At 52.8% G+C, this 142,484-nt stretch overlaps 1 protein-coding gene across 1 annotated transcript; it reads left to right on the top strand.

Moving 5' to 3' along the window:
- The first annotated feature begins 70,023 nt into the window (after window positions 1-70,023).
- Window positions 70,024-127,837, top strand: TMEM132E (transmembrane protein 132E). Its single transcript, XM_060395086.1, has 9 exons — window positions 70,024-70,090; window positions 114,127-115,135; window positions 117,150-117,296; window positions 117,551-117,743; window positions 118,425-118,568; window positions 121,459-121,664; window positions 123,518-123,803; window positions 124,551-124,742; window positions 125,699-127,837. Exons 1-9 carry the CDS (start codon window positions 70,024-70,026, stop codon window positions 126,752-126,754), a joined length of 3,300 nt encoding a protein of 1,099 aa, XP_060251069.1. The 3' UTR covers window positions 126,755-127,837.
- The last annotated feature ends 14,647 nt before the right edge of the window (window positions 127,838-142,484 follow it).

Raw genomic sequence — 142,484 nt, 5'->3', positions numbered from 1 at the left:
ATCCCTGACATGCTCATAACCCGAGGGAAGAATGACAAGGGGCATGGCCCACCCTACTCCTACAGCCTGGAAAGGACATCAAGGAGAGCCAGGAAAGAGGGAATCAAGGGAACCTGAGCTTCAGTGTGTAAGCAGTATGGGGGGATAGTAGGGGTCAGAAACTATTTCGGAGAACTGGCAGCAGAGATTAACAAGTTCTCTCCCTGTTGCACTTAAATGTTCCCCTGGTACCTTGGTCCATCAGTCCTGTTTCTGCCCCCTGGGGCCTCCTAGAGCAAGTCCAGATTCTTTCTAATAGGTGAAGACTCTGCTGAGACTTCTGAGTCTTTTCTTCCTCAAGTCTGTTTCCTTCAACTCTGTCCCAGAGAGCTCAGGGTTCATCCACCTCCAGTTTGTCGAAGTCCATCTCAAAGTGCTGTACCTAGGACTAGACATGGGGTTCCCACACAGAAAGGATTTTTCACCTCCTTGACTCTGAGCACCATGCCTCTATTAATGCAGCCCAAGATTTTACTGATTTTCAGCTAAAGCTTAGACTGAGTCCCAGACACTAACTCAGTCACAGTGAGGGAAGAAAATTACCCCCCTGGGAGTCATATATTTGAGAAACCACAAACAGGAGGAGAAACTTCAAAGCTCTGAGTTTGACAAGTATTCTTTTTATTTTTGCATTTATTTTTCCTTATTTTTTTAACTGGAGTACAATTGCTTTACAATGGTGTACTAGTTTCTGCTATAGAACAAAGCAAATCAGCTCTGTGCATAAATATCCCCTCCCTCTTGAGCCTCCTTGCCATCCCACCCTCGTCCCACCCTCTAGGTCGCTGCCGAGCCCCGAGCTGAGTTCCCTGTGCTGTACAGCAGCTTCCCAGGAGCTGTCTGTTTCCCACACGGTGGTATGCATATAACATGCTACTCCCTCCCCTTCCCTTACTGCAAAATTTCTACTTCATCTTTCTACTTTCTGACACCTAGAGCTCTTCACCCCCACCCTTCCCCCCTCTTCCTTTCCTTTTCAGCTTCTTTTTCACCTCTTCTCATGCCAACATCAAATACCTACATGACCTTGGGCAAGTCACTTTGCCTTTCTGAAGCTCTCATTCCCCATCTGAAAATGGCAGTAATAATCGCTGGGTGGCTTACTTCCCAGAGCCTGCGTGATGACTCCATTGAGATCATTAATGGATGAGAAAGTACTTTGTGAACTATTCAACACTGCGCAAATGAAAGGCATTATTTATTTATTTCTCCATTTGTTTATTAATCTTGCACATGACCCTGTGCTGAGCATTCCACAAAGGGAGAGAACTAAGCAGAGCTGAAGACTGCCCAGACAGAGCTTGAACCCTGCAATGTCAGAGCTAGAGAGGGATCTCTTGGGGAGCAGAGAGCACACCCCCTTTATTTTACAGATGGGGAAACTGAGGCTTCTCTAGTATGAATACCTTCTATGTGGCAAATTGTTTTTAAGCACTTGGGGGCATTCACTTATTCAGTCCCCCAAAATCCTATGAAGTAGGTACTATCACGACTCCATTGTAAAAGATGGGTAAGCGGAGGCACAAGCAGTAAGCACAACTTGTCCCGGGTCATGTAGCTAAGGGGAGCAAAATGAGAATTCCAGTCTGGACAGGCTTGCTCCAAAACATGTGCCCTTCGGCACCACGCAGGGTCAGCCGGTGTGTTGGGAGCAGAGGCTGTAGGCCAAGCTGTTTGCATTCCAGGCTGTCCCCATGGAACTGGGACTGGCCACGGAACATAGATGGGGCCGGAGGGCAGCTTAGGCTAGCCTCATCCCATGATACCCACCATTACCTTGAATTCCTAGGTATCTAGGATTTACGGCTCTGAGTCAGGAAGGGGAGGCTTGCCAAGAGGATAAGGGGCTTCTAGAAACGGAGAGGCAAGAGAGCAGAAAACAGTCTCCCCAGAAGGTAGGGGCAGAGGAGGGGCACCCATAAGGATGCTGGCAGGTGGGTGGCAAGGACAGGTATGGAGATAGGTAGTGTTTATTCAATATCATCCCCACTTTACAGATGAGAAGATAGTGGCCAGTAAAAGTCAAGTGTCTTGCCCAGTGTCATTGGCTCAGAGCCAAGGCCACAACCCAAGGCTCTTGACTTAGTCCATACTTTCTTGTGGCTCAGCTGGTAAAGAATCTGCCTGCAGTGCTGGAGACCTGGGTTCAATCCCTGGGTTGGGAAGATCCCCTGGAGAAGGGAAAGGCTTACCCACTCCAGTATTCTGGCCTCGAGAATTCCATGGACTCTATAGTCCATGGAGTTGCAAAGAGTTGGACACAGCTGAGCGACTTTCACTTTCCTTCCACTTTAAAACCCTGAAAGCTATTTCTGGTCTATTTTAGGGAACTTTCCAGAATATGAGATGCTGAGGCCAGGATATGTGACTGGTGACACATTGGGCGTTCATATTCTAGAAAGTTCCCCAAAGCAGATTAGAAATAGTGTTCAAGGTTTTAAACAGGGAGGGTCTGTGGACTCAAGGGGCTTCCCTGGTGGCTCAGACCGTAAAGCGTCTGCCTGCAACGCAGGAGACCTGGGTTCTATCCCTGGGTCGGGAAGATCCCCTGGAAAAGGCAATGGCAACCCACTCCAGTACTCTTGCCTGGAAAATCCCATGGACAGAGGAGCCTGGTGGACTACAGTCCATGGGGTTGCAAAGAGTCGGACATGACTGAGCGACTTCACTTCACTACAGACTCAAAGCCAACAGTTTTGGGTTGTGGCATTGGTTCTGAGCCTGTGATACTGGGCAAGTCACTTGACTTTTATTGGCCACCATCTTCCTATCTGTAAAATGGGGATGATAAGTCTTACCTATTTCATTCATCAGTTTCTGGTTCTGTAAGTTTGGCGATGTAGGAAGTGCCATCAGCACTGACTAGCACAGCGAGGGGAGCCGGGATGGGACAGCTAGGGAAAAGGGGAGGCGTGGGGAGTGGTCGTGTGTCTGAGCTGACCCCTGGGACAAGCACCTTAGACTTGGAAACCCACTATTGCTTCTACTGCACTGACAGCCCTGCTCCCTGCCCTGAGCTCACTGTCGAAAATGCTACAGTGGGCTGCGCTAGATACAGAACTCCAGGACACAAGGAGGTCCTTGTCCATTCGGAGCCCGGGTTGTGGGCAGAGCAGTGACACACAGGAGCAGGAGGTGGCTCAAGCTGGCCCAGGAACAGCAGCCCTCAAGACCCAGCTGAAGGAAGTGCAGGTGTTTCTGCTGGGGAGGAGATGACTCGGGGCACGTGAATCCTCCTCTCCATCCAGGGCTCCTCCCACTGCTGCCACCCCCCCCTCCCCGTGGTCCAAGCCCCCAGCGGCCTGCCCATCTGACCCTCAGCTCCACACTGGGCTGGATGATTCAGCCAGTTCTGAGGTCAGATGTGTAGCCAGAGTCCTCAAGGAAGGGTCAAGAGCACATCTCAGCCACAAGGACCCCCAGTGCCTTTAGACAGACCTGGGAGCATCTTGCAATGCAGGGTCTGTTGGGAAGATGGATAGATGGAGGGATCATGCTCTACTCCTAGGTGTTTAGTAGCTCTCCATCACCTGCTGGAAAGAGCCAAAGCCGCTTTCCAAATGACTCTAATATTCTTCCTAAACTCACCCTCACCATCTTACAGCTCCACCTTCCGGTCACTTCTTCTCAATGCCCCTTCTCTCCATCTTCTCCTGTTGAAACCCTACCCATCCTCCAACATCCTTTGGTATTAGAAGGACCAGAGTCTGAATCCCAGCCCTATATCTTAATAACAGCATCACCCGGACTAGCCATGGACCCTTCACAGGCTTCAGGGTCTGCATCTGTGAAGTGGGGATGAGTGAAGGTTAAAAGTATGGTTTCAAATAGCACTTCTCAGGACACCCCTGGCAGTCCAGTGGTTAAGAATCCACCTTCCAATCCACCTTCCACGCAGATTCGATCCCTAGTCGGGGAACTAAGATCCCTCATGCCACGAGGAAATCAGCAACTAAAACACCCAGAGCAGCCAAAAATAAATAATAAAAACTAAACCAAAACCAAGTAGCCCTGCTCAAACTCTGATGTGTGTGCACTCAGCAGGGGATCAGGTTACCCATTTGCATATCTAGCAAGTTCTTTATGATGCTGGCACCACTGGCATACTTGGAGTGACTTGGATTTGAACGCCTCACCTAAAGCCTAGCAAATAGCATTGGCTCCCTGGCGATGGGGTATGGAGGAGCACAGTCTGATGGATGGAGGGCCCAGGAAACTTCTGGGGGTTTCGAGGTGTCACCTCAGTTCCACCGATCCTGGCAGTTTTTAAACACCAGTTCAGTTAAGTCAGTCAGCCGCGTCCGACTCTTTTCAACCCCATGGACTGCAGCACACCAGGCTTCCCTACCCATCACCAACTCCTGGAGCTAACTCAAAATCATGTCCATTGAGTTGGTAATGCCATCCAATCATCTCATCCTCTGTCATCCTTTTCTCCCCCTGCCTTCAGTCTTTCCCAACATAAGGGTCTTTTCCAATGATTCAGTTCTTTGCATCAGGGGGCCAAAGTATTGGAGCTTCAGCTTCGTCATCAGTCCTTCCAATGAATATTCAGGACTGATTTCCTTTAGGATTGACTTGTTGGATTCCCTTGCAGTTCAAGGGACTCTCAAGAGTCTTTTCCAACACCACAAGTCAAAAGCATCAATTCTTTGGCACTCAGCTTTCTTTATGGTTCAACTCTCACATCCATACATGACTAGTGGAAAAACCATAGCTTTGACTAGATGGACCTTTGTCAGCAAAGTAATGTCTCTGCTTTTTAATATGCTGTCTAGATTGGTCATACCTTTTCTTCCAAGGAGCAAGCATCTTTTAATTTCATGGCTGCAGTCACCATCTGCAGTGATTTTGCAGGCCAAGAAAATAAAATTTGTCACTGTTTTCATTGTTTCTGCATCTATTTGCCATCAAGTGATGGGACTGGATGCCATGATCTTAGTTTTCTGAATGTTGAGTTTTAGGGCAACTTTTTCACTCTCCTCTTTTACTTTCATCAAGAGGCTCTTTAGTTCCTCTTTGTTTTCTGCCATAGAGTGGTGTCCTCTGCATATCTGAGGTTATTGATATTTCTCCCAGCAATCTTGATTCCAGTTTGTGCTTCATCCAGCCCGGCATTTTGCATGATGTACTCTGCATATATGAAGAAGGAAATGTCAACCCACTCCAGCATTCTTGCCTGGAGAATTCCATGGACAGAGGAGCCTGGCAGGCTGCAGTCCATGGGGTCACAGAAAGTTGGACACGACTGAGTGACTAACACACACACACACACACACACACACACACACACACACACACACAATGCATATAAGTTAAATAAGCAGGGTGATAATATACAGCCTTGACACACCCCTTTCCCAATCTGTACCCAATTTCAAACATGCTGGTACTTTATTAAGAGAGCAGTTCCATATGCTCAGCCTTTTTATGCAAATCAAGTTACAAGAACCTCAGCAGTGGCCTTCAAGGGACCTCCTCCCCAATAAATATTAGCTTCAGGGATAAAGGAGACAAGATGATGGGTCCTGAAAGGGCAGACTGAGAGCAGGGTGGGGGAGCACCCCCACTTTGCTTTGGTGTTAAGGAAGAGGAGTTGGGGGCAGCTCTGAGAACACTGTCCCCAAACTTGCCTGTCTGTGCATCCCATAGGCAGCCCTGTGGTCCGTGTAAGAGGGATCCTGGAATCTAGCCATGCCATGGGACATGGGTGCTGGCATCTCACCTCTCGGGGCCCCAGTTTCCTCGAAGTGACAACTTGAGGAGCACTCAATGGTTTCTATATCCTTCTCTGTGTTGTAATCAAGTGCTGCCGGTGGAGACAGGGGGCAGAGGAACTAAAACTCAACGAGAAAAACTCCCACGGTAAACTAGATAGAGACAGGATACACAGCACCATAAAAATCAGAGTAATTTACTATGAAATTGCATTCTGGTGTGTTTTGTGTTATTCTCCATCAGAGCCACAGAACCAGCCTAAGTCAACAACACAGGCAGGAGCTGGGGAGCAGAGGAGATTGTGTCCCTCCCTCAGCACCAACTCGGGGTGAGTCAACCCCACCTGTCTCCAGGGAAACAGGCAGGACCAGGTGGGCCACTTGGCGTCCAGAGAACCAGGGCACTGCCTCCCTCTGGCAGGGGAGGCTGGACTCGGCTGAGCCCAGGAGGGAGCCTGAAAGCTGGGGGCCTCATCCAGGCCAGGCTAGAGTGGGTCCAGCCTCTTAGGAGGATCTAAACAGAGTCGGCTGCCCATCTCATGCCCTGCAAACACAGGCACCCCTGGAGTGAGGCTGGTCTCAGGGGCCACGAGCAAACTGGAAAAAAAAAACAGAGACTGGGGTTCTAGTCCTGCCCTATCTCACCAGCTGGGCAATGGGGTCAAGTTGGTTGAATTGCTTGGGCTTCCCTGGTGGCTCAGATGGTAAAGTATCTGCCTGCAATGCAGGAGACCTGGGTTCAATCCCTGGGTTGGGAAGATCCCATGGAGAAGGAAATGGCTACCACACTCCAGTGTTCTTGCCTGCAGAATCCCATGGACAGAGGAGCCTGGTGGGCTACAGTCTGTGGGGTCGCAAAGAGTTGAACACGACTGAGCAACTAACACTTTCACTTTCTGAACCTTAGTGTTCTCATTTCATCTGTAAAATGGGGATACTTCCACTCAGCTCATAGGGTAGTGGGGGAATTAAACGAGATCATCTATGTCAAAGGTCTGCTCACCAAGGAGCCCAGGTCACTAACTCAGGCCCGTCACTCGGGGAGGGAGCTGTTTGCCCTCCCACACTCTGCCTCCACGCCCTGCCCTCCACCTGCTCCATTCCTCCCCCTCTGCTCTGCTTGATCACAAAGCCCAACAACAAGGACAGCAATGATTACAGTAAGCAGGGCCGGGCTTTCCTTAGGCACGTGTCTCACTTGAGCCTCACAGCAGTGTTCAGCCGGGTATATTCAGTGAAGAAGCAGAGATGTTGAGACACCTGCCCCAGATCACATAGCAGCGAGGCTGGATCTGGGCTCACCTATGGACCGAGGCCTGCCTGATCCAAAGTCTGGGCTCTTAACTGCTTCCCTCCACTCCCTCTCCTGTTGTAGAAAGAATATGGCCCCGAGTTCCAGATCCTAGCTTCAGCCCTGTCCCTAGCAAACCCATGACTTGGGAAGTCACTCTCCTCCCAAGTCGCAGTTTTTGGATCCTTAACAAGGTGGGGAGAGATCTTTATGGGCCGTCTGGCTCTGATGTTCTTTGACTCTAATGAGTTGGGGAGTAAAGGGGAGGTTTGGTTCTCCACCCCAAAGGTGATGACTCTGTCAGACAGCCAGGCCAGGGGACACCCGCCCGGCAGCCTCATTACCTCTTCCGAGGACAGGCTGGCGCCTCGCCGCTCTGGTCCTGAGCTGCTTGGCCACGGCCCTGTGACAGAAACCAGTCCCCGCGTAACTGCGGCGGACGGGGCTCTCTGATCTGGCTTTGGATGTAAATCTCTCGCACGCGCTCTCTTTCCCACTCGTTTCTGCTCCCCAGAGTTTCTGTGATCAAAGTGCCTTTACCGTAAGTCTCCCAGGGCTAGCACTGCCTGGGAGGAGGAGAGAGACAGTCTGACAGTCTCCAGCTGTGGAGAGAGATCCCAGAGAGAGTTCCCAGACTCTGCCTGCCACTCAGGCTGACTGGGGAAGGCTGGAGAGACTGGGGGCCCGCAAGAAGGAGCTGCCAGTAGGTGGGAACAACAACAGGTGAGGACTAGGGGTTCGGGGTCCCTTTAAAATGAAGACCATGCCCCGCCAGCTGATCTCCGATGGTGAACCAGAAAGCGATTGGTGTGGTCCCCAAGAATCATCTCAGCCTGGCCCAGTGATGCAGAAAGAGGAAGGACCTTGGCTCTATCCTGCCCCCACTATTACCAACCTCCCTGACCCCCATTTTTCATTAATCCAACTGGGACAGTAGAACGTAGCTACTTCCTTGACTGGCTGTGATGACGACAAAGCACACGCAAAGGGTTTAAGGTGTGGGCGGAGCAAGGGTGCAGCCAGTAGCCATCCTCATCCTTACTGTCCCCTTGTCGAGGCCTAAGCTCCTAATGTCTAAAAGGGGGTAAAAATGTCCACCTATTAGGTGGAAAAAAAATGTTAAATAGCAAGGGTAATGCACATGGTGCTTCGTAAGTGCAGCCCCCCTCCCCGCCCCTCCCAGTCTTGGTTTCTTTCCTTTTTTTTTTTTTTCTTTTTTATTTACTTTTGGCCACTCTGGGTCTTCATTGCTGTGCAGGGGCTTTCTCTATTTGCAGTGAGCTGGTGCTAGCCTTCGCTGTGGGCTCAGTAGTCGTGGCTCATGGGCTTTGTTGCCCCTCGGGCATGTGGAATCTTCCTGGGCCAGGGATCAAATCAGTGTCCCCTGCACTGGCAGGTGGATTCCCAACCGCTGGACCAGCACAGAAGTCCCTGAGTCTCAGCTACTGCATCTGAGAAACAGCTGATGACTCTGACGCCCCGGACAGCCAGGGGCAGAGGTGGCAGGTAGTATACGTGGCAAATGCCTGGCACTTAGGAAGCACCCTCAATACACATGAGCCTCCTATCCCACCCTCTCCCACGCCCCTCCCTCCTGGACTTCTACGTCTGGGCCATCATAGGATTTACTGTTGGTGGTGTCCAGCCACTCAGGGCCACCGCGGAGCGCAGCAGGCATGAGGGAACTGGGTAGCGCCATCCTTCTCAGCCACCAAGCGTTACGACTGCACAGGGACCGAGCTGGTCAGGGCCTTTCTTTCCTGGCTAAGTGGCTGCTGGCCCATCCGCTGCAGAGTGGAGGAATTCCAGCCAGGAGAAAGAGCCGTAGATCTCCTGCTGCACATGGTGGCTGCGGCAGGAGCCGCTCAGTGTCATGCGTGGGGACCACTCCCAGCAGATAAGCAGGCCCATATATCTTCGTCAGAGACTCCCGCTCAAGGGCAGCGCCATAAATCCTGGGGTGGGAGCCAGCAAACAAGCAGGCCTGCCCCTCCTTGGTGAGCATCCCTCCTCCCGGGGCCCAGCCGCTCTGCACGTGGTGGGCCCGGGGACCAGGAGGTACTACATCTGACCCATCAGGAGCCCCAGGAGAGGGGCCGCTCTCTCTCTCCCGCTGACTCAGACAACTGCCTTTCTCTCACCTACCCCTGACGCCGGGAGTTTAATTCTCCCCCTGCACCAGGATCTCTCTCGCTTCTTGGAATGGTTCTATGGCTGCCTGCCTGCCTTCTCTAGCTCGTCAACCCTTCCCAGCCCAGGAGAGGAGGGAGGCGGGGTGGGGGAAGGCGGCGGTGGGAAGAAGGAGAATCCCAAGGGAGAGGGGAGCAGGGCTGGAAGCCCAGAGTTACAGACTCCTTCTGCCTAGATGTTCCTGTCTGTACAATGGGTCTCCACTGTTTACATTTTTACGTATTTATTTATTCTGCTGTGTTGGGTCTCTGTTCCCATATGCAGTTCTTCTCTAGTTGTGGTATGCAGTCTTCTCATTGTCACAGCTTCTCTTGTTAGGGAGCACAGGCTCTGGGAGCAAGGGCTCAGTAGTTGTGGTGCAGAGGCTTAGTTGCTCCAAGGCATGTGGGATCCTCCGGTACCAGGGATGGAACCCAAGTCCCCTGCATTGAAAGGCAGATTCTTAACCATTGGACCACAAGAGAAGCCCCTCTCCATTCATTTTTTCCAACAGGTATTTACGTGTAAGGCCTTGTTCTGAATGCTCTGCCTAGCCATCATGAAGACAAGACTGTGTGCTGAGCAAACTTGCCTTCTGATGAATGTTCCTGGTGAACGTTGCTTACCAGAAACGTTGAGGTAAACACGTGGAAAAGCTAGATTATTTCAGATAACAATGGCTCTGAAGCAAATGGAAAGGGTGGGACTGGGATGAGAACACCACTTCAGGGAAAGGTTTCAGGGAAGTCTTGGGGCTGAGGTCTCAGGGACAGTCTTGGGGCTGAAGTCTTAGTGATAGGAGGAGAAGCCCAGTCAGGACATAAAGGAAAAGCATGGCAGGCAGAGGGAACAGCAATGCGAGGTCCTGAGACAGGAAGGAGCTTAGCATGGCAGGCAAAAAGGGAGCCAGTCTGCTGTGTCTGGAATGTGGGGGTGGTGTGGTATGAAATGCAGAGAAGGAAGCAGAGGACGGACCACACAGGGCTTTGCAGGCTATAGACGGCCGGGTTAGGAGTGCGCATTTTACCTGTAATAGGAGCCATGGGGAGATTCTGAGTTGGGGAGGGCCATCATCTGATTACCTCGGATACAGATCTGCAGAGAATCAGCTGACGGGGACAGGAGTGGAAGAGCTCGGTGTGGCAGGAGGCCCCATATTAGGTATGAAGACTTGATCCAAATGAGTTTAGCGAGGAGGCAGGGAGAATGTAGTTTTGAAAAGGCAGACTCAGCGAAGATGAGCCAAGAACCACCGCTACTCCCGCCCTGCCAGGGAGTAGCTAGACCAACTTTTTCATGGTCTGTTTACAATTAAACAAAATTTGTTGAGCACCTTCTTTGTACCAGGCAGTGGGGAACTAAATAAGAATAAGCTGTTATTTAGGGACAAATTATTTCAGGACAAGAAGCCTCTGGGCAGCCCTACCCAGAGAAATCAGGGAGGGCTTCCCAGGAGAGGCAGCTGTCTGCCAGCATTTCTGGGGGCGGGTGGGGGGCGGGGGCGGGTGAGGGGGGAGGTCAGGGCAGGGCAGGGTAAGAACGCACAGGAGGGAAACCCCAGACAGTTAGACCCGAGGCCTGGACTGGAGTCCACTCTGCCAGGCACTTTCAAACACCAGCCCACGTGGGGAGGCCCGTGTGGAGAACTGCGGTTTCTCTGGTGACAACCAGCTTCACCCAACAGGCAGATTCCAGTCAGCAGCCCTGGAGTTTCCAGCTGAGGCCCCAGACGTCTCGGAGCGGAGAAAAGTCATCCCCGCTGGGTCGTGACCCAACTGCTGATCCGCAGAATCCATGACGTAATAAATGGGTGTTTTACTCCACTACACTTTGGCATAATTCGTTACACAGGCAAGAGTAACTGGAACAGCTCCCCACTGTCTGCCCTTGTTACGGGGCCCAAGTTCTTGACAGCACATGCTGAGACCTCCAGGACTGGCCCCACCTACTTCCAGGCTCAGGTCTCCCCTTCTATTCCTTTGCCTCTGAAACACCTTGAGTTCTGGAACAGGGCACCCTGCGCTCCGCTCCCCAACCCCCTCCCCATCTCTCACAGTCTCTCCCTATAGTCCAGTGCCCGCCTTCCTCCTCAAGTACACGGGCTAACTCCACCTCCAAGTCCCACCTGGGCCCCACTTCCTGCTGAAGTCCTTGATGCTGGAAATCCCTGGGATACCCTCCACCCCTGGCCCGGCGATATCACTCACTGCTCGGTCAGTACCTGCCCACATTCCCTCCCTCAACTCTGGGAGGTGACAGCTTTGTCTCTTTCAGTGGTTTATCCCGAGCATAACGCCTGGTTCATATTCATTAAAGAAATGCACCGCTGAGTGTGAGAATGAGTTCATCCTCCCTGGGCCTGACCAAGTACACACCAGGCATTTCCTGAGCCCCTCCTGTGTGCCCGGCTGGGTGCAGAGAACGCCCATCGGCTTCTAAGACACGCTAAGTCTGGAGAGGGCTGCCAAGAAAGGAAGAAGCCGGTAGGACAGTCAGCAGGACAGCTGCCACCCAGGGAGTCTTCTTGGAGGAAGTGGTACTGTAGCTGGGTCCTGACGATGGAGAGGTAAAGGGGGCAGTTAAGGAGACAAAAGGAACTGCCTAAGTAAAGTCTAAGGCAGTCCTGCCCAACAGGCTGGTGCAGGGACCACACACTGAGGAGCACCAATTTCAGAGGCAAGACAGGGACCGGGAAATGGCTCAGCACCAGGGCATCTCGATAAGGAAAAGCTGACTTCACAGGGGAGAAGCCCGCCTGTATGCCAGCATACAGTCCCTGAGAAAGTGCAGAGGGCAGCTGTGGGAGCAGAGAATGGAGAGAGGCACGGGGGCGGGAGCTAGAGTCTAAGAGACAGAGTAACCGGACAGAGGGCCCTTCCCAGAGGCCACAGCGCCCCAGACAAGGCAGAGCTCCCCTCGGTCTACGAAGGCCCGTGGTGTCCGGGCTTGTAGTGGGCCGGGTGAGCTCTGTGGCTCGCTGGTGCAGTGGCTCCCGTCCCTTTGAGATGTTGGTGGAGCTGTGGACCCTCCCTCTGAGATGTCCCTGTGCATCCGCCCTGACACACTGACCTGTCCCAAGATCCCAGAATCATACCCCAGCTAAATACTAAGCAGCCCCTTAGGCAATGGGCTCTTCACTTAGCTCTTGCCACGAGTGTCACGGGGGCCGCTGGCATCTTGGATGGGACACCCCGAATCCAGGGCCACTAAATCAGGTGGGGTGGAGGGAGAGGCACCCGAAGAAAGGTCTGCGGGTACGTGGGGCAGCAGGGGAAGGGCAGCTTTTTCAGAGTTTGCCTGAAGGCAGGGTGGAAGCCTGGTGGGAGGAGTTAAGGATTCCTGGGGATTCAAGCTGCTGAGGGGCGGGGGGGGGGGGGGGGGGGGGGGGCCAGTAAGGCTGATGCAGGCCAAGGGAGGGCAGGGGACATGGGGGTCCCGAGGAGAGCGCTCGGTGCCTATCAGAGGAGGAGAACTCAGGTGCCTCTTGCCTCAGTTTCCCTGACTGTGAAATGGGAAGATGCTCCTCCCATCCTTGCTTTCTCCCCTGCGGGACCCAGTGAGGAGGACTGAGATAAAGCCCACCATGTGCCCCAGGCCCTCGGAGAGGAGCACTGGATTGATGCTCATATACATACAGAATCAGCTGAACTGCAAGGGAAGCGGGTCTTGGTGAGGCATCCAGCCTTCCAGGGAGAGAGATAACGGGCGAGAGCGATAACGCTGGCAAAGGAGGCTAGAGAGCGTCTGGAGGGCTTTCCGAGATAGGAGGGGAGAAAAGGTTGCTAATATGGGTAGGGGCAGGGGAAGCGGAGCTGCTCCTGATGCCTCAGTAGGGCCTTTGAGCTCAAATCAGGCCTTCCTCAGGGAGAGGCGTATAGGGATGTGAAAAGCAGAGGGAAGAAGCTGAGACAAGGCGATAACTGACAAGTTGGGCATCTCTAACTGGTTCCCGCCCTCTGAAGACTTCGGAAGCAGGGGCAGGTAAGAGGCCACATTTGGGTATCAGACAGACCCAGCCTCACTCCACTCTTGCTTACTTCATGACCCTGCTCAGCCCCTCGTCCCATCTGAAGCTCAGAGAAAAGAAGGCCCCTCCACCATGGGGGTGTTTGGGACATGCTGCTGCTGCTGCTGCTAAGTTGCTTCAGTTGAGTCCAACTCTGTGCGACCCCATAGACAGCAGGCCACCAGGCTCCGCCGTCCCTGGGATTCTCCAAGCAAGAGTACTGGAGTGGGGTGCCATTGCCTTCTCCGTGGGACATGCTGGCACCCATCTATTCCCAGCCAGTGTGGCTCTGTGCCTCTTACAGATGAGAGCAGAGATCAGAGGCCACGTGCAACCCCACAAGGGTACGGAGGAGGAAACCAAGGCATCAAGAAATCAGAAAGACCATCTGACTCCAGAGCCCATGTTACTGCTCCCAGCTGCTAGTTATTCCGGGGTCCAGAGTGGATCATGGGTCAGAAGAGCAAAACTGGATGGTCGAAACATGAGGAGGGGGGTCCCTCCTCACAGGCAGATCAGGGATCTTGGAGTACGCAGCCATTGTAGGGGTGCAGAGGGCATCGTAGATACAAATGGAGGAAGAAAAAAACAAACAAAAAAAAAACAAATGGAGGGATGCTAAGAGTACATAAGAGGCTCTCACCCGTTCATAACAGGAGTAATCTATGAGTAATCTATGCCTGGGTGCCAGGCATTTGACTGATGAGAGGTAGCTCACTGAACCCACACAACTCTATGAAAAGGACTCATTATCCCTTGTGCAAGGCACTCAGGTTAAGTAAGTTGCCTCTGGTCACCCAGCTAGGAACTGGCAAGTCAGAGTTTAAACAACAGTGTGTCTGCCTCCCCGCACCTGCTTTCCCTTGGCCTGCACTGCCTGTAGACAGCGTGGTCTACAGCGCTTACGCAGGATCCTGCCCAGATCTAGAGTGGATGAGGTTTAGGTCCAGGGCAGGGGGAGACCACAGGAAGAGTATTGCCCTGAGGAAATGATCTCCAGAACCAGAGGAAGAGAGCAGGAGTCAGCACCCCTCTGGTCTCAAGGAACAAACCCTTATTGCACCTTAGGAAGGTCTCTCCCAGCAAGGGGCTGGCCTCCGGCCCTGGAGGACTGTCTGCCTGGCCTGCCAGTTAACCATCAAGCATCGCTGGGTCTCTGGCTTCGCCCTGCCCAGGAGCGCCTGGCAGCATTGGCTTTGCTTCACATATTAATTTTTCAATCTGATAAAAGCTGTTTGTCTCTCTGCTTCTCTGCCCTGCTGGAGGGAGGCACATCCTGAATCCTGACCCTTGGGGGAACAAATGCTGTTTAAAAACTCATCAGCCTTCAAATGAGGCTCAGGGCCCAGGGCAGGAGCTTGTCACCTGGCTCTGAGCCCCAGGCTGTGTGTCAGCAGCCCCAGCCTTCACGAGCAGAGGGTCGAGATGAGTATCAGGTAGCTGACATCACTTAGTTGTCTCCTGACGTCCCCCATCGCCCCATGGCTCAGCGGTCCCGGAGATCTGCCCATTCTCACCCTGGTCCACTGCCGCTTCTAGGGATGCTGGCATCTCTGAGGTGCAAACCTGCCACCTGCCTCCATCACCGTGGGGCTTCAGTCACACACACATTTGTCCCTACTGTGCGCTAGGATCTACTGAGAGCCAGCACCCATGCTAGACGTTGCATACGAGCATAAAAGATGTAGTTTCTGTTTTTGATGGGCTCACAGTGTAGTGGGCACACTGTGGGAGTCAGCAGACTTGTGACTGAACCATTTCAAAAAGATGTGAAGCTTAGGACACAGTCAGCCCAGTGGTCTAGGGAGGTGTCGGAAGGTGTGCCCGAGCAGGGAGCTATGAGTTCAGTCTCAAAGGATGGATAAAAATGAGACACTTGAATTCCACCCTCCCTACTTTCCACTTGTTGAAATTCTGCTTAACCAGCAAAGCCCAGCTTCAGAACCCCTCTCCGATCCCTTTAACCCAAACCAGTCCCAGTTTGACCTGCATGTTCTCCACTTCTCCACGACACATGCTTCTCTCTTTAGAGCTCAGGAAAGGATGCTTGCAAGGCCCTTGCCTATGGCCATACTCACTGCATCACACGGCTCAGGGCCGCCATTCCCAGAAAGGCAGGCGGAAATAGCAGCCCCAGGAGTTCTGCAGTGCACAGCCTGCCCAACAGGACATGGGAGCCCTGCGGCTGTGAGTGATTTTTCTTCTCAGCGTCAGCTCCGCCATCAGCCCCACAGCAGAATATCAGATTAGCCCTCATTTTTGCCACTCTGTTGCCCACCCACCTCTCTGTTCGTTCCACACTACCCAACAGGCTCTTCTGCTTCCTTCCTTCTTACCTTACCTCACCTTCCAGTGGTTTGTGCTGGTTACGGCTAACCATGTTTAAACTGATGATTGCAACAGTTCTGCCCAATCCATGTTTTCAGGATTCTCCTCCAAGCGTGATTTCAAGAAATCTATTGATTCTTGAAATCAGGGAGTGTCAGCACGTGTGTGTGGACTCTAAGTGGAGCAGAGGAGCAACACCATTGATTATCCACTGCGTGCCAGCCACCGTGCTAGCTGCTTCACGTAATCAGACACAGGTTATTTTAAGGGAAGAAAGAACACTATTTCTGCTTCAGTGTTGGAGACTGAATGAGAGCAAGCAAGGCTGAAGGCATTCATGAATGCACATGTTGATTACATATATGTATTAACATCCGGGCCTACGGAAACACATCACAGTCTATCTTCTCCCTCCAGCAAACTCCCTCTTGGAGTGTCCTTCGGTCTATCCCAGTGATGGATGCATGAGTGGACTGAACAAGACAAATGTGGGTTTGAGCCAGTCAATTAACCTCTCTTGACCTCAGTGTGGATGCTGTAACGGGAAGCCCGCGAAGGCTGCCCGTCCCACATGTTTCACAGGGTGCCTGTCACACCGTAAGCAACACGTCTTAGCAACTTGTATCATCATTTAGATCCTAGCTTCTCTCCTGGTTGGACTTTCCACATCAGCTCAGTGTACACATGAGCAGGGCAGTGTGTGAGACGGCAGGAGCTGCAGCAACCCTGATGTCACACCCATCCTCTTGGATCCCGGCAACCTGGCCGGCAGGAGTCAGCCCGGTGCCCACTACCCTGGAAGGTCCTAGCTGGGCCTCTGGTTCTGCCAAGTCCACTTTTCGCAGAGCCGCTCCAGCACCAAGGGAGGAGAAATAAGCCAGAAAAGCTTACACAGCTCCCACTAGGTGCCAAGAGGGTGAACGGACGAATGTTTTCTAAACAGTTCAAGGCGATCAGGTGAAATTCCCTAAATAAATACAATTCCCTAATGGATTCACAGCTGCAAGGGAGATGTCATTCAACTGACTATTTAACAAAGCTGTTTAAAGAGGGAGACTGAGAGGATCATGTTTTATGTATTAGCTGTGAAAAATTCTCTTTAAAATTTGTCTCAGTCATCTGAATACAGGAGTTCCGATAAAGCGCCAAGTTTTATGATGTATGTTTTACAAGCATTTGCCCACACTCACATCCTTCTCTGCTTTTCCCCTCCCCCAGCCCCAGCCCTGGCCAAGCCCTCCAGAGATACATTTAATCCTCTCCCATCCCCAAAATGTTCTAAAGCAAATATGCAGTATCATTTTTCATGTGTGCGTTAATAATTCAAGCTTCACACCAAGTTTTCAAACTGAATTGGCTTCCTAGGCCGATGTGGAAATGTCTGGGTCAAATATACTTTAAAGAAAAATTCCTTTAATTAGTTTCTTTTGAACACAACACAAAGGCCTAGCTTGATAGCAGGGCAATTTATTGCCAACTTGACACAGCTTCCATGTTTATCAGTTAAATGATTCTGTTGCGTTAGAAATAGGACATCTCGGCTTCGAAGGACCTTGCAGTCTTGTATATTTGCTATTCTTCTCTTGCCTGCTTCCTAGGAGGCTCTGGGCTTTGTTCTCTCTGGTTTGAAGGCAGAGAGCAGCCTAGCCAGGAGACCAGAGTAGTTTGGCCAAAGTTGAAGTAGAGTCAGAACTCACATTTCCTGCGTCAGCTGGGTCTGTTTTGTTGTCACTCTGGCCTGAGTTTTCTCATCTCCTGAATGGGAATAAGGATGACACATCCTTGGTAGGATCAATGTGGAGACATAACGAGATCACGAATGTCAAGTGTAGTGTTCTGCATGAAGTCAAGGCTCAATAAACTAGTGAAGATGATGACAATCTTCCCTATTAGTCTCCTCCCAAGGTGTCCTCTCTCCATTCCAGAAGGTCTTGCATTAAAACCCCTCCAAGGCCTTTCCCATGATACGGAAGGAATCTATCTTCTCAAAGGAATAGACAAGCCTCCTACAGCTCTGTCCTCTGGCCCAATGCTTCTCAACTGTTAATATGCACTCCAGTCTCCTGAAGATCTTGCTAAACGCGAATTCTCATTTTCAGTAGATATGGGCTAGGGCCTGAGATTCTGCTTTTCTAACAGGCTCCCAGGCAATGCTGATGCTGCTGGTCCATGGACCATGCTTTAAATAGCAAAGGGTAGTCCACAGGGTAACCATTTATTTGCAGAAAATTTACATGGAGAAGAGAACAGAGGAATGAGAAGTAGCTGGTATTTTCCCTCTTCTTTCTCCCCTTCCTGCCTACTATCTCTCTCTCTTTTTGGCCATTAGGGTTGCTTTGAGGTCAGGCCTTCCCAGGCTAGGCCTCTGTTGTTCAAAGACCCGGGACATGAGAAGTGCCCGAGCCAGGGCAATCGGTCACTCTGTCCAGGCCTCCTTCCTTCATCTTCAACAAGAACTGAAGACATATTCTGTGCCAGACGCTGTACACAGAGAGAAGGCCAAAGAAACAAAAACCTCTCCTCTAAGCCTGAGCGTTTTCCCATTGAAAGGGGTCTTGATGGCTGAAAGGCTCTGGGTCGTATCTTTACATTGCCATCTTTCAGAAACTTGGGACCAATAAAGAGGTAAAAACCATTGCCGAGGTCACAGTGATTGTTGTTTCCATAGCCACTGTGTTCACCTGATCAGCAGGTCAGGGGGTTGCAGCCTGATTCCAGGAACTGTGACGGGCTGGGGAAGAGAAGAGTCGTGAAGACACTGACCCAGACAGTACTGTCTGGGGGCTAAGCACACACTGGGGACCGGCAGGCCAAGGGCTCCACCCCAGTTCCCTCACTCGGTGAGCCTGGACCTCCCAGGGATGTGGGGAAAGGTGAGAGAGACCAGCGGCGCCCAGCGCAGAAGGCCCTTGTCTCTCCATGTCTGTGCATCCCCAACCCCATCCATCTGAGGGGGCTGGGGATTTAGTCTGCAAGTGACAGGTTGAACGGCATTGAATCATAAGGGGTTGGTTCTTTTGTTTATTTCCCATCGCAAGCTTGTCTGCTCAATAATTCAATTCAACAAGCCCTGGTTAAGCCTTCCCTCATTCTAAGGGCTGTACTGGACACCGGAGGGGATAGAAAATAAATATAAATAAGACTCTGTTCCTGCTCTCAAGGAACTTCCTGTCTTGGCAGTGAGGACGCCAGACACCCACACAGAGCCCTACTCCCAGGGGGACGATGCCAGTCATCAGAAATACACACACACACACAGAGCTGTCACAAGTGCAAGGAATCAGCTGTGGGTTTTGTGAAGCCTAAAACTCAATTCTATTTGCTTTAGAAAAGAGTTGCATTTTCTCCCAGTTTTATTAAGGAAGAAAGCAAAAGCAAAGATTCTGAGTGGTGTCTGATTAAAAGAGCATTTAAAGATACCTGCGCATTTACTCATCACATATGTATGAATAACTTAGATGTCAGGTAAAATTGAGTTGGATGCTGTAGGCAAGTCACCCAAATTACCCAGATTTTAACCATTGTAATTTCAAATATTCCATATCCTGTTGTCTCTTCTCGATACATGACTTCTTGCCAGGTACCCTGATTGGGAGCTGGGAAAATGTGGTGTAATAATAATGCATGGTCAACGGTTTCCCAGGTGGTACTAGTGGTAAAGAACCTGCCTGGCAGTGCAGGAGACATGAAACACGGGTTCGATCCCTGGATTGGGAAGATCCCACAGAGGAGGGCACGGTAACCCACTCCAATATTCTTGCCTGGAGAATCCCAGGGAGAGGAGCCTGGGGGGCCACAGTCCATAGGGTCACAACGAGTTGGACACGACTAAAATGACTTAGCACACATACATGAGATGCATAGTCAAGCTGCCCAGCCACCTTGGTTTGGAGCACTTAGCAGTGTCGTAAAACCAACCGCTTACCAGTCTCTTCCTGGTCTTGGCTCCTGGAAGGCGGAGCCTGAGTTTTTTAGGGACTGGGATACAGTGGTTGCTTTTTAAATTGAGAAACGATTAAATAACCAAAGGCGGCTTGCATCTTGCAATGTGAGATGACTGACTTAAGGGAGACCGGTAAGAAGGTGGGCGGGTGAGGAGAAGGGGTTAAAGAGAATGCAAGAGAAATAGATCCCTTCCACCTGGAAGGAACTGCTCCTTGGAAGAGGTGGGAGTCGTGTCAGTTTATTATGATGATAATAAAGCCTGACTTATTCTGGCAAGTTCCCAAACCTCTGCCTTTCTCCTCCACCCCAATGCCTCCCCCGGTTAATGATTAACACGATCGTGATAGCAAAGCTGTGCTGTGAAGAGTCCAGGGCAGCCAGCACTGCTAGAGACAAAAAGACATTTAGAAACACCAGCAGATCTCAAACTGTGCTCAGAGCTTGGGATGCTGGGAGATTTTTATAGCAAGGGGGCCAGCCCTGGGCTCTGGAAGCCCAGTTGCAAACTCAGCATTGTGCCTCCATGACTCTGAGCAAGTCACAACCCACTCTTCCTTTCTGAGCCTTAGTTTTCCAATCTGTGAAATGGGCAGCTGAGACATGTTCAGTGAGTTTCAAACTCTGCTTCCTGCCGTTGTAAGGGTCCCTCCAGAAAGACTGAAGCAGGGAGGAGGCCAGCTCCACCCTCACTGCGGTCAGAACAGCTCAGCTTTCATCTGTAGATAGACTAGACCTCTGCGTAAGCCTTCCCTTTGAAGAAAGGGCTTTGAGGTTAGAAATAAACTGAGAACTACTGGACTGGACATCCTCTGAGGTTTCTTTCAGTTTTGATGTTCTACTTCCCGTCCTTGATCTGTTTCTTAAGGTTCTCCTGCAAGGTAGGCACAATGCTGGCCAGTAAGGATGGACAGGTGAGCAAGCCCACCTTGTACCCGAGGACACCAGTCTCAGGGTGGGAAAATGCAGCCTGCATGACAGCCCCCTGAAGAGCAGCAGTCCTGATGGCCCTCACATGACCCAGGCAAGATGGTATCCAAACCTGGGAGGTGATACACCAGAACGACTCTTCCTAAAGCGAGGCTAAACATGCGACAAGGAGAAGCCGAGGAGCCAAAATGTGGAAATGCCTTGACCTCCATCTCTTATCCCCCTGGGTCCAGCCCTGCACGCTTAAGGACGCAGGGACATCAGGTGCCACAGCCACACTCTACCTGAGTTCTTCATTAAGTCCGTATGATCCTGTAATCTGAGCCTTCTTACTCCCCTCGTACAGACGAGAAAACCGAGGCTCAGAACAGTGAAGGGATAAGCTCAAGTTCAAAGCTGAGTCTACCCCCTCTTCCCTACTGCTTTCCACCCTCTAGAGTCCAGGCCTTCCACAGCCTTGACCAGAGACCATCCAGGACTCCCCTGGTGGTCGAGTGGTTCGACCCCTAGTCCAGGAAGATTCCACGCCCTTTAGAACCACCAAGCCTACTCATCATATCTACTGAGCGTGCCCTCGAGCCTGCGCTCTGCAACAGAAGTCACTGCAGTGAGAAGCCCGCGCACCGCAACCAGAGAGTAACCCCCGCTCACAGCTAGCGGAAGCCCGCATGCAGCAACAAGCACCCAGTGCAACCAAAAATAAGTGGACAATTGGATAATTGATTTTAAAGAATCATCTGTCCCTCCTTGGCTCTGCCATGGGGTGCAAAGGGAAGGGCCATGTGTTCAGGGTGGGACCGGAGTGTCACCAAAGTCTCAGCACCCTCCCCTGAGGCCAGGAGGGTGGCAGTGAGAGGAATCAGAAAGGAAACCTTTGAAATGAAAGTCGCCACAGGCCTGCTTCCCTGTCGGCCCCTCTTTCCTACATCAAGCTTGGAAGCAAAGCATGGGGCCTTTCATTCACACAGCTGCCACTTCTTCTATCACACGGGTTGGCGAGTTGGGGCGAGGCCAACCTCATCCACCCATGGTCCACGCAGAACCTCCCAAAGAGGATGCTTTCCAACAGCAGCGAGCTGGTCTTCTTTACTACAGCCCTTGGTCTCCTGCATTGCAGGCATATTCTTTACCGTCTCAGCCACCAGGGAAGCCCAGCGGTTACACAGGAGGAATCAAACTGACAACGCATTCCAATCTTGCCCTCCACTCACGAGCAATTGGATCATGAGTAAAAAATTTATCCCTCTCTGCATCTCAGTTTCTCCCTCGGTAAAAGAGAAACAGGAATACACTACGGGGTTTTTCCTTTTAGGATTAGTGCGTGATTTTTAGTTTAATTTTTCCTTTCTTCTACGTTATATGCACACAGGCTAAGCATCAAACCATTACGTGACTGTTATGAAAACCAGCAACTCCTGCCCATTTCTACCTCTGGTTGCCTATTTTCCTAAGAAAAACACTTTCAATTTTTTAACAGTTCTGTTGAGAGGTAATCCACATCCCATAAACTTTACCCTTTTAAAGTGTACAATTCAATAGCTTTTAGTACATTCATAGACTTGTACAGCTGTCCCCACCACTGATTTGATTTTATTTTCATTTATTTTTGGCTGCATCAGGTCTTAACTGCGACATGCGAGATCTTTCATTTCAGCATGCTGGCTTCTTTCTAATTGAGGCACACAGGCTTAGCTGCCCCCCTGGCCTGTGAGATCTTAGTTCCCTGACCAAGGATTGAACCCACGTTCCCTGCATCGGAAGGCAGATGCTTAACACCTGGACCTCTAGGGAAGTGCTCCCCTGTCATAGGTTTTAGAACATTCTCATTGCCACCTCTCTCCCCAACCTCCACACCCCTTAGCCATCAACTCTGTCTCCCCGTCCCCAGTCTCCATTGCTGCTGCTGTCATCAAAGTGAAGTTGCTCAGTCGTGTCCAACTCTTTGCGACCCCGTGGACTGTAGCCCACCCAGCTCCTCTGCCCATGGGATTCTCCAGGCAAGAATACTGGAGTGGGTTGCCATTTCCTTCTCCAGGGGATCTTCCCGACCCAGGGATCGAACCCAGGTCTCCCGCATTGCAGGCAGACGCTTTAACCTCTGAGCCACCAGCGTCATTAAGTCATGTCCAACTCTTTTGCGACCCCACGGACTGCAGCTTGCCAGGCTCCTCTGTCCATGGGATTTTCCCAGGCAAGAATACTGGAGTGGATTGCCATTTCCTTCTCTAGGGTACGTTCCCGACCCGGGGATTGAACCCGAGTCTCCTGCATTGCAGGCAGATTCTTTACTGCTGAGCTATCGTGGAAGCCACCCACAATCCTAGGCAACCGCTAATCTACTTTCTGTCTCTATCGATTTGCCTAGTCTAGACATTTCAGATAAACATACTCATACAATAGATGGTCCTCTGTGACTGTCCTCTTTCATGTAGCAGATGTTTTCAAGGTTCATCCATTTCGTAGCATCTATCAATAGTTTGTTTCATTTTTTGCCAGATAATATTCACTGTATGTATATATGGGGCTTCCAAGGTGGTACAGCTGGTAAAGAATTCACCTGTCAAGGCAGGAGACGCAAGAGACACGGGCTCGATCCCTGGGTTAGGAAGATCCCCTGGAGAAGGAAATGGCAACCCACTCCAGTATTCTTGCCTGGAAATTTTCAGGGACAGGGGCGCCTACCGGGTTACAGTCCATGGGGTCGCAGAGTTGGACACAACTAAGTGACTGAGAGCACACACACACGTCTATACACTATTGTACACAGTACATTTGCTTTATCCATGCACCAGGGCGGGTGAACGTTTGGGCTGTTTCCACTCCTGGGCTATCATGAATAACGCAGTGTGAACACTGGTATACAAGTCTTCACAAGGACATATGTTTTCATTTCCCTTGGGTGTATACTTAGGAGTAGGATTGCTGGGTCCTATGGTAACTCTGTTTTTAACCATTTGTGGAGTCAGAGACAGCTCTCCAAAGCATGGCAAGGTTTTACAATCTCACCAGCACTGTATGAGGCCCAGCATTGTCCTCGCAGGTTGAATTGAGATGATGTTTATAAAGCATCTAGTGTGGTGTCTGGCAAGTAGTGGGGAAAAAAACAATAGCTCTCTTCTCCCTTTTAGTAATATGTCAGGGTCCTGAACACCTCCAACTTCTCCTAACACTTCACCTAAATCCCCACTATGGATCTCAACCTGAATCCAAAGCCAGGCTCCCTGCTTCAATTTATACCTCATTTGCACATTCGTGGTTTCTCCACCCAAGTTCGCCCCAGGCATCCATGGGGTTTTCTAGGAATCCCACATAGCACTTTTCTTGCTCATCCTCGGGACGTGACTGGGGGCCAGCTCCTGGCTTTACCACACTTCGAGACCATTTTTGGCTTACACTCCACCATCTAGTGCAGACACACTGCCCAGGAGCACTTGGAAACCCACATCCAAATCACAACTCCTCTGATTTCTCAGCACCATGGTTACAACTCAGACCATGTGTATCCTGCTGGACACCCAGGATCTGTAGATAAGGCCACTAAACAAGGCCTGTCTCAGTGTAGCGTGCCAGCCCTGACTTACCTACAGCTATCTCAAACATGGTAGGAGGCTGCAACATACTGTAAGATAAAGAGACATGCAGGATGCAAGAAATCGATGCAAGCAAAGAACCATAGAATGGGAAATTTATCCCCCACATTTTCTGACTTTGGACTCCCACAGCTTTTGCTGGACGTCCACTTCAGGTCATCCCAAGTCTCCGAGAGTACCTCATGTATAGTGGCCAGGCTTCTTAGATCTAAAAGTTATAAAGACCCAACTCATGAGACCTGAAGCCAAAAGGACGCTTCTACAGGCTCACTGAAAGAAGTCTGGACCAGGCGATGAGAAGCATGGAAAATGAGACCATCTAGTCAGCATTCTCTCTCTCACATAAATCTGCGCCTCTGTGTGACGTTTTCCTGCTGGGGATGGGTTTCTTCTTGGGGCTGGGTCAGAGGGACAGAGAAGGAGGTGCCATGCTTCAAATATTCCTAGGTTTCAATAAATCCAGTTTAATAATCTCAGAAGGAGGACTTCCCTGGAGGCCCAGTGATTAAGCATCTGCCTTGCAATACAGGGGACAAGAGTTCAACTCCCGGGCTGTAAACTAAGATCCCACATGCCCTACGGAGCAACTAAGCTTGTGTGCCACCAGCTACTGAGCCTGCGACCTCTGGGGCCCCTGTGCCACATCCAGTGAAGCCCTCTCACCGCAACGGAAGATCCCACATGCCACAGTTAGATCCCACAGTCAAATAAATAGTCTTTTTTTAAAAATAAAATAAGTAATAAAGCTTTTAAAAACAATAATAATCTCTGAGGTCGGGGAAAGAGTCTCCTCCCCCGAGGTCCGTATGTAGAATCCCAGGGGTGGACACTGATAGGCCTGGCTTGGGCCTATGCCCACCTCTTGGCCACCGTCTGTAGCCAAGCACGTGCTGGAATTGGCAGTCCTGCCAACATTACGTGGAATGGGAGAAGGGAGATCCCCTGAAGGAAAGCTGGGGCACTCTTTCCCCATGAAGGGATCACGAAAGAGGGCTCCATGACATGACTCTTCAACCTTCTCAAGAAGACCACAAACCTCCCAGCACCCAGCTCATGGGACTTCTACAGTCTCTGTCCCCTTATACTAACAGGTTCTCTTATTCAATGCCCAGGACCTCTCCAGCACTTCCCATGGGTTAATCATCACAACAGTGTTTCAATTGGGTGTTAGGATCCCCTATTTTACAGACAAGGAACCCAGGGCTCAGAGAGGTCAAGTCAGTTGCCCAGAGGCACACAGCTAGACAGTGGCTGAGCTAGGATCAAGCCCTACGTGAAAATCAAGCCCTCTGCCGCCTGTCCCCTCTGCTTAGCAGAAGCCCCGCAGCCAGCTGGCACCTGCGCTCTCTCGGCCGGCACAGGTGTACTCTGTTTGCTTTCTGACAGCAACTGAAGGCTTCTGAAGGAGGCTCCCTTGCCTCTCTCCATTCCACATCACCCTTGGGCAGGCTGGCTCCCACCAGAGGAGGCTGGGACATTCATTACAAGGCTAACAAGCTTGTACACCTGTCATCCAGTCACAGTACCTGGGTAAGCCTTGCAGACTGGCACAGAGGGCCTGTCTCCTACCAGGCTGGTGTGGCAGGAAGTGCGCCAATGGGATTAAGCCTTGTTGGGCACAGCCGTGGCCACATCAGCAGAGGGGCCTCATCACGGGCATCTCTGGCGACTGGTGATGGTCTCCTCAGACTCCATGCGGACCCAGGACAACCTGGGAGGCAGGGACCTCAGGTTCTATTTCCAAATCCTAACAGGCAATAAAGCATATGGGGTCTGGAGCCAGACTGCCTGGTTTGAACCCTATAGTGTTAGTTGCTCTGTCATGTCTGACTCGGTGTGACCCCATGGTCTGTAGCCTACCAGGCTCCTCTGTCTCTGGAATTCTCCAGGCAAGAATACTGGAGTGGGTTGCCATTCCCTTCTCCAGGGGATCTTCCTGACCCAGGGATTGAACCCAGGTCTCCTGCACTGCAGGCAGATTCTTTGCCCCCTCAGCCACAAGGGAAGCCGCAGGTTGAACATTAAACTCTACCATTTATGAGCTCTAGATGATGCTATTTTACTCTCTGTGCCTCAGTTTCTTCATCTATATTATCTTCAAGGTGTCATCATGAGGAAATAGTAGGATAATATTTGTAAAATGCTTTGACTGGTTCTGTGTCAATGCCAAACACTACTACTCCATTGACTCCGGACCCAGGGAACAGGAGGAAAGGGAAGAGATGGCAAACTCAGCCTCCAGGGGAGAATGCCTAGATCTATCCCCCCGCTCCCCCCAGGGGCAGCTATGATATCTCAGCTAGCCTTCCAGCTCTGGGTCCATGATGTCCTATGACCTTGGACAGTTCTCTTCACTGCACAGAGCTTCAGCTTTCTTATCTGCAGAGTAAAGTTAGCAACACCTCCCCTTCTATATGGGTTCTAGCAGTGACAGCGGAGAAGGCAATGGCACCCCACTCCAGTCCTCTTGCCTGGAAAATCCCATGGACGGAGGAGCCTGGTAGGCTGTAGTCCATGGGGTCGCTAAGAGTCGGACACGACTAAGCAACTTCACTTTGACTTTTCACTTTCATGCATTGGAGAAGGAAATGGCAACTCACTCCAGTATGCTTGCCTGGAGAATCCCAGGGATGGGGGAGCCTGGTGGGAGGCCGTCTATGGGATCGCACAGAGTTGGACACGACTGAAGCGACTTAGCAGCAGCAACAGCAGAGATACCTTGACTTGTCACAAGGAGTTAGTAAAAGGTGAGGGATGCTGTTAAACATCTTACAATGCACAGAACAGGCCATAACAGAATAAGTTGGCTCAAAATGTCAGTGGTACCAAAGTTGAGACTCTGCTCAATATCTACACCCTTGATAATTAAGAGTGTGACTAAGATCACCTGGGAGCTTATTTCTCAGGCCTGCTGAATAAGAATCTGTCTACATATTAAAGTTTGGAGTATACAGTCTAAAAAAAGACATGCAGAGGGAATATATAGCCAGCAACTCAAACTACTTAAGTAAGAAACTAGACGTGCGTTTCCATGTCAATGGACTTGAGTTTGAGCAAGCTCCAGGAGATGGTGAAGGACAGGGAGGCCTGGCGTGCTGCAGTCCATGGGGTCACAAAGAGTCAGACATGACTGAGTAACTGAACCACAAAACCAAACTGCTAACCATATAGACCTAATTGAGGGCGTTTGGGGTTGGGGAGAACAGAAGACAGACTAACAGTGGTTGATGGAAGGATGGATAGATTGGTGGAATTAAGATTTGCTGAGCACCTAACACCCTCCAGGCTTCACGCTAGGTACTTTACATGGGTCACCCCATTTATCTCCCAAACGTGGTAGGTTACCAGTGCCTCTATGGGCAAAATCTGGAGAGACCACACCACACCATGGCCTCCCTATCACATATCTTGAAGTTTTTCAACATCTTCCTACTCCCATCAAGACTGGATTATATAAAGAACATGGTTTCATGCATATACTTACATATAAAATCTTATTTACAGTCAACATCTAAATGTTAATTTCTAGTTTCTTACTCAAATAGAGGCACACCATTTTTTAAATTTATGTATTTTTTAACTGAAGGATAATTGCTTTACAGAATTTTGTTGTTTTCTGTCAAACCGTGACATGAATCAGCCATAGATATACATATGTCCCCTCCCTCTTGAACCTCTCTCCCGTCTCCTTCTCTAGCCCACCTTTCTAGGTTGATACCGAGCCCCTGTTTGAGTTCCCTAAGACACACAGCAAGTTCCCATTCCGTTCAGTCGTTCAGTTGTGTCTGACTCTTTGTGACCCCATGGATTGCAGCACACCAGGCTTCCCTGTCCATCACCAACTCCTGGAGCTTTCTCAGACTCACGTCCATCAAGTCAGTGATGCCATCCAACCATCTCATCCTTTGGCGTCCCCTTCTCCTCCTGCCTTCAGTCTTTCTAAGCATCAGGGTCTTTTCTAAGGAGTCAGTTCATCACATCAGGGGGCCAAAGTATTGGAGTTTCAGCTTCAGCATCAATCCTTCCAACGAATATTCAGGACTGATTTCCTTTAGGAGGGACTGGTTTGATCTCCTTGCAGTCCAAGGAACTCTCAAGAGTCTTCTCCAATACCATAGTTCCCATTGGCTATCTATTTTATATATTGTAATGCAAGTTTCTATGTTACTCTCTCCATACATCTCACCCTCTCCTCCCTTCTCCCCATGTCCATAAGTCTGTTCTCTATATCTGTTTCTCCATTGCTGCCCTACAAATAAATTCTTCAGCACCATCTTTCTAGATTCCATATATATGCATTTGTATATGATATTTCTCTTTCTCTTTCTGACTTACTTCACTCTGTATAATAGGCTCACTAGAACTGACTCAAATGTGTTCCTTTTATGGCTGAGTAATAGTCCATTGTGTATATGTACCATAACTTCTTTATCCATTCATCTGTCAATGGACATCTAGATTGCTACCAAGTTCTAGCTATTGTAAATAGTGCTGCAATGAACCTTAGGGTACATGTATCTTTTTCAATTTTGGTTGAAATATACCAAAATACCTCAGGGTATATGCCTAGAAGTGGGATTGCTGGGTCATATGATGGTTTTATTCCTAGTTTTTTAAGGAATCTCCATACCGTCTTCCATAGTAGCTGTATCAATTTACATTCCCACCAACAGGAGGCAGTACATCTTTATACAAGCAAAAAAATTCAGTTTCCTCCTTGGTTTTCACTTGAAAGATCAATATACATTTTGTTTTGCCTTCAACAAACTTGTGTGAATTCTCTATAATCTGCATGTATTTCCTTCCATTAAAAGGATACACCTAACATTAACATTAAAACTTAGTAACACTTAGTCTCTTTGGTCCAAAAGCTCAATGAGTGCAGCACAAAAGTGTAATAACAATATCTCTGCCATTTATTAAACACCAACTCTTTGTGATCAACAAGCTTTATGTCAGTACCTCTAATCGGCCGCATAAGCTTATTCCCAACTTTCAGAGGAAGAAATGAAGGATAGAGTGGGCCATGGCGCTAAGGGATGGGTTTAGATCTAGACATGAGACCTGCCTGGCTCCAAAGCTCAAGTTCTTTGCCTGCTCCACCCAGCCTCTTGGTCAGCGTAGTCCTTGGATCACCCTGGAATGTCAGCCAAATATAGCATAGGCTTTCAGCTCAACATTTTTGTTCTAGCCACCCGCCCTCATTCAGTCTCTGAGATCTCATTTGCCCACGTCTCCTGTTTCCCTCCATCAACAGGCTCACTTTCCCTCCAAGCCCAGGTTAGCCTCAGGCTTGGAAGGGACCCCACACCGCACAAGGGCCTTAGCGCTAACAGTGGATGGCTATTGACCTGGATTGATGGTCAGCAGATTTCTTCCGTAAAAGGAAAAGATATTCAGTAGCTTAGGCTCTTTGAGATATAGTTTCCTTCGCATTTCCTCAACTCTGCTATCACGACACCAGGGCAGTCACAGACAATATGAAAACAAATGGATGTGACTATGTTCCAATAAAACTTTACTGATAAAACACTCAGGGGGCAAGCCAGATTTGGCCCCAGGATATAGTTTGCCAACTCCTAACCTATGCAATCTCTAGGGTTTCTTCACACCCTAGTATTCTGTGGCTTACATAGAAGAGAAAGTCCTAGATGAGGAGTTGAACGTGGTGGTCTAAGCCACAACCAGACCACCCCAACAGGTTGTGCCCAACCCAAACAGAGTGTTTCTGTTTTAAGGGCATTTAAAACACACCCAGAAGCAGCGACTAGTACAATGAACTCACATGAACCCATCATCCAGTTTCAGCCACTATCACCCTTTACCAATCCCATGTCATCTATTTCCGCCCCCCTCCCCTGATATGTTTTTTGGGGGGAGATATTTTAAAGCAAGTCCAGACATCACATTATTTCACCATAAATACTTCAGTACATCTTTCTAGCAAGATAAGTTCTTAAAAAAAAAAAAACAAACCTACAACCATTGCCATCTTAACAAAATGAAGAATAATTTCCTTATTAGCATCCAGTACCTCTTACATATTTCAATTTCCCTAATTATCTTGAAAATGTCTTTTTACAGGTGTTTTGTTCAGATCCAAATAAGTTCTACTCATTGTATTCACACAGAGCTTTAAAATTTTTGAATTGGTTGTCAACATGCGAAAATGTAGATTTCACATAAACATCAAATTTTCAACTTTTCCTGGGAGAAGAAAAGTTGAAATATCATTATCATTATCTTTCCTCCCCTTTAGAGTCTACAGGGTTCCTCCTGGAATTGAGGGTGGGGCAGAGAGGAGGGATTTACCCAGAAAGACTGACCAGCCCTCTGGCTTCTTGGGTGGCTACCTCCAGAGCACTGGGAAAGCTCCCCTGCCCCTTAAAATGCTCCCAGCCGGCTCAGCTTCTGCCTGATGCTCAAAAAGAAGAGAGCCCCCACCAGCCCCTCTCCCAGGTAGAGAACAGGACTGCCTTGAGTCCACTGTGTGCCCTTGAAGGAATCATTATCCTTTTCTGAGCGGCAGTTGCACCTTCCACACAACGAGGGGGTTTGTGGGAGCAAAGTTAGGTTAGAGAACAATCTAAGCTGGGTTTCTGGGTGAGACATGAGTAATTCTGAGCCAACCACCTGTGATCCTATGAATCTATTGGTCATGCATGGCCTCTCCATCCCATCTCCAGGGATGGTTGGCAGGGACATGAGAGGTGCCTCCCAGGGGCGGTGGCGGAGGAAACAGTCTGCACCCCTACTTTCCCTTCCATCTTCTCAGGCCACCGTCTTCTAACTGTGGGTTCATGCTGGTTCTTGATTCTCTCCTGCTCTGGATATTGACCAGCTGTGTCTGCCCGCACCAATCGTTGGCACATACAGGATATCCACCAGGGTAGGACGGACACCTAGAAACGCTAACACCGCTTCTGAGCATGTGCAAGGGTGGGATGTCTGCGTATGTGCAAGAGATGGGATGGCAGTGGTCGGCTCAGGGTCTGAAAAATGGAATTCAGGCTAGAGCCCATCCTGGGGTGTTCCGTCATGCACAGGACTCCAGCTGCAGGGCAGCCCGGCAGCAGTCGCAGCCCAGCAGGGGAGTCAAACACATAAACAAGCAATTATAATAAAAAGTGATAAATGCGAGAATAGAAGCCTGCAACCAAGCATCTTGGGAACACAGAGGAAATGGTCTCTCTGTTTATCGAGTTATATATGCCTCCACCTCATTCCAAAAATGATTTGAAGAGGCCAGCAAAGCTCAGTGCAGAAAAACAAAGTGAAGTAAACAAGGAAAGATAAATCACGTAGGAAGATGAAGGTGGAAACAAGGGTAACGTTGACATCCAAAATGCCTGCCAAGAGGTCTACACTCTGGCTAGAATCGAGGCGTGGATTTGCCCGCGAGCTTCCTAGTAGTCAATGCAAAAGCAGAAACCCTCAAATTTGTACAGTTCACAGTGATCCTTAGAATAAAGCAGGGGAGTAGCTCCAGAGATGCATAAGCAACCCCAGTGCCAGGAGCTGAGAGAAATTCCTCTCCTAGTGGTTCTCAAGAAGAGACCTTAAAACTAGGTAAGGAACATATGGGAATTCTCTGGGCTATATCTGAAAGCTTCCTATAAATCTAAAAGTATTCCAAAACCAAAGGTTTATAATCAAAGGTTTATTTATAAAAAAAGAAAAAAAAAGTCATCCACAGATAGAGCCCCACCCTTGCTCCAAGAATTGCCTCCGCATTGTACGTGAGACGCAAGTTGGGACTATTCCTACTTGCAACTTCAAGGGGCGCCACTCACATCTACACCATCCCTGACACCTAACAGGTATTTTGTGGTTTTGTTTGTTTTTAAATTTGATTAACAATGTTGTGATAGTTTCAGGTGGGCAACAAAGGGACTCAGCCATACATATACATGTATCCATTGTCCCCCAAACGTCCCGCCCACCCTTTACCACATAATACTGAGAAGAGTTCCCAGTCTGCTGTGTTTAAAAGGGATAACCAACAAGATCCTATTGAATAGGTTTTTTTATAAATATCTGCTTAAATAATTCTTGAGTGGTCAAAATGGACATTCAAGGGACATTTAGAAGTGACTGTACGTAATATAGAAAGGATATGGACTCTGAAGCCCCAAGTGCTTTAGGGGTATTTTGGTGGGAAGCTGGGGCGGTTGTTAATGTATCGTATTGAAGCATAGTTAATTTACGTATATGTATCTTTTTTGTATTCTTTTCCATCATGGTTTATCACAGGATATTGAACATAGCTTCCTGTCCTATACAGGAGGACCTTGTGATGTATCCATTCTGTATACAATAGTTTGCACCTGCTCATTCGAAACTCCCAGTGGCTCTCTCCCTCCCCTCCCCTCCCTCATGGCAACCACAGGTCTGTTCTGTCTGTCTGTGAGTCTGTTTGTGGTTTGTGAATAAGCTCATCTGAGTCCTCTTTTAGATTCTACGTATAAATGATATCCCCTGACACTTGTCTTTCTCTGACTTCACTTAGTGTGATAATCTCTAGGTTCACCCATGTTGCTGAAAATGGCATCATTTCATTCTTCTCTATGGCTGGATAGTATTCCACTGTATCCACGTACCACATCTTCTTTATCCACTCATCTGTCGGTGGACATTTAGGTTACTTCCGTGTCTTGGCTATCGCAGAGTGCTGTTATGAACATAGGGGCGTGTGTAACTTTTTGAGTTATTGTTTTGTCCTGATATATGCCCAGGAATGGGATTGCTAGATCATAGGGAAGCTCTACTTCTAGGTTTTGGAGGAACCTCCCTCCTGTTTTCCTTTGTGGCTACATCAGTTTACATTCTTTAGGGGCATTTTAACCAACATCCACAGGAATCAGTCTTTTGATTTTTTATTTTTATTTTTTGGTCTCCATTTACTAGTTTCTGCCAGTGTCGTGTCCCTGGGCAGTGACAAGTCACAGAAGAGAACTTAGCATGGGATCTACCGAACATCACAAGATTTAGGAGAATCCCCATTTGAATAAGCAAGTGGACTTTGACTCCTTTTTTTTCTTTTTCACAACTATTAACTTCAAAGTGACACAATAAATTTTTTTCAGTAAGAATATAGCTGCTCATGGCCAGAACATTATTCAGGACATCTGACCTTAAGGCTACAAGGAAAACAAGACAGTGGGAAGGAAATTATGGAAGACATTATGCTGAATTCTGCATTTTGTGACATCTGCCTTATTTTAGTCACTCAAGATCTTATTCCATTTGAAATTTCTAGGTGATCTCTAGACCGGCTCGACAAACTACAGCATAAATCTTGGATGTGCCTTGCAATAAATCACAAGATTCTTAATCAGAACATGATTCTTAGATTGAAAAATGCAATCATTTTATAAAAATGCTGCAGTATACTGTTTAGCTATATTTTTATAATACGAATAAATCTATCTGAAGTTTCTAGCCTCCTCCCCCCTCAAAAAAGACCCTGGGTGATGGAATGAAAAGCAAAGGTCTCAATCACAGCCTTGTGGTTGATACAATAATACAACAGCAAGCTTCCCAGGGCTGGAGTATCCAGCTCTGCCTGCAGAGATCAGGGAAGCCTTCCCAGAATGGGGTGACTTTGGACTGAGTCCCGAAGGACCAATAGGAGGTTGGAAGCCCACCAAGTGAGAGAGAGTGAAAGGACCTCCAGGCAGATGGAAAGGCAGAACCCAGTGCACCAGACGCCTCCCATTTGCCCCTTAAAAATGCTCTTTTTGCTCTGCTCAGGGTCCCTGGCTGGACTGAGTTCAGCCAAGGGGATGCTGAAGATGCCAACGCATTACCCATGTCAGCTAGGATTGACCTTCTGCCTGAACTTATGTGGTATCCTTATATGGGCAAGAGAAAGAGAAAAAGGGAGAGAAAGAGCGAGGTCATCTGCCATGTGTCTCTTTTTTAAGGGCACTAACCCCATCTTTAGGGCCCCACTCCCGTGACCTGATTACCTCTCAACAGCCCCACCTCCTAATACCATTACGCTGGGGATTAGGGCTTCAGTGTGTGAATGTGGGGTTGATGGGGACACAAACATTCAGTCTATAGCAGCAGGCTATAAACAAAGAGCCCCATCCAGCCTGCTCACCAGAGCTCTTAATTATTCCAGCCTTGAGCCAAAAACCCCATCCCGACCCACCGGGAAAGCAGAGGAGAGAGGGTCACAGCTGTCTGCCTGAGTTCCAATCACAGGTCCAAATAGGTCATTTCAGGCATTTCCCCAGAAAGGCCTGGAATGCTTCTCCAACACAGGAAGGTCAGGACAGGGTCAGTCGCAAAGCCAGAGCCTGTGGTCTCAGAGAAGCTGCTCAGAAACTCCAGGCTCCCACTCCTCTGCCCTCGCATCCTCTTGACCTTGGTTTTGTGGCATCTTTCCAGATATCACTGGGGAAAGATTCAAAGATCAGAACAATAGCACTCAGGGTTTAGTGCACATCAGAACTTGGGGAGCTTGTCAGCTTGTTGAGAATACAGACACTGAGATGGTTACCAAGCTGCGCTGGCGGCTCTGAGGCACACCAGAGTTTGAGCCCAATGGACCAGAGAAATCCTGGCATGAATTTTTAAAAAGTCTTCTCTATTTGGTGAGCATTTCTTATTGTCATGACTATTACTAAATCACTGAAGAACTGAATTTTATAGCAAGTGTTTATCACAGTCAAGTAGAATAATGACAAAGGCGTCCCAGGTGACTTTAGTGGTAAACAATTCGCCTGCCAATGCAGGAGACATAAGAGACACAAATTTGATCCCTGGGTTGGGAAGATCCCCTGGAGGAAGGCATGGCCACCCACTCCAGTACTCTTGCCTGGAGAATCCCATGGACAGAGGAGCCTGGCGGGCTACAGTCCATGGGGTCACGAAGAGTCAGACATGATTGAAGCAACTTAGCATACAGAATAAAGACAATGGCAATATCACAGGTCTTGTACCTTGCATGTACTAGGCTCATTACACACGGTAAAAATGCACCCTTATATAAAGAAAATATGGTATATGCAGATAGTGGAATAGTATTCAGCCTCAGGAGTTTGATACAACATGGATAAACCCTGAGGACACTATACTAAGTGCAATAAGCCAGCCCCAGTGTGTGTTTCCATTAACTTGAGACTCTGCAAGTAGTCAGATTCATAGAGACAGAAGGTAAGAATGGCGGTTGCCAGGGGCTGAATAGAGATGGGAGCAGAAAGTTACTGTCTGATGGGTATGAATTTTCAGTCTGATGGTGACGGTTGCGCAGCAATGTGAATGTACTTGGCACCACTTAAAATAGTTAAAATGGTAAATTTTATGTTATGTATAGTTTTGCACACACAAAGTGCTTACGATAAAGCTAGGCTGCGAGATGAACCGTGATCTTCAGAGTCAGGGAAGTGTGAGCATGAAGCCCAACTGTCTGAGTGATTTGGGGCAAATACGTCTTGACCCCTCTGAGCGTCTTACTTTCTCTTCTGTGATGCAGGCAGGAATGGGGGCCAGGGCAGGAACTGACATCTCAGGGTGCCGACAAGAGCAGTCATTTCACAAACATCATCTCAAGTCACTGTCCTCCAGCACTGCGAGATGGGTAGGTATTATTACCTTCACTTTGCTGAAGAGGAAGTTGAGACTCAGAGAGGTTTGTGACTCATCCAAGGTCACACAGCTGGGGTAGAAGAGGTAGGCTTCCAAATATAAATATGAGTATAAAACCAGGCTCTGTGTTTCATGGGGCTTCCCAGGTGGTGCTAGAGGTAAATAACCCGCCTGCCAGTGCAGGAGACACAAGAGATACCGGTTTGACCCCTGACTCAGGAAGATCCCCTGGAGGAGGAAATGGCAACCCACTCCAGTATTCTTGCCTAGAGAATCCCATGGACAGAGGAGCCTGGCAGGCTATGGTCTATAGGGTTGCAAAGAGTCGGACACGACTGAAGCAGCTTAGCACGCATGCGTGCATCTGTGTTTCATACACTGTGACCCCCCTGGTGCCCCCTTGATGCACATGTAGAATCTTGCTTTGGGTCTGAAGACTTGCAGGGTACAAACCCAGGTGCTCAATTTAGGGGTTTATTCTTCAGGTTCTGATACAAAATGTATTGTTTTTGAAGCCAATACCCAGCATCTCTCGGATTACGGGCCCCCTTTATATTTACAAGCCCTATGAATGTGCAATTGAAATAGACCCCAAAAAAATGTGTCTCTAGAATCTTACGTGCTTGGAAATCAAAGCAGGACACATCGGTGAAGGGAGAAGCTGTTCTGAAAGCTGAAGTCTAAATTATGGGAATCAAGTTGAAATCTCAGTTCTGGGAGTAAAGTTCAAAATTCACAGCGAGCCAGACAAGATAACAGGTATCACTGCCAAGAGAAGGGAATGGAACTTCAGCAGGGGAAAAATAAACCCATAGGGTTCTCCATCTGAGAACTCGAGGATATAGATTTTCCATCCTCGCCTCGCTGCCAATGGCAGCGTCACACAGAGTCACAGAGATTGTGCACACCTCCAGGGGGTGCCATTTTCATGCTCAATAATACAAACGGCAACCCCTCTCCCCAAAGCTCTGCAGCATGGCAACCCTCTATGCCTTCAGGCTAGGGAGATTTCTAAGGACATCAAGCAGGGTGGGCATCCAAGGAGGATGGGGAAGAAAGATGTGGGAAATGTCCTGACTTCCTTAGGGCTTGGAGATCAGATTTTAGAATGTGAAAAGAAGATCACCAATATGTGTAGAACTCAGGGGATGCCTTTACCATGCTAGGCTTTCAGCCATGTTGTCTCATTTAATCCTCAGGGAAAATTGCTCAGAGGATTTCAGAAACCCATCTACAGTCACCCAGCTAGGGAGTGCTAGAGCCAGAACTGGAACCCAGAGCAGTGACTCCATGCCAGCACCTATCTATCCAGCTGCTAACTGGAAAGACTCTGAACTGGTCTGGATGTGGATTCATCTAGGCAAGAACGGGCCTCTGAGCTACTGCAAGGAGATGCAAAGAGGAAATTATGCCACAGAAACGTGACCTGAAGGGTTCGGGGATACACAGAGCAGGGGAACAGAGACTCAGTTCCTCCAAGTCTTAAGGACTGAAGGGACAAGAGTTGGTTTGATCAGTTATCAGCAGCAGGGGTGTCTCAGTCTATTCCCTCGTCTCTAAGTCTCTGCCCTTCCAGCTCTCATTGATGAATGACCAAGCTGTCTCCTGGATCCCACACATCCTGAAGATGGCTCTGCTGGGACAAGGAAGGACTGAAATGCAAAACTCTGAATGGGGATCAAGAAAGCCTGTCTCAGGCACTTGCGTCCAGAGGTATCCTGTGGGCTCAGCACTGGGAGACGGGGGTCTGAGTTCCAGGCCTGCCTTGACCACTTTAGGCTTGATGTGGGCATGTAACACTCTTCTCTGAGACTCCATTTCCTACCTCCATTCAGCGCAGGCAGCTGGACTCAGTTGGTTATTTCTGAGCTTTTTCCCATCTCTAACATCCTTGGTTCTAAAAATTACCTCTTCTCAACGAGAAAGGCTGAGGGAAGCCTTCTCCAGGGTGCTGGCCTTGTTTTGCCGGTTCTCTTGGTCTGGGTGGCTTGACTGGGTCCTGCCCTCCCCCGGGCAACACACTCCCAGGCTCGGGGCTCGTTAGCCAATCAACAAGGGGAGAAGGGACTGGAGGGGAACAGATTCATCTCGCCTTCCCACGTCCCAACACCTCCCTACCTTTCTAAATTTTTAAAAATGCCTTTACTCAGAATTCATCAAAGATTCATCAGCCTTGGGATTGGCCCAAGCATTTGCCTGCAGAGCCAAGTCGAGGTGAAATTTGACAGGAGGCAGGGGCCGGCAGGCTGGGCAGGTGCCTAGGTCCCTGGAGCTGCTCTGGGGCTCGGCCGGCCCTGGCTTGCTGACTCGGTGGAACGGGGCTGAGACAGAGGAGGGGCCCTGGCCCCCCAAGGGTATTCCACCTGGGCTCTGGGCACCCTCCCTCCAACATGTGGACTGTCTTGTCCTTAGAGTGGAAGCACCTCTCTCTGCCCCCTGGTTTACAGCAGGCGGTGAGGATCCACGGGGCAGGGGCAGGACCCAACTCTCTGCGGAAGACAAGTGGGCAGCGTCCCAGCTGACTCTGCGTGTACGTGCTTTGTCGCTCAGTTGTGTTCAGCTCTTTGCAACCCCAGGGACTGTACCCGCCAGGCTCCTCTGTCCACAGGATTCTCCAGGCAAGAATACTGGAGTGGGTTGCCATTTTTCCTCTCCAGGGATCTTCTCAACACAGGGATTGAACCCCTTTCTCTTGCATTGGCAGGCAGATTTTTTACTGTCTGAGCCACCAGGGAAGCCTTCCTAGTTGACTATAAAGGAAGGCATTTGAGAGTCATCTGCAAAGAGCAGATGTCCGGGTAAGAGAGAAGCCATGGGTCAGGCTCTCTGCCACTGGTTTCCAAGCTCCCTCTTTCTTCTCCCTTCAATCTTTCGTTTCTACAGAAGATTCTCTTTAGAAAAAAAGAGCACCTTTAGTATTTTAAAGCTTGCAAATCATTGCAAATGTCAAAAATCCTTAAACAATCTACCCCTTCATTTTACAGATGACAAAACTGAGGCCAAGTGGACAAATGACTTGCCCAAGGCCACTGACCAGTCAAGGGCAGAGTTGAGACTAGATAGAGCCCAGGGTCCTGGCTCACAGGCTGGGAGCCTTCTCCTTCTCCACCGGCCTCACCTTGATAACATTTTCACAAGGCTGTGCCCCTCCCAAACCAGAGATGACCTTGCAGCGAGCAGACAGCCTGCCTGACATGGGAGGACCATTTCCTGGGTCAGCATAACTAGGTTGGGCGGATCTTCATCCATTTCTCATGATGGAATATTCTGGATTGTGTGTGCCTTGTCAGTGCCCTGGTTTGAGTCTTGCTGTGGAACAAAGTGAAGTTCCTCCAGCCTCAGTAGATACTTGGACTTTAGCCCTCAGAGCACTGGGTCATCTGGTTCAATTCTCCAGTTTACAGAAGATGCTGAAGCCCAAAGAAGCCACGGGTCAAACTGATCCAAGGCCTCCCAGGCGCTGGGTTAGTGCTCTTTCCACCACATCACCACCCCTCCCCAGGTCTCTGTCCTCCTTCAGAAGTATTCCTCCATCCCTACTGCCCCCTCCTCCCTTAGGAGGTGTGACAAGTCCAGAAATCAGAGCAGACCCTCTCTGGGGGTCTTCACTGCTATCAGAGAGTCTTGGCCAGCTCTCAGCACCAAACAACCGCCTCGGACCTAGCGAGACAATAAACCATGATAATCATGTTTTTAATAATTGCCTGGAGTTTGTTTAACATACAATCTCAGCCAGCAATAAATCCAAATTAAAAGCCCAACTGGGAGGCCTAAGTTAAGCTGCCTGGTTGGAAGAAGGAGGGAGAAGAGGGGCTGGAAAAAGAAGGGTGGGGCCAGGAGAAGGGGTGCAGCCTCCCCTCATGGACAGGATGCCCTCAGCGGGAAAGGAAGGCGCAGCAAGGAAATTGGCAGGTCCAGGTCTCGCTGCAGCATCAGCCCCAAACCTCGTCTGTGTGTGGCTTTCTTACCCGAAAGCATTTCTTCAATGGTCCAGGCAGAGATAATAGCTAAGTTCCCAAACCTCAGAGCTGAAAAGAGACAATATTCATCTCCCTGCCTGCAGGCACACCAGCTCCCCACAGCAGGACCTTGCTTGTCATACACAGTTCTGCTTCCCCAGGCCCCTGGCATCTAACAGACAATCAGCAAATATTTGCAGAATAAACAAATGGATGGGTGAAGGCGAGTGAGAGCTTCCCATCCTTTTATTAATTGCCTTGGGTTTTCCCCCTGCAAATATCTATCGCGTCTACAGCACCGCTGGGATGCAGAGAAGCAAGATTTCTGCTGTCTAGGAGCTCACTGCCAAGGGGAACGAACGGAAAACCGACAGATGATTTTGGTCTGTTTTGATGTGCACTAAAGAGAGTGCCCAAAAGGATAAAGGGCGGGATCAACAAGGGCTTCCAGGAGGAAGGGGCTTCCCAGCTGGCATTGGTGGCAAAGGATCTGCCTGCCAATGCTGGAGTCGCAAGAGGCATGGGTTTGATCCTGGGGTCTGGAAGATCCCCTGGAGGAGGAAATGACAACCTTCTCCAGGACTCTTGCCTGGAAAATCCCCCTGACAGAGGAGCCTGCTGGGATACAGTCCATGGGTCACAAAGAGTCGGACACGGCTGAGTGACTGAGCGTGTGCACGCCATGCACCAGGAGAAAGCTGAGTCCTGAGGGCAATTCAGTGCTAAGTTTGAGGGGAGAGGGCAGGGTTGGAAGTTGACACTGACCTGAGCCTGGGGTTCCAGACAAAAGAAACAGCATGTGCAGGGGCAGGGGAGCGAGAGAGGATGTGGCAAGTTTAGAAAACTGAGGAAAGTTCTGTGAGCTGGAGAACAGAATTAGGGCTGGAAAATGAGCAGGGAGGGAGGCAGGGAGGGACGGGGGTGGGTGGACGTGGGCAGGGGCCAGATAGCAAGGCAATGCGTGAGCAAGGTAAAGAGTCTGGACTTTATCCTGAGGGCAAAGGGAAGTTATTGAAGGGTTTTAAGCCCGGCCAAGGACAGGACCAGAATTGCAGTTTGGAAAGCTCACTCTGGCTGCAGCGTGGAAAATGGATTCGAGGTGAGGGAGCCTGGGGCCAGGCAGAGCAGTTACAGGAGGCTGCCGCACCAAGATCCTGGCAGGGAACACAATGGCCTGGACCAGGCAGCCCCGAGGAGATGGAGGGACCGGGACGTGTCCACTGGGAAGGGTCAAAGATAGGGGCCGAAGAGCCATGGCAACTGAATGTGGGAGAAAGGCGCGGAGGCAGGGGGATGCGCAGGCGTCTTGGGTGGCTGGGCGGACGGACGCACTGCTGAGGACGGAAGCATGCATGCCTCACAGAGGCCCTGGGTCTATTGCAGACACCTTTTGGGGAGAAAATAACCACTCATCCCAGCGTCCACAGCTGTACAGGGAAGATGGGCAGAACACACCAGAGCCGCCCAGACCGAGAAAGCCCGCCACCCACCACCCCGGGAAAGACTTACGCTGACCTTTGTGAAACAGAGGCCAAGTCCAGAACCCTAGGGGCCACTTGCCACCGAGCCTGCCATTTCTAAAGGAGATGTCTGTCCTTCCATAGGTCTGCCTTCAATACAGTTTGCTGCAGTGACAGGCCCAGGGCCTCCCCTGGGAGGTCAAGTTGTGAATCCTACAGTGTCTAAGCTGGAGCCGGCCTCTGAGAAACATCTCCCATCAACCCTTTCGTTTGGCAGCCTCAGAAACCAAGCCTGGGAGGGCAGGGATTCGCCCAAGGTCAGCCAGGGAGTTGGTGGGAGGGCTGGGAACAGAGTCCAGGCATCCTGACTCCAGGCAGAGACGGTCTACAGAGATTGTTCCGGGTGCTGAGTATCTGCCTGGCACTCTCTGAGCCTCAGTTTCCTCAGCTGTGAAAAGAGAACCAGATGAGTTGGAGATAAGAATTGAATAAGAAGATGCACCTGAAAGGCCTTTGAGGACCCAAAGCACCACAGTTAAGTACCAGCTTCCTGCTTCCATCATTATTTTTGAAACAAAGGTTTGGCCTGATCCATTCCAGAGGTGCCTCTAAACACCATGGAGGGTGCAGAGGTGACTGGCCGCCAGTGGGAACGGCCCCTCCTCCCCTGGCTCAGCACCCTGGAGACGGGTGCATTTCAGCAAGTGAGTCCTTCCTGCCAGGGTCCCCCTCGCTGCCTCTGGCCTCACCCGTACTCCCTTCAGCCCCAGAGACCCCACCCAGACCCATCAGCCCAGGGAGGGGACTACTGGCAAGCCATCCAGTATTCATTCAGCAACCCTTTATTGTATGCTGAGCTCTGCCCCCAGAGAACAGACAATCTGATTGCCCTGAGGTGCAGAACCTTCCTACTTGCAAACACATCACACTTGGATCAAAAGTCGAAGCCTTCCTGGGGGTCTTGGGGGTTCGGGGGCTTGTCTACCACGCTGACCTCATGGGCCAGGACTGTCTCTCCTTCAGGTCGCGCCCCCCCCCCCCCCACCACCACACACTTTCCTTCAAACAGGCCAAGAACAGTAAAACCACAAGGCCTTAGCATTCGCTGTGCCCTCTGCCTGAAATGCTCCCCTCCCTCCCTCCATTCAAGTCCTTACATAAATGCCCCCACCTCGACAGGGCTTCCCTGATCACCCTAGCTAAAAGCCACCCCCAGTGCCTTTCCCTCCTCCGTCCTGCCTTGTGTATACATGTCTCTGACTCTTTGAGACACTTAGGACTGCAGCCCGCCAGCCTCCTCTGTCCGTGGGATTTCCCAGGCAAGAATACTGGAGCAGACTGCCATTTCCTCTGCCAGGGGATCTTCCCAACCCAGGGATCGAACCCAAGTCTCATGCGTCTCCTGAATCTCAGGCAGATTCTTTACCACTGAGCGAGTGAGGATTCTTGCCTGGAAAATCCCATGGACAGAGGAACCTGGCAGGCTACAGTCCGTGGGGTTGCAAAGAGTTGGACGCTACTGAGCAACCTCACAAATTTTTTGTTTGAGGAAGCCTCACCCTGCCTTACATATCATCGAAACTCTGACTATGACCTTCACCTTCAGTGACTTAGGTTTAGGTTTTTATTAGGTTGTTTGTTTACATTTTGTTTCTCCCAATGGAATACAAGCCGCATGAGATTTTGTTTTTGTTCATTGCTTCAACTCAATACCTAGAACAGATTCCATAAATCTTGACGGATGGATTGAATGAATAAATGAATGAAGTCAATCCTTGTGGTCCTCAGGCCACGAGAGAAGCACCTACTGTGTGTCCGTCTTTCTAAAAGGCAAGTCTTAAAAACATCTGCCCAATTCTGAAATGTAGATATGCGTACTTAAAGCAGGGTTTCTTCCCCCCACTCCCACAAGCTATTATGAAATCGATGGTGCGTCTCACAATCAATGGCCTCTTCCAGTTGAGGAAATGCACAGGAACCCAGAGAGGCAGGGACTCCTCCTCCCCAGGGAGACTTGCTGGAAACTTCCCCAGGCAGAGTACATTTAGCAGAGCGTTGAGGGATGAGTGAGCATTTTCTGTAATGAGGTCGTAGAAAGGGCATTCCAGTCAGGAGAAACAACAGACACAGAGGCACAGGTGTTATCTTCTCTTCTTGGGAGGTGAATAGCATTATGATTCCCATTTCACAGATGAGAAAACTGAGGCTACTGTCTCAGCACCTGCTCATGCCTGGTCCATGTGTGTATGTGTGTATCACTCAGTCGTGTCCAACTCTTTGTGACCTCATGGACTGTAGCCCACCCCGCTCCTCCATCCACAGGATTTTCCTTGCAAGAACAGTGGAGTGGGTTGCCATTTCCTCCTCCAGGGAATCTTCCCCACCCAGGGATTGAATTCTTATTTCTTGGTACTCCTGCAATGCAGGCTGATTCTTTGCTGCTGAGCCACCAGGGAATCCCCAAATGCCTAGTCCATAATAGACACTTAATAAACACTCTATTTCCCCATAAACATTAACTGAGCATCTATTGTGTACAGGCGCTCTGGCAGCTTCTACTTCTAAGTAAAGTCTATACCACTCATGCTCATTCTGGTCCATCTACATAGAGGCCTTTACCACCTAAAAACTCCCTCGATACTTCAAGATGCTGCTCAGACACCGTTTTGTCTGTGGCCTCCCCAAGCAGGACCTGTCACTTCTACTCAGCTTTCCTACTACTTCACAGGGCCCTCTGCACAGCACAAAGAGGTTCACTTCTGCTTGCCCTTCTTTTAGGGCAGAGCCTGGGCCCCACACACCACCTGGCATTCATGCACGCATGCTCAGCTGCTTCAGTCATGTCCGACTCTTTGCAACCCCGGGAACTGTAGTCCCGCCAGGCTCCTCTGTCCATGCAATTCTCCAGGCAAGAATACTGGAGTGGGTTGCCATGTCCTCCTCCAGAGGATCTTCCCAACCCAGATGTCTAACCCATGTCTTCTTCATCTCCTGCATTGCAGGTGGATTCTTTACCCACTGAACCACTTGGAAAGCCCCTGGCACTCAGTAGGTTCTTCAAAACACACTGACCACTTGTGACAACCAAGTGATCCACAAAAAAGGTGCTGCCCTAATGGAGACCAGAATCAAAAGGGGAAACCAAGCAGAGCTGAAATATGTGTCGGAGAAAGCCAGCCTCACCCTCCTCTGTTCAGCCAAGCCCTGGAATGCTACAAGGAGGGAGGGTTTCTGGGCTTCCTCCAGCCAGGGGCGGAGGATGAGGAAGGTGTTCATGGAGGAGAAGCTTTGCACAGGGCTTTGGATGGGGACAGGAAGCCCCTTCCTAGGAAGAGAAAGGGGGGTTGAGGACAGCCAGTCAGGCTTGTCCTGACAGCAGCCACGCCTGGGGAAACCAGGGGCTAGAGTGCTCATTTAACAAATGGAGCTGGCATTCCACAGCTCTTCACCAGCAGAACAAAAGTAATCTTTGGATTTGCAGTTAATTTGTTCTTTTAATGGACCCATCTTGTTATCAGCGATTAAAATGGGCTTTCCCCATTAGCAATTGGAGTCCAGGGAGGCAGCTGGTTTTCCAACCCCTCTGCCTTAACAAGGAGCAAATGGGCTGGCACCTGTGTGTCCAGGCACCCGGGGTCAGGGGGAGCTGCTAACTTGCCAACACACACACTAGCTCAGGCGTATTTGCCCCCTGTGGATATGCACAGTGAAACTTACACAGGGTATGTTGAACACAAAGAGTTGTGAATTTCACAAATGTCTGCACACATGTGTGGAAAAGACTTAGTGACTCCTATTTATATAAACAGGCAGAGCTGAAAATGGCCTTAGGGACCGCTGAGCTTAGAGCCCCTCTTGTGATAAATAAACAGAAAAGCCCAGAGAAGGAAAATGACTTTCTTGAGGTTGCACACCACCTTGATGCCAGAACCTGACCTGGAAGTCAGGTCTTCTAGTGTCCAGTTGCTCTGACCTCCTAAAATATCAGCTACAAAGACTGGTCCAGCTCCCTCAGAACTGGGGTTCCCAACAGTTCCCTAAGGTCCCCCTTCTAGTTCATTTTCCACTGCATGAACCTGTCTCCCAAACCTAAAACTGATTATGGCATCACAGCTCAGCTCCCAATAGTTATAATAGCTACACTCGCAGGCCTGTGTGCAGCACTTTACAGTTTACAAACCGCTCTATCTCATTAACTCTCCGTCTCAAAGGTAGGCAGAGCTGGTATTATTTTAATCCCCATTTTCCAGATAAGGAAGCCAAGGCTCAGAGCCGGTAAGGGATTTGGCTGGGCTCACAGCTATTGGAAAGATAAGGCCTGGATTCAAAGTTTCAGGCCTCCCAAATCCAAATGCCAGTACCCCCAGGGCAGCATTGTGACTGCTGGGTGCAGAAACCAAGGCTCCTTCACCTATAAAACATCTTCAGAATCACGAGCTTGCAGGCACACACATGCACCCATCACCCCAAGACATGTGTCTGCACAAATGAGCAGGGCAGAAGTGTCTGCACAAATAGCCTCCCTCCACTCACATACTCCTCCCCCCAGCCAAGGCTGGCCCCAATCTGCCGACACTCTGGGCACTTAATAAGCAAAAACATCAAGTCACTCAATCAATAAGCTCAGCTGTTGACAACAAGCGAGGGCCGTGTGCTCCTAAGAGCTAATAATGCTTTGAGCTATAAACATGGCCATTAGCCGGGCTCCCGCCCTGCCAAGCAGGCTCTGCCGCGGTGGGCAGGGGCACCCGCGCCTGCAGCCAGCGGCCATGGCATTTCGAGGTTGGTTGAACCCACTCAGCCTGCCCAGATTGTGTTGCTGCTGCCATCTCCCTTTCCTGACTTGAATCCCCCTGGGGACCCCCGCTCAGGACCCAAGAAGGAGCTGCCAGACTGAGGAGGCCCCAGCTGGGTGCTGCCAGAACACGTGGGAACCCCAGAACGCGTGGGAACCCCGAGGGCCACCTCCAAGATTGCTGACTTTGGAATTCACAACCACCAGTGCCACTCTTGGGGAGTTGCCAGGGGAAGATGTTGCACACCAGACCTCAAGGGGGCGCATTTTCAAAGAGGCTGTCTGACTCCTGGCTGAGCCATTTACCAGCTCTAAGACTTTGAACAAATTACTTCTCTGTACCTCAGTTGCCTCATCTGCAAAATGGGGATAACCATGATCTCCCAAGGTGATTGGGAGACTTGAGTATGATCCCTATGCCTGGCAGAGTGCCCAGAACCAAACAGATGCCTGATAATTAAGGAAAGAGGAAAGTGACCCCCGAAACCGCCTGCAAGGCTGGGAAAGCCAGCACAGTTGGACAGGGGAAGGAAACAGGAGCCAAGTGACATACCTTGATGTCAACCCAGTCAGGCAGCCAGCAGGGGGTCTGCCTGTTTCCCCGGCTGTCTCTTCCAGGTGACGCTTGACCTTAAAGACCCGACTCGGCCAGGGCAGGTGGGGTATTAGCCAACCTGGATGGCACTGGAAGACAGTGGCCTGCCAGAATGCCAGCCCTGGATTAAGGAGGGCACTGGGGTCCCATCGCCGATCTAAATGCAGGCAGGAGATCCCACCAGCCTCTCCTTTGAAATGAATCAGCCCTGGCAGGATGTGGCAACATCTGAGGGTTGCCCTTAATTAGTTGTTGTTTCAGCAGATAGAATCAGGGGGCATGTACTCCCCCAACTTCCCAGAGGAAAATAATATGCCTTCTTAGTAAGTAGGATTGTTTGAAAGTGATGTCAAAACAAATGCCATTTTTCCCCCCCTCTCTGGAAATCTCTCAGCATTTCTGAATTTCCAGTGGCTTCTCCCATCCACCTCTCTCTCTCTCTCTCTCTCTCTGTGTCTTCTCTGCCTCTCTTTCCCTATGTGTCTCTATTTTGTCTCTCTTTTATCTCTGAGACTGTCTGTGTGTACACATGAATGTATACTCAATCTTATTTCTCCTACTACTGACTCTTCACTCAGTTCAGAATTTCTGGAAACTTTTGGATAAGAGTTCCCACCAATGACCCAAGACTGATAAAAGAGAATTGCCTTCTGGATGGGGGGTGGGGGGGGGGGGGTGGTGGTGGTGGTGGTGATGGTTCAGGACCATGGACAGAGTTTCATGTTGCTCACACAGGACTTCCAGGCCCAGAGGAAGAGGTTCTGGGTCAGGGTCAGGTGGGGTGTAGAGAGGCTGGGCAAGATGATGTGAAGTAGCTCCTGGAACTGATGAAGGCAGAATAGGAGGGGCCTGAAGCGAAGAATTGATGCTTTTGAACTGTGGTGCTGGAGAAGACTCTTGAGAGTCCCTTGGACTGCAAGGAGATCCAACCAGTACATTCTGAAGGAGATCAGCCCTGGGATTTCTTTGGAAGGAATGATGCAAAAGCTGAAACTCCAGTACTTTGGCCACCTCATGCGAAGAGTTGACTCATTGGAAAAGACTCTGATGCTGGGAGGGATTGGGGGCAGGAGGAGAAGGGGACGACCAAGGATGAGATGGCTGGATAGCATCACTGACTCGATGGATGTGAGTCTGAGTGAACTCTGGGAGATGGTAATGAACAGGGAGGCCTGGCGTGCTGCAATTCATGGGGTCACAAAGAGTCGGACACCACTGAGAGACTGAACTGAACTGAAGCAATGGGAATGGGGTGAGTTGGGGACATAGTGAGGATTAAAGTAGAGTGAGGGTGGAGGGCCTCACTCTATACAGTGAGTATAGAGGCTATGAGTTAGGGGTCCTGGAGCGAGAGTCAGGAGAGCAGAACTCTGAACACCCAGGAGTGTGTGCAAGAGCACCTCTATTTATTTGAGTGGATGTGAAAGCAGATATGAGGGGTGCACAGAGGGGTTAGAGTCAACCCAGACTTAGAACTGGGTTGCTCTCAGTCTTTCTATTCCCTCCTCCTTACCTCCTGGGGGGCAGTGGGGGCCACTCACAAGGCTCAGCCCCAGGGCAGGGCAGGGGCGAGAGGCGGGAGAGCTGAGCTTACACACGGGGTTACGCTTGTGGAGGGGAGGCAGCGAAGGGAAGCAGGCCATTCCACCAGGCTGGTGGGTAAATATTTAGAGGGCTGTTTCCATGAGTATAAAAACTCAGCCCGTCTGCTAGGCTGTGTTTGCAGAGGCTGGGAGGGGAGAGCTGGATCTAGGCCAGCCGGGAAGCCTGTTTAAACCCTCGAACACACAGCTCCCCCAGCCCACGCTGCACCGGCCTTCTGGCTCTCAGAGACACACACAGGGCACTCAGCCCACTGGCACACACACCTGCACTCACCAGCACCCTGCACACGGAGATGTGATTATACACACACACACACACACACTCACACCAGCCCCACTATATCACACACAACCAAACCACATAGTTCCCATATCATTACAAACACATCCACGGTGGCCCACACAGTTCATACAATAATACATACACACACTCGGTTCATTAGGCATCGTGCCCACAAATGTTCCTGTGACTTAAACACACGGAGATCAGTCATCATGTGTGCATGATAAGTCACTTCAATCATGTTCTGCTCTTTGCAACCCCATGGACTATAGCCCTCCAGGCCCCTCTGTCCATAGGATTCTCCAGGCAAAATACTGGACTGGGTTACCATTCCCTTCTCCAAGGGATCTTCCAAAGTCAGCAACCAAACCCAGGTCTCTTACATCTCTTGCATTGGCAGGGAGGTTCTTTACCACTAGCACCAGCTGGGAAGCCCCTTAGTCATCACAGATGAAACAATATCACAGGAGGACCAGCCACATACACAGAACATATACATGATCCCTCCCAGGGATCAAAGTACACTTTGCATAGCGTGTCACTTATACACAGAAGTACAGGCACACACACAGAGGTATTGAACACTGAAGGGCTCACGCATCTTTGACATAACCACAAGCACAGTTTATTTATCAAAAGCCCTAGATGTGTCCTGCAGCATCACATGCTGTCTTGCCCAGGTGACTCGCCACTCCCTGAAAGGCTTTATACTGCAAATATGTTTATTTAGTGAGAGCGAAATTGTTAGCCACTCAGTCGTGTCTGACGTTTTGTGATCCCATGGACTGTAGCCTGCCAGACTCCTCTGAACATGAAATTCCCCAGGCAAGAATACCGGACTGGGTAGTCATTCCCTTCTCCAGGGGATATTCCCGACCCAGGGATTGAACCTGTGTCTCCTGCATTGGAGGTGGATTCTTTATGATTTGAGCCACCAGGGAAGTCCCATAATGTTTATAGGATAATGGTTAAAAGACTCACTCTGGAATCAGTCAGCAAGGGTTAGAATCCCACCTGTGCCGTTTATGAGCTGGTCTTGGCTGGGGCGGGGTGGGGGGCGTGTAATAATTCAACAAATTCATGAACCTAGAATGGTACCCAACACGTGGTGAACACTCAGAAAACTCTATCTATAATCGTCACAGAGTCTGCATATATAATTACTGCCCCTATTCATAAATAAGGAAGTTAAGGACCAGAGAGTGGAAATGACTTGTCTCAAGTCAAAGAATGATGACAGAGATGGTGGTAGGGATGTTGCTGCTGATGGTAATATAACAGTAGATACGTATTTTGCGTTTATGAAAGCCAGGTATTATTCTAAGTACTTTCATTATATACTATCTCATTCAATCCTCGTAACAAGCATAGGAGAGAAGCCCTGTTATTATCTCCACTTTGCAGTTGTGGAAACTGAGGCATAAAATTGTTGAGTAACTTGCCCCAAGCTACCCAGTAAGGGTTAAGCAGGAGGCTGTCTCAGAGTCACTGCAGAGCTGAGTAGGCCCTGCCTGCCCTCTTGGTCCACTTACTCCCCAGCCGCCCTCCACGTGAACGGCAGGCCCCTTAAGTGACCCTTCTTTCTGTGACTCCTGCTCTCTCCATCTGCAGGGCCCTTTCTCACTGGCTGCTAGGACCTCTTTTCTGGATTGCATTCTTTCCTAGGAGTCTCAGCCTTGCCCCTGGTCCAAGGCATGAGAAACCCAACGGGACTGGAACCAAGAGCCTAGACTCCACTCCCAGGTCTGTGACTCAAGTAATCCAAGGCCGGGCCACGTTCCCACACCTCTCTGGCACCCAGTTTGCCATCTGTGGAATGCGGATGGCTGTGTCTCCCTCGGATAGAACAAGCACATTCATGAGCACAAATGGCCTTTGTAAACTGTGGAACCATCTACAGATACTGATGGCAGCACCGGGGAGCTAGTTAGCTCCCAGAAACCTAGGCTCTCAAGTTCAAGGTCTCAAGTTAACTCTGGTGGGAATGCCCACATACACTGGCATCCTTCTTAAGAAGTGTTTATGGAGCAATGTCCTGGGCCTGACGGGTGCCTTAGAGGCAAACTGGCCTACAGGCGTTTCTACAGCAATGAGGGAAAGATGGGTCTCAGGCAGGATGGGTCACGTTACACTGTAGCAACAAATAGCCCAAAATCTCAGTGGTTGAAACCAGAGTATTTCTTGCTCACACTAATATCCATCAGTAGGCAGCAGGGAGCTCTGCTCCTGGTCGTCACTGGATCCAGACTAATGGAGTATCCTGTCGCCACTCACTACTTGAAGGACAAGAGAGCTCTGGGTCTCACTTTGGCAATTAAGTGCTTGGCCTGGAAGTGACAGATGTCAGTTCTGCTCACAAGTCGGGAGTCAGAAGGACTGTAGAGCCCCATGCGAGGACACCGGGCAATGCGATCCTACCATGTAGGCGGAGACAGCTGGAAATAACTGGATCGCAGTCCTGGTGATGACCACAGGAGGAAGGCCGAGCAGGCGTGATGACACAGGGTGCCCGGTACCCTGCAGCCGCTGCTCCCAGGAAGACCCAAACTGCGTGGCAAGCATGCCCAGTCCTGTGAATCATCCCCTCCCAGTGACTTTCCAGGAGGCCATGGACTATGGCGACCCAGAGGCCTGGGTTTGAACGCTGGCTCTGTGACTCCATGCTATGTTATCACAGGAAGTTCTGTACTCTCTGAGTATGTTTCCTTCTGTGAAACAGAGGAAACTCCCTGCCAGAAACAATGTCATGAAGATCGCACCTGTCTCATGCCTGCCGCCACTCTTGGTACATAGAAGGCGCTGAATAAACGGTGGCTTCTCCTCCCAAGGGCTCAGGTACCAAAGAGACCCATCCTCTAACCTGGCTCCAGCCTTGCCCCCTGGGTCTCCCCTACCCTATGAGGCCCCTGCTGGCATGGGTTTCCACAGCTCCATCATGCTTTGCAGTGAGGCTGACACATCTCCCGCTGGTGGTACCCACCCCCATGGAAGGAGAGACAGGGATGCTGGCTACCCGGCAGAGGGTGATCCGAAGAAAACCTCAGTGGCTGGTGTGCATGCTCATTAATGAGGAAAACAGTCATCTCTGAAACCTGGGAACTGGAGAGGGAGAAAGATGTTCCAAACAGCACAGATACCCTGATCTTGAGCATCCTATCCTCCACAGAAGGGCCAGTGGGAAACTCCCAGCTCAGGTACCCGGTGAAGGGGGAGTCTGTCCTCTGTAAGTCCATCCCCGCCCAGCTTCCCTATCTTCCCTCTCTATTCCTTCTCCCAAGCTCCAGGCCCAGATGCCCTTTTTGTCCTGGGCACCCCTGTGTCCAAGTCCACAGACAACCCCAATTCAACCCCACTCATTGTCTGTCCCCAGCCCGCCCCAAAACTGGTCTTCCCCTCACGATCCCTATGTCTGTGCAGGAACTTTTGAAGCTATTCATTTGTTCAACATGGTTGTAATGCTGTCTGCCTGCCAGGAGCTGGGGATGCTGAGATGAAAGACACGGTCTCGGCCCCCAGCAAGTTCTCTGTCCAAAGGGGAAGACAGACCGGGACCAAGAACCCCAGGGCAACTGCAGGGGCTTGTGGGGCAGGCAAAGGAGGGACTGACTTTGCAGATGAGGCAGGGGGTGTCGGGAAACTCCCAGCAGAGGCCGTCTGAGGGATGAGTGTCCTGGGAACAGCTGGGAGGGGGCGTTCCAGGCAAGGGGAATAGCACAATGCTAAAGAGCATGGTGTGTTCAAAGAACGCAGGCCTCCATGGCGAAGGCATTAGTGCAAAACTGGATGAAAGGACGGCTTCCCCGGTGGCACTAGTGGCAGAGAACCTGCCTGCCAACGAGGGAGACTAAAGAGACGCGGTTCCATCCCTGGGCTGGGAAGACCCCCTGGAGGAGGGCATCCAACCCACTCCAGTATTCTTGCCTAGAAAATCCCATGGACACAGGAACCTGGCGGGCTATAGTCCATAGGGTCACAGAGTCGGACACAACTGAAGCGACTTCAGATGCACGCCCGCACGAAAGGAGTGAGTGGGGAAACAAGGGTGCAAACAAGCGGGGTCGCATATTCAGTGTTGCCTTGTTGGGTCTCTCCCTCCACCGATGGGGGCGTCGTTGGTAGGAAACACGGGAGACGGGTGGTCTCGCCGGGGAGCTGGAGCTCTCTGGGGATCCCCTAGCAGAGCCCTGGGGCCGCTGGAGCCTCCGACCTGCACTCCACTTCCTCCTTGCCTGTGCTCGCGTGACCCCTTCAGACTCTGATTCTGCCTCATTTTCCTGGCCTCTTTCACGCTCTCTAGTGCCCTGGCTTCCCGGGTGATACAGTGGTAAATAACCCACCCGCCGATGCAGGAGACCCAAAAGATGTAAGTTTGATCCCTGGGTTTGGAAGATCCCCTGGAGGTGGGCATGGCAACCTACTCCAGTATTCTTGCCTGGAGAATCCTATGGACGGAGGAGCCTGGCGGGCTGCAGTCTGTGGGGTCCCAAAGAGTCGGACATGACTGAGCATGGATGTGGCCTCTCTACCTTTTTTCTAGTCCCTTATGCCTTGGGTTCCCTGCCGCTGAGTTAGGTCCACCCCAGGTCCAGCCGGCCGAGATCTAGGGAGGGGGTCTGTGGCTGCCCCATGTGGTTGTCGGGGGGTGGGGGGGGGAGGGTGGGAGTGAGCAGCCCAGCCACCTCCAGGTCTAGTGCTGGGGAAAATCCAAGGAAGAACTTGGACCCCAATTCAAGGGTGATGCAAAGCCATAGAGAGGTTCTAAAGAGGGACGCAATAACGCTGGATCTGTGAATTAAACAGATGATGGGAAGATGTAAGTGATGGCCCCACTGAGTACTTGGCCGAGAAGAGCCTGCTGGGCCGCTCAGTAGGGGGGGCAGCCCTGGCCTGGCTGCCTGTAAGGCACAGACTGCACTGATGAGAGCCAGACTTGAAAGAAGTCAGTTTCCTTCTCTGCAGGCGGCAGGGCTCGCCCATTCCCACCTCTTCACACCCATCAGAAGCTCAAGGTCACTGTATGAGCTGCTACGTGAACTAAGCAGGCGCCCAGTCTCCAGTCCAGGGCAGCAGAGCCTCTGTGGCCGAGAACTGACACGGGGGCCTCAAGGGAGAGAAGAAGCCATTCGTGACCCCCTGCAAGGGCGCAGGGAGCCCCGCAGGCCCCACCCCAGCTCCCTTGTGAACACAGCCTGAACCTGCCACCCGATTGCTTCCACTTCCCCATTTTTCTGGATTTAACATGACAAAGGCGAGGGGAGCCAGATCAGCACCATTCGCTGGCTGCCGAGAGGGCAGGGCTAGGCAGAGGTAGAAAGCCAGGGTGGGAGTCCCAGCATCCTTCCTGTTGTCCAAACAGAAGATTCCCACAACCCGCAACTCAACACACGGTGATGTGTGCATGAACACACAAACGCCCCGAAGCCAGGCTCAGTCACAGCCCTTCAGAAGCGCCTCAGGGCGGCACAGGCTGCCCCTTCTTTGTTGCTGGTTATTTAGTTGCTAAGTCGTGTCTGACACTTTTGCAAGTCCATGGACTGTAGCCCAAGTCAGCTTCTTCTGTCCATGGGGTTCCTCAGGCAAGAATACTGGAGTGGGTTGCCATTTCCTTCTCCAGGAGATCTTTCTGACCCAGGGATCGAACCCGCGCCCCCCTCTTGGCATGCAGATTCTTTTTTTTTTTCTTAATTTAAATGTATTTCTTTTAATTGGAGGCTAATTACTTTACAATATTGTATTGGTTCTGCCACACATCAATATGAATCCACCACGGGCGTGCACGGGTGTTCCCCATCCTGAACCCGCCTCCCACCTCCCTCCCCATACTATCCCTCCAGGTCATCCCAGTGCAGATTCTTTATCACTGAGCCACCTGGGAGGCCCCCTGTCCCTGCTCTAGGCAGTCCTCACCCTGAAGCGGGACAGAGGCTGCGTGGAGAGACCGCCGCTCAGAGCGGCAGGCAACCCATCCTGCTTTTCCTCCTGGGCTTCGGCCTCCGAAATCTCCTCTGACATGTTCCTGGTTGCTCTCTTGCTTTCTGTCTCTGTATCTTCCTGGATCTTAATGAGGCTTTCAGCTATGTCTTCTCTGGTCTCTCCGGATCTCTGTCTTGGTCTATGTGTGTCTATGTCTCCATTTCACTGTCTCTTTCTATCACGTCCTCTGTTCTGATGACTGTTTTCTGCAGCACCATCACAGACTAGCAGGGTAGAAAGAGCCCTCAGGCTTCATCAGGTCCCAAATGTACTTGTGGAAATGAGAAAACTGGAGCCCACCAAGGGGAAGGCAAGTGCCCCTGGGCAGACACCTGGGCTTGTACTACTATGGCCAAAGCTCTTGCTGTATCAAAGCTAGAACCTTCCTCACCAGCTGATGCTGATGCCAAGCAGGAGGAGGAAGCACAGGAGAGAGGACCACGGTGACTCTACAGCAGCGAGGTGGGGGCAGGACAAGTTTTGAGCCAGTGGCCAGAGCCCAGTTCTAGTAATAGCTTGTCAGTGAGCTTGCTGTTGAAACTTGGTCTTGGTTGAACATACCATTATCAAGCCTCAGTTTTCTCTGCTGTGAAGTGGAGATGATCAGAGCAAGGCTGCCTGTTTCACCAGCCTCTGATTCATTTGTTATTAGACGAAGGATACAGAAGTGCTTTGAAACAAAGTGTAAAGCCTCAGGGAGGAACGGAGGGCGGGACGAGGGGAAGGACGGATGGTAGTGATGATGGCAGCCCTTGGTGTGGATGGCGATGATGGTGATGACCTCGATGATGGAGGTGCTGATATTAGTGGTGCTGAGAGTGGTGACAGTGATGGTGGCAAAGAGCGCGATGGTGGTGGTGGTGGTGGAGATGGCGCTGAGCATTGGGATGGTGGTGATGGCGCTGACGACCGCTGTGATGCTGGTGACAGTCACAGTGGCGATGTCATGAGAATGATGCTGGAGACGATGCTGATGGGAGTCATGATGGTGGCCGTGGTGACGATGATGAGACTGACGCTGGTGGTCACAGGGGTGTTGATGGTGATCATCTTGTAATGTCTTGGATTCAGCCTTCTGGGGCTGAGATGTATTCTTTGGTGCGAGAGCACGCCCTCCAATTCCCACTTCCCCTTTAAGTCACCCCAAGCTGTGGATCCAGGCCTCCAGCCTTCCCGCCTCCTCCAGCCTTCCCGCCTCCTCCCGCTCCTCCCCTGCAGATGCCACACTAGCCGAGCCCGTGTGCCACCTCTCTCTCCGCAGCCTCCGCTCCCCTTCCCCAGCCACCTTCCCAGCCTGTTCTTTCCCTCGACTCACTCCTACGCCCAGGCAAGGAAAAGGAGCACGCTCACCGTAGCTATTTATACCCAGGAACACCTCACATTTCTCCTGCCTTGGCCTCCTCCACTCCCCACCGGCCTGCAGCCAGCTTTCTAAGACGGGAGGTAAGGTGGAGCCCTGCCTACTGCCCCCCACTGGCCCCCCACCACCCTGCTCTTCCTTCACCCCCTGGGACCACTGCTGGGTGAAGGGGGATGCTCACGAGGTGACACCGCCAGGTCCAGCCCCCTGCCTCAGTTTCCCCACAAAGAAGTGACCTCTTAGTCTCCAGAGACAGTGAGAAGAGTTTCCTGCCTGGCACAGGTGAGGGTCAGTGGCTTCCAAACTCTGCTATCACCCTGGCCAGTCCTCAGCAGACCGGAGCCAGCAGAGTGTCAGGAGGCTGAAGGATGGGTTGGGTCTTATCTGTGTCCTGGGATATCCATGCCCTCTTCTACGGCCCTCCTCTCAGCACAGGGAAGAGTCGGGACTGGCAGGGGACCCAAAGGGATGGAGAGAAGCAGGGAAACAGAGCTGATGGCCAGAAGTGAAGGCAGAGGGTTTCTCTGGAAGCTCAGTGGTAAAGAATCCGCCTGCCAATGCGGAGACACAAGTTCGATCCCTGATCTGGGAAGATCCTGCACGCCTTGGAGCACCTGAGCCGTGTGCCACAAATACTGAGCCTGTGCTCTAGAGCCCAGGAGTCACAACTACTGCAGGCCGTGCACCCCAGAGCCCTTGCTCGTCCACAAGAGAAGCCACTGCAATGAGAAGCCCGCACACCGCAACTAGGGAGGAGCCCCCACTCGCCTCAACTAGGGAAAACCCTGGGCAGCAGTAAAGACCCAGCACGGCCATAAATAAATAAATAAAACTGTTTAAAAAAGAAATGAAGGCAGAGGTTTGAAGCTGTGGCATCCACATCCCAATAACATCTTAAGTCATGTCACTCTCTCTTCTTGTGCCTCAGTTTACCCTCTGCAGGAGGCAGAAGCCCATCGGGTACCCTCCCCAAAGAAGCAGTCAGGGAATGGCCTCCCCAGGGTCACTCACTGACTCCCCCCGCCACCCTGCCGTGGCTGCACCTTTGACAAGAACCGCTGGGAAATCAATCACCCCAGCAGAGCCAGGCCCCGGCCCCTGACATTCCAATTAAACACTTCGCTCTGACCTTGGTTGCATCATCTCGGCTTGGAATAACGTCATCTATCTTCCCCAGACGGACGGAGCCTACAGGCCAGGCACAGGGGACCAGAAGTCTCCCACCCTCTCCCCACCAGCGCTGGCCTCAGCGGGACAGGGACACATTTCAATCAGGGGGAACAGCTGCACTTTCAGGAAGAAAAGCCGTCAGCCTTCCCAGGGACAAGCATTCATCTCCGCAGGGGGAGAAAAACAGCCTCGGTCCCTGCCAAGGGGAGCCCCATGTTTATGCCTCTGCCCTTCCCATTAGTCGGGCCGTCACCAGCCAGCCGGGCCAGCCATGAACTCTGAAATCCTAGGGAAGGGGCCAGCAGGGAGGAGGGAAACCTAGGGCAGGGTCTGATGGGGCCTCTTTGGGAGAGGGCAGGGCTCCTGGGTGGCAGCTTCAGTCTTTCCATAAGACAGCCCCCAATCTGAGAGGGGCAGGTGTGGTCCTACCCCAGAGCCTCTTCCAGACTGATGACAGCCTTGTTTTAGGGGACTCCCACATTAGGAGGAAGGTCTGCCCTGGGGAACCCCCGTTCTGAAGGGAGAGACATAACCCTGCCTTATGGAAACCCCAATCTGAGAGACAGTCCCTGCCCAAGGCAGACACAACACCTGCCTTGGGAAACATCATTTAATAGCTAAACCTGGTCTCTGCTCATGAACACGTGTCCTGCATGCCCACCTCGTGGGCCCTGGGGATGGAAAGCCCCTAGTGCAGGGCTTCCCAAAAGATCCTTGGCATCAGGCAGGCTTGACCTGAATTTAAATGCCAACTCTCTGCTTTCCTTCCTGTGTGTCCTTGAACCAGTGACTCAGCCTCTCTGAGCCTCCAATCTTTAACCCAGAACAGGGGACCTGCCTTGAGGAGGAGGTGGGAAGGCTTGTATGTGAAGTACCCAATGGAGTGTCTGGCACACAGCGACCCTCCGTGGAGGGCCGTGGCCTCCGGGACAGGTCAACTCACAGGACCGGGCAGAGAGGCAGCCTGGCCAGCTCAGGAAACCCGGCCCTCGAGAGAGGGGGAAGTAGCCCACATCCCACGAGGTAGTAACTAACTGAGCCAGCAGTGGGACCAGCAACGGGGCCCCAACAGCCCTCCTGGGGCATCAGAAGCTGTCACAAGGCCAGGGGCCCGCAAGTATACTGAAGATGACCCAGCGGCTTAGAGTCTGGGGGCAGGGAGCCAGGACCCACCACCCAAAGCAACTCCAGATTTTAAATTAGAATCTATCACCCCAGAAGCAACAGCGGAGGCTTCCTGGACGCCCCCACCTCCAAGGAACAGCTTTGGGGCTGGCACTGCTTCCCTTGGGGTTATTTTTAGCTTGTTTTCCCAGTAATGATACTTTCGGGTGGATTTCAGGGTTGTGGCTGCGTGCTTTCTGGGAGATGAGAGCAGTATCCATACAAAAAAAAAAAAAAAAAAAAAAAGAGAGAGAGAGAAAGAGAGGTTTTTTTATTCATAGTAATTCAACTGGATTTGTAAAGTTATTATTAAGCGTTTGTCACCACAAAAGTCACTTTGATTTGGTTTTCTTTGGAGCTGCCCTCCCTGCCCAATTTTGCTTGCTTATCTTACACAGGACACCTAGGGAGTTTGGGGGGGTCCGTCAAGAACACACAGGGGAATAAAAATTAAAAAATGAAGACCACTCTTCACAGAAATCCCGGAGGGTTTGCCTCTCAGGGAGGAACATGAAACATAACGATGATATGAAACACGCAGAGAGTTTACCAGTTACTGCTCCCAGGTGCTTGGCCACGCTACCAGGCGGGTACCATCACTGTCCTTGTTCTACCGGTGGGGAACTGGACACAGAGTGGTTAAATCTGTTGCCCAAGGTCACACAGACAGTAGACATCAGAGCCCGGGATTTGACCCCAGGCAGTCTGACTCCAGGAACTAGACCCAAAGCACCTTCTAGACTCGCTCAGAGAGTAAAGGATCTGCCTGCAGTGCAGGAGACCCGGGTTCGATCCCTGGGTCGGGAAGATCCCCCTGGAGAAGGGGATGGCTCCCCACTCCAGTGCTCTTCCCTGGAGAATTCCATGGACAGAGGAGCCTGGTGGGCTACAGTCCATGGGACTGCAAAAAGTTGGACATGACTGAATGACTAACGCTTTCACTTTCCCCACTAGACAGCCCCTGGTAACTGCCCATGAGTTTCTGAGAGACAGGCGGTGAGATGGAAACCAAGATGCCTTCCAATTAGCCTGAGGATGGGGGCAACCTCCAAGGAAAACATTGTAGTCACTTCAGACTCTTTCTGGGATTCCCCTGCTGCTTGATTCTGAGGTGGGCTTGAGGAGTCCTGGGGAGACCATTTGAGAGGGTAGTTACAATCCTGCGTGCTCTGAACAGGTGAAAAGAGCACAGGCTTTGGGGCAGACAGAATCAAATCCCAGCTCTCTCACTTTCAAGCTGTGTGACTCTGAGCAAGTTGCTTTGTCTCTCTGATCCTTAGCTTCCTCACCCCTCAAGGGAGATAATATTTATATACTGGTCAGAATGATACTGAAGATTCAGAAAGGTAACAGATAGGAAGTACCTGAGACATTGCAGGACGCTGGTGTCCAGACCATCACCTTTTTTGCCCTTCATTCATTCGTCCACTCAGTAGAGATTTATTAAACACTTAAAGGCTTGTATGGGACTGCATTCAGTGTTGTGGGAGATTGAAGGATGCATAAGATATAAGCTTTGTCCTTAAGGATTTTATACGCAGAAGCTAAGAGAGCAGGTGAATTCCAACTACAAGGCAGACAGTGATTGATTCCGTCTGGAGTGATGAATAAGGCTTTGCAGAAAAGGCTCCACAAGGAGGCTGGAAAGGAGGAACAGGTATTCTGAGCAGAGATTATGGCAGGCAAAAGGCACCAAGGCAAAGAAGCATTCAGCTCGTTTAGGGAAAAGTGGTCAAAGGTGGGCGGGGAGTAGGGAGCTTCTCCAATGGCTGAGCTGTAAAGAATCCATCTGCAGTACAGGAGACGTGGGAAACAAGGGTTCAGTCCCTGAGCCTGGAAGATCCCCCTGGAGAAGGCCACAGCAACCCGCTGCAGTGTTTCTGCCTGGAGAATCCCATGGACAGAGAAGCCTGGAGGGCTACAGTCCACCGTGTCACAGAGTCGGACACGACTGAGCGATATAGCCTGAGTATGCTCAAAGAGGCAGAAGGTATGAAGCAAGCACTAAATGAAAATCTGAAGAACTGGGGACTAATCCTCTAGGCAGTGGGGTGCCATAGATATTTTGTAATTTAATGTTTCTTTATATCTGGCTGCCCTGGGCCTTCAGTTTTGTGCACAGGCTTTCTCTAGTTGTGGCAAGGGCTACGCTTCACTGTGGTGCGAGGGCTTCTCATTACAGTGACTTCTCTCATTGTGGAGTACAGGCTCTCATTCCTTAGCTCTCAATAGATGAGCTAAGTTGCTCTGAGGCATGTGGGGTCTTCCCAGGCCAAGGATCAAACCGGTGCCCCCCCCTGCATTGGCAGACAGATGCTTAACCACTGGACCATCAGGGAGGTCGCCATAAATGTTTTGGTAACAAGAGTGAGACAGGAGGAAACTGAGAATCAGATCTGAGAGGTGGGGTGGGAAGCTAAAACGAGGATTCCCATTTTAGGGGAACAGGAAGCAGAACCTGGATTTTGATCCAAACCCTGAAATGAGTTCCCTCTGTCCAGCAGAGGGATCACTCACTGCTTTGCTCTCCTTCCCGCCTGTAACACTCATTGATTTCCTGGATGGCCTCTAACAATCACACACGTCAATGGTGCAAGGACTTCCTCCCCAGTCGTGGCCCCCCTCTCATCTTCCCCAGCAGGCCAGCCCCGCGATCTCTACCCAAAGCAAGAATCCTGGGCGCTGCCAACCCCAGGAGCTGGGCAGAGCTGGTTCGACAATTCTGTGGGGGTGCAGACGACGGCTGGGGAGGCTCTGGGGAGAAGTCGGGTCCCTGAGTCCTTCCTCTTCCCCCTGCATCTGGCAGCCAAGTTGATGAATGAAAGAGAAGCTGAGTAAGTTGTAGGAACATCACAAGTTGACTACCATTTAGCTGCTGGGCTGTGGCAAAGAGAGTGCGTGCTTGCTCAATCTGTATCTTTCTCTCTCTCTCCCTCTGGCTCTGGCTGTGTACTTCTCCGCTGCACATTTGATCAGAGCTCTGCCCTGGAATTAAGCAGAGCTGCGTGGGGGCGGGGAGGAAAAGACGGGAGAGCACAGCCCAGCCCGCACGGCCTGAGTCCAAATCCTCCCTTGGCTGGGTGCCTGGGGGTGGGGGGGTGGTGCTAGCTCACTGTCTTCATGTGCCAGAGGGAGGAGGGACGGGGGATGGATGGCTAGATCGGGGTTTGGTAGGGGGTGGGGTGGCACAGAGTGCACTGCCTGCTGAGGAAATCGAGGTGGGGTGCTCCAGGGAAATGAGAGTAGAAACCCTGTAAACAGACAGTTCAGGGGGCAGCTCATCTCGTAAAGAGTTGGGATGTGTGCATGAGTGTGTGTGTGTCTGTGTGTGTGTCTGCGCACGTAGGCGCTAAGATGCTTTACAAGCATCTCTGAGTCTTTGACCAGTGTACATGTGAAGTTTGGTGCAACTGAACATCGTAACCCAGGGGCACGTGTCATCACAGGCGCATACCTTTGTGTGCAGAGGCTGTGCACCTGCTCATCTCGTCAGCCTCCCTCCCCAGCGCCTGACCCTCAGCTCTCCACGCTCCAGACTTCTGTTTCCTGATCACACTGTATTCCCCCCTCCACTTTAGCACTTTATAAATAATCTGCTCCTTCTTCCTACAACAGCCTCTTCTCTCCCCTCTCCTCCCCATCTCCCTGGCCCACACCGACTTGTCTTTCCTTAAATGCAGCTCAGAGCTCACCTCCTCCAGGAAGTCCTTCCTTTCCCTGCAACACCCAGGGCCTAGGCTAGATGCCCCTCTTTCCAGGCCCCACAGAGCCTATGCTCCCTCCACCGCATCCCTCACAGCCACCTTTGTGTCATAATCCCATGTGTCTGCCCACTTACCTCTTTCACACAGTGGTGAGGTCCTTGAAGACAGAGACGATTTTATTTAGCTAGCATAGCTCCAGATACATAGTAGCTGGTTAATAATTTATTAATTCAATAACCATTAACTGATGTCTTGAGAGTCCTTTGGAGATCAAACTAGTCCATCCTAAAGGAAATCAACCCTGAATATTCATTGGAAGGACTGATGCTAAAGCGGAAGCGCCAGTACTTTGAACAGCTGATGCGAAGAGCCAACTCACTGGCAAAGACTGATACTGGGAAAGACTGAAGGCAAAAGAGGATGGGGATGGTTAGACAGCATCACTGACTCAATGGACATGAATTTGAACAAACTCTGGGAAACAGTGAACAGACAGAGGACCCTGGTGTGCTGCGATCCATGGGGTTGCAAAGAGTCGGACACGACTTAGCAACTGAACAACAACAGCAAACTGATGTCAGGTGAGGGGCACACCATAGGGACACTCTTTCAAAGAGGAGACAGACAAAGCAACACGCTCTGATGTGTGCTTAGATGCAGGAATCGGGGCCTTAGAGACAGGGATGGGATGTGGGCAGTGTCAAGGAAGGCTTCAGAGAAGGAGAAATGTCCAAAGTGAAATGGAATGAGTGAATGAGGATGTCAAGGCAAGTACTAAAACTGGAGTCCAAGATTTGAGCTACAGCAGCAGCCACGCTGAATCAGGATGGAACTCCCAAAATAATGACCTGGGGAGCCTCACCCCCTCCATCAAATGGAAGATTGGTTCCTAAGTCCATGGTGGAACTGAGCCAGGTACTGAAACTTCGGGGATGGGAACACTGTGGGGAGGGAGCTGGGCCCGTCCTTGCCTGGGGTTACACTCTTGTCTGTGTCCTTGGGCCAGTCACTAGCTCTCTCTGGGCCCTGTGTTTTTTTCAATGTATCAAATAGGAGGAGTGTAAATTCTGACCTACAATCCTAATCAAGAACATGACCTCATCCCAGAGGGGATTTACTGAGTAGTGATGACTGGGTCAATCCTAAAGGAAATCAGTCCTGAATATTCATTCGAAGGACTGATGCTGAAGTCAAAGCTTCAATATTTTGGCTACCTGATGCAAAAACCTGACTCATTTGAAAAGACCCTGATGCTGGGAAAGACTGAAGGCAAAGGGAGAAGGGGACAACAGAGGATGAGATGGTTGGATGGCATCACCGACTCAATGGACATGCCTTTGAGCAAGCTCGGGGAGTTGGTGATGGACAGGGAAGCCTGGCGTGCTGCAGTCCATCGGGTTGCACACAGTCGGAGATGACTGAGCAACTGAACTGAACTGAACTGATGACTGGGTGCTCAAGATGCAGAGGGCAACGGGATCGAGACTTGAACCCTGACTGGTTCCCCAGACTCTGTTCATTCATTTTTCTCCATGAGGTCATGTAACACTGTCACACTGAGTCTGGGAAGACTCTTGAGCTGGAAAGTTAAGATGGGTGGGATTTCAGTTGGCGGAGAAGAACGCCAGGGCAGAGGATTCAGGCTGGGGAATAGTAGGAGATGCAGATGGTTCTCGTGTCATAGCCCAAGCCGCCACTAGTCAGGGAGAAGTTGGCATGACAGCTGAAGGAACTCCAGCCTCAGCAGGGACTAGGGCACAGTAGGAGCTGGGACAACCACAAGGAGCATGAGGAACAAAGGTGACCAGGGCATTGGCCTCCTAGGCTCAGGAAAGTCTGGGGAGTGAGGTTCCAGGCAGAGCCCTTAAGTGAACTCAGCCCCAAACCTGACTATAAAGACTGGGTATGATCAATGATCTAAGCACAGAAATCAATGAATATGGATAAATAATCCCACCGATTTTCTGAATGCATATGCCAAGCATTCTGGGCACCAGGGTACACTGATGAATAGTTCATAAGAGCTTACATTCTATCACAGGAGACAGATTAAACAAATTATAAAATTAAATGTCAACTGCGGTGGATCAAACTATAACAGGGTGGGACTTCCTGGGTGGTCCAGGGGTCAAGACTCTGCGATTCCAACGCAGATGATATGGGTTCAGTCCTTGGATTCCCACATGCCACGGGGTACGGCCAAAACAAAACAAAACAAAACAAAACTAGAGCAGGGCATGAAGATAGCGCGATGGGGCAGAGTGAGAGTTGTTATTTTAAATCAAGTGGCCGGGGGAGGTGTCTCGGGGGAGGTGTCTCAGTGGAGGTGATAGTTTTACCTGAACGAAGTAAAAGAGCAAGATGCAAGTTCCAGGGGAAAGGCGTGCCAGGTGGAGGTAACGGGAAGCCGAAAGGCCCTGAGGCTGGGATATGTTTCATATTACTGCAGGGAGTCCTTTGTGGCTCCAGTGTAATAAAATAGAAGGAGAGTGGTAAAATGAGTTTGGGAAAGCAGCTAGGGGTCAAATTATCTAGGGCTTCATAGACCATAGTGAGCTGTGTGATTTCAATAACAGTAACAGTCAACGTTGCAGAGCATGCGTTTTGCCCAGTACTACTGGGCAATCAGTATGCATTAGGTGGTAAGTGACTAGGGCTTGCTATGATTATCCGCGTTTAACCAATGAAGAAACAAACCGAGGCTTGGAGATGTGAGGCCCTGAGCATTTGCTCTTAGCTGCTGACAGTTTCCCAGTCTCCTGGCTTGATGCACGCATTAGTGGGTGTATGTGTGTACAAAGTCGCTTCAGTCGTGTCCAACTCTCTGCGACCCCATGAACTGTAGCCCACCAGGCTCCTCTGTCCATGAGATTCTCCAGGCAAGAGTACTGGAGTGGGTTGCCATGCGCTCCTCCAGGGGACCTTCCCGATGCAAGGATTGAACCCATGTCTCTTATATCTCTTGCACTGGCAGGCGATTCTTTATCCCTAGCGCCACCTGGGAAGCCTTTGGTGCTGGTCCTGGAATCTGACCTGGGAGATCAGCTTGCAGGGTTGAGGCAAGAGATTATTGTAATAGCTACACACATGCAAGACTGTGTATTAACCGGGTGTATATCTTTTTTAAAATTAATTGTTAGCCACACCAGGTGGCATGTGGGATCTTAGCTTCCTGACCAGGGATCAAACCCGAACCTCCTGCATTGGAAGTGTGGAGTTTCAACCACTGGACCTCCAGAGAAGTCCCAGCTGGGTGCATATCTAAGAGCACGTAGGTTTGAGTCTGGCTGCTGAGGAAGGAGAGGCTGCGGAGAGAGCGCAATCCTTTCATCGCAGGCTCCTGTGCCCCTAGACCCCCGTGCTGGCCTCCACAGCACTGCCCCCTCCCCACACTGAATGACTGGTGGATGCTGGAGTCACAGAGGAGGGCTACTCACTGTAGCCCCTCAAGCCAGGAGTGGTAGCTTTGTCATCTATGTAATCCTGGGATCTTGCACCTCATAGTACAGTGATTCAGTGGGTTACATACCTGAGCTGTGGCTCAGCTACTTTCCAGCTGTGTGACCTTAGGCAAGAAACTTACCTGTTCTGAATCTCAGCTTTCTCATCTGAAAAACAGCAGTAAGAACAGTAGTAGTATCTACTTAACAAGGTCCAGATAATACATGCAAAATGCCCAGCACAGTGCCTGGCAAGTAAAAAGTGAAAGTGAAAGTGTTAGTCCTTTAGTCATGTCCAACTCTTTGGGACCCTATGGACTGTAGCCCACCAGGCTCCTCTGTCCATAGAGTTCTCCAGGCAAGAATACTGGAGTGGGTTGCCATTTCCTTCTCCAGGGAATCTTCCCGATCCAGGGATTGAACACAGGTCTCCTGCATTGCAAGCAGCTTCTTTACTATCTGAGCCACCAGACACGTAAAAAGCACTCAGTAAATGTTAGCTATTAATAGGACTCAGCGTTCAATATGGGTTTGTGGAATTAAGCCCTTGAACTTCCCCACCGGGGTCTTGTCTGTCTATTCAACCTATATACTCTGCTACCTAGCACAATGCTGCACACACAATTTAGAGCTCAATAAAAAAAAAAAGTCAAGGTATTTAAGAAAATGAAGGTATTTGCCGCTGTAAAATGAGAGAGCTAGCTTAGAAAATCCCTGAGCTCCTCCCCAGCTGAGCCAGACTAGGATTCCAGGGGGATCCCAGGAGCCCGGCGCAAATGGTGAGCTCCCTCAGGCCCACACTGGCCCGTCCTATCTTCCTCTATGGGCATGCATGCACGCTAAGTCGCTTTGGACTCTTTGTGACCCTATGGACCTTAGCCCGCCTGCCTGGCTCCTCTGTCCATGGGATTCTCCAGGCATGAATACTGGAGTGGGTTGTTGTGCCTTCCTCCAGGGGATCTTACAAGCCCAGGGATGGGACCCACGTCTGTTATGGCTACCTGTATTGGCAGGCAGGCTCTTTACCACTAGTGCCACCTGGGAAGTCCTCTTCTATGGGCAGGAGTCCTGAAAAACAGGGACAGATGTCATTAGGTCCACCACGGTGGCAAGCCAGGCAGAAGAGGAAGTGGGGGCCAGATTCTGTGTGGGTCCCTGGTGGGCATCCATGCAGGCACCGGGCCCACCCTCAGCCCAGGTGCCTGGCAGGAGGCTGGGACCATTCCTGGGCCCATGAAGGTGGATCCACATAGAAAGTAACTGGGAGAGCCTGAGGCCGAAGCTACATTCTCTGATGACAGCGAGTTGCCTCCCCACAACACTTCCTCACTCTGGGCCTCAGTCTTCTCCGTAAGATGAGCAAGAGATGCTCACATTTTTATGCAGCATATCTTATCACAGCTGTAATCAATCCCATGCTTAGTGTCTGCCTTCCCCCCACCCCCAGAATGGAAGTTCCATGAGGACAGGCTAGGTCTGTCTTGCTCACTGTTTTGAGCAGGGGCTTGACATCATAAATATGTACCATCTCTTGTAGGGACAGAGGGAGGGAAGGAGGGAGGAGGGGAAACTGAGCGGGCCAAGGAAGACGAGCTTCTTGTTACCGAAGGGCTGTAGGTGGCAGGGAGTGGAGAGAAGAACCAGAATACCGAGCTCAGTGCCCAGTCTCCAGAGGAGGCCAGGAGAGTGGGCTGAGGTTGCTGATCCACATCCTGGGGAAAGTGGGTCCTCAGCTCAGAAAAGCAAATGTATCTGTCCTCTGGACTGGGCCCCTTCCTTAAGGGGAGGTGGGCAGAGGTGGGAGACCTCCCTACCCCCCAGTTCCTCTACCCCAGCAGGGTCTCAGGAGGCAGTTTGTTTCCCCCTTTCTCCCACACAGAGCCTGATTGCTGGCTTGCCTCTCAGTGGGATGGTTAATAAGCCCTTGGGTGACATTAATTGCCAGCAGGCATTAGGGGCCTAATGAGAATCGTCTGCCTTGACGACTCCAGCACCTTCCATCCCCAGGGCCTCCAAGGGCCAGGCCAGCCGGCCCTAGGCTGCACCTCGGAGCTCCAGACAGATGTTGGGTGTTGGGGGGGCGGTGCGGAGCCGCTCTCTGCAGGCCCCAGTACCAAGCTGAGGAGCCACAGCCAGCAGGCTGGGAGGAGGGAGGCTTCTGAGAATGATACAAGCCTATTTTCCAAACAGGAGATGTCACTTTTCTAGATGAAAAGGAAACTCACCATGTCGGAGATCTAGGACCAGTCAAGCAGACTGAGGGACAGAGAGGAAGCACCCCAGGGGGCCTTGCTCTGACCTGCCTCTACCCACATTCTCAGTCTGGATGGGTGAAGAAGTTTGGGGGGGGTGACCCTAAAAGTCCATACACCACCGGCCCACCCCCAAAAGAGCTATGCCCATAGGACTAAAGACCCTCTTCCTCCAAATTAGAGTGGGATTGAGACCCAGTCCTTGGAGTGTTGGGGCTTGATACCCAACGAGGCTGTAAAATCATTTCTATTGATCCGATGCCTGGCTGACAGCTGACGGTTGACTTGTCTGGTCTGATCTGGGTTGCGCTCTAATGGAACGGGCCTGACGGTGGGAGAGAACGCCACCCCAGCCCCCCTCCCCACCCACCATCAGCAGGTGCCTGGGTGAGTGTGCAGGATGGCAGTTCCCCACCCCCACGCCACGTCCCTTTAAAGGTTTGCAAAACAACTTGTGGGAAGGCACATTCCCTCCTCTCCGCGCCCCCTCCATCCCCAGCAACCTAGAGGTTTTCCGGGGCCCGGCGCCCCAGACCCCATCCCCAAACGAAGCTGGGCGCGGCCAGGCTGATTGCCATCCGGAGCTCTGGAGAGACCCCACAGCCAGACTCTGGGGGTGTGGATAGGGTACCCTCGCCCCGCGCCTCTGGCCGAGAGGCTGCAAAACGGCTCTGACGCCCGGCGAAGAGCGAGCATCCTTTGAAAAGGGACAGCGGGAGGCTGCGGTTGGCGTCTACCCGGGGCGAAACGCGGCCGCCGCAGCCGGCAGGCGGGCCCCACTCGGGCCCCAGCGCTAGCCTACACTGGGGAGGAAAAAAATAGGGGCTCGCGGAATCGCGAGGTCGGCCCTCGCCCAAGTCTCATTAAGGAACCGCGCGCGCCCCCAGGCTGGGAATGCGGAATGGACACGTGGACTGGGGAGGGGGAGTCCGGGCGGGGGAGGGGGGGTCTCCGTGGCGCGCGAGTCGTGGGCCGCGCGCTCCGAGGCCACGTGACCACGGGGAATCTGGGAGGGGAGGGCAGCAGAGCGAGCGCGCCCGGCTCGGCGCCCGCTGCCGCCGCCGGGGTGGGCGCTCGATCCCGGACGGGGGGGGAGGGCGGGCGAGCGCTAGCGTGTGTGTCTCTCTCAAGTCGTTTACGGCGGAGCAGCCGGCGCGATCTCCGAGGAGGTGGCGGCGGCGGCGGCGGCGGCTGCTTCGTGCAACTGTGCCCCCCACCCCCACCTCCTCTTCCTTTTTGCTCCTTGATTTTTCTTCTCCCCCCCCCACATTCGTCCATGGGGAGCCGGCCCTCCTGCCGGCACCTCCTCTCCGCTTGGCCCGGTAGGCACCAGCTGCCGCCTCCCCGGCCGCGGGCTGCGCCGGTGCCCGGTGCCCCGGCCCCTGGCGTGGCGCCCGGGTCTCGCCGCCCGCAGCCCAGGCTGGCGCGGCGCTCCGCTCACCCAAACTGACTCCGCGAGAGGAAGAGAGAGCACGAGCGAATGCCCGGCTGCACCGAGACCTCGGGCGTCCGGGGGCAGGGCGGGGGCGGCGGGGAGAAGGAGGCGTCGAAGACTCTGAACCCCGGAAAAGTTCAAGGTTTGTGCAGGCTCCCGCGGGGAAGGCGAGGAGCGCGGCGGAGCAGCGCGCCCCTCGGCTGAGACAGCGAGACCCGGGAGGAGAGGGAGGCTTCCCGGGGTTGCCGCGGGCTGACCGAACCCCTCTCCATCCCACTACTCTCGCGGCCAGGAGGCTGGAGTCGGCGCCCGGGCAGGAAAGGCTAGGCTCGGGCGATGTAGCCCGCCTTCCCGCTCAGTAGCTTCTCCAAACCCCATCTTCATGGGGCAGCTCGTTCCGGCCGCCCCACCCTCGCCCCAGCCGCGGTGCCGCTGCCCGGGCAGGCGGCGCTGAGCCTGCCCGTTTGGAGCCCGGGCCCTAGTCGAGACTGGAGAGCGAGCCAAGCAAGGGAGCTCGGCGAGGGGACCAGCCACTGGCCGCCCACCCCGGGGCCCTCGGTGCGGGCGTTGTCTAGGGTCGTGGCGACCCGCGTTGCCGGTCTCAGCACTGCACGGAAACTTTTCCTTCTCTAGATGGATTAAAGTTGCTTGGATTTTCTCTTTCATTGCGAAAGAAATTATTCATTTGCGCCTAACCTGGGATTTTTATGCTGGAGCTCCTGCTGCTGTTGCAGGCTGTTCGGGAGGAAGAAAGCCGCGCTATCCATGTGGGGTTACTACCGAAGCCGAAGAAACTGGGGCTTGCTTTGGAAATCTACACCCTCCAGCGAGTTCGGATTCGAGCTGGGCCGCGGGGCTGGGGAAACGGACACTGGGCTTTAGGCAAGCCTGCGAGACGCTAGTGGCCACCCGGCCCGGGGACCGCACGTGCGACTCCCCCCTCTACTAGCCGCACTGATCCTGCAGGGGGCACCAGACGGGGGGAGTTAGAGGCTCCTCCCGCCCCGAGCGGCGCCCCCACCAGTTCTGAGGGTGTAGCCGGCGGCGCCTGGGACGCCCCCTCCCCTCAAAGTGCCCCCAAATTGCACTCCCTGGCCCCCGGAGCCTCAGCAGAGACAGCCGGGCGCCCACGGCCACCTGAAGTTGGATGTGAACGAGCCCAGCCTGGGACCAAGTCGTCGTCGACCGCTGCCCCCTGCCGCCCCCTCCTCGGCCGGCCATGGCCCCAGGGATGCCGGGCCGCGGCGGCGCCGCCCTGCTCTGCCTCTCGGCGCTGCTCGCCCACGGTAAGTGTCGCGGCGCGGACTCGGGAGTGAAGATGCGGCGGGTACCGCTGGAGCCGGCAGACAGGAGCCTGGAGAAGACGAACCCCCACCCCCTGGACTCGCAGCCGCCGCTCCCGGCTTAGCATCTCGGGCTGCAGCTCGAGTTACCTCTAGCCCCCGCAAACCCTTTGGCTGCGAGCCCCGCCCTGGGGAGCCGAATACGGCCCCGGAAAAGGGCGGGAGGGTGGGGGGGTATCCCTTCAACCCTCCCCGGATTAGAAAGAAAGGTCCAAACCCGGGAGTCTTGGGGGCGTGTCCACCCACGGAAATCTAAAGGGACCCGAGGGATCCGGCGGATCGCGTCCGGGCCACCCCTCCTGTCGCTCCCAACCTGGCAACCGGCGGGGCCCCGGGGAGCTGCTGGGGTCCGCGGGGATCGTGTCTAGCCCGCCACTGCCGCGCCGCCCACTGCCTCGCTCCCTGCGGCGGTGTTGGAGAAGGGGAGTGGACTGACAGGGGCCCGGGGAGCCGCGGCGACTCGCCCGCCCGCCGTCCTGTGAGCTGCATCTAAATGGCCGGCTGAGCCCAGCCGGAGGGCGGGGGTCTGGGCCGCGGGCGCAGGCCGGGGCGGCCAGCGGAGGGAGCGGGCTCCGTGTTCTCTCTCTCGCTCGGGTTCTGCAATCTGTTGCGTCTGCTCCCCAGGCTCGCCTCGGGCTCCGCGGTAAAGCGGGTGGGAGAGGGAGGAGCCGGGGTTGGCGCGCTTTGGCAGTGGGACAGCAGGGATACGGATGGGGGCCCGAGGGTCGCGGAACAGCACCCCCAGCCCCGGAGTGGGAACTCAGATCCGACGGAAGGAGGCTGCAGCGGGCCTTACGCAAGCTGGAGGCGCTCCAGGGGGCCGGGGGCGCTGACCGAGCGGGGAGGGAGAGAGCTGGGGGTGGGGAGGAAGAATGAAGAAAGAGAGCCTCCGACCCCTCCCAGCGGGAGACGAGCGGAGCTGGGACACCCTTAGCCAACCCTCAAGGGGGTGGGGGACCTGGTTGCCCCACACCGAGGGGTGAGCCTGGCCAGCCTGGAGGGGGGCTAGGATAGAGGGGGCAGAGGGCTCTCCGCATGGGCGGAGGAAAATCCATGTGCCACGCTCAGCTTTTGCCCACGTCGACCGGGTTCTTAGGAACCTGACCAGGCGGGCCGTGAGCGCGGTCAAGGTCTCTAACCGGCGGCCTCTCTTACCCTGAAAGAAAACCAGGAATAGGCTCTGGGAATCTAGGGTCCTGAGGCTAGGAGTGGGTGGGGGACGGTCGACTTCCCTCTACTAGTAGACTGATTCTCCCCGGCTTCAGGGGAAGGGGGTGGCTCAGGGTGGGGGGCTATTTTGCGTTCATTTCACCAAGAACAGCCAACCTCGGTGCTTTATCAGAAGAATGGGTTGGGGGAACGGAGCTGGGAACAAGAAATCCGGGGCTCTGCATGTAAGACTGCGGGTTGTGGGGGAGCTGGGGAGGGGAGCCTCTGGATGCCTGAGCACTGGACCCGCAGGGGCTGTGCTTGTGGCCCGTTCCCAGGGCCTTTGGGGTGCAGTAGGAAGGAAACACAGCTCAAGGCTGGGTCTAGGCATGGTTCTGCCCCCACCCCCTGTGTCTTGCTACCAGAATTCCCTTCCAAAAGCCAAGCGAGGGTCCCACCTCCAAGCAGCTCAGACATTCTCAATAGGTTCCCACCGTGCACCCTCCTACCTCTGAGCCTCCTATTAAGGATCCTTTGGCCTCCCTCACCGGCTAGAATCTCACCTGCTTCCTAAAACCCAGCTCCAGTAGGGCCTCGGTGTCCTGGCTTTGCTTCTCTTGGAGTAAATCTATCTACCTTGCCTTCTCCTTGGATATCGGTGTCTTCTCTGTGCTCAGTTAGTTCTGAGCAGTGCAGGCAGGTGGTGGCCTTTTTCTGCTCTGTCCCCCACACCGCCAGGGCTTAGCACAGTGCCCAGGACACTTGGGGCCCTGGGTGGACAGGTGATTTGTTGTTGTCCAGTCGCTAAGTCATGTCCGACTCTTCGCAACCCCATGGACTGTAGCCTGCCAGGCTCCTCTGCCCTTGGGATTCTCCAGGCAAGAATACTGGAGTGGAAACATACACACTAACATATGTAAGATAGATAGCCAGGGGAAACTTGCTGTGAGACTCAGGGAACTCAAACCTGGGCTCTGTGACAACCTAGAGGGGTGGGAGGGAGTGGGAGATGGGGCGCAAGGCTCAAGAGGGAGGGGACATATATATACCTGTGGCTGATCCGTGTTGATGTACGGCAGAAACTATCACAGTATTGTAATTATCCTTCAACTGAAAATAGATTTTAAAAAAGAGAAAACTGTAACGTGGACACATTTTGCTAAAAAAAGAAAAGAATACGGCAGTGGGTTCCCACTTCCTTCTCCAGGGCATCTTCCCAACCCGGGGATCAAACCCTAGCGTCCTGCCTTGGCAGGTGGGTTCTTTCCCACTGCCACCAGGGAGACCCTAGACGGGTGGTCAGAAGGAAGCAGTTTGAGGAGATGGAGCAGGGTCCCCCCGCCCCCATCGAGCAGGCATTTCCCCCTCCTGGTTTTATGTCTCCCTTTCCAAGTTTCTTCCCTGAATCCCCATCCCATGCCTCAGTCTCCACTTCCCTAGGGGAAGGTACCAGCAGATGTTCAAAGCTTGGGAACCACCCCCAGATGGATAAGGCCAAAGAAGTTCCTCCCCCCAAAATATCATCTCCCCTGGGCCTTCCTTCTTCAGGGATACCTAACACCCACCCACTGGAAGCATGCCTCTATCAGGAAAAGGATACATGGATTTAGTCTCATTTCAAGCTCACTCTTCCTTGGGTTCTGGGCTCTTCGAGGATGCTGGGATGGAGGTGGGGGTGCAATTGTAGCCTTTCATGCCCGGCAGGCTCCTGAGGCCGCAGGGCTCTGACCACACAGCCAGACTGGGAGCCAAATAGCCTGGGTTTCTGACTCTGGCGCCATCGGGTGGGGTGACCTTGGGCTGCCTCCCTCATGTTCCCCATCTTTCCCAAGCAGTGTGGCCTCTGGCCCATCCCTCCTCACTGTCTGTCAAGACTCCTGGGCCAATGGCGTCTGGGAACAGAGTCCTGCTACCTTTCAGGGCCCAGCTCGGCCCGGGGATGGCAGTCCTGATGCTGCTATCACCAGCAAGGCTTCTGCCAGAAGCTGTCTGAAAAGGCCACTTCCCTGCATCTGGTCTCTGGGGAGGCCTTCTGCTCCATTTTTAGTTTGGATAGGAGTTCAGTGAGGCCTGGTGGTGGTTTAACCTATTCAAGGACTGATTATGTCAGCTTCCCACTGAGTAGCCCTCACTGGTTCCCCACTCCCTGTGCGATCAAGGATATACCCTTTGCTTTCTTAATATACAAAGCCTTTTCTGTTTATGTCTCAATTTACATCTTCACTTCTGTGGTACTGTCCTCTCTTCATCCTCCGTGCATCTTATGAGATATCATTCTTCTCACCTTTCTGCCTTTCTGCTTTTGCACCCACCAGCCCCTCTCCATCTGGAATACCTTGCCTCCAGAAATCCTTACGTTGCCTTCAAAGCCCAGCTGAAATGTCACCTCCTCCAGGGAGTCTGCCTAGATTACTCCTTGGCTTCTCAGCAGCAGCATCAAACCCCCAACAGAAATAATTGGTCTCTTTCTGGTGCGGCTTCGGCCCCTCATGCTGCCTTCTCAGCACTCCTCAGGGACAGCAGTGTGTGTGTGAAAGGTATGCGTGGGCATATTTACAGTAATATTTATATATGGACCCCTCCAGATCCCCACATACCTGCATTTGGGACAGGAGCCATGTCTTGTTTTTGCCCCACTCTCCAGTTCTTGACACATAGTAGGCACTCAGAAGAGATGAATGGTGCTGGAAGACAACTCTATTGTGGGGCCCTCACAGTATTAATTGAGAAGGGAGCTCTGGGGTGTGGAGCATAAGAGGGCAGAAGGAAGGGACAGAGACACCAGGAAGAGAGCAAGAGGGTGGGCCACGGCTGTACCACACCCCTTAAGTGGCATACACAGGATACACGTGTCTGGGGTGACATGTTACATAACACAGACGTGAAGGTAATGTCTCATGATGCTCCGAGTACGTGCGCTCAAGTGTCTGTGTCCTCACCTTTGTGGTCACCAGCCTGGCTTCTCTTCTAGGCCTGTGCTCTCCCCACCCCACTGATCACCCAAGCTCTGGGCTCCTTTGGAGATGCAGGAAGGACATGGCAGGAGGACAGGGTCACTGCTGGCCTTGGGAGGCTCCTTCGCTGCTGGAAGTGAGAAATGATGCTTCCCCCGCACCCCCCAACACACACACCCATCTTCCAGGCCACATGGAGCCCTACACAACACACCCTTGTTAATGTTTAAGACCAGTAGGTGGGGATGTGTTATAAACTTGGTGGCAGAAAATGAGCTTTATTGGAATCCATTCTGAAGATAGCTCAATGCTTCCTTGCGGGAGGTAAGGCCACTTTGGAATACCAGGGCAGGACCTGGGTGTCTCCTAGGTCCTCAGTGGGGGCCTGTCTGAAACCCCAAGATCCCCCAAGCCTGAGATCAGTCGTAAGTACATGTGATGTTACAGACTGAGACCCAGAGAGGCACCAGGGCAGAGGGATGGAGTGACCGGGGGAGAGGGGTCTCTCTTTGTTGCCCTGCCCACAGTGATGTCCATTCACAACCCTGAAACTAAAAGAGATCACAGACGCTTCAATCCAGCCCTCGTGTGGAGGTGGAAATGGACACTCAGGGAAGGACCGGCCAAGGTCATCCTGCCAGTTCATTCTGGAAGCAGAACTAGCACCGGAGTCCAGCTTTTGAGACTGGCAGTCTGCTCCTGGCCCCGCGGCAGAGGTTCCACCTCCTCTGTCGGACCCTCTGTCTGCGGCTTCGGCTTCGTGCAAAGATACACTTCCGGCCTCAAGCTAGCCTCGGGTCCCACACAGTCAAGATAATCAATCACCAGTAGTGTTAACAAACCTTGCCAAGTACTCCAGAGGGCACGTGGATGGGCTCAAAACCTAGTCGTCAACTCCTTTTCATGAACTTGAAGTCCAGTTGGGGAGAGGAGAAAAAAGACTCTGATTCTGATGTTTGAGGCAGTCTGGAATCAGAGTCCCCAGGATCCAACAGATAGGGCTTCAAATCTGGACTTGGTCATCACCTGCTGTGTGCCACAGAACAGTCCCTCCCTCTCCAAGTCTTGTTTTTCTCCTCTGCCAAGTGAGAGCGGGTGATGCCCAGCCTGCCCCCTTCCAGTTCATAGGCTGTGCCACGGAGAAGCCTCTGGTCACCTCCCTGGTCTGCCCATCCTTGGAGACCAGCCACGGATGCTAATGACTCGATACGACTCTTCCTCTCTGTCCCCTCCCCAGGTCTTCTTTACTTCTTTGCCAGTGCTCAGCACAGAATTTTAATAAGAGATTAATGAATCAGTTGTGGGGTTTTTTTTTTTTTTTGGAAAATAATTTTTTTTTCTAATTTCCTATTCTGTCTCTTTAAACGAAAAGTGGGCCTCCTTATCATCAATTCAGCTGGCGATGCCATACTCCAGCAGTTCCCAAGGATGGGGCAGTGTATCAGGGAGTGCCAACGCTCTGTCAGCTACCGCATCCATCTCCAGAGGATCACGAGGCTGCCAGGGTGGGGAAGGGTGCCCTAAGACAGATGTGGCCTCGTGGGAGACAAGCTGAGGGTCCAGAAGTCATTATCTCCTTTCCTCTGATGTGTTCACCCCTTTCTGATCCACCACCACCTCCCAGCTCCGCCTTCCCACACCTCCACCCCAGGCCCTGCTGGCTGGCAGACAACCCAGCAGGATGAAGTGGAAAATGGAAGCAATTACCTGGATTATTCAATGCTTGTTACACAAATGAATGAATGCAAGGATGAATAATTCAGTGCAAAAAAAAAAAAGATAGAAAAGGTAATTGAAGAAAAAAAATTTTTGTCCAAATTATCTAGATAATTATCTGCTTTTGCAAAGTTCTGCTTTTTCTCAAACTTGAGTCCTTTCTGCTTCATTCTCCCCCACACTTTGTTTGGCCCATGAGGGTGGACAACTGGTTACTCTCTTCTCTTGTGTGACTTCCTGGGCCATTCCAGCTGTAGGGCAGTGGGCAGGCTGTGTGCTTGCTGGAGGAATTTCTCAGTTTGTGTCTGTTTCCTGAGCCCACCATTTAGGATCCTTGGGGCTAGGAGAGTCACCTGGGTAGAGGATGATGCTCAAAATGGTCCAGGTTCTCAGAGGCATCTCATCCAAGGATCCAGGTCTGAACATCATCAGACCCTATAGGACGGGCCCCTCACTCTGGGAGAGAACAGGCAGCCAGGGCACCCTTAAGCCTGACCTCCTTCCCAGGGACACCACCCCAGAGGTGGTCAGCCCTTAAACAGAATCAGCCAGAGTCACATTGAGTGACAGCCTCACTGCTATTCTGGGGGAAGAGGGGAAATGATTCCTGCCCACGGGGAGTGCCTCCGATGGCAAGGGAGGCAGTCTCATCTTCAGAGAGGCCCCAGTCTGATGAGGGAGGCCCCAGTCTGATGAGGGAGGCCCCAGTCTGATGAGGGAGGCCCCCGTATGACAGGAGAGGCACTGCCCCAGCCCTCAAGGGTGGCCTTTGTCCTCCTGCACGTTGGGGGTCCGATGGTGAGAAACAAGATGGCCTCGTTGGCCCAGCAGTTGTAGGACCCCACTCTGCAGGCCTCCCTTCTCCTTCCCCCCAGCCTCCAGGACTGTTGAGGAGCCTGGCTTGGGGCCAGAAGCAAGTGTATTTTTGGCATCTTGGGACAGATGATGCCGCACACTTGTCACAGCAGGAGAACGGTGTCGGTGGGAGCTGGCAGTGCAATGCGCTCAAACGCGCACCCACAGTCACGGGCACTCACCCAGACGCTTGAGGGTCCCAACAGTCCTTTGGAGTTTAGCTTTGCGATCTCATTTGATTCTCCCAGCAGCCGCCAGGTAAAGGCAGCAACTATGATCCTATTTTACAGAGGGCAAAGCTGAGGCCCAACGGAGTCCTGGCCACACCAGTTCTTGCCGTCAGGTTTTCTGACCCTGAATATGGAGGTCTTCTTGCCCTACCTCTGTGTTTCATGCATACAGGGAATCAGCCCAGACAGGGACCGACAGCCACATGCCCACATACCTGAGTGAGGCCCACCTATCCCACCCCACTCAGCTCACCAGTCCTTTAAATGAGTCACATTCTTTTTTATGTCAGAGCTCTGTACATCCTGTTCCCTCTGACCAGGACACTCTCCCACCCCATCTCCTACTTAGCCTTCAGGCCCGAGTGTATCCACACTTCCTCCCGGAAGCCCGCCAGATTCTGAGTTGAACACACACCCACCATCCCCTGCCACCCTTCCGCTTTGCCTTCTTTGTAAACTGCACAGCCTAGCCTCCCTGCTGGCTGTAAACTTGGATGGACCTGGAAGATACAGACCACTTGCCTGCTGCTGTATCCCCTGGGGTCTATCAAGATGTTAGGAATAAAGTAGGCATTTAACGGTTTGTCAGATGAGTCAATGAACATAGAGTCAGTCACTCAAATACATGTGGTAGAGACCTCTTCCTTGTCTCTCAGCAAGTATTCAGCTAGTGGCTACTCTTCTAGGTACTTGGTCTTAATCCATGAATATAGCAAAAAGTCCTGTACTCCTGGAGCCTTATTCCTGTGCAGGTGGAAGGGAGGCAGATAGTAAGTAATACATGTGAAAGTGTGAGTCGCTCAGTCGTGTCCGACTCTTTGTGACCCCATGGACTGTACAGTTCATGGAATTCCCAGGCCAAGATACTGGAGTTGTGGGTAGCCTTTCCCTTCTTCAGGGGATCTTCCCAACCCAGGGATTGAACCCAGGTCTCCCGCATCGCAGGCAGATTCTTTACCAGCTGAGCCACAAGGGAAACCCAAGTAATAAACACATACGATAAATGAATTATATGATGTGTTAGAAGGCAATGAGAACCAAGGAAAATAAGAAAAAGGTAGGGAATGGGAATTGGGGATTCCGGTGTGTGTGAGTCTGTGGGAAGGGGTTGTGCAGTATTTAAACGAATGATCACTTGATTCAGTGTCATTAAGCAGACATGAACGAGGCAAGAGGACAAACTAAGCGAATGCCTGAATATCACACTGGGACACGTCTTAGGGCAGGGCTAAGTACCATTGCAGACAGCAAGGAGCCAGAGGGGCTGAGCACAGGGGAGGTGTTGTGGGCTGGGGAGGGTGCAGGGAGGTTAGGGGAGCGGGGAGGCCCTTGGGAGAAGATGAACTGGTAAGCTGAGTGAAATGGGGAGACATAGCTGGATTTGGAGCGGGAGTGACCTGAGCTGCTGGGAGCTGCAAGCTTGCAGAGCCGGGACCTTCCTCTGCTCTCTTTATAACCCCTTGCCCCTCACCATCCTGGCTGTGACTGTCTTTCCTGCCATCCTGCAGCCATCCTGTCAGAGGCAGGACCATGGTGTGCAGGGGGCAGGCTATGGCAGAGACCACCCAATGATTGACAAGGCTGGCTTCCAGACACGTCCGGCCAAATTGGCAGCGGCCATACAGGCCTATTCTGTGGGCTCAGGCCTCCTGTCTGTAAATTGGGGCTGCAGCCAAACCCAGTCTGTCCAGATCTCTGAGAAGTCCCACGGGCGACTCCAGATTACCTGTTGCTTTGACCCCCTCTGCCTGTCCCTGTTGCATGTCTGCCAGGGTCTGGTTGGTCACCTCCTCCTCCCACGTCCAGCCCCCTGCCGCTGCAAGACCACAGCAGCCCACGCCTCTTAGCCAACACGGTGAACTGCCCCCGGGCTGACCTACACTCTCCCCTGCCCTGCCTCCCCTGGGAAGAGAGAGGCATGTGGGGCCTTTGTCCAATAGGGAGAAACTCTTGGATAGGAAATAGGAAAATTTGCCATTTTCTCAGCTGCCAACACAGCAGAGAAATGATCTCAAATTTTCTGTGGCTATTCTCTGTGAGAGAAAAACTGCCAGCCACCAGCTCCTTCCATGAGGCCTGATGCTGGGGAAAGGGGGCTGGAACTGGAGGGAGTGGTCAGATGAGAAGCAGGGGTAGGGGCCAGGCTTGCTTGGCACAAAGGACCGGGCTCTCCACTTCGCTGCAACCCCCCTGTCTGGGAAGCCCTTCCCCACCCAGCCCCGCTGACCACACACATGGGTCTGAGCAGCTATCAGACTATCTAGCTACCTTCACAGTCACTCACTACTAGCAGAGTGCCTAATACATGCCATGGCCTGTGCTGGGCACCCTTGGAGCCAGCAGTCGGCTGTCCGGTTTCTCCTGACACTCAAAATTCTCTTTTTCCACCCCCACCCTCTCCCTGTACTGAGCTCTAACACCAAACTGCCTGGCTTTGTCCAACCCCTTGTGATTTTTGGGCCAGTTGCTTAACCACTATGCCTGATTCCCTCATCTGAAAATGATTATAAAAACATCCAGCTTAGAGGGCTATTGTGATGATTGAGTCATTGCTGGTAAGTCACTTCAGTCGTGTCCGACTCTGTGCGACCCCACAGACGGCAGCCCACCAGGCTCCCCCATCCCTGGGATTCTCCAGGCAAGAACACTGGAGTGGGTTGCCATTTCCTTCTCCAATGCATGAAAGTGAAAAGTGAAAGTGAAGTCGCTCAGTCGTGTCTGACCCTCAGCGACCCCATGGACTGTAGCCTTCCAGGCTCCTCCATCCATGGGATTTTCCAGGCAAGAGTACTGGAGTGGGGTGCCATTGCCTTCTCCAATTGAGTCATTATTCCAAGTCAAATATTTAGAATAGTCCCTGGCACAGAATGTCCGAAAATGATAGTTCTCAGTATTATTGTTACTGATATTATCAGCGCTTGCCAGGCACTGTGTTCAAAATGCGACAATGAAGACAAGACGAGGCCTGTCCCACGAGGAGCTTCTAAGGTGGTGTCCCGAGGAGATGAGCCGTTTCTGTGCAGGCGGTGATGAAATTCTGCCACGGATGTGCTGGAAGGGATACAGAGTGCGTGAAGGGAGAAACCTTGAATCTGCTGGAGAAATCAGAGGAGGCTTCAGGGAGGAGATGCCACTGCAGATGGCTTTACCAAGTTCAGGAATCCTGCCTCTCAAGACTAATCAGTCAGCACCCACTGTGTATTCAAGACCCTGAGGGAGACAGAAACATAGGACAAAAGTGGTCCCCGGCTTACCGGCTCTGAGTCCAGCATGGGAAGAGCCGCAGCTGCCTGTGAGGGAGCAGCAGGCCAGGGGGCTAAGTGCAGGGTTACCTGGATGATCTCTTAAGATTTCTCAGAACTTTGACCCTGTGTTCCATGGAGCACTAGGGAGCTGTGGAGCTTTGTGGAGCGAGGGAGTGGCTTGATCAAAGCAGAACTCAAACAACGGTGACTTGACTGGGGGCAGTTTGCAAATGGTAGCAATGCTAAGGAAGGTATTCCAGGAGCCGATCTCCGGGGCTGAGAGTAAGGGCTCTTGGGATGGGGGATGACCATTGGAAGTCATCAGAGGTGCCACCACATGGCAGAAGGCCCCCTCTGAGAAGCAGGGAGGTGGATCTGAGAGCTGGCTCTACCTCTTAGCTTCAGCCTGACCTCTTTTCTACTCCTTGGTTTCTGCCTCTGTGAGACTGGACGGTGGGCTTCCCAGCTACTGTGAGTGGTAAAGAATCCACCTGCCAACGCAGGAAAAGTAAAAGATATTGATCCCTGGATTGGGACAATCCCCTGGAGAAGGAAATGGCAACCCACTCCAGTATTCTTGCCTGGAGAATCCCACAGACAGAGGAGCCTGGCGGGCTACAATCCATGGGATCACAAAGAGTCAGACACTACTGAAGTGACTTAGCACATTGGATGGCAAATGGGGAGTCTAGCATGTGGCTCAGTAGTTGCAAATTTTTTGTTTATTATTATTATGTTAGCAGCCAAAGTCCAGAGAGCAGAGGGGCTTCCCTTCCTAGAAAAGCAGTCTCCAGCCTCGCCCCACCTTCTCGGGACCTCTGCATCCCTGAGTGGAGGAGGTCTTCCTGGGAACGGCTAGCCCCTGCCCACGCAATGCCAAGGTGGTACCTGGCCCTCAAGGCCACAGCATCTCAATATTTGCATCTCCTTCACAGCAGCCCCAAGCTGGGCGTAAAAGCTGCCTGTATACCATCACAGCAGGCAGCCGGTGCCATTGCCAGAAATAAGATCTAGGGGTGTAAGAAGTTTCTGACAGAGCCCAGGGGCCCCTGAACTTCTTCTTCTGGTGCCTCCTGCAGCCTGAAAGCTTGTGGAGACCCCGATCCCAGAGCTGACTCCTCCTGCTTTTCAGTCTCAAGATTCCTCATCTGCAAACGGGAAGAAAAACAAAAGCATCCTGTACGGTTGTTGGGGCCTGGAAGCAGAGACAAAGGTCCATATAGTCAAAGCTATGGTTTTCCATTAGTCATGTACAGATGTGAGTGTTGGAACATAAAGAAGGCTGAGCACCAAAGAACTGATGCTTTCGAATTGTGGTGCTAGAGAAGATTCTTGAGAGTCCCTTGGACTGCAAGGAGAGCCAACCAGTCAATCTTAAAGGAAATCAACTCTGAATATTCATTAGAAGGACTAATGCTGAAGCTGAAGCTCCAGTATTTTGGACAGCTAATGTGAAGAGCCAACTACTCACTGGAAAAGACCCTGATGCTGGGGAAGATTGAAGGCAAAAGGAGAAGGGGGTGACAGAGGATGAGACGGTTAGATAGCAACACTGACTCAATGGACATGAATTTGAGTGAATTCTGGGAGACAGTGAAGGACAGAGGAGTCTGGCAGGCTGCAGTCCATGGGGTTGCAAAGAGTTAGACACAACTTAGTTATTGAATAACAAGAGAAAATAGTCAGAACTCAGTCTCTGTAACCATTTATAATTCATCTTGAACCCTTAGGAGTCCTCAAATGTCCCGATCCACCCAGCGGGCCCTGGTCTCCCCAGTGTCCTACCAGGTTCTTCCTCTGCCTCCGGTTTCTCTCAGCCAATTACTTGCCTTTGGACAAATCCTTTCCTCCTTTTGGAGTTTAGCTTCCCTGCCCATGAGACCAGGGTTGCCATGCTGGGCCGGTGCTGTTCCACAGAAATGTACCATAAGCCTCATATATAATTTCAATTTTTCTAGTTATCACATAAAAAAGTAAAAAGAAACAGGTGAAATGAATTTTAACAGTATATTTCAACCAAAATATTCAAAAGGTGATCATTTCAATATGCAAAGATTTTTACATTCTTTTTTTTTCCCCTTTGTGTTACATCTTTGAAATCCCCCATGCCTTTTACACTATCAGCAGCTCATCACAATTCCAAATTGGCCCCGTTTCAGCTGCTCAGTAGCCACACATGGCAAGTGGCTGCCATCATGGAAGTTGCAGGCCTGGGTGATCCCCAAGGGCCCTACCACCTTCTTTCCCTTGAGAGGTAATTTTGGGAGTGAGGATTCAGTGCTCTGGGGACCTGTGAGCCCTGGGGACTCTCTGCGGTCCTTCTCGGAGATTCCCTGCCCAGCCTGGAGCTCACTCAGCTCCTCCCCAGCCCTGGCATGGTGCCTGCTGGCCTTGGGGGCTCCCATTCAGGCAGGCAGCAGCTCTCAGCTCCTTCCCCTCCTACCAGGAGATTCTGTAGACCTGTAGACCGTAGGTCTGATCAAGTCACCCTCCTGCTCAGAACCCCTGAGCTCACTGAGAGTAAAAGCTTGAGTCCCTCAGGGCAGACAAGGCCACTCGATTGTCCCTTTCCCCGACAATGCTTCTCTGACTGTATCTTCCTCTCCCCTCCTCAGCTCCAGCTGCACTGTCCCTTTTGCAGTCCATACCCATGCCAGGCACCAAGCCCCAGGTCCTTGCTACCCCTCCACCTGGCCTTTTGCCCCACAGAAGCATGACTCACCACCCCCTCCCTCTTTCACGTGTGTGCTCGAGTGCATCTTATCAGAATGGCTCTCCCCGGCCACCCTCTATATAAAACAGCCCTGCTCACCCCTTCCTCTGCCCCGACCCTGCGCTATTTTCCTCGTTCTGACATACTATACAGTTATGTCTCTGCTTGTTCATAACTGACACCCACTCCCCTTGGAATGGAAGCCCCCGAGAACAGGGCAACATCTGTTCACAGCTGTACTCCCACCACCTGGACTGGCGCCTCACCCACAGGAGATGCTCAGCATCTATTGTGTGGAATGAATGAACAGAAAGGTTGCTCCTTCCCCTCCTCTCAGCGTTTCTTCCCAGGGCACCACCAGGAAGAAACATCCGGGTACTGAGCAGATGACAGGGACCAGAGGGGTGATGTTTATTTCTTTCCCCCTGCTTGTGCTCACTCAGTCATGTCCAATGCTTTGGGATCCCATGGACTAAAGCCCGCCAGGCTCCTCTCTATCCATGGAGTTTTCCAGGCAAGAATACTGGAGTGGGTTGCCATTCCCTACTACAGGGGATCTTCCTGACCCAGGGATCAAACCCTCATCTCTTGCATCTCCTGCATTGCAGACAAATTCTTGATTACTAGCACCACCTGGGAAGCACCCCCCCGCCTGCCTGCCTTCAGTCAAACATTCAGCTGCCGTGTCTTGGCTTTGAGGTCTCAGGAAAATGACTTTACAACACCGTGGCTTAGTTTCCACACCTATAAAGTGGGATAATAAGAGTTCTTTCCTCATAGGATTGTAGTAATGAACAAATAATTAATTCATGGAGTGTGCTTGGAGCGGAGCCTGGCTTGTAGTACATGCTCAATAAAAAGTAGCTTCAGGTTGACTCAGCGTGGGTGTTTGAGTATCTGCTCCATGCCTAGCACTGTGGCAAATACCAGTCACGTGGCAGGAAGATATGGTTACTGGTTGATGTGGGTGGAGGATGCAAGTAACTCCAGTGTAAGCGGGGAGAGGCGAAGGCAACCAGAGACTGGCTAACCTGGACTTCAGAGAGATGCAAACAGTGCCAAAATCTCTGTGATCTGGTGTGATGAGTTCCAGCAGCCACATGGGGTGACCTTTGTCCACCTGCTACAGCAGTGAAAAGTCCACAGCAAGGCAGCCAGGAACTCCCACTCTGCCACCAACCCAGAGGGAGTTGCTTCTGTTCCCTAAGCCTCAGGCTTCTTATCTGTAAAGTGGGAGAACAGCAAATACCACCTGCATCTCAGATCACGGGAATTCAATGAGCCGATGTGTGTAGAGTGCCAAGCACTGCCTAGAGGCTGGATAGACAGGAGATGCTATCAGTCCCCTCCCTGCAGAAGTACTGGCCAAAGGGAAGAGAGTGTGTGAACCTCTGTGGGCAGTGCCTGCATGCAGCTGGCCCTCCATCAGCGCCTGTTGGATGCACTAGAAGCTGGTTTGCACCCTGAAATCCTCTCTAGACTGTGGCACACAGGGGCTGCTCAGTGGCGGGGGGAGATAGATGGGAGCTTCCAGCATCTCTCGTCCTGGAAACATCCCTATTTGGAAGGTGGGGAAACTAAGGTTCAGAGAGGGGACTGATCTTAGCCCCACACACACAGCAGTCAGAAGTGGCAGAGCCAGACCTGAGGCCCAGGTCTCTTCTCCCAGCCAGTGTCTTCAGAGGTTTTACGTGAGGGTGTTTGAGGTTGAGGAGTCAGCAGGGCCAGCCACCACTAGAGGAAACTGATTGGTCACAGATCAGAGCACCACCCCCTCCCCACCTTCCGCTTCTCCAGGGGCGTTTCCAAGGGATGAGCCAGCCAGGATGCTGTTTACATGGCATAACCAGATTCCATAGCCAATAATCACATCACAAGCAGCCTGAATATAAACTGCAGGGAAGACTTTGATAAATGATTGGCCGGTTTTCTCACTTTCCCTCCGTCTCCCTCCCTAGGATCCCACTCCTCTTCCATATCACATGCGTGTGGACACACACACCCACACCCCTGCATTCCCAAGGCAGCCCCATCAGGCCTCTGATCCCGGCTCGGGGAAGGCCAGTTTTGTCCTAGTCCAACCTAGAAGTGTGAGTTCTCCATCTTGGGGGTGGGCTCGAGGAGCAGGTATTAGACCTAGATTTCTAATCCAGGATGAAAGAAATGAGGTCCTCAACCCTGAAGTTTCCCCCTGTTCTCCACCATGACCAAGGCTCCTGGAGCCACTGGCAGTTGAAAAACTGGCTACACTTTACGACCTTATCACAGGTAAGCCTCACCTGTGAGGTTGACATGCCCGTCATGTGGATGGATGAGGAAACTGCAGCTTCGAGAGGGGAAGTGACGGGCTCGGGTCTCAGAAGGGAGGAGGCGGAGAGACTGTCTCCCACTCCCCTTGGGCCCTAATCTCCTGAGTCTGCAGCTCTAGGTCCCAGGTCCCCTTCTCTGGGCCCCAATATCCTAGAAGTGACACACCCATTCAGCTTGGTCCCCGTGTGGTTCGTTCACACCTGCAGGTGTCCTGATTACAGAGGAGGAAACTGAGGCAGAGTGCTGGCTCACCCACCTGTGACCCCCCTTCCCACCTCCTCCTGAGTCTCTGCTCAAGGCACCCTCCCCACTCATCCCTTTTCCTCGGTCCCTGGCTGCTGCCTAGGGCGGGGGCAAGATGGGGGTGGGGAGTGCTCCCAGCCAGATTTATCAGACTGGAGTCCTCCCCTCCTTCCCACACCTTTAAGAATCCAGACTCTCCTTCCTTCTCCATATCCCTGAAAAACCCATCTGCATAAAGCCATCCCCAGGCCCTGCCTTTAAAAGTCTTCATCTTTTCTCTTCTCCCTAAACGGCCCCTAAATGATTTCTGTAAATTGCTCTAAGTAGCTCCAAAAAAAAAAAAAAGAAATAATAATAACTCAGCCACTGGCTGCCTGACCGGAATGTTGATGGCTCCCCTCCTGCCTGGCCACAGCTCCCAGCGCCTTGCTGCCAGGCACCCAGATGCATGCTCCTCCGCTCCAAACCCAGGAAGGGGTGCATGGCCTCTGAGCCCCAGCCTCACCTCCTCCCTGAGGCAGGAGGCTGCCCATGTGCATCTCTCATTAGACGGGGAGCTCCCCCTAGGCAGCAGCATCTTTCTCTTCCTTTCCCTCACCCCCACCAGACTGCAGACTCTCCCAGGAGACAGCTGGGTTCCATCATCACTCTGGGGCACCTCCAGAGAATGCTGTGCCTCTCGCATCAGACTAGGGGCTTCCCCAGGAGAGACTGTGCCTGCCCGGGGATTCTCTCTGGGCAGGGCTGCAGGGAGCATTCAGCAGCCCCTCTGATTCTAACTTTCCTGGTTCTGCAGCCTGCTCCCTAACAGGGCCTCATTTCTTTCATTCTGGATTAGAAATCTAGGTCTTGCTTCCTAGACTGAGATCTGCTTTGTTTATTGCTTCCTTCCTTCATTCATTCTGCAAAGCTTTCCTTAATACTCGCTGTGTTCCAAGTGCTCATCAGACATATGTCCTTCTGCAGATGGGGCCCCTTTGAGGTGCTCCTGTGACCAGAGCCCCCAGACATGACCTGGTTCTCCATGGAGTAGGGCATCCAGCCAGAGGGCCCTGTGGACATGAGTCCAGCCTCAGCCCCTGGTCACCACCCATGACCTCCTGGCCTCTTTTCAGGGTGGACCAGAGAGGGGTCCCTCTTGGAGGGCAGAGGCCAGAGGTGGGAGGTAGGCGCTTCCTACAAGACCCCAGCCTGGCTCACCCTTTCATCCGATCCCCATCTCACCTCCTGCCCCTGGAACGTCACCATCTCCTAGCCACTAGGGAGTGAGATCAGGGCCAGCAGACCTTGATCCAAGCAGCCTAACCTCTAAAATGGTGGTGGTGTGTGGACATGAGCAAGTCCCTTCCACTTTCTGGGTCTGTTTCCTTTTCTGAGATGTGATAGGATCGCACTCAATCATTGATTTTCTTTTTTTAACCAGAAAAATGCATAGTACATAGAACATATAATACATTATACTATACAACATATTGGGCTTCCCAGGTGGCTCAGCAGTAAAGAATCCACCTGCAACGCAGGAGACTCAGGTTCGATCCCTGGATCGGGAGGATCCCCTGGAGGAGGGCAGAGCAACCCACTTCAGTATTCTTGCCTGGAAAATCCACGGACAGAGAAGCCTGGAGGGCTACAGTCCACAGGATCGCAAAGGGTCTTTGTGATATAGGTGGTATATAATGTAGATCAGAGCAGAGCCGCTGGTTGGATGGAGGGCAGCAGTGTCTCCCTATTGTCTGTCCCACGCTGTCACCCTGTGGCAGCCCTGGAGACCGCGGTGAGCCCAGCTGTAACCTGTCCCTGGGGCCCTGATGCTCAGGAATCTGGATGGTGCTGCTTGATGGGGGGAGGTCCCTTCACTTTGGCGGCTGATTCTTTAGGACGCTACTCAGTTTGGGGGGCAGGGAGCCCATAAGAATTGGCTCTTGCCTGGGCACCCAGCACCCGCTAGGACCGTTGAATGAGTCCAGCAACCAGTTAGAAATGCAGGCCTGAGAGTCGCTTGGCAAGGGGCAGGGGGCCCCAGCCCAGGACAGCCCTGCCCACCCCAAAAGAAGGCAGGACTGTTTCCGATTCACGATTCACGATTCACGAAGCCCTGTTTGGCCTCCTCCCTGCACCCTCTTTGATGTGCAGAAGGAGGAAGAGGGGGAACAAACACAGACACAGCCCTCCACTCCCTCTCTGATTTAATGGGAACCCAATTAAGGGAGTAATTGTTACAAATGTGAAATCACCTTCCAGCCACCTGAGGATGGAAGCCCATGCTCAGCGTGAGCCTGTGGGACCCAGGCTGGGACCCGGCCCTGGCCCAGCAGTTGAGGGTTTCCACGGGGTGATCTACAGAACTCCTGACCACACCACCCCATGGGAAGAGCTTCAGAGCAATCCAGTCCAGCCCCTGCTGCTGGAGCACAGTCTTGGGCCCCCAGGCTTTGGTAACCACACTGAGCCACACGGTATTGACCCGAGGTGTGGACCTGCCCTCCCAGGTCCCAGCAGATGGAAATAGGGTCATCGTGGAGGCACGGACCTGAGCCCCAAGGAGAAACAGAGAGGTGGAGGGGAGTAGGGAGAGAGGGCAGGGATGAGTTTTGGTCATCTGTGGATGCGGGGGTAGGGAAGGGAAAGCTTCTGTGAAAAATAGAACAACCCAAGCAGTGATTCTCAGGGTTGCCTACACAGTCAGGTTTTGCCTTTTTTTGGAGTATAGTTGCTTTGGGCTTACCCTGGTGACTCAGAGGGCAAAGAATCCTCCTGCGATGCAGGAGACCCGGACTCAATCCCTGGGTCAGGAAAACCCCCTGGAGAAGGGAATGGCAACCCACTCCAGTATTCTTGCCTGGAGAATTCCATGGACGGAGGAGCCAAGGAGCCAAGAGTCGGACACAACTGAGCAACTAACACTTTCGCTTTTTCATAGTTGCTTTATAAGGTCGTGTTAGTTTCTGCTGTACAACGAAGTGAATCGGCTAGTCTCTACATATCCCCCTCCCTCTGGGCCTCCCTCACACACCCCCATCCCCACTCTGGGCCATCACAGAGCACCGAGCTGAGCTCCCTGTGCTCTGCAGCGGCTTCCCACGAGCTATCCATTTTGCATGTGGTAGCGTGTATATGTCAAGCCTAATCTCCCAATTTATCCCCCACTCTCTTTCCCCCAACGTGTCCACACTCTGTTCCTGCCCTGGAACTAGGCTCTGTACTATTGTTCTGGATTCCACACACATGTGTCAATATACAATATTCGGTTTTCTAATAAATGCGTGTGCCTTGGATCCCAGCCCCAGGGATTCTGGATTCACTAGTCTGGGGTGCGGTCTGGTCTCCCGGGTGATTCTAAAGGGGAGCCATGATTGAGGCTCGCTACTAGAGCTGGACAAGTGTGGGGGCAGAGGGTATATGGACTTCCCTTCCACTTGGTTTTGCTGTGAACTTAAAACTGATCTAAAAACTAAAGCCTAGGGACATCCCTGGTGGTCCAGTGGCTAAGACTCTGCACCCCCAATGCAGGGGGCCTGGGTTTGATCCCTAGTCAAGGAACTAGATCCCACATGCCTCAACTAAAGGGCCCATGCCATAACGAAGACCAAAGAACCCCAGCGCCAAAACTAAGACCCAGCACAGCCAAATTAATTAATTTTTTAAAAATCCTAAAGTCTGTTTCAAAAAAATAGCTCTGTATTAGCAAGTTATTCAGGGTTTTTTTCCTCCCTAAATATGAAACTTTTAGAATTTTTCCAAAGGACGTGCACTTGGGCAAACTCCAGGAGATGGTAAAGGACAGGGAAGCCTGGCGTGCTGCAGTTCAGGGGGTCTCGGATTGTCAGGCATGACTTGGCGACTGAGCAACAGCAGCGACTAGAGCAAGACCCTCCAAATGTGGTAGGGGGAGTGGAAATGGAGTAGGAGTCCCCTCTCAGGACACCCCCCGCCCCCAGAAATTCTGGATTAATTCGGCTGGGGAGGAGCTTGGGAACCTGCATTTTATAAAGCTCTCTGAAACTGGGATGATCCTAGAGGGGCCATCCCAATGCTGGGGGTTCCACTGGGGAGGGGAGACTCGGAAGCCCCAGAGGAGAGGGCCCTGGGAAGGAGGAGGCATGTAGAAAAGGTGTTGATGATTGGACTTGCCTATTTTTAAACGATTTGCAGGGCAGCTTCTTTCTCTCTCTTTCCCTTTCTCTCCCTCACTTAGGCCTCTGTCCTGGGACCCAGACCAGCATAGAACCACTGTTCAGTCTCATGATAATGCATAGTAGGTGCTCCATAAATATTTATGGGATGGATGATAAGTAACAGCTCTTTGGTGGACTACCCTGGGAGGTAGCTGCTATTGCTAATATTGTCTCTATAGAGAAAGGGGTGGAAATGTGTTTCCAAATTCTAACAGCCAATTTTCAAGGGGCCCACGGACAAGTTGGAGAGAGGGTGAGAGAGAATGTTCTGGCCTCATTGAACCTAGCATGGACTCCACCCTTGGGGGTCTGTGCTTTGTAATACCTGCACCCAGATCGAAGCCGACAGTGTTTATGGAGATGAAGAGAGGAATACAGCCAGAGGGAGGTGGGCCTGAACGATGGCTGGGGAGGGAAGCATGAGGGAGGAGCCAGGGAAGGGTTGGTCCTTAAAGGAAGGCAGACCTGTGGAAGGGAGGGGCAGGGGCTAGAGTGGGAGCCCAGGAAGGATGTGTGAAGGGCGCAGAGTATCGGGGTACTTTCCACACAGCCTCTGCCAGCGATGCAAGGACGGTCCTGGCAGATCAGAGATTCCCAGCAAGAGAGAGACGTGCAGCTGGAGAGGGCAGCTGTGAGCTGGAGGCCCTGAGGTCCCAAGACCAGTGACCCGGTCGTGGGGCCAGCTGAGCTCAGGCCCAGCCCCCAGTGGGTGCCGTGGGAAGGGAAGGGAGGAGGGACAGTCCCCACCAAGCAGCAGGTGGACACCAGGAGGGTGTTGGGGGAGAGGGGGAAGTGTCCTGCCGGCCTTCTCGTGATATGGGACTTGGGCAGTGATAGCCAAAAGTGACCCTGGTGACAGTGTCACCAGAGGCCAAGGAGGGCTCCAGCTCTAAACCTTCTAAGGGTTTGCAGGAGACTCTGGTTTGATCATCGCCCCAGCATCACCCCGGCCATTATGGTGGAAAGTGGAAAGAGAGAAGCGAAGCCGGTCTGGAGGCCCGGGCCACCTGCCCTTCCGTGAGCTTCTGCAAGGAGCATGCGTTGGGCAGCATCTCGGAGAAGGTGCGCTGGTCAGCTGGCCCCAGGGGAGCCCTCTCGCTCCAAGGGGTGGCCGTGGAGGTCAGAATGAGGGGTTTGGGAAGAAGCCCCAGCTCCCGGGGCTGCCCCGTCTCAGATCAGGCTCTCTCTCCTGAAGCCAGGCTCTGCTCTGCAGGGTGCGCCGACCCCTGGCCACTAAGGCTGCCTTTGTCCTCAAAGTCCCAGCCCTACTTCCTGTTGACGGAGGACACTCCAGAGAGGCGGCTTTCATTAGGGAAGATGACCTGATGGCCTTGGGGGAGGGGGCCAGCCCCGACCACACAGGGTGACAGTGATTAAATGTACCGGCAGCTGGTCCATCGGGGCCCTCCCTGCTGCTAATTTGGGTCAATTAAGCCAATTTGTCTTTGTCGACTTGAAGTCCCTCCTCAAGTAATGGCTCTGTCCCCTCTGGGGCCTCCGAGAAGGGAAGGAGGGAAGGAGGGAAGGAGGGGGCAGTGCCCTGGTTACACGGCTGCCTCTCTCCCCCTTCCTGTCCCAAAGCCCTAGGTTCAGGGACATTCCTGAACCTGTGACCCCTTCCGTGACACTGCCCAGGAGACTCCACAGCTCTCCTCCCTGCAACCGCCCTGTAAGGCAGGTCAGGCAGGGTTAATCCTCCTCAGGCAGATGAGCAACTGAGGGTCCTCCAGGGAGGAAGCATCTCTAGGTTAGCGGACGAGAAAGGATCTGAGCCCGGCGCTCTGTGCCCTGGGTTAGTCCTCCCCTCGCTGCATCATTTGGGCTCCAAGATCACCTCCAGGTGCTCCGTCTGTGGTCCCTGGGGAGTCCTGGCCCCGGAGGGTTCCCAGGAACGCAGTTTGGGAACCACTCCCCTACCCCATCAGGTGGTGGGGTGAGGGGGAGAAGAAGCTAGGAAGTGAAGTGCTCCCTCTCTATGTCCATTCCCGACAGGTGCGAGCAGGGGGGACACGTGTCACCTTGGGAGACCGGCAGGGATGAAGAAGATCCAGAGCTTTCCAGTGTCCCTTTCGGGGCCTGAGTTCAAGTTTCAGCCCCGTGGAACCAGTTAGAACCTAACTCTCACTGCAGAGGGAGGGCACGAACCCAGGCAGTGGTTTCTGAGGAGGTCATCCAGGGAAGAGAGTCTGGGAACCGTGCACCAGCAGGGCCAGCGTCCGCTATGGAATTGGCTAAGCTTTCCTTTCAGACCCTGCCAGTTGGCTGCCTTTAACCCATCTTGCGACCAGAATCATGTACGTCAAGGGCGGAAGGTGGGGAAGCAGGGTCTAAGCGGGATGGAAGTCATCGGACTGTCCGCAGAGAGAAAAGAGCCACCCCTCAGGAGATCTTCCGGGAAATGCTGGTGCAAAACACCAGCAGCAGCTGCAGGAGGCAGGGCGGGAGTACTGCCTCCCGGGGCGGGGGTCCTCCTGCAAGATGTGGCCCCCTGGCCGAGGCCTGGCTTGCATGTGATGGAGATGGACCGGATGGTCTGTGCAGGGCCCAGAGTAGTTTCTGAGGGTTAAGTTCTTAGATTAATTCATCTCTGTGGCTGCATCTTGGCTGATAGAGAGTGGGATCGGGGAGGGTCAGGGTGCAGGATGGTGACGAATGGAGGGGACCGTTCCCTCCTGTTTATCGTCTCTTGGTTTATTACCTTTGAGGATAAGCCAGTGCTGCATCCCAAACCTGTGTGAACTCAGAGTCCCCAGCCGATGGGTACGGGGGCCACCACGGAAAGAGGCTTCAGGGTGACCAACCACTCAGAGCCCGAGGGCAGAGGTCATCAGGGCTGGACGGGTTTTCAGGGAACCCCCTCCTATTATTACTGGTGGGGAGACTGAGGCCCAGATGGTACACAGCCTGTCTGAGGTCACACCATACAGAGGTGCTCCCTGGAGGCCAGCTGATGACCCCAAGGCTCAGTCAAGTGTTGCTCTCTTAATCATATTTCATAAGCCTCCACGCCATGCCACAATGGACTGGTTTCAAACTGAGAAAGGAGTATGTCAAGGCTGTATATTGTCACCCTGCTTATTTAACTTAAATGCAGAGTAAGTACATCATGTGAAATGCTGGGCTGGATGAAGCACAAACTGGAATCAAGATTGTTGGGAGAAATATCAATAACCTCAGACATGCAGATGACACCACCCTTATGGCAGAAAGTGAAGAGGAACTAAAGAGCCTCTTAATAAAAGTGAAAGAGGAGAGTGAAAAAGCTGGCTTAAAATTCAACATTCAAAAAACTAAGATTATAGCATCTGGTCCCAACACTTCATGGCAAATAGATAGAGAAACAATGAAAACAGTGACAGACTTTATTTTGGGGGGCTCCAAAATCACTGCAGACAATGACTGTAATCATGAAGTTAAAAAACACTTGCTCCTTGGAAGAAAAGCTGTGACCAACGTAGACAGCATATTAAAAAACAGAGACATTACTTTGTCAACAAAGGTCCATCTAGTCAAGGCTATGGTTTTTCCAGTAGTCATGTCTGGATGTGAGAGTTGGACTATGAAGAAAGCTGAGTGCCGAAGAACTGATACTTTTGAACCATGGCTTGGAGAAGACTCTCGAGAGTTCCTTGGACTGCAAGGAGATCAAACCAGTCAATCCTAAAGGAAATCAATCCTGAGTATTCATTGGAAGGACTGATGCTGAAGCTGAAGCTCCAATACTTTGGCCACCTGATGCAAAGAGCTGACTCATTAGAAAACACCCTGAGGCTGTTTTCCTTCCTCCAGGATCTTCCTGGAGGGGACAACAGAGGATGAGATGGTTGGATGGCATTACCAACTCAAAAGACATGAATTTGAGCAAGCTCTGGGAGATGATGAAGGACAGGGAAGCCTGGTATGCTACAGTCCATGGCGTCGCAAAGAGTCAGACACGACCACGTCATGCCAGATTCCGTGGGAAACGGGGATGTGTCCTGTCCCACCTGCCCCTGCATGGGCATAAAGTGGACAGGACACGCAGTGGACAGTGCAGGTGGTGATGCTGAGTGGACCTTGGCCAGGACCCCAGAGGGAGCCCTCAGGGGCCAGTCCTTCCCTGGTGTGGTCTGTAGCATGCTCCTCCTCTGGCCAGCTCTTCCCTCTGGGTGTCTCCATGCCCTCTGACCCTGCCTCCGTAGCCCCACTGTGGCTCCTCTTCAATGCCCACCACTCTCAGCCGTGGGCCTCTCTGGGCAGCCCTGCCCTGTGGCATCTCAGCCATGCTCAGAGCCCCGAGTGCCAGGCCTGGCCCCATCCACCATCTCCTTTGGGTTCCGATGACTTCCCCAGGCCTGGTCCCCCTGCTGTTTCCCCATCTCACCCGGTGGAGCTGCCCTCCTTCCATCCAGAGGTCAAAGTGGGACACTTGCTCGTCACCCCCGCTCTCTCCCTCTCCCCCTTCCTCCCTCCCCACGCCTGGCCTTGGATCTGGTCGATTGTGCTGCTTTAGTGAAAGTGAAAGTCGCTCAGTCATGTCCAACGCTTTGCAACCCCGTGGACTATACAGTCCGTGGAATTCTCCAGGCCAGGATACTGGAGTGGGTACTTTCCATTCTCCAGGGGACCTTCCCAACCCAGGAATCGAACCCAGGTCTCCCACCTTGCAGGCGGATTTTTCACCAGCTGAGCCACAAGGGAAGCCCAAGAATACAGGAGTGGGTAGCCTATCTCTTCTCCAGCGGATCTTCCTGACCCAGGAATCAACCCGGGGTCTCCTGCATTGCAGGCGGATTCTTTACCAACTGAGCTATCAGGGAAGCCCTGTGCTGCTTTAAAGTAACAACAAAAGTAGTTGTCACTAGCTTGTGCTCACCCACTTCCAAGCATCTTTTTCAGGGCTTTGCACATTAGCTCATTTAATCCTCACAACAGCCCTCCAAGGTGGGTCCCGGTGCTGTCTCCACTTGGCAGACAAGGAAGCAGGCCCAGAGAGGGTGGCGACCTGCCAAAGGTCACACAGCAGCAGTTAAGTGTGGAGCCAAGACCCGGCTCAGGCAGACAGGCCCTGGAGTCTGTGCTCTTCAGAATGAATGGCTTCAAGGGAAGGGTCCTCTCCTTCCTCACTGTCACCATGCCGCTCAGGGCCCCCATCTCTCCCCTGGACCACTGCAGTCACATCCATAGTGCTCTGCCTGGTCCCAAGCTCTCCCCTGGGACCACCCTCCTGGAGAGCGTCTGTTTTTTTCTTCTTCTTTCTGCCTTGCCGCGCAGCTTGCAAGATCTTAGGGACTGGAATCCAGGATGTGGCTGTGAAAGCTGAGAATGTTAACCACTAGGCCATCAGGGAACTCAAGAGTGCTTCTTTTCAAATTGAAAATCTGACTAGGTCACCACTGCCCTTCCACCTGTAATAGCTCCTATCTCCCGTTGCGTGCGTTTTGGATGGCTCCTCCGAGCTCACCTTAGTGATACCTGACGCCCTGGCCTATTCTCCTGTGTCGTCACCCATCTCTGCCTTCTCCCCTCCAAACACACACACTCAAAGTGCTCTGCCCACACTAGTGCCTGAACGTACGGAGCTGTCACCCTGCCCCGCTCATCCCTTGCTCCTCCTGGCAGAGCCCTACTCACCTTCCCAGCTGAGGGCTCTGCTGACTCTCCAGGCCAATTCCATCATTCCTCGCTCCTCACACCTTCAGCATCTTAGCTGCCTGCGGATCCGTCCCCCTCAGAGGCTAACCGTGACCTCTCTCTGTCCCACCCGGCCCATGGGAAGCCTTTAAAGGACCAAGTAAAGGAATGAATGCTTCTTGGGGAAGATAAGTTCCCAAGTCTAATGACAATGATTTATTATTTTTTAATTATTATAAATTAAATAAGACTGCAAGGAGATCCAACCAGTCCATCCTAAAGGAAATCAGCCCTGAATAGTCACTGGAAGGACAGATGCTGAAGCTGAAACTCCATTACTTTGGCCACCTGATGTGAAGAACTGACTCATTGAAAAGACCCTGATGCTGGGAAAGATTGAAGGCAGGAGGAGGAGGGGACGACAGAGGATGGGATGGTGGGATGACATCACTGACTTGACGGACACGAGTTTGAGCAAGCCTCAGGGGTTGGTGATGGACCGGGTAGGCTGACATGCTGCAGTCCATGGGGTCACAAAGAGTCGGACACAACTGAGTGACTGAACTGAACTGAATTATTATAAAATTATTGAGTAATGATGATTTGTTATTTTTAACATTTATTTATTTGGCAGCGTCAGGACTTTATTGCAGCACAGGGGATTGCCATTGCAGGATTCGAGTTCTTTCATTCTGGTGCTTGGACTGTATAACTGCGGCATCAGCTTAGTTGCTCCATGCCACGTGGAATCTTAGTTCCCCAACCAGGGATCGAACCCATGACTCCTGCGTTGCAAGGCAGATTCTTAACCACTGGACCACCAGGAAAGTTCCTGGCTTATTATTAATAGCCCGTGCTGACATGTATCACCAAGCACTTCTGTGCCCGGCTTCTCGCACAGGACCTGCATTCGTCCTCAAGGCAACCCATGCAGTGTCTGCTAATGTAGAGGAGCCCTTTAGAGGAGAGACAGCAGAGGCTTAGTGAGGGTGAGCTGCTTGCTCAGGGACACACAGCTGGAAAGAAGCAGGACAGGTATTCAAAGCCAGGTTTATCTGAGTCTGGAAGCTAAGCTGCAGACTTCTGCTGCCTGCAACCTAGCTGCCCAGAATACCAAGGCGGAGGGCCAGCGAATGCTTAGGCAGCACTGAGAGAGATGTGCCTGTCCCCCGCTGCCTAAAGAGCTGCTTGCATTTCCTTATGTAATCAGCCGCGAAGCCCTAAGTGAGCAGACTCAGGTCCCTCGTCCCTGACTGTCACACGGGCAATTGAGGCCCTCGGAGCATGAACTGTATGATGAGACAGCACGGCTCCAGAACCACGTGGCTCTTCAAAGCTCAGCCCAGCAAAGATGCCTCCTTTTGGAATGAGAGGGGCCTCGGTGGTGGGGTTAGCGGCCCCTTCTGCATTATCCAGAACAGGCTCCAGTGGGCCAAGCTCCCCAAAGACACCCCCAGCCTCAGAGCAGCCTGGCCCTGTCCTGCTATCCCCTTTGGGCTGCAGGGAACCGCTCTGTGCCTCCAACAGGCTGTGGCCTTGTCTACAGGCAGAAGGGCTGAGCCAACCCCTCAAAGCCCCCCCCTCAGCACCAGGATTCCATGCACCTAGGAAAGATGTATTAGTCAGCTATGACCATGATAACGCCACATAACAGACTGCCCCCAAAATTCAATGGCATAAAATACTACACATTTATTTCTTGCAAGACCTGCTGTCTGGGGTTTGGCTGTTCAGGACTGGGATTGGCTGGCAGGACTCCAAGCTGATGTTTACTCCTTTTGCCCATGTTTCTTGCGTCTTTGGACTGTGTGCGACTTGAGGCTTATTATTCTGATGAAAAGGCCCAACTGTGCAAGCGCATTTCAAGCCTCTTTGTGTGTGTCATTTGCTAAAATCTCATTGGCCTAGACAAATCCCATGGCAAAGCCCCGAATCCAGGACTTGGGGAAGTAAATCCACTCCCCACAGGGTGGGACAGGGGCATGGTTGTGTCATATTATTGCAAAGCCCAGAATAATAGAAACAATAATTCTGTCTACCATGCAGGGAGAGAGTGGTCCAGAGTCTGAAGTGGAAAGGGCCCGAGAGGTCACAGATACAGAAGCTGAGGCCCCAGGAGGGGAGGGGAGGGGCCCATGTCACACAGCAGACGCTAGGCAGAGCTGGGCACCCAGGGCTCTGATTTGGCTCTGCCTCTCAGGAAAAACTCAGGGGAGGAGGGGAGGGGGCCAACAGAGAAGCAAATGAACTCAGCATTGAAGAGGATATCCTCTGTGCTTGTACAGCCTCTTCTGGAATCTAGGGCTGTAGGGACGTCAGAAATGTCTAGGTGGGTATGCCCATGTGATGCCAGGAGCCAGGAGGGTGAAGACCTTGAAGATGTGACGTTGAAACCGCTGTTCCCATCCGGCACTCAGAGCAGACATCATTCACTGATTGTCGCTCTCTTTTTCCCTGAGTGAGGGCTCAGATTCCGAACCACTCTCAGCTCAGGTTCTATTATAGCAGCCCAGACAGGCTTCCTGGAAGAGGTGGGATTTCAGCATCTTTTAAATTGGTGGGTGAATCACAGTGAGTGGATGTGGGGAAAGCGTGATCTGGACGTGGAGTTTGGGGGGATGTCTGGGGAGCGTCCTGTGCTCGGTTCTGCACACGGGCTGGGGGACCAGCCTCTCTGCTGTCTCAGCACTCTCATAACAGGTGCTGGGCAAGGACAGAGGAGAGGATGGATTAAAGCAGGGTGAAATGGGGATGGGAGAAGGAGGAAGGGAAAGGCGACTGTGAGCAGAAATGGGGGGTGAGCTGGGGAAGGGGTCTGCCGGGGGTCTCTGCCCCTTCACCTCAGGATGTCAGGAGTTGAGCCCAGGGCAGGGAGCCCAGGCCAACCTGCCAGGTTGTTGAGATTACAGAAGCTCAGGAAATTAATCATAGTGCTTGCTTCTCATGCTGTGTATCAGCCCCTTGCGGCAGCAGCTTTATCCATCTCCCCTGCTTTTGCCCCGCTGTCTTGAGGGTATATGGCAGGGAGGGGATAGGGAGACAGGGCCAGGCACCACCTCCTGATGTCTCTCCCCGCTGCTCAAGAACCCTAGCGGCTCCCCATCATCCATGGCATGGTGGACAGACTTTCAAAAGCATAGGAGCCACTATTTCCTAGGTGGAAACTCGTGACTACCAAAGCTGATGGCGATGGCTGTGAATCCTCCCTGCGCTGGGCCTGGATGCTTCCATGGAGCCTCAGAGCTCCACAGAATACAGTTTGAAAATCCCTAGGATGAAATCCACAGATGCCTCTGCCTGGCATTCGAAACCCTGTGCTCCCTGATGCCCACCCAGTCTCAGCTGTCCCTGGGACATGGCATTCAACCCAAAGCGGCCTTTAACCCCACTGGCCCCTTTGCCATGCTCTTCTCTCCACCTGAAAGGCCCCCAACACATCCAGGCAGCTGTTGAATTCCCACTTATTCTTCAAGACCCTGTGGTCCCATCCCTCCTCCTCCTCCTTCCCACATTGCTTGTGTAGGCATCTGACCCTTCTTTCCATGCCCAGGGAGCTCTTCTCTTCTGGGAAGCCTTACAGCACTTCCTACCTTGTAGCATGGTTATTTATGTACTTGTCTGGCCTCACTGTTAGCCAGCAAATTCCTTAAGGGCAGAAACCATCTTCTTTATCTCTGTTTCCCTGGGCAGTTCCCAGCAGGGTCTTGCGTGGAGAAAGGGCTGAATAAATATTTATTTGTTGACTATCTTTATTGAGGGTTGGTTACGATACGGTACTAGGCAGTCAGGCTGCAGAGTGAAGGGCCCGCTGCCTGCCCTCAGCAAGGCTTCAGTCTAAGAGAAAGCAGAGGACTCGCCTGGTGGTCCAGGAGTTAGCACTGTGGAGCAACTGAGCCCCGCGCCACAACTACTGAAGCCCGCGCGCCTAGAACCCATGCTGCTCAACAAGAGAAACCACCTCAGGGAGAATCCTATGCACCGCAGCTGGAGAGCAGCCCCTGCTCACCGCAACTAGAGAAAGCCCACACACAGCAACCAAGACCCAGTGCAGCCTAAATAAGTTATTTAGGAAAAAATAAGAGAAAGCAAAATCTGTAAACGAACAGTACAGAGGGGAAGAAAGGTCCAGCACGATGTAGGCAGGCGGGTTTACCACTGAGCCATCAGGGAAGCCTATTATACCGTGACAGTCTTGAGCAAACCAAGACAGACTGGTGCCCCTGGGCATTCTGCAGAAGGTAAATGGGAGCCCAGGTCTCTCCTTGCAGGTGGTGGTTCCCTGGTCCTTGAGTTTCTTCCAACACACACACACACACCCTTTCCTCCTTCCCAACTGCCTAAGTGCAAGGGAAAAGGCTTCCATCTCAGGACTGCTGTCAAGACATTAGGGATGGTTCTGTGGACCAGCAACAAAATCTTACCTTCATAATCGTGCCTGAAGCTCCAATACTTTGGCCACCTGATGAGAAGAGCCAACTTATTAGAAAAGACCGTGATGCTGGGAAAGATTGAGGGCAGGGGGAGAAGAGGGAGACAGAGGATGAGATGGGTGGATGGCATCACTGACTCAGTTGACATGGGTTTGAGCAAGCTGGAAGAGAGTGAAGGACAGGGAAGCCTGGCGTGCTGTGGTTCATGAGGCCGCAAAGAGTCGGACACGACTTAGCAACTGAGCAACAGCAACAGTCGTGCCCACCTGCAGTGCCAGTCTGGGAACACAGTTTATTCGATTGCCTAGTCTCCAGCCTCCAGGCTCCAATGCTCCTTCTCAATGAGGTCAGGGAACTCAGAGGGGCCGGTGGGGCCTCACCCCGGCTGTGTGTCCCTGGGCAAGCCCCTCAGCCTCTCGGAGCTTTGGGTTCCTTCATAGGCAAAAGCACGGATGCTAGTCCCCAGGGTTATCAGTGAGGAATCTGGGACCCAGTCCAAGTGGCTGCTCTCCATAAGCAGCCTCTAAATATGAACCCCAGGCCCACCCTCCACCACCCTCCACCTCCAGAGTGTGTGTGTGGGGCTGCTGTTGGCTACAGCCCTGACCCCCGACCTGATGGAATGAGCTAGAACAGTGATGTGGTTCTCCAGCTTCCCCTAGAGCCTTCCCCTAGAGCCTTCCCCGCGGGAGCAGCAGGGGGAGGAGAGTGTGTCTGTGACGAGGGAGGCCCAGCTCCAAACCCACCCCCACTCACCGCAGGCGCACTCAGGAACACTCTCCCTCTCTCTCACACACACACTTTCTTTTTCTGTTGTTTGCGGCCAATTGTTTATTAGGAGATGCAGGCGGCTGCGCCAGTGGGAAGGCTCAGCTTGCTCCGCTATAATTAGGATAATGCACATCAGTCATTTAGTGAAACTCGGAGAGCAGCCCCCCCCCCGGGCTCCCCTCCCCCACCGCTCCTGCTGCAGCCCCTGGCTGGGTTGTACCGGTTTGCCCAGGTTCCTGGGTTGTGGGGGGCGGTCCTGGGCCTGGGCCCCCAGCCCCCAGCCTCCATCCACCCCTTATCCCCTGCCCTCTGCTCACCTCCTCCTCCACCCACTGGCCACCCACTCAGATGGAGTTACCTCCTCTCTGTCCCCCACCACTCTCCCCGCACCGCTGTTCCCTCCCACCTCCTGCCATCCTTGCCTTATTTCTGCTCTTTCTCTCTCCCTCCCCGAGCCCTCCCTAGCAGCCTGACCAGTGGTCTGGTTAGGTCGGTCAGTGAGCAGGTCAAGGCCGGGTTTCCATGCCCTTGGGGTGGGGCCGGTCCTCCTGAGTGGGGTGACCCTACTCAGGCTTGCTCCCTTCGAGGGTACCCCGCCCCCGCCCCGCGGCTGTCCACCCCTCTTCCCTGCCCGAGGCCCCTGATGCTTGCTCGCTCAAGGACTGGACTGGCAAAGGCAGCCCTTTGTCTTGAAAGGGCCCTTCCCGCATCAGTGAGGCTCTGTCCCTCACTCAGTCAGGGAGGGGCTTTCTGAAGTGGGGACAACCAGGCTGCAGGAGAGGTGAGTGTGTTTGGGGTGAAGGCGGGGCTGAGTCCCCATACAGCCTTTTGCGGCACTGAAAAGGCGTCACATCCGGCCCACTAGATGGGGCAGACTGAAGTCTGGGGCCCGAGGTCGTGCCCCGGCCTTGCGGGTGGTCACTGGGGCCAGTGGTGAGGATGGGGTCCCTCCAGATTTTCAGAAGTAAATGAAAGAGCTGTTCCAGGTGGGGAGGGGGGCGGTGAGCGATGCTTGCCTGAAAATACAGGCCTCCTTGTCTTCAGGAGCCTGTTTTGAGCCTCTGGTTCTGATCGTGAGGTCACAGACGCTGACAAAGAGACAGACACGTGCTCACAACTCACAAGGGTAGGCTCACGGAGCAGGCACTAGGGAGGTGGCCACCCGCAGCCCAGGTTCACTGTCTGAGTGGTCCATTTCTCAAGGTGCTCACCCCCCAGCAAGTCCACAGCCTCACCTCCCGGGCTACCCTTTCTCACCCTCCCTCTATGTTGTGGGTCCCAAGGCTCTGCACCTCGGTGTCATGTATGAAAGTGAAAAAGTCACTCAGTCGTGTCCAACTCTTTGCAACCCCATGGACTATGCAGTCCATGAAATTCTCCAGAACATTGGAGTGGGTAACCATTCCCTTCTCCAGGGGATCCTCCCGACCCAGGGATCGATCAAACCGGGGTCTCCTGCACTGCAGGCAGATTCTTTACCAACTGGGCTATCAGGGAAGCAGCTTACAGGATTCCGTGAGAGCAGAAGCTGGAGGGGAAGGAATGATCTCAGCCCAACCAGTCTCTCGGGACCAGGAGACATTTCCTCAATCTCCCATTGGGATTGCTTCTGTCTAGCATCAAGGCTCTGGGGCCGGTAAGAAGATGCTTCTGGGAGAAGCAGTGCAATAAGAACCCTGTTCCCCTGGGCCTGTGGCCTACTTTGCTGTGTACCCAGCAGGTCTTCCTTCCATCCTGGAGCCTCAGGTGCCCTCCCCCAGCCCCAGGAGCAGGACTAGACAGTCATTTCCAGCACACAGGGGCTGTCCCAGGAGCACCTCCTTGGGGGCCCGTGGCTGCCTGATCTTCCAGTGCCCTGGTCCTCTTTTGACCCTCAGGAAGCATCCCTACCTCCCACCTTAGCTGAGTTTGATTCCTTCTTTCATCCACCAGCATCTGTTCCTTCCCTCCTCTCTTTTTCACCTGTGTCTTTCTGATTTCCTGCAGTATCTGGCCCAGTGGAATGATGGATTTTTGGCTCTGAAAGCAAAAGGTCAGGAGAGGAGAGATGGCCAGGTCAGGAGAGACAGCCCAGGATAGGGCCACCACAGTCATTGTTTCATTCATTCATGGCTCTGTGCAGGGTGCCAGGGAGAAAGAAAGCAACAAGGCACCCACCCTTAGTGGCACGCCAGTCAGCCACCTGTCAAAGCATGAGACGATTAGGGTAGGGGTTCATGCATGGGAAAGGGGAGCCCGTCACTGAGTTTCCAAGATCTCCGGGCCTGGACTCAGGAGGCTGTGTGGGGATCCATTTAATGATGAAGATAGTAACACCCAAACAATAGCTAACATTTCAAGAGGGCTAACTGGGTGTTAGGCTTCCCAAGTGGTGCAGCGGTAAAGAGTCCACCTGCAATCCCGAAGATGTGGATTCGATCCCTGGGTTGGGAAGGTCCCCGAAGAAGGAAATGGCAACCCTCTCCGGTATTTCTTGCCTGGGAAATCCCATGGACAGAGGAGCTGGCAGGCTACAGTCCACAGGGTCGCGAAAGAGTCAGACACGACTTAGCAACTAAACAACAACAGCTGGGTGTCAGGCACTGTTGAAATGCTTTGCTTCTTATAACACTAGCATTTAATTATCAAAGTAACCCTCTCAGAGAGGCATCTCTGACTTTCCTGGTGGTCCAGGGGTTAAGAATCCACCTGCCTATGCAGGGGACCCAGGTTCAATCCCTGGTCCGGGAAGATTACACATGCCACGGGGTAACTAGGCCCACGGGTGACAACCACGAAGCGCAAGCACCCTTGAGCCCAAACTCTGGGACGAGAGAAGCCAGCTCAACAAGAAGCCCAAGACTGCAGCTAGAGAGTAGCCGCCACTCTGCAAGTAGAGGAAGCCCGTGCGTAGCAGCAAAGACCAGCGCAGCTAGAAATTAGTAAATATTTTTAACAGTTAAATTAAAAATGAGACTGCTGTCACCTCATTTTGCAATTTTTCAATGTGAAAGTGAAAATGAAAGTAAAAGTCACTCAGTCGTGTCCACCTCTTTGCAAACCTGGAGTGGGTAGCCTTTCCCTTCTCTTCTCCAGGGGATCTTCCCAACCCAGGGATCAAACCCAGGTCTCCTGCACTGCAGGCGGATTCTTTACTAGCTGAGCCACCAGGGAAGCCATGAAATCCAATAGAAGGATGTTAGGCCTCTTGGCTAAGGTCACACAACTTATAAATGACAGAGCCTGTCTGACCCTCAGTTGCTTTATCTGTAAAATATGGGGGAAGGGGCCCTGCCATCCTTCAGTTAAGACTCCCAGGAGTTCCCAGGCAGATGGCCAGAAAGGACCTGGCCAATCACCCAGTGCTGCTGGGACTAAGCAGGCCAACGGGATTTAGGGCAACGTGGGGGAAGGGGGCCCCTCCTACTTGCCCCTCCTCCTTGCCCCTCCTCCAGCTCACTATTCCAGTGTTGTGCTCCTGCCCCATGGTGGGTGGGACAGTATTGGGAAGCTGCTGCCCCAGGATTTGTAGCCTCCAAGGAGGCAGCAGGAGCCCCTGGGGGCTACAGGGGCCACTGGAAATTTCAGGGGCCCACCCTGACCCTGCCCCCACCCCTGCAGTGAGTTATTAACATATACTCACTGAATGGAAGTCCTCCCCACCAGCTCCTGCTGCTCCCAGCCCAGCCCAGGCTGCCAGCACACAGGGGCCCTCAGTGCTGGGGACACAAGGGCTAGAGGACAGGGAGCCTCAAGGTTGATGGGGGACACACAGCCCTGCCCCAAGGGCGCTGCTTTGGGAAGGGGTAGAGCTAAGTGGAGGAGGGAGGTGCCGGGGTGCTCGGAGTGGGGGTGGACATCTGTCTCTGGCCCCACACCTCACGGAGCCTCCCTCTCCTCTGCTGGACTCCTTCTCCAAGGGGTGGATTATCACCGTCCCACCTCGAGTGGGGTCTTGCCTATATGGACCAGCCTATAAAGCATCTTTGTCTACTTGAAAAGAGACAGACGCAGCCTCACACTAGGCACTGGGTTTGATGAGCAGGAGTGGGGCTGGGTTTCAGCATCTTTGTGCAAGACCCAGACTGCTCTAGATTACATAGAAGCCCTACCTTAGTGTAGAGGTGGGGGTGGGGGGCGTGTTTGGGTCCTGCTGGGCCCAGCTGTCACCTCCCTTTTATCCGGCCATCCCTGCCTGGATGAGAACCCGCCAGGATTCCCTGCACACATGGCTCCTGCCCAGCCCGAGGTCACCCAGGTGGCAGGCAGGGCAGGGACTAGCCTCTTCTCCCAGATGAGGACACTGAGGCCCAGAGGGAGGAGGAAGCTGCTAAGGTCAGGTTCCTGGGCTGGGTTCCAGGGACCCCAACAGCGAGCCCTCGTTCCAGCCTCGATGCCACTTTCCAGGTCCTCGGGACATTCTGCTCCATGTGCCTGTCACCTCAGCACTTGTCCTGTTCAACTTAACGGATGTTGGCAGGGAACCTGCCAGGAGCTAAACAAAGCAGGTCAGCGCTTCCCTCCTCTCAGAACCAAAGAACCAGTAAATGATGAATGAATGAATGAAGAAGCACTGAGCGCTGACTCTGTTCCAGAAACTATGCCAAGTAATCTGCTTATTTAGTCATGACACCTCTATGAAATAGAGCCTATTACACTCATTTTGGGCTTCCCTGATAGCTCAGCTGGTAAAGTATCCACCTGCAATGCAGGAGACCCCAGTTCGATTCCTGGGTCGGGAAGATCCCCTGGAAAAGGGAACGGCTACCCACTCCAGTATTCTTGGGCTTCCCTGGTGGCTCAGACTGTAAAGAATTCGCCTGTAATGCAGGAAACCTGGGTTGGATCCCTGGGTTGGGAAGATCCCGTGGAGGAGGGCATGGCGACTCATTCTAGGATCCTTGCCTGGACAGTTCCCGTGGACAGAGAAGCCTGGAGGGCTATAGTCCATGGGGTCGAAAAGAGTCGGAGACGACTAAGCACAGCACAGCACGTCCTCATTTTACAGATGTGGCAATAGAGGCTCAGAGAGGTTATATAACGGACTCAAGTTTACACAGCCAAGAAGTGTCAGGTCTGGGATTTGTCTGTGAGTTTGTGTGGCTCCCAAACCACACAGATTCTTCTCCCTTTTATTTTTTAATTTCCTTATTTTTTTTTTTAATTCTTGGAACAGCTTCACTTTCCTTCATTTTTAATGACATTTATTGTTTTCTTTCTAATTTTACAAGCAATCCATGTTCTTTGCAGACAACTAGAAATACATAAAAGCATAAAGTAAAAAATAACCATCGTGCATAATCCTCGCCCCCAGAGATAACCACCATTAGCATTTTGATGTATTTCCTCCCAGTGTCTACATATTTTTATAAAAAATTGATATGCTGCCATATTGCCAGTTTTGCATCCTCCTTTGTTTAGTTCAAACTATTTGGGGAGCCTTTTCCCACCTGAGCAAATATTTTTGAAAACCTCCATGCTCAGGTATTTGCTTTTATTGAACGATACCCTGCTTTTAGACATTTAGCTTGTCTCTAATTTTTTGCTAATAAGCATAGCATTGTGGTGAATATCTTTCAGCATAAATCTTTGAACCAGTTTCTGCTTAATAGATTCCCAAAGGCAGAGTTACTGGGGCAAGGAGCATGAATGATTTCAAAGCCTTTAAAACATATTTTGAAATTGCGTTATAGAAAGTTTGCCCAGTTAACCCCCCAGTAGTGGGTCATAAGTAGTGAACATCTTATATCTTAAAGCCCTTACTGACACTACATATCACTAATTTAAAAAACAAAGTCTTTCTCAAGATGTAGGTTTTTCCTACTCCAACACTCACTTTGGAGTAACTAGTACGTGTGTGTGTATGTGTTAGTCGCTCAGCCATGTCCAACTCTTGGCAGCCCCATGGACTATAGCCCACCAGGCTCCTCTGTCCATGGAATTCTCCAGGCAAGAACACTGGGGTGGGTAGCCTATCTCTTCACCAGAGGATCTTCCTGACCCAGGGATCGAACCTGCGTCTCCTGCATTGCAGGCAGATTCTTCACTGCCTGAGCCACCAGGGAAGCCCAGTAACTAGTACTGCTGCTGCTGCTACTGCTGCTAAGTTGCTTCAGTCGTGTCCGACTCTGTGCGACCCCATGGACTGCAGCCTACCAGGCTCCTCCGTCCATGGGATTTTCCAGGCAAGAGTACTGGAGTGGGTTGCCATTGCTTTCTCCTAGTAACTAGTACATTTGTTGCTAAATCATCATTTTGCTGATGGGGAAATAGGGCCTCAGAATGCAGAAATGACGCGCTTGCACTGGATCAGATCCACCCATCAGCCAGGCATCCCTCCTGTCTCTTCTAGTTCTTCAGGGTCTCAGTGGAGTTTCCTCCACTGCCAACTCGTGGGCCAGGTGAGTGTACTCTGCAGGTCATACCCCTCCTGTGGGCCTGGAGGTCAGGGTTAGGAGGGGTCACTGGATATAGCCCATCCATGGGCTCTTGATTCTGGACCACACGGCCTCCATTATTGGCAAACCCTGGTTCATGTGCCCAATACCCAGTAAGGCCAAACAAACTAAAATGTTGGCATTTGGGGCAGAGAAAGTTTCATTGTAAGGGCCAAGCAAGAAGGATAGTGGCTTGTGCTCAGTAGACCCAAATTCCTGACTGGCTTTCAGGCGAGGGTTTTTAAAGATGATTTAAGGGAGAGGTTTGGAGGATGGGTGATCAGCTCACGGACCTTCTTCTGATTGGTTGGTGGTGAGGTAATAGGGTGATGTTTTGGGAATCTCAACCTTCTAGTCCCAGCCACTCTGGGGTTTGCGTGCTTGTGGTCAGCATATAGTCACCATCGTCCACCTGGGTCAGGAGGGGAGTCTTAGTTTCTGCAGAACAATTCAACAGCATACATCAGACTGTTATTTTCATCCTTGCAGGAGGACCCAGGAGCTCTGTGACTCTATTCTCCGAGTCATTAACTGCTTGTGCCTGCTCTTTAGAACTCAGGGAAGATTTCCCCGAGTTCCAACTGGGAGACTGAAGCCTTTTTCCTACAGACAAGAAACGAGGGGGCAGGGAGAGGCTTTTGTACCCAGAAGGGTGCTGCAGGGTCCTGCTCAGTTTCACCAGCATCCTCACCACCTGCGTCAACCCCGCCTCTTGCTTCCTCTCTTCTGTCATTCATCCGCCTGTAGATTTGGCACCAGTGTGTGCCTGGCACTGTTCTAGGCTCTGGATGCTTCATCCTGCACCGTCAGCACTGCCACATGATGGCATGCCGGTCGCAACCCTTCAGCATCTCCCAGTCCCTCCTGCTTAGTGCCCTGTGGTCCAAATGATAATGGCAATGCCTGGGAAGCTTAGCAAGCACACAAGGGACCCGGTCTCTCCCCTGAACACTGTGACTGTGTCACCCTGGGTCCAGCCCTTCTAGAATCTGTTTGCTGTGGCTGTTTTATTTTCTGTGGCTGAGTCTTACATTCAGGCAAGTTCAAGAGTAAGTGTTGAAGGATCCCTAAGCACCAGACATTGGGTGTGGTGCTTACATACACACACACACACACAAAACATACGTGAGTAGGCCCTCTCCCAGCACAAACCTGCATCCTCTGGCCTTGCTGACATGCCCTGCTGTGACCCCACAGCCTCAAATTTATAAAACTAATAACAATCTTTTTTTTTTTTTCTGATTTGCAAGTGATTAGTTTTAATTTGGGAACAATTAGAGATAGAAGCAGGAGGCATCTGATCTTGATTAGAGACAGGGAGATGGCCAGAGGTGCCCCCTCCCCTGGCCCTAGCCTCCACGCAGATTCATTTATAGATTTGGAAGGAGGTGGCCTTTGTGTCTGGGGAGAAGGCATGACGCATATCTGGGGGTAGCAAAGGCCCCTACTGCCCTCCTAGACACCTAGGGCCAGGCTAAGGTGAGAAGGGAGAGCCTATGTCCCAGCCGATGGCCCTAAGCATGTGCCCCAAGCCTTAGAAAAGGATAGAATTGACATTCGTTAAGCACATACACACACCTACGTGTGTACCAAGCCATGCGCTATGTGAAACTGCTTAAGTCCAGTGTCTGCCCAGATCCCAAGCCAGCTGGAAAGGCGAAAGCATAAATAAGTACCTGCCCGCTGGTCCTGGAGGTGACTTGAGAGACGAAGAGCCACGTGGACCAGCATCCTGCCCACTCCACCCCCCAGGGAGCATTCACAGAGGTGACCAATGAAACACAACATCGATTTTGCATTTCACGGTCATACCAGGGCCAAGCTCCAGATCAGCCGGAGCTGGAGCTGCACAGAACAATTAACCACCCAGGTGGTGGCAGCGGAGATATCAGGAAGGCTTCAGGGAGGAGGTGATGCCTGAGCCAGGCATGGCAGAATGCGGGGTCCTCACTCCCCCACCCCCACACCCTGTGCAAATCTCCTCTTCGGTGCTGGTGGGGTCCAGTGTCGTTCTCGCTCCAGTGATGCCTCAGTCTCTTTCTGGAACAAGAGGGGAAGGATGAAGCCTGCTGCCTCCCAGCTGGGCATTGTCCTGAAGCGGCCTCAAGGATGGTGCTCCCAAGGGTCCCCAAGCCTGGGCAGGTTCAGAGCCCAGGGGAGGGGGCGGGAGATTGATGGAGGTCAGGGGATGGGAGTTCAGACCTCTTACATTCACAGACACCCCATCCTTAGTTACTGTCTGAGCCACCAGGGAAGCCCCATCCTTAGTCCCCAAATGGTAAAGACCTGGATGTACCCTCCCGGGGCTGCGGGAGGAAGGAGTGAGCTCAGCTCAGCTGGGAAGGGTCCCAGGCCAGGCACAGTCGTGGGAGGGGGCTGGGAATGTACCATCGTTATCACCGAAGGAAAAAGCTGCATGATTCCAGGGATTTCCCTGGTGGTCCGGTGGTTAAGACTCCACAGTTCCAACACAAGGGCTGCAGGTTCGATCCCTGGTAGGGGAACACACACCAAGCATCCAAGAAGAAAAACTGCATGGTTCCAGCCTGTCTTCCTCCTCCACCCCCCTTACAGTGTCTCCACATCTCACTGGGGAAACTGAGACTGTGAGGGGTGGAAATAGCCCATCCCTCTTATCATTAACCTGCTTGGGCTGCCAGAACAGGGTGGCAAAGCTCAGGAACTTACGTCCTTGCAGTTCGGGAGGCTGGAAGTCTGAGCTTAAGGTGATGGCAGGGTGGGTTCCTTCTGAGGCCTCGTGCTGTGCCCTGTAGACGTCCGCGTTCTCTGTGGGTCTTCGTCTCGTGTGTGTTTGTGTCTTAATCTCCTCCTTCAAGGCCACCGGTTCTACTGGATTAGGGCCCACCCATATGACCTCATTTTAATTTAATCACCTCTTTCAAAGATCGCTATCTCCGAACACTGTCACATTGCGAGGTGCCGGGGGTTGGGACTTGGACGTATGAATCTGGGAGGGGGCACAACTCAGCCCGTAATGCTGATGGTGAGATATGATGAGGCGGGGAGAACCGCCTTCCTAGGGAAACAGCAATGGGGTCAGGAGCAGATTCCGCAGGCCCAAGGCTGTGTGGATGGTGGGGTGGGCAGGGGAGAATCCAAGTGATGCTGCTCGGGGAGGGGAGGCCACTGACAGGAAGACAATACCGTCTGGTCCACAGGGTGAGCCGAATCAGAAGTCAGCAGGTGGAGTTTGGAGTCTGGCAAGTCGAGCGGAACCAATGAGAGCCGGGGCAGCAGGGGTTCAGAACCACCTGTCAAGGGGTGCCTGCTGTGGGGCTTGACAGACAGGTGTGTTCCCAGCTCTATGTGAGCACGAGTGTGTGTGTGTGTGTGTGTGTGTGTGTGTGTGTGTGTGTGTGTGTGTGCTTCCCACTAGACTGGAGGGAGCTGAGCTGTTTCCAAGGCAGGGTGAATCCAGGCCAGCACATCCACCCCTGCAGGACCCCCTCCCGCCTCATGACTAGCTCGAGATGGAGGCCAGCGTGCACGTCAGCACACGCGCATGTGCACGCACATTCACACACCTCGTCCCTGAAAACTTGATCTGCTGGCAGCTCCACCGGTCTCCCCTCCCTCCCCGCAGCCCCACCGGACTGCTTCAGGGCCTTCCCCACCTCCCTGGGGAAACTGAGGCCCAGAGAGATCAAGCCACCTCCTTTAGGCTCCAGAGTCAGTGAGCGGAGAGCAGAGATTAGCGCAGGGGTCTCGGGGACACCCCCATCCCCGCTCAGCCCACAGAAAGTCCTCAGGGCCCCAGAGGATAGAATGATTCATGGTGGTGATGGGGGGCAGTGTTTGCGTGTCATGATGCCATCAGCACAAACACGGTGGTACCCTAACACTACCTTTCCCTTTTCTAAATGCTAGTTGGTTTCTTAGGGTAAGTTGCTTCCTGTTTCAGAAGCACAGTCTCCTTATCTGCAAGGTTGCTGGGAAGGGTCAGGAGTCCCAAGCCTAGGGCCAGCAGCCCTCTGCCCACTGGCCATCAGGTCTTCCCTGGAAGCCCCATTGAGGGTGCTCTCATTAGCCCATGGTTTCCCAGTTGGTGCTGAGAGGTTCATTCAGAGAACTGCATTCGTCCAACTAAAATCTGTTAAGGGTGGAGGAGGGCAGGCAAGCATGTTTTTCCAATCCCTTCCTCCATGCCCCTCTGCGTCTGCTGCCCATCTGACGGTCTCCCCCGCCCCCAACTGTGCCTCCAGGGGGTCCAGATGGCCAGCCCTCAGGTTGGGACGGTGAGCGGGTCAAAGGGGACTAAGTGCCACTTAGCAGCCTTCGGGGTCTCCTGGGGATGATAAGCAAGGCAGGGACGGTGGTTCTGCCATCCATGTCCCCGCCCTGTCCACCCAGCCTAAGCATGGTCCTGACAGCCGCTGCCCTGCTCCACCCCCGCAGGATGGGCACGGTGGCCTCTCCCCATCTCAGCTCAGTACCCACAGGCCCTGGACATCCCATCACGTGTAGCAGTGCCCCACCCCTCCCCCTTGGTCTTTCAGCTCCCCTCAACATCTCCATGAGGGGCCTGATGTTACCACCTCGATTTTAGAGATGGAAACTGAGGCTCAAAGTAGGAAACAAGTTGCCGTTTGAGTGTGGCGAGGATAAGCCTTGAATTTGAGTCTCGAAGCTTCTGTTTGACTGCTTCCTGCTACTTCCAAAGCAGTTGGTTGGCTGTGTGCCCTGGCCCAGGTCACCATCTCAGATCCCACCTGTGTGCCTGGGACCAGCCCCTCCACACACACACCTTCTCAGAGACTCCAGTGGTAACCATCAGGCAGGGATTCCAGGCGCCAGCCAGGAAGCCTCTGTCATCTCTCCAGACACCTTCCCATCCTCAGCTGGGACCCGGCCCCCACCTCCACTTAGTGTAAATCAATCGTGATTTGTTAAAGGCTTGCTGAGTGCAAGGCCTCACAGATTACTGTCCCACCAGACAGGATGAGAGGTCCCCACAGAGAAGGGCAGAACTCTGAAGAAATTCCCAGGAGTGGAGGTCATATCTTGGAGGGCTTCGTGGAGGAGGCGCCATTTGAGCAGGGCCTTGGAGGAAGGTTTGGATTTGGATGTGGGCACATAGGAAAGGAGAAAATCCAATGCAGAGGGCACAGCATGAGCATAGGAGGTGCGATAAGGCAACATCATGCTAAGTCGCTTCAGTAGTGTCCAGCTCTGTGCAGCCCTACGGACTGTAGCCTGCCAGACTCCTCTGCCCAAGGGATTCTCCAGGCAAGACTACTGGAGTGGGTTGCCATGGCCTTCTCCAGGGAAGGCAGCATCAGCAAGCACAAAAGCCAGAAGTTGTTTCCTTATGCTAGCAGCAGGGGCTTGGGAAGAGGAATGCTGGGGAATGGGAAGCCTAGAGCCCCGCTAGAGGACCCTGAATGCCATGCTCAGGCGCAACATGAGTTTGAATTTTATTCTGTAAGAAGAAAGAAGAGAGTCTTTAACAGTACACACGTGTGCATTGTGTTGCATGAATTATAGGGGAATTTCCTGATTCTCAAAAATGACAACACAACATCAAAAGTGAAGAACACAGTTCAGAGGTCCATCGGAAGAGCCAGAACTGATTCTCAAACCTCAAACCTCCCCATATTGGTCCTTCTTGTCCCCTGACAGTGTCCAACAGGTGCTGAGCTGGGAATGGGGAGCCAAGAATTGGTGTCTGGGGGAAACAAATCCTTCTGGCTGTGATGCAGGGAGGGGATGAGAGAAGAGCCGGAGAGAGGACAGACCCAGTTAGATTCTGTTATGTTGTCATAACAACAAGAGGGAAGCCAAAGCTGGAGCAGGAACCTGGGGAGGGGGCCAGCAGTAGGATTTGAACCTGCGCCCACCTGGCTTTCAAACCCAGAAACAGAGCACCAAGAGGTGGATTTGCTAGAACCTGGCGCAATCCTGCGAGGATGCGGAGAGGGGCCAAGAGGAGGGAGAAGTCAAGCCCAAGAACCCGAGGCCCACGCTTGGGTTTGGGGAGTGGCGATCCACTTCCCTGTGTGAATCTGTGGGCTGGCAGGGCTTCCCAGGTGGGTCAGTGGTGAAGAATCCACCTGCAATGCAGGAGATGTGGGTTCGATCCCTGTGTGGGGAAGATCCCCTGGAGGAGGAAATGATAATCCACTCATGTATTCTTGCCTAGAAGAATCCCATGGACAGAGGAGCCTGGTGGACTATAGTACATGGGGTCACAACTTAGCAACTGAGCTTGCATGTAAGCATAAAGGGAGTGGGGAGGGCCGCGTGGAATCCCTGGGGACCCTGCGCCACCTGAGGCATCTGGAGCCATAAAGCCTTGGGTCTGAAAGCCAGGTGGCCCCAGGTTCGAATCCTACTGCTGGCCCCTTTCACTCAAGTGGACTTGAGTAAGTTAGTTAAGCTTCCAGCCCCTTCGTTTGTAAGAGCTAAGTACAGGCCCTCAAAAAAGAGAACTTGCTGCTAGAAAACTGGCTGAATCAATGGAGATCATAATAATACTTGCTTCAAAGGCTTAATTGGAGGATCAAATAAGTCATTGCCTGTCATAATACACAAATAATCATTTTATTTTAATAATTTTAAACCATTAAATATGTACTGTGTGTGCATGCTAAGTGATTTCAGTCGTGTCTTTTTGCAACCCTGTGGACTGTGGCCCACCTGGCTCCTCTGTCCATGGGGTTCTCCAGGCAAGAGTACTGGAGTGGGTTGCCATGCCCTCCTCCAGGGGATCTTCCTGACCCAGGGATCGAACCCACATTTCCTGAGGCTCCTACATTGCAGGCAGATTCTTTACCGCTGAGCCACTGGGAAAGCCGGTAATATGTACTGCACTGTACCATTAATAATGGTAAGGAGGAAAACTCACTGCCTCAGCACCACACTGTGCTCTGGGCCCTCTACACACGTGACTCTGGTAAGTCCTCACAATAGCGCTTGGAGGCAGAAACAATTTTTATAGCCATTTTACAAATGAGGATGCGGGAGGAAAAAGCCTCTTTAAAGCTTCCCAGCGCTTTGTACAGGGATTAGTTTTACCCTTTCCTCAGGGATGAAGGAATCAGCAAAGAGGGCAATTAACACGCCAGTAAAGGCGGGGCCAGGCTTGGAGCCCAAGGATGGAGAGCATGGTCTGGCGGGGAGGGGCCAGCCGCCTGTCAAGGTGAGAGGCCGGAGTGCCCTGGGGTCCGAGAGCCCCCTCTCCTGACCACCCTGGGGTCTTTCTTCTGTCTGTCCCCAGCTTCTGGCCGCTCCCACCCGGCCAGCCCCAGTCCGCCAGGGCCGCAGGCCAGCCCCGTGCTGCCGATCAGCTACCGCCTGTCGCACACGCGACTGGCCTTCTTCCTGCGCGAGGCACGGCCCCAGCCGCCCACGGTGGCCAACGGCTCCCTGCAGCGCTCCGAGCCCTTCGTGGTGTTCCAGACCAAGGAGCTGCCCGTCCTCAACGTCTCCCTGGGGCCCTTCAGCACCAGCCAGGTGGTGGCCCGGGAGCTCCTGCAGCCGTCCAGCACTCTGGACATCCCCGAGCGCCTGACGGTCAGCTGGAAGGTGCGCGCCTTCATCGTCCACTCCCGCGTGCCCGCCTCGCAGCCCGTGGCCCAGGTGCTGTTCTACGTGGCCGGCCGCGACTGGGATGACTTCGGCGTCACCGAGCGGCTGCCCTGCGTCCGCCTGCACGCCTTCCGCGACGCCCGGGAGGTCAAGAGCTCCTGCCGCCTCAGCGGGGGTCTGGCCACCTGCCTCGTGCGGGCCGAGCTGCCCCTGGCCTGGTTCGGGCCCCCGGCTCCGGCCGCGCCGCCCAGTGCCCGCCGCAAGTCTCCGGATGGGCTGGAACCCGAGGCGACCGGGGAGAGTCAGCAAGCCGAGCTCTACTACACACTTCATGCCCCCGATGCTTCGGGTGGGTGTGGGGGGACCCGACGGGGCGCCGGACCCGGAGCGGGGGCCCGGGCCGAAAGCCCCACCCAGCACCCGCTGCTGCGCATCGGAAGCATCAGCCTGTTCCGCCCGCCCCCCAGGAGGACCCTGCAGGAGCACAGGCTGGACAGCAACCTGATGATCCGCCTGCCAGACCGGCCCCTCAAGCCAGGGGAGGTGCTCAGCATTGTGCTCTACCTGGCTCCCAACTCCTCCTCTCCCTCCAGCCCCAGCCTGGAGCACTTCACTCTCAGGTAGGGGGCTATGGCTGGGAGGTGAGGGGCGGGGGCGGGGGGAGGCTGGCTGGCCTCCTCCCAAGGTCTGAGGTACACCTGAAAACCTTTAGGGGGTGCGCCCAGACCTGCTCCTCCAATATCCTAGTCTCAATTCTTCCTGTTATTACTTTAGCAACTTCAGAAAGACAACTCACTGATCTGAGCCTCAGTGTTCTCATCTGCCTAATGGCCACAAAACATCAGCTCTGACCTCCCTGTCTCACAGACATAGTGTCGTGGTTGGCCAGTTCAGTCATTCAGTCGTGTCTCTTTGTGACCCCATGCACTGCAGCACGCCAGGCTTCCCTGCCCATCACCAACTACCGGAGCTTACTCAAACTCATGTCCATTGAGTCGGTGATGCCATCCAACCATCTCATCCTCTATCGTCCCCTTCTCCTCCTGCCTTCAATCTTTCCCAGCATCAGGATCTTTTCCAATGAGTCAGTTCTTTACATCAGGTGACCAAAATATTGGAGCTTCAGCTTCAGTATCAGTCCTTTCAGTGAATATTCAGGATTGATTTCCTTTAGAATAATTGACTGGTTTGATCTTGCAGTCCAAGGGACTCTCAAGAGTCCTCCCCAACACCACAGTTCAAAAGCATCAATTCTTCAGCGCTCAGCTTTCTTTAGTGTCATGGTAGAGAGGGAATATCTATTTTCACAAGTGAGGACATCCAAAATGATAGAACTGGGGCTGGAAGGGCCCTTAGACAGTAGTGGGTGCAACTCCCCCATTTTACAAATAATGAGACTGAGGCCAAAGAAGGGAAACGGACATGAGAGAGCAGCCCCTTGACTGCAAGCCAAAATAGGAACAGGAGAGTGTCCACGTGTCCGGACATTTGGTTAATTCTGGGGTTAGGAGAAAACTTGGGGGGAGTCCCAGCTTCTTCTATACCCTGAGAATGATACAGTTCACAGATTCAGAATTGCCTTCAATCATATCACATCCCCACAAAATATAATGATGTCTCACAAGCAGAATCCATGGTTTGAGCCTTACTGAGTGATTCTGAGGATATAAGAAAAGCCCCACCAAAATGCTCCCCACCAACCCAAGCACACTATACATGGGGCCCAAAACAGCACCATTAACCTCCAGCTTCTTCGAGCATTGCCTTCTCTCCTGAATGTGCCACCCTGAAGTACGGATATTCCTGGAGAGCTGCTGCTTAGTTGCTTTAGCTGTGCCCGACACTGTGCCCAACACCGTGCAATCCTATGGACTGCAGCCTGCCAGGCTCCTCTGTCCATGCGATTCTCTAGGCAGGGGTACTGGAGTGGGTTGCCATGCCCAGGGTGATACCTAATTCAGTGATTAATACCTGAATGTGAATGTGAGTTAAATCAGTCCTCAGAGGTCTCAGGCTACTTTAATAGGAGTAGAGAGTGTAGAATTAGGGAGGTGATAATCACTCTGCTTTAGTTAGTGTTAATTAGAGCACCGCTGAGGACACTAGGTATATCTCAGAGTGTCCAGAGGAGGGTGACTAGGCTATGGGTGACTTGAGACTATGGCCAAAATTGACAGTTGGAGTCCCTGACGATTTCAGGCCTGAAGAAAAGAATACCTGCTCACCTCCCCAGGTGTCTATTCAGGTGGAGAACTGTTCTCTCTTGCCCCAACAGAGCCCATGACTGTTCTATTTCAGCTAATTATAGGGAAGAGGTTTCTCCTTTTAGGGGCTTTCTGAAAACGCAATGTGATGTGTGCCGAAGTAGTGAGCCCCCTGTCACTAAGGTATGCAAATAGAAGTATGGCAAGACCTGGTAGAGATATAACAGAAGGGACTGCAGCTTCCACTGAGGGCCAGAGGTTGCAGCTATGTGATACCAGAGTCCCCAAATTAGTTTCAAGCTTTGAGTCGAGAGCTCGGGGTAACTTACTCACCTGCTCCCCCTTCTCCCAGCCCCAGCCTAAGCGTGGCAGCCAGGGTGGGCAGCCTTGGGCTGACCCTCTCCCTCTTCTTCTTCCTGCTTTGTCCCAGGGTGAAGGCCAAGAAGGGTGTGACTCTTCTAGGAACCAAGTCGCGGAGTGGCCAATGGCACGTGACCTCGGAGCTGCTGACTGGGGCCAAGCACTCAACAGCCACCGTGGATGTGTCCTGGGCCCAGGGCACACCGCTGCCCCCCTGGTGAGCCAGGGTGGCTCCTCTATCCACCTCTTCGCAGGACACCACGGGGAGTGGGAGGGAAAGTCTTGATGGAGGAGGCCAAGCCAGCAGAAGGGCTGGGGCTTAGTTTCTAGGGACTCCCCAGGCTGGGGAAGGCTCAAAGAGCCCTGGGGCAGGCCGTTGAGGAGGGATAGAGTCCCCAGCAAGGGTTTCGGAGCCCCTGAGCTGCTCCCAGCCCTTCTTCCTGGGCTCTCGTCCCTTCCCCCACCATGCAGGGAGGGCCAGGGGCCCCTGGAGATTCTGCAGCTGGACTTTGAGATGGAGAATTTCACCAGCCAGTCAGTCAAGCGCAGGATCATGTGGCACATTGACTACCGGGGCCACGGAGCCCTGCCGGACCTGGAGCGGGCCGTGACCGAGCTGACGGTCATCCAGCGGGACGTGCAGGCCATCCTGCCCCTGGCCATGGTGAGTTGCCCTCGCAGGAGGCAGGCAAGTTCTGTGCCTGGTGCTGGAGTGGGACAGTGGCTGCTGAGGGGCGCGGAGGTGAGAGATGTCACCATGGGGGGCTTCTTGGAGGAGGTGAGCATACAGTGGCGCCTTGAAGGACTCATGGAGGAAGAACTCACACGGCGAAGATGATGAGGGTGCTCTAGACAGGGGATCTTGTGCACAAATGTGCAGCGATGGGAAAGGGAATAATTTATTCAAAGAAGCAACGGGTTTTAGGGAGAGTGCACTGGAATGATTGTCTGGGACCAGCCCAGGGGCATCTGGAATGGCCAGGAGGAAGTGGAGCCAGCCTAGGGGAACGTGGAAGAGCCAGGCAAATGTGCTGGATATTATTCTCAGTCTGGATGAGCATCAAAGACATTGAAAAGACGGTGCGGAATTGGGGAAGCATTGCTTTCTGGCAGCAGAGTGGGGGAGACCCTGAAGGCACCCATGGGAGTCCACGTGAGCAGAGCATCAGAGAAGACACATGGGGCTGGGCAGATGCGTCTGTCTGTGCATGTGTACCAGTGTCCTTCCAAGGACACGCATCTGCGGGGTGGGGGCAGCCAGGAGCTGGGGGTCTTGGCTGGTGGTCCTGGGAGAGCAGGGGGCCTCAGGCAACTCACAGAGCCCACCCTCCTCTCCTCCCTGCAGGACACAGAGATCATCAACACAGCCATCCTGACGGGCCGGACAGTGGCCATCCCTGTCAAGGTCATCGCCATCGAGGTGACCGGCCTTGTCCTAGATGTCTCCGCCCTGGTGGAATGCGAATCTGACAATGAGGACATCATCAAGGTGGGCTTCCTGGAGGTGGGGGCCCTGGGAGAATGGCCTCAGACCTTCAAGGGGCATAGCACACCAGTCCAGACAGGAATTCACATCTCAGACAGGTTCCCTTGGTAGACAAGAGGAGGGAAGTGGTAGGGGATGGGGGAGGAAGAGCATCCCACGTCCAGCCTGAGCAAGGGGAGGCCCTAGAAGAGCCCTTCTGGCAGGCTGACGGGAGAAGGCAGCGTTGACAACTTGAATTCAATCCCCAAGTCACTATGGAGCCTGCTGTCTGGCAACCACTGGGTAAGAAATTGGGGGAGGGGTCCTGGGGGGACTCAGAGACAGGCCCTAAACCTAGGGGCTGGCAAACAGACGGAGATCCAGCCCAGGGTGGAGGCCTCCAGAAGAGCATGAGTTAGGGGACTTCCCTGGTGGTCCATTGGTTAAGAATCTGCTTTGCAACATAGGGGACATGGGTTTGATCCCTAGGTGGGGAACTAGGATCCCATATGCTGTGGGGCAACTATGCCCATGAATAGCAACTAGAGAAGCCTGCACACCGCAACTAAGACTCGATGGGGACAAATATATAAATATTAAAACATTTAATAATATTGTTAAATGTTTACTTTAAATATTTTAATTAAATTTTAATTAAATATTATTTTAATTTAAATATTAAATACTATATTTGATATTATTAAAATTATTTTGAATAAATATTACAAATATTTTTAAAATGAAGCAGCAGCAGCTCAAGAGTTAGGCCAGGAGTGAAGGTTGTATGAAAGGCCCCACTCAGGGAACACCCACTGCAATCCCTCCAATTCCTGGAGACCTCTCTCTGAGCTCCTCCCCAGAGACCCTATCTGGGCCGAACATCCTCCATGGATGGTGGTCATGGATGGCCAGTGAGGGCCATCTCACCCAGTTTGCCATCTCATCCCTGAAGACCTTCAGATTTCCCCTGGCTTTCGACAGTGCTCAGAGGAGAGATGTGGGGAGAAGGCAGTGGAGCAGGCAGTGATGAGAGAGGCATCCAGCTCCAGTACCTGGAAGTGGGCGAGCTGCTTGCTATGGCAGCCTCCAGCTGGTGTCAGAATCAAATGATCAGACAGCAGAAGCTGTCTCTGTTCCTGTAAATCCTTCAGTGGGGGCACCTGGGATGTGCGTTTCCTTCTCCCTCCCTGGGAATGTGTGCTCTCTCTCCATGCTCTACACCAGATCCCTCCCAGAATGGGGGTGCCCGAGGCTCACCTCCTCCTTCCCCCGAACTCAGGAATAATGTCCCCAGAGTGAGCCAAAGCAGATGGCTGGGCACCACACCCCCACAGCCTCCTGAGGACCAGAAGCTTTGCCCAGGCCTGTGGGGCTCTTCACTGCTTGCAGGCTGGGATGGGGAGAAGTGGGCCTGCCCCCGAGAGCCCTCACCCAGCACCTTCCCTGCCACCCAGACTCCCCCAGCCCCACCTCAGAGTAGACCAGAAGACTCACCGTGGCTTAGACACCAAAGGGAATTAGCAAAGATTCTAAATGGAATCAGTTTCCATTCTCAGCGAAATATGCTCAGGTTCTTTCTGGAGTTTGCCAACATTCTAAATGGGATCTGCCAGCCTTCAGCTGGATTCTCTGCCTTCCAAAGCGGGAAATGAGCATTTCTGGCGGGGTCACCATCCCACGCCCCTTCACCCACCACCCACCGCCAGATGACTAAGAGAGCTTTGAGGAGCTTGGGATCGTCAGGGGCTCTTCTCCACAGATGATCCGCCATCCCAGCCCCCTCCCCACCACCCCCCACCGGAGACTTCGAGGTGTCATCAGCCTACAGGCTGCCTGATACACGCTCCTCCAAATGCAGGGATGGGCACCCCTGGGTGTGAACAGGTAGAAGCTCCTAAATGCATCGCACACAGGATTCTCTCCAGTTACATGGGCATTTCCACACGCACCAACTGCATCTACCCTCAAGTACTAGCACGGGCACCTCGGTGAGTGGGCACAGCTCTCCGCCAAGATGTGTTCATCAAGCATATGCTCACCGGGGAACCTCTAAGAATGCAAGGTGGTGTCCCGGTGGGCATGCATTTGCAAAAAAGCTCCTCCCATTGGTGGCAGTCATCCACCTGTCTGTGCTTAGGGTTCTCTGGTCCTGAAATTCCCTCTCTCTTCCCCTCACATCCACCTCTGGCTGGAACAGCCCCCCTCCTGAAATTAACCAGCTGGCCTATCTCCTGGGAGCCTCAGGGCCAGAGGCACCTCGGAGGAGCTGTTGGCTTGCCCCTCCGCCACCCTCTCCTCCATGACCTCCTCCCCACCCAGTCACACCCAAGTGTCCTGCTCAGGACAGGCCACTCCTTTGCCCATCAGACACCTGCTCCAGAACCCAGACGGTCGTGCTGGGGAGGGGAGCCAGTGCAGGGGACCCTCAGCATGCAGATTTGCCCTCGGTGTGGCCTGGCACATCAGAAGCAGCCCCTTTCAAAGGAATGGCACATTGACTTCTTGCCAGGGAGCAAAAAGCCTCCCACAGGAGCCGCTAAGAGATGATCTCTGGAGACGAGGAAAGCTGACATCTCCTCCCAGAGGAGAAGGAAATGGCAACCCACTCCAGGACTCTTGCTTGGAAAATTCCATGGATGGAGGAGCCTAGCGGGCTACAGTCCATGGGGTCGCAAAGAGTCGGATAGACTGATCGACTTCACTTCACTTCACTTCCTGCCAAAGGAGTTAAATTAGGAGCCTTCTCCCACCCGGTCCCGCCCCTTCAGTCTCTTATGACTGGCACTTTCTCTATCCAATGGGCTTCTGGCTGACTTTCCTGGTTAGACTTAAGTCCCTCCCCTGCTCTACCCCCAGGATGACCTGTAGGGCAAAATAGGCCAACCAAGCTCTCTCCCCACCCCCCAACCCCCAGGTATCCAGTAGCTGTGACTATGTGTTTGTTAGCGGAAAGGAATCCCGCGGATCCATGAACGCCAGGGTCACCTTCCGCTATGACGTCCTCAACGCCCCCCTGGAAATGACCGTCTGGGTGCCCAAGCTGCCCCTGCACATCGAGCTCTCGGATGCCCGCCTCAGCCAAGTGAAGGGCTGGAGGGTTCCTATCCTTCCCGACCGAAGGTACGGCCCCACCACACTCCACAGATGTTGGGAAGATTCATCTGCATGTGTGTGTTATGACCCTCAGTGTACACAGTCGGCAGGTCAGTTATGCAATCAACAAACTCTTATGGAGCAGCTACTGTGTGCCAAGGCCCTGATCGGGGGAGGGGGTCAGTGTGGCCAGAGCCTGACCCAGCCGAGCTCTGGGTCCATCAGGGAAGCCGCCATATATATGCTGCTGAGCAGTGGATGGGGGAAGCCCCAAGTGCAGAGAATCAAGTGGCACAAAGGAAAAAGCCACCTCTTCCTCCAGAAGAAATCAAAGCAGGCTTCCTGGAAGAAGTGACTCTAGAGCTAAGTTTTAAAGGATACGTGAAAAAGGAGTTGGCCCAGTAGCCGTCAAGGAGCAGACAGAATGGAGTAGAAACACCAACACAGGCATACCCACAACTGTACATGCGTGCCCCAGCCTGGGTACACTAGGGACACGCTTGTGAGTATGTCAGCCAGGTACACAGTGACTCACACTAGGCCCCCTCACTGGGATCCAGGCTCACACACCTGGATGTGTGCCCATCTGTGGGGCAGACCCATGGGTACGCAGCAGGCTCACTCACCCACTCATCGCTGCTGGAGAGAAAAGCCAGCAGAGAAGAGAAGAGAGGCAGAATGACAGGCAGCTAAGCGCAGGAGGGGTGAGGCTGGGGAGAGAAGCAGGTGGCACGGCAAGAACTGGGCTCAGCTTAGTTCTGCAGAGATTTGGAAAAGCAAGGCGTGTAGACCAGAGCCTCTCAAACTTGCACATGAATTACCTGAGGACGCTGTTAAAATGCAGATTCTGATTCTGTGAGCCTGGGACGGGGCTTGTAAGTCTGCATTTCAGGCCAGCTCCTGGGTGATGCTGAAGCTGCTTTGAGTAGTGAGGACCCTAACCCTACAAAATTTGAACACTGGCCACCTGGGTCTCATAACTAGTTAGCATGCCAGACTCTCATTCATTATCAGAATTAACCAGAATTCTGAAGCCAGATGGCCTGGATTGAAATCCTGACTCTGCCATTTGCTAACTGGGCAACCTAAGGCTACTGTGCTTCGGTTTCCTCATCTCTGAAATGGGCACATTAACACTTAACTCAGAGGACTGCTGTGAGGATTAAATTAGTTAACATAAGGAACCCTCTATGTGAATGCATTTTCCAGTGGTTTGATCCTTGTGAAGCACTAGCCACACCCTCTTCTCTCTCCAAAGCCCGCTTGCCTGGGTGAACCTCCTGATTTTCACATTTTTTGGCAATCTGGAGAGTTTGAGAATTTCCCCAGTTGTCAAGTCCGGGTTCCCTTTTGCTTGCCGGTTCCTCCCTCCATTTATCCCTCTCCTCTTGCATTTCACTGTGAGCAGTCACAGGAAGCCAGGACACACCTCCCACACGCCGCTTGGAAATCTCACCAGCTAAACATCCAAATTCTGCCTGCCACACAGCTGTAGGTAGGACACGAGGCAGCTAAGCCTGCTGGCACTCGAGCAAGGATCGCCTTTGCTCCAATTTAGAGCTGAGCCCAGGCCCCAGCACGTGCTTAGTGCTGAGAAAGAGGCAGTATTTGCTGATATTTGATGCCAGTTAGTCACAGGTGTGGATTCAGCCAAGCAGAGGTGGAGAGGGACCTGGGGTGGATGGGGAGGGTCAAGAATTTACCCATCCAGGAAAGCAAAGCCTGAGACTCTGGGCTTCAAGCTTGGCAGAGACAGAAGGGATGAGCCCAGGCTTCCACCCATGGGAGCTGGGGAGGGGCCGGCAGGGCAATGGAGAGAGTGGGACCTGTGCAGGTCCAAGCCAGGTGGGGAGCCCTGACCTCCGGCCTCACCCACCCAGGTCAGCCCGGGAAAGTGAGGATGAGGACGAGGAGGAGGAGCGGCCGCAGAGTGCGAGCCGCGGCTGCACCTTGCAGTACCAGCACGCCACCCTGCAGGTCTTCACCCAGTTCCACACGACATCATCAGAGGGCACCGACCAGGTGGTCACCATGCTGGGCCCCGACTGGCTGGTGGAGGTCACCGACCTGGTCAGCGACTTCATGCGGGTGGGTGACCCCCGAGTGGCACGCATGGTAGACAGCAGCACGCTGGCTGGGCTGGAGCCGGGCACCACTCCCTTCAAGGTAGGCATGGGGTAGGGAGTTCACCATGATACACATATCCCCAAGACAGGGTTTCTGGGGCCTCAGCCTCAGGGAGTAACCCCAGACGGCCCCCGAAACACACTTGCTTCCCCGCCTGCCCTTTTGCTGGAAATTCCATCATCGAAGGTCAAGGTCAACTTCACCTTGGCGAAGGTTCTCTCTCCCAGACTCATCAACCTTGCATGGCTCAATGTGGTCCCTGAGAGTAGATGGGGATGAGGGGATGGGGGCAGGGGGGAGGGCTCAGCCAACCCAGAGGCCAGGAAAGGGAATTTGGAGATCTAGGAACTCAGCTTTGACCTTCCTCCTTGATAACTGGGTGCCTCGGCAGATATCATCCACCTAAAGGATTATAAATAGTGACCCATGGGCTGGAATATGCTTGTGGACATATTTGGTTTAAAAACCAATGGATCCGCCATTTAAAAATTGGGAGATTCCCCCCCTTTTTAAATGTAAATTTCTGATTTTAGAGAGTATGAATCTGGCCACACTGGGTCTGCATTCTGACCTGGCAGTCATCAGGCGGAGTCAGTACTGATGCCTTTTTGACATGGTCACAAATTCTCCCATTTGCCCCAGTCCCCACCACTCCTTTTTGTCTCCCTGACATCGAAGCTGACCACCAATTGCTATTTACCACTGTGGGGGGCGGGGGAAGAGCTGTTGTTTTCTTTAAAACTCAACCTCTCACCTGTCACCCACTCTCACCCCACTCTGCTGCAGGTGGTGTCCCCTCTGACGGAGTCTGTGCTCGGGGAGACGCTGCTGACGGTGACAGAGGAGAAGGTCAGCATCACGCAGCTGCAGGCCCAGGTGGTGGCCAGCCTCGCCCTCTCCCTGCGACCCAGCCCTGGGAGCAGCCACACCATCCTGGCCACCGCCGCCGCCCAGCAGACCCTCAGCTTCCTCAAGCAGGTAACTGGATGCCCAACTGGCCAGCCTGGGGGCTTGGAGTGTGGAAGGAGAACCTGCAGGTTCTGGCTGCGGGTCCCCCCAGATTGGGGCTCTGATAATGGAAGATCCATTTACTCTTCATGCCCAGCAAGCCTGCCCCACCCCATCGCCCTGCTATCTGCACAGGAGTCTGGCCAGGGCCTCGCATCCTGCACCTGCCGCCTCGAGGCATTCCAGCGGAGGGTTCCCTCCTGGATTCTCAGAAGGCCTGTTAGCTTTTCCTCCACCCCCAGGAATCACCCTCACCCATCTCTGGACCCCCCAACTATAGCTGCCCCGCCCCACAGATATACCAGGACACTGGCCGTGGTCTAAGGTGAAAAGTTACATGTGGGGACACAGGGAGGGCAACAGTGGGTATTGAGCACCAAGCCAGAAGTCAGGACTCAGGAGTTCTTGGCTTTAATTTGCTTTGTGACCCCAGGCCAGTGGCTTGTCTCTGGGCCCTGCTTCTTCATCCACAAGGAGGTCAGTTCTCAGGAGATGTAACACACAGAGGACAAGGCTGAAGTTGAGTATGTTGTGTTCTCGATGTCCACGTGTCTGCTGGGGGTGATCCCAAAGTCAGGCATGGAGATGGGGTGTGGCTCCTAGAACAGGAAGGAGGATTCGAGTTAGACCCAAGGTGGGATTTACCATCAGCTCATCCAGGGGAGAAGGGTGAAGTGGGAGAGGATATCCTCGGGGAGGTACGAGTTTGTAAACTTCTATGTACGGTCTCCACCACCTCCAAAGGAGAACTCCCATGCAAATAATGGTTCCGAGCACTGGTCACCCACCAGGCTCTGTTCCAGCACTGGGAATACAGCAGGGAGCCAGAGCACCTGGGCCCCACCCTCAGGGAGCTCAGGATCTAGCAGGGAAGCCAGCCCTAGGAGTTCTCTGACTCCTGTCCTCTCCTGCTCGTCCACCTCCAGGAAGCCCTCCTGAGCCTCTGGCTCTCCTACAGCGATGGAACCACGGCCCCACTCTCCCTCTACAGCCCCCGGGACTACGGGCTGCTGGTGAGCAGCCTGGATGAGCGCGTGGCCACGGTGACCCAGGACCGGGCCTTTCCGCTGGTGGTGGCGGAAGCCGAGGGGGCCGGAGAGCTGCTCCGCGCAGAGCTCACCATCGCCGAGAGCTGCCAGAAGACCAAGCGCAAAAGTGTGCTGGCCACGACCCCCGTGGGCCTGCGGGTGCACTTTGGGCGGGACGAGGAGGACCCCACCTACGACTACCCGGGCCCCAGCCAGCCAGGGCCCGGCGGGGGCGAGGACGAGGCCCGGGGAGCTGGCCCGCCGGGCACGGCAGGACCCCGACCCGAGGCCGCGGCCCCTGGCACTGCCAGCCCGGCTGTGCCACCCACAGAAGACTTCCTGCCGCTGCCCACCGGCTTCCTGCAGATGCCCCGGGGGCTGACGGACCTGGAGATCGGCATGTACGCGCTGCTGGGCGTCTTCTGCCTGGCCATCCTCGTCTTCCTCATCAACTGCATCGTCTTCGTGCTGCGCTATCGGCACAAGCGCATCCCGCCCGAGGGCCAGACCAGCATGGACCACTCTCACCACTGGGTGTTCCTGGGTAACGGGCAGCCACTGCGGGTGCAGGGGGAGCTGTCGCCGCCCGCCAGCAACCCGATGGAGACCGTGCCCGCCTGCTGCCACGGTGACCACCACAGCAGCGGCAGCTCGCAGACCAGCGTCCAGAGCCAGGTGCACGGGCGGGGCGACGGCTCCTCGGGGGGCTCGGCCCGGGACCAGGCCGAGGACCCCGCCAGTTCGCCCACCTCCAAGCGCAAGAGGGTCAAGTTCACCACCTTCACCACGCTGCCCTCGGAGGAGCTGGCCTATGACTCGGTGCCCGCCGGCGAAGAGGACGAGGAAGACGAAGAGGACCTGGGATGGGGCTGCCCGGATGTGACGGGCACCACGCGGCCCGCCCCGCCCTCTGACCTGCACAATTACATGCGCAGAATCAAAGAGATTGCGTAGAGGTGCCGTCCCGACTCCCCCGCCCCACGAGGGCAGGGTGGGCTCTGTATGATTCACAGCCGGGACCCTGCTCACATGTAATGTGGGCTGGCGCGAGCGAGTGGATTTTATAGTCGGGCCCCTGCAGCTTTGCTCCTCCAGGGTGGGGATGGCCGCCCCGCCTCACGGTGGTTCTTCTTCCCTGCCTCCCCCTACCACTCCTCTGCCCCCAAAGGTGGAGGCGCCTTCCTCCTGGAGCTGGCTAAGAGGAAAGCAATCCCAGCCCTCCTTCTCCCGTTTCCAACCCTCCTCCCATCTTAGACAACCCCCCTGCCCCAAGTCGGGGGTATGGAAGTCAAGTTTGGGCCGAGAGGGCCCCGCCCCCCCCCATCTCCTGCTTCCCCCATTCAGGGGGAGGGGTTCTGGGGGGAGCCTTGTGTTACAAGCTGCACAAAGACTTTTCTCAAACCACTATTCAGGGATTTCTGTCCTGCAGGGTGGGGAGGCAGCGGCTGCCTGCCCTGCCGAGGATCTTGCTGTGGACAAAACATTTAGGGGGGCGGGGGTGGAGGCAGGGAATGTTTGTAGCATCTGCTGGCTTCCGGGTGCCCCCCCCCACAAGTCCCTTCCTAGGATCTGGGAGCTGACTCTATAGAGAAGTCTGGGGTCAAGCCAGGCCCCTCTCTGAGATCTCAGGACTCCATCCTCTGCCCCCAAGGGCTGTGGGCAGGCCCTCAGGGGGAAGAGTCCTGGGTCCACCCCAGAGCACTGTGGTCTGGGCACCCAGGAGTCCTGGGTGCCTCCCGCCCACCCCTCAGCAAGATCAACACCACGCCTTAGCCGCCCCTCCCGCTCCGCCCACTCCTCCTTCCTCTCTGCAGCGGTGGCCACCCCCTTCCCACAGGGCAGCATCCCGTGGGAGAAGACGCCCAACTGCTGGGAAGGACTGTGGGATGAGCAAGGCAGAGGGAGCCGCGGCTCCCTGACCCCATCCCACGGCCGCCCTTCTCTCGGGTTCTACCCACCACTGTGTCGGATTTTTCTTAAATAAACAGAGGCAACAAGACTGGGGGTAGGGCAACAGCTCCCGGAGAACAGACAGTGCGTGGTGGCTGGCTCTGTGTCCCTTCCTTGCGGTGCAGGTGCCTGCACGCGCGCACGTGTACACACACACGGAGGTCACACTAAATGACGTGAGACGGAAACACGGCTGAGCCGCCTGGGGTTCTGCGCCTCCTCCTCCTACATCCGGGTCCCTTTAAACCCCCTGGTGCTGGAGGGATGCTCACACGGGGATGGAGGACTCTTAGACCCGGAAGTGTCCCCTTATAAAGAGATGCTTCCTCTCGGAGACGGGTAGGGGAGACAGAAGACTAAGGAGAGAGGTGAGAGGGCTGTGTGCACAGCTGAGCTCACTCCAGTTTCCTCCTCTGCCTTCAGTCCACCTTTCAGAGGGTGACCCTCCTTGTCACCATCAACCTCTCCCAGGGAAGCCTCTCTTCTCCAGGGATTGATGGGGACAATCTGGGGGACTCCGGGTCAGAAAACCACGTGGGAGAGAGCAATGGCTGTTGGGTGAGCCCCTCTGCAGCTACTCATGGGCTCCCTTGTCCCTGTGAGACCTCTCTCCAGTGCAGGCCGCAGCCCTGGGGACCACTGGAAGCCTGGGGGGAGCAAGAGCCCAGCCAAGGCGCCCTGGCCAGCCTTCAGCATCCTGAACAGGTGGCTCCGGCTGGTTGCATCTGTCCCAGAAGGGATCAGGGGCAGGACGAGAGCTGTGTGTGCAACTGCCCCAAACAGCTGTTGCCCATGACCAAAGGAAGACTGCCGGCCGGGATCCTCTGCTCAACCGACAGGGGCAGCCCTGGGGTTGGGGTGAGGACTGGATGAGATCATGTCTATAAAGTGCCGTGCACAGTGCCCAGCAGCAGGCAAAGCTGTGGGCACAGATCCTAGCAAGCAGAGATGTTCAGTAAACGGAGACTGCAACATTCAGGTCTTCGTGTTCAAGTAATATGTGAGCCTGAAAGAATGCTAGCTCTGCCCCAGATGTGCTGGCAACAAAGAACAGGTGTGGCTCAGCAGCAGGGAAGCTGGGAGCTGCCAGAAAGCCATGTAGGGCATGACCATAGGTGGGCTTGGCATGAGGGCGCTCCTGGAATATCCAGGACATCAGGTACCTGCTGTTCCAATGTGCCCTGACGGTGGCCTCCTAGAGGATCCTAGAGGAGCGGGGAGGGGGGCTCTCTGTCATTTTCTTTCACCCATGGTGCCCAGAATTGGCAAGTGCTCAACAAATGTTTGGTAACTGAAGTCCAGACGCCAGTTATGAGTGGCTTTCCGTTTCAGTGGCTTCCCATTTTTATCTCCATTAATCCCCATCCACTCTGCCACTTCACCACTTATCCACGCAGAGTTTCAGGGAGAAACAAGGACATAGGTGTGTAGCAAGGGAGGAGGAACGTCTCAGCTGGGGTGTGTCTGCATGGGAGGTGCTGGTGTGGAATCTGGAATGAGGGTCCAATTCGTTTATTTGACACATCAAGCTCCTACTGTGTGCTGGGCCCTGCCAGGAAGAGAGGAGGCAAAACCGTGGGCTTGTCCCCAAGGAGCTTCAGCCCCGCAGGGATGATGGACATGTCATCTGACCACAGTCACCTGGGATGATTGATGATAGAGCTTTGCCCTGGGTTGGAGGGATGCAAAGAAGGGAGGGGCAGACATACTCAAACTTAGTTTGAGAACAAGGCCAAGGGCATTCCTGGAAGGGAGAGCAGTGGGTGTTGGGGTCCAGAGGCTGCATATTCGACACCCCAGGGGCTTTTTTTTTTTTTTTGCTGCCGTGTCTCTGTACGCGCTTTCCTTGTGCCTGGACCATGGGTCTCTGGTGATGGAGAAACACACAAAATGTATATACCAAGGAGTGGACGCCAACAGGTTCAAAATGGACTGGGAAGTCAGGCTTAGGCTTGAGGTTCAGGTCATTTCCCTCTTGCTGGGTGAATGAAGGAAGGCTTGGAGGGGCAAGGGGACCAGTTAGGAGCAGGCTACAGCAGAAAGGCAGTAGCAGCAGAGAGCCAGTGGATACCGTGGCATTCACTGCAGAATTTGCCAGCTGCATCACCCCACGTGAGGATGAAGGGATGAGACATGAGATGCTACTAACACCGAGATCTCCTTCCTAAAGGAGCCTCAGAGAACTGGCCGCTCCAGGGACGACCATGGAAGCGATGCCGTGGTATTTGTCAGCATCCACGCTTTCACAAACAGGGAAAGAGGACCCAGGGAGGGGGAGCGCTCGGGCAACAGTCACACAGCCACCCTAGCAGCGGAGCCCGAGCCTTGCCTGCCACCCTGGCTTGTCATCTGGGTTCCTTTCTCTTCATTCTTCACCCCCCTGTTCTAAGGCAAGGACCCAGAGAAGCAGTTGCTGGAAACGGCGAGTCCTGACCCACACAGGGATCAAGAGGCAGGAAGCTTGGAGGGAATGAGGCGGGACATTAAGTTAACAGCCCCTCTGGAATGGCCCGGATGCTAAACTCTGCTTTAAAATTTGTCTTCAACCACAAAAACGAATCAAGGGAGCTTGTAAAGAACAGTTATTGACAAGAGAGCTGTTCAGGGAGCACCGGGGAACCCAGCCCATGAATCAGCTTATTGGCCAAATGAGATTTCTCAGGCAGCCAACAGCCGGGGGCGGGTGAGGGCAGAGCCAGGGTGCAGAAAAAAATCCTGAGCTCTCCCCTCTCCCCCACCCGTCAGTGCTCCCTGTCACCGCCTGCACACTGGGACGCACCTCCAAGCCTGTCTTCACTAAATATTAACAGGTGCCTACTGTGTGCCGGGTACTATGCCCCCCTTAAGAGAAGGGGGAGAGACTTGGAGCCAAACTGAGAGCATGGGAAATACAATATAAGGGCCAGAAAGAGAAATTCTCATTTAAACGGATGAAACTTCCTCAGACAAGTGAGAAGGACCCCTGGGGTCTGACAGTGCATTTGCTGTGTGACCTTCAGCCAGAACACGACCAGCTCTGGGCCCTCGTTTCTCCAGCTGTGCAAACATGGAAACTGCCACTATATATCAGACAATATCCACTGATCTTTCCGCAGGGGCTCAACGCCTGTATTAAGCAAAAGTCCAGGGAGATAGGAACTACTAACTCCTATTTTTTAGGTGAGGAGAGGGGCACACAGACAGTGTGCAAGTAACTTGCCCAAGGCCTCCAGCTTAGAAGTAGGTTGGCAGGCAGCTACACACCTACTGTCTTTCTGCTACAACCTGAAGCAACTGATGATATTAACAATTGAAGGGGAGAGTTTTGGAGGTGGAAAGGGCCTCCAAAAGGTGGCGGATAGAGGGCCTTGTAAGGATTTGATGTGCTCGGTGATAGAAGCAGGTGGTGCCAGTGGTAAAGAATCCGCCAGTCAGTGCAGGAGATGTAAGAAATGGGGGTTCAGTTCCCTGGGTTGGGAGGATCCCCTGGAAGAGGAAATGGCAACCCACTCCAGTATTCTTGCCTGGAGAATCCCAGTGACAGAGGAACCTGGTGGGCTACAGCCCATGGGGTCACAGAGTCAGACACGACTGAAGTGACAGCACGCGATGGGAGCAAGGCTGTGGGACTCCCATTTAAGGTATAGATTGTGGATACTGCTGAGGGGCAGATGGGACACGCTGAGCGCTATGGTTCCTCTCCCACTGTTAGAGGGGACACACTCCCTCCCCTGCTAGGAGCTCCACCCCCAGCTGACCATCACAACAGACTACCATCCAACCTGCTCTTGGTCACCCTAAGAGCAGAGAGCCAGCGGGGCTTTCCCAAGCAAGATGCTGAGCTGGGCTTGTTAGGAGAGCGGGTCCCACAGATGAGGAAGTGGGTATGAGTTGTACCTGCCCTTTCCTTTGGGGAACTGGCAGTCCCTTCAGCCTGCAGAGAGTAAGAAAGAGACATTGGGAAGTTGAGGCCAACCCCTATGTTCCCACCCTGGGCATGGTAGCACAGTGGATGTTTATTAAGCCCTTGTCATGGATCCATTGGTGTGCCAAGCACAGAGGAAGGAAAAGGATTAAATAGCAATCGCTAACATTTCCTGAGTGCTTACTCCATCCATTGTTGTTGTCATTTTTGTTGTTCAGTCGCTCATTCTTATCCAACTCTTGGCAACACCATGGACTGCAGGACTCCGGGCTTCCCTGTCCTTCACTGTCGCCTGGAGTTCGCTCAAACCCCTGTCCACTGAGTCTGTGATGCCATCCAAATATCTCGTCCTCTGTCATCCCTTTCTCCCCCTGCCTTTCCCAGCATCAGGATCTTTTCTAATGAGTCAACTTTTCGCATCAGGTGGCCAAATTATTGGAGTTCCATGCTAACCACCCTGTAGTCATCATTCCATTGACTCTACACAATATCCAAGTAAGGTAGGTGGTTTCATTATGTCCATTTTACAGATGACAAAACTGAGGCCCAGAAGTTGTATGACTTGTCTCACGCCACACAGCAAACAAATAGCAGCAGAAAGATTCAAACCTAGGTTACACTGGTTCAAGCTTCCCATCTTTCCTCTGCCCCACGCTGCCCTCCTCCGTGGGGACCAGGAGCTCAGAGAATCATTCCAATGCAGTGTGTCAAGAGCATGAGGCCGGGAGTCCAGCAGTTTGGTGGGAGTTCTCTCTCTGCTATTGACTTGGTCACGTGGCCATGTGTCTGGCACTGCCCGTGTCTGGGACAAGCCAGGACCTCAACTAGAATCCAGAGCCAGATGGTTCCTCGAGTGCCTTCCATCGTGATGGTCCTCAGATCTGGAGGTGTGAAGCCTGGAGCACCAACCAGCCCTGCCAGTTTGCACCTTCTCCCTCCACCCTCTTAGAGAGATGCTATGGGCAGGGGGTAGGGTAACAGCTTTGATGTCCTCAGCAGCTCTCCAAGCTTTGCCATCTCTGCCATCCTCTGCTTGATGCTGCTACCGGCAGTTGCTTCTGTAGGTTTGGGATTTGCCAGATTGTGGGTGAGGGGGTCCATAGGGATGGAGTTTGTGGGGAAGGGAATGATAACTATCCCTGTGTATGCCAGAGAGGCAGCGAGTCTTGGGGCTAAGACAGAGCTGAAGCATTCAAGTTGTCAGTCCCCTGCCCACAGGGAGCTCTCAGCCTGATGGAAGGGCCCCATAGTCTGTTCCACGGGAGATCCCCGTCTGATGGAAGAGGAACAGGCCCTGTGCTATAACAGCTCCCAGTCTGAGAGGAGAGACTGACACACTTGAAGAAATGCCATCGAGCATTCAGCAAAATTTAGGAACACGTGCAAATAAGCACAAAGTAACCTACGCATACACTTAGCCCACAGAGCAGAAGTAAAATGCACGTGGAAGCTGGGAAATTTTATCCAAAAATGAAGCCTGGACAAGGCTGTAGGCGGCGTTGAGGGAAGACATTAGGAGGGGCCTACCAGATGGCTGGGAAGTCAGAAACAGACATTTGGGGATGAGGAGGTGGGATGGATTTACCTTGGTAGCTGGGGGATGGGGTCTGCAGGGGCCTGGCTGAGAGGTGTGCACAGGGGAGGTGAGGAAGGGACTCTCCCACGGGTGGCCCTGGAGAAGCCCTGTGCTGCTGAGCTGCTTGGGTCCCAGTCCCCTGCCTGCCCCCACCACTTGCAGGGTGACTTTGCATGAGTCTCCGGCCCTCTGCTGCGAGATGAAGGGTCTGGACTAGATTCTGACTGAGGTCTGTCCCTGGACTGACCCTCTGCGCCCTTGTCTGGAACCCACCTGTGAACCCATCTGTCAAGTGGATTCAAACACAGGACTCACGGTGCCTGCCAGCCCCTCCCTGGGGCAGAGAGGGGTCTTCAGGCCCCTGTCCCATGGGGCAGGCTGCTGTGGGGACCCCAGAAGATTGAGGCCAGAAGGACTTGAGCCCCAGGTCCGCTGCCATCTCCCTGTGCACACTCAGGCAGCCCCCCACCCAGCTCTGTTTGGGTTTCATGGAGGTGCCCTCTCCCTCCGGACCTTCTACAGTTCTAGAGGGACTTTCCTTCTCCTCCATTGCAACAGACCTCCTATGATTTGTCCTGCGGCAGGGTCTCTGGGGTTGCTTCCTGTAGCTTCTCCCATTAGGAGGGGTCCTGCCAGTTAGGAGAGTTGACTGGGAGCGAAGGTAAAGTGAGCAGTGTCCTGAGAGTGGACCCCCGCGCTTCCATTGTTTAGTGAAGCTAGCAGCTGAGCCCTGGGCCTGAAATGGTCTCTACCTGCAGACCCCCAGCCCAGACAGATCAGGGACGAAGGAGGCTGGGGGGATACCGAAGGTGGGAGGGAGCAAGGGAGGGGTCCGGCATGCCTTCCCCTCTATGCCCCTTCTGATTTATTCTTTACCGCTAAGAGTCAGACACGACCGAACAACTTCACTTTCGCTTTTCACTTTCATGCATTGGAGAAGGAAATGGCAACCCACTCCAGTGTTCTTGCCTGGAGAATCCCAGGGACGGGGGAGCCTGGTGGGCTGCCGTCTCTGGGGTCGCACAGTCGGACATGACTGAAGCGACTTAGCAGCAGCAGCAGCAGCCACCTCGACACACAGTCCACCCCTCCAAGGGGCAGAGTGGAGCCCAGCCCTCGCCTGATGAGATGCAATTCATCAGCATCGACAGAGGCTGAGATGCTGTTCCAGGGTCTCCTCCTCCACACACACTTGCCCACGGGGTCCTCCTTCCGCAGTCTGTTCCCCACCCCATCTGGGCTCCATTCCAGATTTCAGGTCCCCTGTGAGATGGCTCTCTATCAAGGGAAATGGGGGGCCCAGGGGAGGGAAGCTGGACCATGGTTAGCGCACCAGGCAGGGACCACATCTCCCAGGGAGGGAAGAGAAGAGAAGGAGGGGGAGGAAAGGACATTCTAGCAGCTGCATGTGTGTCTCAAGGAAATCTCCAGAGATGCCAGAGCCGCAGGCGACCCTCCACGCCAGCAAACCTGCTCCAGGGACAGACACGACAAAGCACCAGATACATCCAGTGATTAAAGTGCTGCCTTTGTTAGAAGAGGAGGAACTCTTGTGGGCGGGGCACCTAGAGCACGCGTGCACACCCGCCCTACCCGCACACACAGCACGCATCACAAATGCAAACTCTCTGAGCATCCCTACTCATTCACACGCCCTTCAGTCACACAGATGTGAGCGTGCCCCTTGCACACTCACACACACACACACACACACACACACACACTACACATGCACGCTGGCAGCTGGAGCCCATAGCTCCAGTGCAGTGATCACCAGAGGCGTGCTCGATCACACAAAGGGGCAGAGCCCCTCTACCCTGCCAGGAGGGAAGGCGGAGATCACAGGAGTCGGGGCCAGATCCAGAGCTGTGAGCCAAGGATGGATGGGTGGACCCAACAAAGAGAGGCTGGAATAAAGACAGACAGCACTCTAGGTTCCAGTGTACCCACGGGGTGTCTGAAGACAGGGGCGGCTGCCCATCCTGTAAATAACCTACAGGGGCAGTTGTTTGTATAAGAGCTTGTCGGAGAGAGGGATCAGGGGCATGTTTACCCTATACTTGAAACAATAACCAAATAGTCTCACAGCATTCAGAAGAATACTTACATACAAGCCATCACTGAGTTAATTACAAAGATTCTTATCTGTTCATTAAAGCAGACTGGAGGGCCTTCTATTTGGAAACAGTTTGCAGTTAAAGGGACTATGTTATTAACCCTAATGAAATGATTTATTTGGGGATCGTGCCTGATGAGGTAGAACCAGAAGCCTTCACACAGAGGGTGTGCCCTGGAGCCTGGGTTGACATTCTTGGCATAAAAGCCAAAAAGACTTCTGGGAGGAAAACACCAGGTGGAGATCCTGGAGAGATTATGAAAACACCTATGGATGGAGTGAACCCTGCAGAGGCTGGCTGGGAGAAAAGGGCACCCTCGGTGAGCGTGGGGGTCACCTTGGCCAATCTGATCCAGCTTGGAAGGCAGTCGAATTGACTCTTCCCTGATCCAGTTCCCTGTCTATGAGGTGGTCAGATGAAACTCTGTCTCAGGCTGGTGTCCACTACCAGGAGCGTCTCCCTTGCACTGTGGAAATGGAATCCACAGCCTCTAGGCAGGCATGACAGGAGCTGTGTTCAAAGACTGGATTGGAAGAACCCTACCCTGGGCTGCTCAGGCTCACCCCTACCTGTGACACAGTCTCCTGTGAAAAAAGGTTCTATGGTCTCACCTGGATGGTTTCCCCAGGGAGGGAGGAGCTGGAGTGAGGATGGAAGGATGGGAACGAACAAAGTCCAACTGGCCAAACGGGAAAGATGTCAGCAAGGTCAGAACTTTCTCCAGAAGCAACGCAAGGAGGACCTGTGCCGGCATCGGAGGAAACCCAGAGTCAAACAAAGACTCAGAAGCAACAGAGGGTCCTGGGGATTTTGGGAAACTCACAAGACTTCTCCCCATGAGCTCCTGAGCAAACTGGCAAGGCAGGCATGAAGTGCCTCAGTGGAAATTTGTACAGAGTGGTCCAAGAAGATTGGGCTTTGGATTTTGCAGGACTTCTCTGAAGGTCCAGCGGCTAAGACTCCACACCCCTAGCACAGGGGGCCCAGGTTCAATCCCTGGTTGGGGAGCTAGATCCCACCTAAAAGTTGCCTCGCAGTGCAACTAAGACCCGGTGCAGCCAAATAAATAAGGATAAATAATAAATTGTTTTTGTGTTTTTTTAAGAAAAGAAGATGAGGGTTTGGAAAGATGGTTATGATGCAGACAGATGAGGATGGACTGGGGCCCGATGAGAGATGGAGCTATGCTAAGTGTTAACTGAAGCCAAGAATGGAAATGCTTTCCCAAATGGCTCTCTTGAGGTTTCAAATCCTTCCTTTCAATTATTTATTCCTCCAGATTCCCTGGGTTCAATCACTGGGTTGGGAAGATTCCCTGGAGAATAGAAAGGCTACCCACTCCAGTATTCTGGCCTGGAGAATGCCATAGACTGTATAGTCCATGGGGTCGCAAAGAGTCAGACACGACTGAGCGACTTTTGCTTTCACTAGATTCCCTGAGGTCCATGCTCCCAAGAGTCTCTGTGCCCTGGCATCACCTAGTAAGACGAAAGGACTTAGGAGTTAACAGGGTGGGTTTGAATCTTGCTTCCTGCAAGTGACTTCAAGTCAGTTATCTCAGTTACCTAATCTGTAAAATGGGGCTGAAGTTAGCTTCTTAACAAGGTTCATGTGAGGGTCGATGCTCTCTTCGTACCATAGAAGTCACATAGTAAGTGCTCAACAGATGGGTGAATATTAGCATTGTGTCTTTAAATCCCCAGCATATGACCCACTACCAGCACCAGAAGGAATCCATTCCAGTTTTGGAAGAAAACTGGACCTAGAACCATGGGTCGATTCACCCAAATTCCTAGAGTTTCATCAATTAAAGGAACTGGGATTGGGATCCGGGTCTCCTGACCCCTCTCCCATCTTCTCAGCTGTCCCCCTCCTGGGCAGACTTGACTTCCAGGCATTTTAGTGACATGACTGCCCCTCATCATGCTTTCAGACTGTGAACCCAGTGCCTTCTTGTCGCTTCTCTCCCGATCACCACCCATCTTCTGTGTCATGGAGCATCTGCTGCGAAGTGCACTCAGAACCGAGGCCGGGGGTGCTGCCTCTGGGGGGCGCCGCCTGGTCGAGTCGGTGAATGATCTGCAGTGGGGGAGGGAAGGGAGAGGAAGAGCAGCACTGAGGAAGGAGGGATGCGAAATGTTCATCTCTTCTCCACGGTCTCCCCCGGGCTCGGAGCGGGATTGAGGGATGGGCCTGTGCCCTGTCAGCAGCCCCGGCCCACGATGGATGTGGAACCTGGTAGGATGGTGTCGGCAACACTTGGTGAGATTCATTTCCCTGCTGCGAGGGGAGAAAAATGCGGCCTCTGTGTCATCCATCGCTCTGCAGCGAAGTGGTAAACAGGCACGCTCTCGGAGAGCAGCCTGGAGCTGAGCCCAGCTCAGCAGGCTTCCCGCAGGGGCTGGGAGGCTGGGAGGAAGCACTGGGATTCGTTTCCTTGGGTGTCCAAGGCTGGGAGGACTCCTGGGTGCAGACCTACTGGGTGGAGACCTTCTGTGGAGTCACACGGCACCTTCAAAAACCAAAAGTTACCAAGTGAGATGGACCATAAATTCTGCTTCATAATTGTTCTCACTTCTGTGATGGATCCAAGGGGGCAGTGGCGGGCCACCCTGCCCCCCACCATGTTCCTGAAGCCCTGCCTTCCCTCAAGCAGTCTCCTGCCTTGGGCTGCTCCCCAGGCCATGTCACTCTGGGGAGCCTACCCGTAAACCAGCACACATGTCGCCTCCTCCAAGGGGCCTTCCCAGATCCTCCCAGCTCTATCTCCCAGAACTCAGAGGTTCTCTACTAAAGTAGGCTTCTAGGTAGCTGAATAACTCGCACCTCCACCCCACAGGCATATCTTTTCTGAGCCTTGTTCCTCCCAGCTTCCCCTGTAGTGCGTTACCTGCTTTCTAGGGCAATCAAGGTCTCGGCTGGAACACTTAGAAAACCAAAGTTCCCCATTTCCCTCCGAGATGAGAGGCCACCCCCTGGCATGTTCTGTCAAAGGTTCAATGTCAAGTACATTGTGCTTCCAGGAAAACACCTGGACGCTTTGAGTGGGGTTGACACTGCCTTCTCCCCGCCCGCCCCTTCCCTGCTCCGCTCCTCCCCTAACCCTGCCCCATCATTTCTTTCAACACCAACCTTCTTGCTGAGCCCTTGTCTGTTCTCAGCAGCAGAGTGCTTTCATGTCCACATTTCTGTCTCCGAACCTCACTTGCTAAGAAGGGCAGCAACTATGATTATTTCATTTAACAGATGGGGTCCAAATGTCCCATCTCATTTAATAGATGGGAAAACTGAGACGGACATAAACGCAAGTCTGGTCCAGGGTGACACAAAGTCGGAGCAGGGACTGGGGCTAGATTGATTCTGAACCTGCAGAAGCAATTCCTTTCTGCGTTTTTAAAGCTCCCAGCCCCAGAGTGAGGCCCCTGCTGGCTCCACTGTCACCAGCAGGGACCAGGCTGACTCCAGTGCTCTCTCTGATTTCCCAGCCCCTCCTTTACCCTAGGACCACCATGGCACCCTTCTCCCTGGCCTCTCCGCCCAGCTCTCCCCATTACAGACTTGGGTTTCAGAATCACCTCGAATCTGTATCTGACCTGCCCTCCACCCCTCTCCCTGCCCTAGGTAGGCATTGTTTGCAGTGGGAAGAGGGGAGATAAGGCTCTGCCCCAGGTGAGAGGTCCTTGTAAGTCCTTCTGGTCTGTGGCCTTGATCATCAGCGCCCCCCTCCCCACTGTTAGGACCCCCTGGGTAAGTGGGAGGGCAGCTCATCCACACAGTTACACATACCAAGACTTTGTTTAAACCCCTAGTCTTATCCCTACCTCTTGTCCCCCTGGGCCTTCTGCCCGTGGATCACCAGGAGAAAGAGCATGCGGGGAGGACCGGGAGAACTGGTTCTCTCATTTAGCGCCCCTCTTTAGCCAGGCAGGCATTGGATGGTGGGGAGATGACCACCCAGCCGTGCACCCACATCCACAGACCTGCCACGTGGTATTAGATGAGCCCCTCCCCTCTCCATTTGTTAAGCAAGAGAGCAGGATTCATGAAATCTTAACTTGAGGCCACTGCCTGCCCTTTTCCGCTTGTACAAATTTTCACACACTACTCAGGGAGGGTGGAAGACCCCTAAGGACCCTCCGCAGAGTCCCCCTTAAAACTCCAGGCAGGCTATGTCAGAAGCCCGTGAAAGATGGTTCCTAAGGACCCCAGCTTCACTCTCTGAGACGCGCTACTTCTGCGTGCCCAGGGGAGTATCCCTTCCTGCCCCCAGGCCTCCAGTCCCAGGAAAGGGGAGGGGTGGGGGCGTTTCTCCCTCCCTCTCTCACCGAGGGTGTTTGTAGAGCCGGCAGAGCCATCATTCACCAAGCCAATCTCTCACTCCAACGCTGGCCCACCCCCTCCTCCGAAGAACAAAATTAAAAGAGATCTGTCCTCAAGCTGCAATGGCTCATGCCTTTCTCACTCAACAGTGAGGGGTTCCCGGGCCAGCAGCTCAAGGCAGGGATTGCCCGCTGAGAGCCTGGATGGGGGCTCCGGCTCCTTTGCCTTGGTCCTCCTGCTCTCAGCAGCCCTGCCCCTCCAACCCTCTCCTCCTGCCCTCCTTTCAGCCGAGGGACATTTTAAATGAATTCCATTTAAAACTTCAGAAGCAATCCCTTTCCACATTTTTAAAGTCCACGGCCCCAGCATCAGGCTCTCATTCTCATCTGTTCACGCTTTCGTTCAACAAGTAGCTCAATTTGTAACCCCTTTGCCGAAGCCTCCCCGTCCTCCAAGCTGAATTATGTGCCCTGCTTGGAACCATCAGAGGGAGCGTTTGCTTGAGGCGTCTGTCCTCAGAGTGAGGGCTCCAGCCACTGGCCCCTCTGCCCCTTCCTGGGGTTGGGGGGGGGAGTTACTTGAGGCGCTGAACCCTTTTTATTTTTCTTTTTAACCCCAACCATGCCTGGAATAGAACACGTGCCAAGACAGCAGACCGCATCTCTTGACGGTGGGTCCACTTGTGCCCAGCACTGTGTAGCCACAAAGGGGCTGACCAAGAGCGATGTATCAGCAGAAGTGACAGGTGCAGAGTGAGACAAAACGCCGCTGTGACCAGTGAGGCAACAGAGATGGGCACCCCCACACCCACACTATGCCCTTTATCTACTTGCCCTACATCTCTGGCCACACTGGCACACGCTCAGCCCCCACCCTCTCCCAGGCAGACACGGTGCCCAGCTCAGCAAGATCTCTTGGCCGTCACCACCTCTGCCCAGGACACTGGGACCAGAAGACAGAGCTTAGTGCCAGATGCGCTCCTGGAAAGGAGAGTGGAGGACTGTGGGAAATTCCCTCATGGCTCTTCTTACCAAGGCTGGGGAGGGGCTGGCAGAAGGAAGGAAGGAGAAAGGATCATCCTCCCAGTCTGCTCAACCACTTGGTTACTTTGGTCTCACTGGTGAGAGAACGTGATCCCAAATGACATGAGGACTCACTACAGGACAACTGAAGCCCTAAGAATTGAACTTGGGGGCCTCCTTTGGGGGCTCTCCTCTTTTAAGGGGCTTGCAACTACAGAAGAAGTCTAGACCAAATCCCCATGGCACCCAAGGTCTCGATTCAACAGGCCCCAAGGAGGGGAACCACTCAGACCTAGTCAAGACACTGGTCAGCAAATGTCTTAAAGCAGCAGATAGCGAATATTCCAGGCTTTCAGACTATGCGGTCTGATCTCTGTTAAAACAGCTCCGATCTTTTCGACCAAGAACAGCCATAGGCAATGCCTGAACAAGTGGGCATGGCTGTGCAGCTATACAACCTTATTTACGAAACCAGGCAGCTGTCTGCTGGAACTCTAATATCACACACGTGCGTGCAAACACAGACCTTAAGAGCACACGGCCCCTCTTGTCACTCAGGATGGTTATGCTCAGTGCTGGCTTGGCACAGCCCCTAACCCTAAACCCCTGCTCTCATAACACTGTTCAGGCTCCAGGGAAATGGGGGTCTTCACAACTTGTGCTCTGGGTTTGCAGAATCAGAGATGACAAGGTCAGAATGCTACGGTTTCTGGGGTCTGCTGCCACCGGCCTCAGACTCCTCTGGGTGGAATGGAAAACACAGGGTACGGAGAGCTGCAGAAGCCCTTCCACAAGAAGACGAGTTAATTAGCTTCTCAAATCCTTGCTCTCAGACAGCATGAATGCCAAAGATCCTTAAAAAACAAAGTATCATTTCTAAGTAATGCCGAGTGTCCTTTTCTAGCTGTCTGACTGTTCCAATTAATGGTTCTGGAAGTACTCACAATTATCAAGTTATTATTTGTAGTCTTGGCTCTAGTTGACAGGGCAGCTGAGTAACATTTTGCTACCTTCAACAATTCTTATTAATCATATGGTGTAAATGTAGGTCTAGATGTAAAAGGCATGGTACTAATTCATCACATTAAGAAAAAACATTGGGCTTTTAACACTAGAGTTGTGAACATTTTTTTAATAAAAATATTTAATGATACTTAAATACTTTTTCAAGGCTTCCCAGGTGGCTCAGTGGTAAAGAATCCACCTGCAGTGCAAGAGATGGAAGAGACGTGGGTTTGATCCCTGGGACAAGATCCCCTGGAGGAGGACATGGCAACCCACACCAGTATTCTTGCCTGGAGAATCCCATGGACAGAGGAGCTTGGCAGGCTAGGGTCGCAAAGAGTCAGATGCGACCGAAGTGACTGAGTATGCACACACTCCAATAGCTTTTCAAAAATTTTTTTTTTTAATTTCAGCTCTCTTTAAATAGTTTTGATTAATTTTTATATTCATTGGTTACAATGTGGATTACACCTTTTAATTTTAATAGATCATTATTAATACTTTGTTGGAACATATATAGCTTTTAAATTTTTGTTATCATTTGAACTTAAATGTTAATGAAAATGTATTCAAATTTTGTATACTTTGAATAAAATTACATTTTATCCTTTTGTTCTTTAGTTGAGCTGTCAAATACAGTAGCTATTCTCTGCAGATTACAACTGAGTGCTTGAAATGTGGCCAGTTTGAATTGAAATGTGCTGTGTGTGTAAAACACATACTGAATTCTAGAGTACACTAGTGCTAAGTCACTTCATTTGTGTCTGACTGTGACCCCATGGACTGGAGC

This window comes from Ovis aries, chromosome 11 (genome assembly GCF_016772045.2).
Source record: "Ovis aries strain OAR_USU_Benz2616 breed Rambouillet chromosome 11, ARS-UI_Ramb_v3.0, whole genome shotgun sequence".
NCBI classification, from domain to species: domain Eukaryota; kingdom Metazoa; phylum Chordata; class Mammalia; order Artiodactyla; family Bovidae; genus Ovis; species Ovis aries.
This window is presented reverse-complemented; position numbering and strand designations above follow the sequence as displayed.

What these genes read in the sequence shown, in the direction of transcription:
- TMEM132E (XM_060395086.1), top strand. Translation starts at nt 70,024, where the DNA reads ATGGCCCCAGGGATGCCGGGCCGCGGCGGCGCCGCCCTGCTCTGCCTC. An exon ending in CTCGGCGCTGCTCGCCCACG is followed by an intron (nt 70,091 to 114,126) that starts GTAAGTGTCGCG and finishes CCGCCTGTCAAG; the next exon opens with GTGAGAGGCCGGAGTGCCCT. An exon ending in CCCTCAGCTTCCTCAAGCAG is followed by an intron (nt 124,743 to 125,698) that starts GTAACTGGATGC and finishes GTCCACCTCCAG; the next exon opens with GAAGCCCTCCTGAGCCTCTG.